Source organism: Simochromis diagramma, unplaced genomic scaffold (genome assembly GCF_900408965.1).
Source record: "Simochromis diagramma unplaced genomic scaffold, fSimDia1.1 OVJJ01000486.1, whole genome shotgun sequence".
Classification (NCBI taxonomy): Eukaryota; Metazoa; Chordata; class Actinopteri; order Cichliformes; family Cichlidae; genus Simochromis; species Simochromis diagramma.
This window is the reverse complement of record NW_024387047.1, coordinates 3,162,068-3,289,724: the sequence shown is the minus strand read 5'-3', so window position 1 is coordinate 3,289,724 and position 127,657 is coordinate 3,162,068. Positions and strand designations below refer to the sequence as shown.

General features: G+C 39.7%; 1 protein-coding gene and 1 non-coding gene across 7 annotated transcripts; one reads left to right on the top strand and one right to left on the bottom strand.

Moving 5' to 3' along the window:
* Positions 1-54,863: 54,863 nt before the first annotated feature.
* On the top strand, positions 54,864-122,442 carry LOC120741729 (cilia- and flagella-associated protein 46). Of its 6 annotated transcripts, none has more exons than XM_040044760.1 (59): positions 54,864-55,335; positions 55,409-55,530; positions 57,722-57,853; positions 58,167-58,231; positions 59,120-59,284; positions 61,643-61,766; positions 62,407-62,501; positions 63,361-63,516; positions 63,702-63,801; positions 65,013-65,111; positions 65,536-65,726; positions 67,168-67,393; positions 67,662-67,779; positions 69,438-69,567; positions 70,119-70,237; positions 70,442-70,557; positions 72,124-72,236; positions 74,257-74,469; positions 76,416-76,617; positions 78,681-78,833; positions 80,358-80,468; positions 81,199-81,380; positions 82,598-82,729; positions 82,870-83,032; positions 84,097-84,166; positions 84,876-85,011; positions 85,090-85,273; positions 85,570-85,723; positions 86,367-86,590; positions 86,706-86,828; positions 87,016-87,177; positions 87,632-87,780; positions 89,162-89,260; positions 89,336-89,396; positions 89,961-90,080; positions 91,875-92,075; positions 92,163-92,269; positions 92,954-93,136; positions 94,357-94,495; positions 95,874-96,071; positions 98,294-98,482; positions 98,828-98,944; positions 101,068-101,247; positions 101,401-101,574; positions 102,594-102,691; positions 103,004-103,071; positions 104,328-104,494; positions 104,718-104,818; positions 105,139-105,209; positions 105,844-106,011; positions 110,238-110,317; positions 110,701-110,761; positions 110,885-110,917; positions 111,054-111,150; positions 111,297-111,409; positions 116,262-116,343; positions 116,517-116,653; positions 116,833-116,937; positions 117,169-122,442. In XM_040044760.1, exons 1-59 carry the CDS (start codon positions 55,287-55,289, stop codon positions 117,288-117,290), a joined length of 7,749 nt encoding a protein of 2,582 aa, XP_039900694.1. In that variant the 5' UTR covers positions 54,864-55,286; the 3' UTR covers positions 117,291-122,442. The 6 variants fall into 6 exon arrangements, with proteins under 6 accessions (XP_039900694.1, XP_039900692.1, XP_039900693.1 ...); XM_040044758.1 differs by having other exon boundaries at positions 84,864-85,011; XM_040044759.1 differs by having other exon boundaries at positions 84,094-84,166.
* On the bottom strand, positions 91,534-91,627 carry trnai-uau. The gene is made up of 2 exons: positions 91,590-91,627; positions 91,534-91,569 (listed from the first exon to the last, which is right to left on the bottom strand). It is a non-coding gene; the product is annotated as a tRNA-Ile (tRNA).
* Positions 122,443-127,657: the final 5,215 nt, after the last annotated feature.

The following is a 127,657-nucleotide window of genomic DNA, read 5'->3' as shown; positions in this document are numbered from 1 at the left end:
GAGGAAATCGTGCGACAATAACAGTGTCAGTGTGTGTTAAGCGCTTCAGCAGCATGTGCAGCCGTTACTATTTCTAATCAGCTTCTGGCAAAGGAAATGAGCTCTTGTCGGAATTTAGGATGGAAGGCTGGCAGGCTGCAAGTGAAGATGGAGGAGGTTGTCCCAAGGTGTTGGCCTCTGATGGATGGAGCTGGAAAACCACCCCGCAGGCTGCAACTCTTTGCTTAGCGTGGGTGTCCCAGGAGCACCTCCATCCACAACACCCCAAGGGGAGTGAGGGGTGGTCAGTCAGGCAGCAACTGATCCGATTTTAGCCCACATGTGCGCCATTACTGTTGAACTTCGGTCAGTGTTTGGTAGAGCAGCGTGCCATAGCAGTAGGAAAAAGACCACCATCAAAGCGTTAGAGGGTTAAGCCCCTCTGTTGGCAAACAGCCATTCAGCTGAAGCAAAAGCAGGACGGTGAATCCCTTCCATCTGTGGCTGTATCGTTGGCTTCCACCTCCAGGGAGACTGATCTCTGACTAGACAACATGATACATTCATGTATTTATTCAATTGTTTTGGTAGTGGTATAGGGGGTACTTTTGACTCAACAGCGGATTCATTTTGAATAATTACATTTTTATGTTTAAACACTACAAAAAAATGGTTTTTTTTTAATAGCATGTATTCTTCTAATGGATGTCACTAACACCACTCACCTCACTGTTAAACACAAACAGTCCAAGGTCTTAATACAGTAACACCGAGACAACTGAATCAGTACCATGGACAGCACCTACACATGAAACAAGGCAGACTTGTTCTGCTCTATATTTACTCGATATTGGCATGCACTGAAAAAAAAAAAACCTATATTTTTAACCACCTAGATAGAACAGGAAGTCTATTCAGGAAGTTAATGGGAAAGTGTCACTGTGAACCAGAAGTCAGGAACATGGAGCACATCTGATAGTGAAACAAAGGGACACACCTGGTTAACCTCTGTTATCGTACGTTCAAATATGAAATTCATGTTGTATTCAACACAACTTCAAACAAGCAACTGAGGCCGTAAAAATATCAGCAAAGCATTTGCTAAAGTCATAGAGCAAGGATCGTGAAAGCTGTTTTCTCATAGATGTGTATACAAGCATAGGTTTTTTGGTTTGCTAGTTTGTTTTGCATGTAGAGTCACCACTGCTGGCAAGTAAAAATAATTTGTGTAATACACTTGTCTATTAGCTTTATAAGCTTGCAGTTAGCAAAGCAGAGGAGCCAAACATGCAAATGACCCACGCCTTTTTTCACATCTTGGCTCATGTGATGACTTACATGATTAATATTAGATCAGTGACCCTCAGGACAACCTCCAAAAATGGGATAACTCTTTGGAGGCTGATGTGTTAAATACCTGGGACTGTCCACCTGTTGTTCTTAGATATGAAGAAACTTTGAGAAGTGAAACATCTTCACTAACCTAAAGAAGTTCAGTTGCCTTCTTTATTTCAAGCTCTGAAGTCTACAGTGAGCTGGATGACGGAGAACCGACACAGACAATCCAAAAGAAGACTTTTTTTTTTTCAAATTAAACCACTTAACCATCATTTTGAGGCATTTCAAAGAGGCACAGTTCAAAAAGAAATCACAAGGAAAATTTTAAATCTTAAATCTTAAAAAAGTTAAATCCACAAGAAGGGAAAATGTTAAAAGAAATGAACAATTTAACAAGCCTTTTCACACTTTTTATTTATTTTCATGTTGCTGGGCAAAGCTTAACAAAATATAAAGGTTAAATTGGTGCAACTTGGTGCCTTATGCTGTTTAATTCTGAAGTCTTTTTCAGATTTCACCCAGTACTTTATCATGTGTCACCCATCCTGCCATCCTCTATCAATTTCTCTAGTCTTTGACTGTAAATCTCCAGGTAATGATCATCAACCCCTCCATTCATCCCACCAGTCTGCAAAACAAATACATGACTAATTAACGAGACAAATCTCACACTTTTCTTTACTTTCTCTGCTCTGGTTTTCACACTGTTCAGGAATCATTACCACCCACCAGGTCTCGCTGTCCTTGCAGTGTGTTACATCCCTAATATCTTCTGAACATCCTTGGAGTTCCACCTGGGACCCTCCTCTGTTGCATTCTTTATTCGTGTGAAGAGCAGGTGACACGTGAGAACTTAAAGGCCATGCATCTCACAACCTCTTCCTCCAATGACAGGCTCGCTTGTGATGAGTCCCATCATATATCTCCCTGTCACATTTGAATCCTGCCCAGGTATTTCACCATGTCCACCTGAGCCCTCTTTCATCTGCTGCTGCTGCTGCTGCTGCTGCTGCTTTCAACAAAGCAATTTTACCCAGGGTTATATGGCCATGTCCCTGCTTTATGCATGATTTATGCGTGCCGAGTTCCATCAGTTGACCTGGGTCACTGGGAAAGACCAAATTAGTGATGCGCCCTCAAATGATGCATTTGGCCAGTGGTCTTGACCTCTGAAAGGTTTAGCTCTGTAATTATTCATAATGAGTGCATTACAAGCTATGGTACATGCACATCTGATATACTGTATGCACTTTGTACATCTGATATGCATGAGTTTTGTTTTCCCTCCAAAAGCATGGTGGTTGACAGCAGTCTCTTTATCTTGGCATTCATGTTGTTTTCAACCACCATACCAGTAAATACTGTAATTTGTCGCTGGGTTTTAAGCATGCATTGTGCAACATTTTATTGAGTATAAGCTCAATGTTTAAACATTTTATCTATTTAAAAAAAAGTTTCAATCAGTTGTAAGGTGACCTTGATATTCCCAGTAGGGAGATGCTTTTTGGTAGAAAACCTTAGAAACATCTCATTCACAATTTATTGCACAGGAGTCTCAGGAGTGTAGGCTTTGCAGAGCAAGTCCCATGTATTCAGCCGTGAGACCTACCCTTTGTCTTCGACAGGTGAAGAAACATATCCATATGGCAACAATTTCTCTAACATTAAAGCAATTTGTAATTCTAAATTGATATATTCTTAATACTTAAGAACTTAAAGATAAACATTTCTTTACAACAGGTATTAAAGCTCCAAAGGTTACAGTGTTGAATTACACTGAACAAAAGCATAAATCACATAAATGTAGCAATAACAAATTCTCCATTACAGAGCTTTGAAACACGAGACATGATTCTGTGGAAATGCCGTGTGGATTTTCATCCAAGTATTAAAAATCTTTATTCAAACTTATGTTACTTTGTCCAGTTACTTTTGAACCTCTGAAAATTGGGTGCTGTGTAGAAAGATGGCTGTAAGGGGTCTAATGCTTCTGGGCAGCATTACCTTCTCTTGTATTTGATTAGAGTGAAGTTTGGGTCGGCCCATGGGCTTTTCTGCCCGCTTTAGAGGGCAGGAGTTTCCCCTGTGATATACTTATTTTACAGTTGCACAATATTGGGGTTTTTTCCTACAGGACTAAGACCACATTTTGACTTCAGCTGTCAATCACACACATATTGTAAACCACATAATGAAACCCTAACAGTATCCCATTCATTGGTTGCCCATTGGGGCCTTGCACATGGGTGGGAGTCAAGGAATGCTGACAGGAAGCATGCAGTGAAGATGTTCTCTCTCACACTGCTATAAATTTTACAAGACATGATGCATCCTGATGCATATTAGTAGACTGGGATTATTGGACAGCTCCTCATCCAGTGCCTTTTCATTTTTATCATTCAAGCTTTTACACTCATTACGCAGCGGGTTCTTGAAGAAAGCTCATACTATCAAAGCGCTGTTATGTCTGGCTTCACAGGAGCTACCGCACACCCTCATTAGACAGATGCTGTTTGCCAGGGGGGACTGTGGTATCTGGGGTAAAGTGTTAGTGGCGTCCCTGCTTTCCTTTCACAGGAACAGATGTCGGAGGGAGTGAGACGGTCTTGTCATTCCACCTGAGGTTTCCATCCTTTTCATTCGTCTGGTGTGCTCATATTAAATTGTTTTCGTGTGCCCCGTTTCCTGACGCTGGCTCTGCGAAGACCCCCCGTGTGTGATGTTCTGTCATAAAACAGCATTTCTAGGTTAATGAATAACTCAAAATGTGCTTGTTGCAATGATGCGTCATTAGCAGAGAAATTAATTATGGCTTTGAAAAAAAAAACTGTGTCAATTTGTGGCTAAGTAATATTAGCCTGCCTGTCATTTGTTTTGTATAGCTAGAAGGGATCTTGGGTCATTAAAACTATGTGCACCAAGTGTTATATTTGTTCCTTTTTTTATTTCTTTCAAGAAAGGAACTTTAAACAGGGTGTGAAGAAGGAGAATGCTTCTGTAAAAGTTATTCAAAGACGCAGCACATTTAAATGTTGTTAGAGCAGGTAGAAGCACACCATCCATAATTGGTTCCCACAACACTTTCTCCCACTTTCTTCCCCTTCCCTGTGACATCCTTTATCGCTCACTCCTCTCTGTAAATATTTTTGCCATTTGATCCCTAGCTCAAACCCGCTGCCTATCTTTGTCTTTCCCTCTATTTCTTCCTCTGCCTTTGTTTTACTTGCAGACGTGTGCCCACACATAGCCAGGAAAAGCTTGGCATTGCTTATCAGGCAGAAAGCGAATCCAGGCACATTCAGACTCGGCAAGAATCAAATGTAAGGGTTTGCTACTAATAGATGCATCGATGTAGAGTGGAAAGGGAAAAAGAAGCAGTCTCTCTTTTATCTTTTAAAAGTAACATTCATTTTTATCCAATTTCCTGTCAAAATAGCCTCGAGGGTGCATCATCTGTCAGCCTGTCAGTTTGTTCATTTGATGGACTGGATTTTATCTTCAAACCTAAACTGTCAAAACTATAAAATCCATCAGTGTGTGATAATAGAAAAATGTGAACAATATTTAACACTGTGCAGACTGTGGTAAACAAAAAGACAAAAAAAGAGAGAGAGGCGAACATTACACCTACAGTGCTATCATGTTGAATTACTGTACTCAAATATGCCTCCATGAGTCATTTTCGTCCACTGGAGACCATCCCACTTTGAGTACTCACACCTTCAGTGTGTTTTTCTGTGCTCCAAACTGTTGTAAACTAGAACTACTTTACCAAAGTAAGTTTTTAAAAAAAGTCACAAGGTCTTGCAAGTAGTGGAGTGGGTGACTTGTCCTTCTGGATAAGAGATTTTGGAACTGCTGACATGCCAGAGCAAATGTAATTCCAGTGGAGGATTATGGTCTTCTCTGGTGGTCACGCCAGTTATGAGGGCATTGAAAATAAATGGACAACATCTTCCATGTCCTAACCACATCTCATTTTTCTCACATCAGCCTTCTAAGCTTACAGTAAACTACGACCTACTCCACATCAAATCCGATTAACAATGCTGCCATTTTGTGCCGTCTGTTCGCCGCAAACCAGCAGCACCCGAGTTCTCTTGAAATGTTTCCTTTCAGATGCCAAAAGGAATCCGATCCGTGGCCAAATTCTGCAGAGTTCCATTTAAGAAATAGCTCAACATTTAGTGGCTTCCATGCCAAGAGTTAGATGAGGAGATCAGAAGCACTTTCATGTCTGTGCTAGAACACAGATAGAGCCAGGGGGTGATGAAGCATAGCTTAGCATAAATACTAAAGGCAGGGGAGTAACCTGCTGTAAGTGTTTCTTGGCAAACAACAGCCGCTGCAATGACTTCCCAGAATCTTGTCATTCACAGCAAGAGTGCCAGGAAACCTGGGAGACACTGTGCAGGAAGTTCTGTGCAAATTAATAAAGTGGTGTTCGTAATTAAAGTGCTAGAGATAATTAAAAAAAATCCCCTTTAAGGTGAACTTTATCATTTTTGCACAGATTGAATACGTGAGATAAAAAAAGGTGACAACTTAAAGAAAAATTAATGATAAAATGTTAAAGACTTGGCTCCCACAAAATGACTTTATTTTTGATTGAGAAGCCATATGTCTGGATCTCTACTGGAGAAATGGTGCAGCAACTGCCAGGATTTGCATGTTTGTCAGTCTGAACAAATTCCTTCAAAAAATTTGCCATTTGATTTTCAAAATTTCAGTGTTTTATCTTCACATCTTCACCACTGTTTCGCTGCAGAATTTTAACCACTGGACCCGTTGCAGAGGTTTTACTTCTGATTTTTAATGCTTTTGGCTATCCCCCTTTTATAGCAATTGGATGCATACAACTATGTTCAGACATGTTAGCATTCAATGTAACATTCCTCCCTTGAGACTCAAATAATTTAGTGCATTCTGTGCTCTCTCAGGCTGGAACACCCTGTCATCAATTTTTAACCGCTTATTTTTTAACAAGTTAACACAGAGAGACGTTTACCATCGCTCCAACCAGATCTTTGCACATATTCAATTTGTTATGTCGGCTGATTTATGTAACTAACTCTATTACATTTATGTTTTCTGTAGTCTACCCGCTCCTAGCTTAGTCTATGGTAAATGGACTGCAATTTTGCAGACTGCACTTTTTGATCCTCGCCTTGCACTTAAAGCACATTGATACACTGCAAGCTGCATTCACAGATACATTTTTAAAGCTCATGCATGCATACATCAGCGGGTTCTCTGGGATTACTATCTTGCCTAAGGAGACTTTGTCATAACACAAAGTCTCCTAATCTGGGAATCCAACCATCAACCCTCTGAATCCAATAACAACCCACTCTAAATTCTGAACAGGATTTTGGAGGGCCAAGGTCAGACTTAGGTAGCCAGTGAGGAGGGTAAGGGGTCCATCCCAGAAATGTGACTTAAAAGAGCTTTACCTGTCCTCCCAAACACCTGTTTGAAAATACTTTATTATTTAAAAGAAGGGGGAAAGAGTAGTTTCAGTCTTCTAAAGACGATTACCACAATGGTCAAACAAGGATGACTTTACACTAAGACCATTCAAAAAGGCAAGTCTGGTTTATTTGAAAAATTAATAAATAAATCTTGCCTTTGTAGACAACCATCATGAAAATGGCCAACATCATATGTTTTTACTGTTTTCTAAAGTAATTATAAAAGAGTTTACACTCTGTTTTTCACTTTAATGTTGTCTATGGCACTTAAACAGAACCCAATATACTCCCTCATTTGATATTATGTTAATAATGTTACCTTGGAAGAGATCATTCCCATCAGGTTCAGTTTCATTCATTATGCCATCAGAATGCTCCCCACTGTATAACATCACCACCAGATACTCTCACTCCTGCAGAGTGAAGCTTTAGATCTTCAGGGAAAAGGGAAAAACCCAAGGCCTAAGCTGATAAGATAGCACTAACCTCTACCTGAAACATATGTACTGACCAAGTTTCAGAATGTGTCACCTTCTTTTTTATTTGTCCCCTTATATCCAAGACAAGGAGAATATCTTTCAACAGCCAAAAGACACGTAGGTTGATAGAGCAGGATTCACAGTCACTTCTCATCACAGAGGTTTAAGCGCTACATTTTTTCCTTTCTGCACATTTAGTTTCTTGGTAGATTTAGAGAGGTCGGGTGTATTTTTAAATTTGGAAGTGTTCCCCTTGCTGATGGTCTCCTCAAACCAAACTAGGCCAACTGCCTCTTGGCTTGAGTTCTATACTTAGCATACAGGAATAAGAGTGATATCAATTTTCTCATCTTACTCTTGGCAACAAAGAAAATTTGCATCTTTACCCAGGTACTGAACTACGATCAGTGTTCATGCACTGTGCTGTGTAAAGTGCAATCATTCACCAACAGTATGTTTTGTAACCATTCAAAATCTCACCTGTATCATGGACTACATCACATAACATAAATTAATGTACAGAAGATTAGATCCATCAGCCATCCTGCGTTACATCCTGTCTTTTTGTTGTCAGACAAAAAAAGAGCTAATATGATTTTCTTACCTACTCAGATTACCGGGTGAGATGCTCCTCAGATGTTTCACCACCATAGAGCTGATCTCCTCTTCTGACTGAGCAGAAGGGGGAACTTAGAGGGGCGTACTGCGGATCTTTTCTAGGTAGATACAGTTGTTAAGGGCAGCCTGCCATTTGTTCCCACTAGTTGAATATACATAACATCTCAAAGAACAAAGCTTGACAGGAATAAAATAAGTATTTTACACCAACAAGGTGGTTGTTAAAGGGCCATGATTCAAAAACTTGGCATATCCCGACATGTTGTGGAGTGTGTCTCTATAAAAACTGAGGAAACTGGCTGAGGACAAAAAAATGCAATCCTGAAAAAATATCTATAGCAAATCAACAGTAATGGAAAGTCATGACCTTAAGAAAAGGGGGAAAATGAAGTGAAGACTTGAGACAGGACCTGAGAAATTTATCCCTTCAGTTGATCCTTTTACTGTTTATTGGAGTCTGATCAGAAATGGTCTCACTGGAAGGTTGGCTGTCACTCTTAAAGATGGGAAACTGGTACAAAATGACACAATAACTGGACTAAAATTAGTGGCAGCAGGTCTTATAGAGCGATCGATCAATGTTCAGTATGTACAGAGGAGGTATAACAGTAAGTTTCTACAGCCTTCTGCAAAACACAGTGGAGGCTCTGTCATGATTTAGGTATTTGAGCTAGTGATGTTGGAGACCTTAAAGATTTTGCTAAGGGCTTTATTTTCCAGTCTGGTAATGATCCCAAACACACCTGTAACACAGTAAATGAATACTTGCCTAGTGAAACACTATCAGTTATTGATTGGCCTCCCCAAAGTTGGATCTCAACATTGTTGAAACGGTGTGAGATCATCCTGACAGTGAATGGAGCAACTGGCAGATAAAATCCCAAGAAAAGCTTCGACCTGGAGAATTATTCCTGAAGATGACTTCAAGAAATCACAAGAAAGCTTGCCTATATGAGTCCAGGCTCATGAAGAATAAAGATGGTCAAATATTGACTTTAAAGCTCATCAATTGTACAAACTCTGTTTTTGCCTTACACACTGTTTGTATGTTAAAACATACATAAACATAAACATAAACTGCTGCACCTATTTCCCACTTTCATGACAGAATAAAAAAACAATGAGGAGTGGCTCAGGAGTTCCACACAGTACTTCATGTTGTAAATACAGTAAACCACGCTTTGTGTTCTAATATTTAATTTGAATGTTGTGGACAGATCCATCTCACTTACCCAAAAATAGACGCGGTGCGATGTCTACAGCTTGAAATGTGGCGCAAATGCACATTCACAGAGATAATTAGGAATATCCAACAGATAAGTCGGTAGAAGCAGCACGTCCATGGAGTGACTGAGTGGTATGAATAGCTGTCTGTATTCCCTAGTACAGCGGTCCCCAACCTTTTTTGCGCCACGGACCGGTTTATGCCCGACAATATTTTCATGGACCGGCCTTTAAGGTGTCGCGGATAAATACAACAAAATAAAACTAGTACCGGTACCGAAAAAAAGAAAATTTATTCATAACACACGTGAAAAGACCCAGGAAAACCGAGTAAACGATAACAACGATAACAAATTAACGCTGAAAACCGATAAAAACCCTGAAAACCATACATTTCACACCTGAGCCTCAACTCTCGCGGCCCGGTACCAAACGACTCACGGACCGCGGACCGGTCCGAGGCCCGGGGGTTGGGGACCGCTGCCCTAGTAAGTGTACTCTAGTTAGTAAACACTACTGTGGATTAGGGAAATGAATGAGTGGACAGTTCAAGCACAGTCATAGTTTGCACATTTGAAAATCTCATATCTCAGGAGCCAATACATTTACCTTTACATTTACCACTGAAGACCTCTGTTGTGTTGGTGGTTAATGTTTCTGTCAGCAGAAGTAAAAACAACATAATTTGGTAATTTTCTCAATATCACATCAAAAACATGAAAAAACTGCTGTTTATACACCAATAAATGAAGCACAATGAGCTCACGGTGAAATCAAACTGTTTCCTGGAACAATATTACTGCCAGTGTGCGTGTTTTACTTGACAAACAGGACAATTAGATACTATAATAAACCAAGGCAAAAGTACAATTTACTGTCGGTCGATGTAGGATATGTTTCGTTGCCATGGCAACATTCAGAATATTCTGATGTCTACGGGGATTTCGATAAAGAGGATGTGAAGATGCTTTAAAACCTCGCTCTGATCTTAAACAGCCCAGAGTTTGTTCAGACACTCCAAACACCATTAGCAAAGAGCATCGCAGCATTGCTGCAGTAAGAGCCACCGCCAGCTCCACGGGGCCAGTGCGCACCTCGGTAACATCTGTGTGACAGACTGGAACTGTTTTCCACCTCTTTGTATATTTACTTAGCATGTTTTTCTCTTTCTCTCTCTCACACACACGCACACACTTTCTCTCTCTAGGCCAGTTTTTTCTTTAAAAATTGAAAGACTACAGGAAACAAAGATTCCAGGACCACAGGCTCACAGGTGCATACATTATTCAGACAGGCTGCAAGTCAACCACATGCCTCCAGCTACTCAACTTGAAGTTAAAGCCCCAGCAAGTAAATAATAAGCTGCCAAACAATAAAAATATATTTTAAAAAAATAAAAAAAACCTCCAGTCATCTCATTCTGCATCTGTAAGGAAGTCGAACATTTCTCCAGTTGAAAATAAATATTTCAGCCTAACAAAGCCTGTTCAGGGCTTAAGTGTAAATAACTCTATTCTTAGTGACTGAACGTTGCGGCTGAATTGAATGCATGGAAGCAAAGACCTCACAGTTAGTTGGCACAGAAAAGTTCGGTGCATTTCTATTCTCTTAGGAGGGGACTGGGGGAGGAGGGGGGCACAACTTTTCTGATGGGTTTCTGGCACATACAGCAGGAAATTTTGTTGCAGGCGTACTGGTTTTCTGTAAGATAAACAGTAAGGGGGCACCGAGAGACATGTTTAACCAGTGGTCAGCTACAGGGTCAGCCACAAACACACATACATCTCGGCTGCACATTGTGTTTTTGAAAAATGAAAAAAGTTCAGATTGGGTCAGAAGAACAGGACTCTGGTGCGCTGAGATTTGTTTTGGCAGTTAACCAACTTAAATGTTGTAGAAAAACAGAAGCCACAACCTCAACAGAAAGCAACCGTGTCAACATCAGCCACCCAGAAAGTTTTAGGACTAATAAAAGTTATTGTTTTGAATTGCGTTATGGAGTAATGTACTCTTGCTTGTTGAAATATTCAGCCTAAGGTCATGTAGAGGTGTAAATAACACCTGTTCAATATACTCAAATCTCCATCCACCTCAATACACCTCATACATTAAGGACGGGCCATGTCCTACACCTCTCATCAATCAATCTTGTGAACAATTTCTCAACCAAAATAATGAAAAACAGTCACATCATCAGTTTGCTTAAAAATATTTAAAAACGAGATAATATTTTTTATGACACAGTGAACATCTCGAAGCACATGGATGGTTATACATTTCCGAGTGAGGCAACTTTGAAATGTTATCATAAATCGGGTGCAGGCGTGTGTGCTTTTTTTTAAAAAACAAGGCCTTATTCTAAATGGTCAATTTGAATTTTGTGAGGCTTTTACATCACTTGCCTGAGTGCCTCGCAGTGAGAGTCTTTTGGAAAAGTGCTGTCAGATGTAGATGACATTCAGTACATGATTTCACCACCCCTGGTGCCAATTCCACATCCACCTTTATTCAGAGGAAGCAGTAATTATCCAGCAAAAGCCATAATTCAAAATTTGACTCTATAAATTCCCTGCCTTACACTACATGTCAACTTATAAATTACACCATAAATGGTTATTGTTCTTTTGCGCCTTGTGGTCAGTGCTGGAATATGACCAACAATCTAAAATTGGCCATTTATGAACTCATAAAAAAGGTTCAGTTTAATTTTATGCACAATTGCTCCTGGTAGCTTGTTTGGTATGATTGGTGACTTAAATTGGCCATTGTAGCCAATCTAGTGCTATAATGCAAATAACTAAGAAAGTGTCCTTACTTTATAAATCTTCACATTATTCCCAAACTGTCACTTGTAGTCATTATAAACATATTCTGGATAACAAGAGTTCCAAAGTTATAAAAACAAATTTGTCCCACAGCTGAGAGGTGACACAAGTATGAGTGCACGTCTGTCTGAACTGGTGCTGTGATAGACAGGTGAGCTGTCCAGAGTGCTGTGAGACAGTCTTAATAGCAGTAAGCCACTAAAGGAAATAAATAGATGGCTGAGACACTGAGGAAATTACAGAATGCAATAGTATTGGCACAAACAGAATGAAAGGATCTGGGCATAATGGACGACTGGTTAATCCTTGAGTGATGGCTGATGATGGATGTTGCAGCTAAACCCGAATTATTTACACACCTCTCCACAGTCTGCTTCATCTGTGTTGGGGGAATTTCTGCTCTACATTTTTATGGCTGTAATTAGGACACGGTTTTGCATAAAGTGTCACCATAAGGGAGGATCCATCATTCTGTCTCTGTCACTATGCTGTCAACACAACCACATCAGGGAGAGAAAAGGAGGGAAGGGACAGCCAAAAAACCATAGAAAAGTCTCCCAATGCAGATAATCCCATACATTTGGGATACAAGCATGCCAAATATAGTAAATCGACTACAGTAATACATTTCAGAATGTACATGTGCATGTTTAAAAATAAGTGAAATGAGACTTATTGACAGGCGCAGATAGCCAGAGAGATGAGACAGCCAATGAAATGGAAGGAAAGGTGGTGAGGAGAGGGAGACAATTAAAAAGAGAAACTCTCTTGGCTGACATTGTTGTAGCTCACTGGTTGAGCAGACAAACCATATGCTGACAGGATACTGCAGATGCCCAGGTCTGAGTTTGCCCTGGGCCATATATTACTATCTCCCTCTCCCCTTTCCTGTCTAGACTACTGTCCTGTCCAAAAGGAAAAAAACAAAAAAAAGAGAATATGGGCAGTGAATTAAAAAAAAAAACACACACCCTTGCAACATGCATGCATGTCAGTCAAAACACACACAAATTTAACCCTTTATAACTCAATATCTGTTCGTTTTCTTTATGTGTGTATAATTAATTTATTTATGTGTCTTCCCTGCTTTTTTTGGTCTTTATCACTTTCCCATTCCTTGTACCACTTGGCCATTCCACCAATAGCCATAGCATAACTTTTAAATTGATCATTCAAGCAGGTTAATGTGTTATGTTTGTGTGTTATGTGTTATGTCACAGCATGTCTTTTATCCTGTCTTCCTTCTCTCACCCCAGCTGTTTAAAGCAGATGGCCGCCCCTGCCTCAGCTTGGTTCTGCTGGAGGTTTCTTCCTGTTAAAGGGGAGTTTTTCCCACTGTCGCCAAAGCGCTTGCTCATATGGGGTCATATGATTGTTGGGTTTTTCTCTGTATGGATTATTGTAGGGTCAATCTTACAATATAAAGAGCCTTGAGGCGACTGTTGTTGTGATTTGCCGCTGTATAAATAAAATTGAATTGAATTGTTTTAACTAGACACCAGATCGCTGAACAGCTCTTGTACCCTTCACATCAACACAAAGGTTTAGCCTACAGAATTCAGAGCCGGTTGGTTTGCACGAATAGGGTGGCCTTAGATAGAGTATTCCCAGCTTAAGTTATTATTTCAGTCCGCCCCTGCTCATTGAGCTTTGCATAGTGCACCGCTAATAAATATCTAATAACCTCGAGACCCACAGCATGGATTCCTTCTCCAAAGCACACCAGACAAAGTCTAAGAGTTTTTGCACCATGCATTTGAAGCTGCTTTTCAAAGTGGCTAAAAATGTTCAAAGTTGCCCAAAATAGTTTGAGAGAGTATAAATATGCTCAAAGCAAATGTGAACAATTAAAGTCTCATATTAGAGCCTATAGCTTTAATAATGTAGCATGGTCTCTGTGCATGTGTGCTTCTCTGCGTATGTGTAGAGATTTAAAGCCAAAAAGGGTCGGGAAGCCTTTCAAAAAAGTAATTGTTTACATGTCTGTGAAGTGTGATTAATACCCCACATGTTTATGGAATGAGGGGACAAGACTCTTTGTTGAGTGCATCTTTGTGACTTTGCTGATAATTATACAGTAAGTATAACAAGCACTGCCAAAAGCTTCACATACTATGAAAGACACTATTTAATCACGAGATTTAAGGAGACAAAACCATTCAAATTAATAGCGCTTGGTTACTGACAGGCATGAACATTTCAGTAGAATTTTACAGGTAGTGACTGTGATTAGCTAAGCTGTATTAGAATACAGTATTAAAATAATATCTGTTGACCTTCTCAAGTAAACGAACAAAGGCTCTTCAAAGTGGTGAAGGAAGACAAATGAATCAATGACTCTTTTGTATTGCAGCCCACTTAATGGATCCTCCACTTTTCCTGCCTTTTGGAGATGACACATCCAATTAAAAAGATGATAAATTTAACTCCGTCATGGTTTAATTTCTCGAAGCTAAATTTAGATTTAAGAAAGAAAGAAAGAAAGAAACTTAACTTTGTTATAAAGATAAAAGTTTTCATGTCTACACCAACTTTGAGGGACAGAAAATCTTCTTTTTCTAAGTGTTCCAAATATGCCAGATATTGCCTTTGTAGGATATTTTCCTATAATACAAAAAGGAAAAGGGCCAAAGTTGTGAGCTTGAGTAGATCACTGTTCCTAACAATTTATAGTCTCATTTCCTCTTTGTTTTTTGGTGATGCAGCTCATGCCCAATTTTAAGAGCTAAATTGGTTGTTTGCCTAGTACAAATGCAATTAAAATACGATTACATTACAATTAACTAACATTAACCTTATTTAAGTTCACTTAAACTTATTACTCCAACAGACTGTTCTATGAAGGTGTATGCAATTTAACAGAAAAGATATTTGGAGTCTTTCAGAGTTTTCCATGACTCCATGAGTGGCACAAACTGCAAGTTATGCTTTAATCAAACTCAAAGTCATAGCCATGCCGGTAGCTTATTTTATAGGATTCCAAAATATCACATCCTGTCCTGACATGTCCCAACCATAACAAAATACACAACCTCGGTTGAGCATGTTAGCAAACTAGCATTTGCTAATTAGCATAAAACATAAAATGTTGCTGATGTTATGAGTCATTAGGTTTTGTGTGTATTATGTCATAAACCAAACCACTGTTTGTTTTAATACATTTGCTTTAATTAAAACTTCTAATATTTTGGATGGATAAAAGTTTTTGCAGGTCTTGTTGAGAAGAGTATGTAAAGAAATTCTCCTACCATGGCTAAAATGAGAGGGCTACTTGAGAACCCTGAATCATAATTATCACTGATTAGTGACAGACTGAAGGCAAAACTGAACTGAGGACCTATTATTATATAGTCATGGGTTCATTTCTTGTGTAGATACTAAAGTATTTAAAAATCAGGGACTAGGAGCAGAGGCTTATCAGTAAAGGAAGTAGCATAGCCTTCTGCTTTGTTTTTTCATTTAGCTTACTAGACAACAGCGTTTATGCTAACAGGAAGTGAACACGTCAGTTAGCAAATCTGAGAGCATACAGTTTGGAGACATACAGTTTTGGCTGCTATTGCTTTCACTGTGTCTTGGATGATGAAAAAGGTCTACATTAGAGTTTTCAATATGTGGTAATATGCACAGAATAACAACACAGCAAATTTTTTGTACAACTTGATTTGTTGGGGCCAAAAAAGGTACTGGGATGTCAGATATTTAACTCTAGTTGCTGAGTTCGAATTCTGAAACAGCTCTCTGACTGCATTTCCATACACAGTGTATGGCTTGGTGTCAGCTGTTTACTGAGATGTAGAAATATTCTGCATTCAGTACACCACTTCACAGTTTTTAATGAACCAAAGAGCATACAAAAGGGGAAAAAATCTGTAACTATTTGGATTCTAAAGGAGGATGAAGCAGTACATGCCCTTACTCTGACCTATGGATTATTATACACATTATGCATAATGCCCACCACACATATAATCGTAATCATAGGCAGATTTACAAAATAGCTTACTATAGCTATGTAGTGTCAGTGTATCAAGTACAGTACTTTGTGCTTCAAAAGACATGCTGTACATTTTCACCTCAATTCAAAAGGGCATATAGTGTTCCAGTGAATGGGTTCTGAACATGATTAGGGGCAAGTTGAATCAGAACACTAGAGTGTATGGTGATTGTGCTTTTTTGTCTGACTACTTTTGAGTTATGTGATAACACTTTCTGCATTCCCTTTGATCCATATTTCCAGAAGGTGCTACAGCTGCTGTGGGTATAGCATTTGCTTTGGCTCTCTATGCTATAAAGCTCAGTCTGCATCATTAGGGCTAATCGAATAAGATGACTGGCAGGGACTAGTTAGATTTCTGCTCTGTGTTCAGCTGGCCGTTGCCCTGCCTACGATTATAACAGCTGTGGGTATGGTTAGAAAGCCATGGCTGTGGCTGTAGCAGTGATTATGAGGGGATTTCGGCTGTAATTATGGCCATGATAATTATAGCTCAGGCTGTGGTGCTGGTTTTTAAGGATACCAGCACCACACCTATATTTTTATTGGTATAAATGATGTGCAGGTGTAGTAAACCAACATAGTTTTGCTGTTGTGAATTAGAGTTAAGGTATTCCTCTCAACTCTGGCACTATAAAGACAAGACATAGCAATGTTACACTTAAGACATAGCATTAGGGACTGCTCTGGCCTTCCTTATAACCCTAGCCACCGTCCTTATTATCCCAGTTAGCATAGTCACAGTCGTTAGTATAGACAGAGAAACAGAGAGCAACTTCTGGAGCCGAAAAGAAATGCATTGCCACTTAAGACTGGCTCCAGAAGATAGCCAGCTCTATAGACTAAAGGAATAAAATGCACAGATTTAGGGCAGATATAAGCATGTTTGCACTGTAGTATGATCAACAGGTCTATAGACAGGTCGAATTTAGGTATTAATTCACCCTTTAAGTTAACCCATTAAATTATCTTAGTGATATTTCAGTTCATGTTAACTCTGATATAGCGATATTTATACCTGTGCTTAAACCCCATAGTGTCTGTTTATACAACCTGCTACCTAAGCAAATTCACACTAGCTGCCTAAGTTAGCGCTATCCTTTGTTGCATGAATATTAGATTTTACAAAAAAACAATTGGCTACATTCAAAACAGGATAATGTATAAGTGAGTAGAATTAGCCTTTATATCGTTACCTGTATGAATGGCACCTGTTTGAACTCATCATCTGTATAAAAGACACCTGTCCACAGCCTCAAACAGTCAGACTCCAAACTCCGCCATGGCCAAGACCAAAGAGCTTTCGAAGGACACCAGGAAAAGTATTGTAGACCTGCACCAGACTGGGAAGAGTGAATCTACAATAGGCAAGCAGCTTGGTGTGAAAAAATCAACTGTGGGAGCAATCATCAGAAAATGGAAGACATACAAGACCACTGATAATCTCCCTCGATCTGGGGCTCCACGCAAGATCTCATCCCGTGGGGTCAAATGATCATGAGAACGGTGAGCAAAGATCCCAGAACCACACGGGGGGACCTGGTGAATGACCTGCAGAGAGCTGGGACCAAAGTAACAAAGGTCACCATCAGTAACACACTACAACAGCAGGGAATCAAATCCCGCAGTGCCAGACGTGTTCCGCTGCTGAAGCCAGTGCATGTCCAGGCCCGTCTGAAGTTTGCCAGAGAGCACATGGATGATACAGCAGAGGATTGGGAGAATGTCATGTGGTCAGATGAAACCAAAGTAGAACTTTTTGGTATAAACTCAACTCGTCGTGTTTGGAGGAAGAAGAATACTGAGTTGCATCCCAAGAACACCATACCTACTGTGAAGCATGGGGGTGGAAACATCATGCTATGGGGCTGTTTTTCTGCCAAGGGGACAGGACGACTGATCCGTGTTAAGGACAGAATGAATGGGGCCATGTATCGTGAGATTTTGAGCCAAAACCTCCTTCCATCAGTGAGAACTTTGAAGATGAAACGAGGCTGGGTCTTCCAACATGACAATGATCCAAAACACACCGCCCGGGCAACAAAGGAGTGGCTCCGTAAGAAGCATTTGAAAGTCCTGGAGTGGCCTAGCCAGTCTCAAGACCTCAACCCCATAGAAAATCTGTGGCGGGAGTTGAAAGTCCGTGTTGCTCGGTGACAGCCCCAAAACATCACTGCTCTCGAGAAGATCTGCATTTAGGAATGGGCCAAAATACCAGCTACTGTGTGTGCAAACATGGTAAAGACCTATAGTAAACGTTTGACCTCTGTTATTGCCAACAAAGATTATGTTACAAAGTATTGAGTTGTATTTTTGTTATTGACCAAATACTTATTTTCCACCCTAATTTACGAATAAATTCTTTACAAATCCTACCATGTGGATTCATGGATTTTTTTTTCACATTCTGTCTCTCACAGTTGAAGTGTACCTCTGGTGCAAATTACTGACCTCTGTCATCATTTTAAGTGGGGGAACTTGCACAATCGGTGGCTGACTAAATACTTTTTTGCCCCACTGTACATTAAATTCCAAATCCAAAATCAGAACATAGTATAGCTTTGGCCATAGGTCCAAAGAATTGCTAATGAAGCCCGATATATCAGCTATATACCAAGATATATTATCAGCATTTAAAAAGGCCGTTAATTTTTTTTTTTTTTTTATTGCAAGTAAAGACGAAATGGGAGAAACAATGATTCGAGTGTTTATGTTCCATAGTTTGTCCACCCCAGGACACACTGCAGCTTTCCTGTTGGCAACGTACTTGGAACACCTCAAACACAACAACAGAGTGTGGCAGAGCGTAAACAAGTAATCCACAACTTGTAACAATGTAACAAAATTATTTTTAAACTGCATTGTAATAGTTTCTTAGTAAGGTCACATAACTACTAAGGAAAATCTCCTGATGTTTCATGTGTCTGAAAGGAAAAAAACAATATCAGGGAATGAATGGATTTTTTCTCCAAATACAGTGGAACCCCGACCTACGAAATTAATTCGTTCCTGAGGGTCTTTTGTAAGTCGAAAATTTTCTTAAGTCAAAGCACCCATCGCGCCTTTTGAGTGAACGATAGGCTATAGGCTAATTGCTAACTGCAACAACAATACGTTGTTCAAGTGGAACAGTACGGAGCCCCGCAGGGGACATGGGAGAAAAAAAAAATTAAGACGGACTTTTGCGAGATTTCGCAAAACAAACTCGGGATCTCGCAAAAGTTTTGCGAGATCTCGCAAAGGTTTTAGCCTCATTCTTCGGAGGCCGCCAGCTCGAAGCCGACCGGGAGGTCGAGGCACGATGTGCCGGGAAAGCGGTGTTCCTCCCGGCTGTAGTAGGTCTCGACCTCCCAGACTTTAGTTTTTTTTAAAGATGAATGAGAAGAGATTGAAGATGTATTGAATTTAACACAAAAGTATGTCTGAGAAAAAAAACCCATCTCTACTGTGAATTTTCAGCACATAATCAGACATATGATTGTCTTCTATAGGAGATTGTACTGTTTCAGTGTTTGTCAAAACAAATCAAAAATAAATGTCGCGTACTGCTCCTATCTACACACATATTCTCCTCGAGCCTGGAACCTATAAGTAGAATATTGCTGCATTTTGTGGAGTCTATTATTTACTGTATGTGAAGTTTATAAGAGCTTGTTACTCACGTTATCAGTTCATTGCAATGGGCAGATTTAAGTCTGTTTAAGCCTGCACCAAGTGTAAAATGCATTGCCTTGTATTGCTCATCTATCATGCATGCACCATCTGTCTGGGAATTCATTCCATTTTTTTTCTTCCCTCCTCAAATGCATTGTGTCTCTCTTTCACCGTCTGTCTCGCTCACATTGGGATGCTGTCTTTTTAATATCAGGATTCTGCCAGTGATCAGGTGACAGGGGTGTACACCATGTCAGATTAGCAAGTCTGCCATATTATCCAGAAATGTGTGGGAGACTACAAAGCCCTGTCAAGTGCCAGAGAGGCGCACTGTATAATCTCTCAGTACAAACTCTGCCGCAGGACACGGCAGCTGTTTTTTCTGTAACGCCACAAAAAAGAAGAAGAAGAAGAAGAACCACAGTCAGATTTAGCTGCAGTGGTGTTATAAATGCAAAAGACCATATATAACAGCTTACATGACCAGAGAGATGACAAAAGACTAGTCATTAGAAGGGAAGGGGAATATCATGAGCAGGCGACAAATGGTGCCGAGTCAAATGTCTCTCAGCCTCATCTAACTGGTGCAGCTGTTAGCAGACAAATCCTTCCTGTGGGAGGAGAGGACAGATTTAGTTTAGACTACCGCAGCACTGCATAATTTTTTCATCTGTACATGTTGGCAAATTATGCGACTAATGAGTTTCCCCACATTGAAGAGAGTAACACCATATTCTCGCAATGTTCCTCTGGTAACACGCATCCCTCCTGCTGGGAGTCCACTTCTTCTTTCTTCAGCACCATGAAATGCACTAAACGCTTACTCCTTTTAAAAACAAGGCCTAATCAAAGCCAAAGATTGAGCGGGAGAACATCGGGAAAGTTCACGTTAAAGGCACGCCACGACTCAAAAACACCATAAAATGACTCTTCAAAGCTCAATCGGTGACCCACTTTTATGCAGCCAATTATATTATTTCTCCCTCTTGCATCTTTTTTTTTTAAGTAGGTCAAGAAATCTGAGAAATCTGAAAATAACTGAACAAAGTTTGGCTGTTTGTACACAGAAGGTATCGTATTTGTTCTTCTTTTCTGACTGATGATTAATAAATGTTTTGGGTTGTCAGCATCAATTAAACATGAATTACTTAGACAAACAGGAAGCTGTTGGCATAAATCTAAACATGTTTGAAATGAAGACTCACTGAGAGCTGTGAGGAGATTCACTAATAAAATTTGGGGTAGACCCAGGGCAACTTATTATATATCTCTCTGCAAATATATCTTCAGGTCACAGAGTACAGCAACTACAATATTGCAAAATACAGTGTTTATTGGCGCTGTCAAGTATGGTAACTTGTCTGTGAAATCAGATAACTTCACTTTGAAAGTGGCATTGGGATGCAGAGCACGTCAAACAGAAAGACTGATTACTTCTCAGATCATGAACATCCATGACAGCGGAAAAACTGGCAACTCCCTGAACAATCTGCTCCGAAACAGTTGCCTGGACTTGATTAATAGGGGTGCAGCAGCTGACGACAAAGAACCATCTGAATTTCTTTGTACCTGCATGAGTTTTGATAGAGAAACAACAGCTTTGTTGTCTCAGTTTTTGTTCATGTCATTCATTTCAACTTCTTGTCTCGTTTTCCACATGAAAAAAGCTCCCAGTTGCCCTGTTTCCTGCTAGTTTATCACCTGACCTGCCTCTCTGCTCCAATGCATGCACTTCCTAATCAACTCCCTCAGGATTTATAGCCGCACTTCACTGTGCATCAGTTGTCTTGTTGTCTCATTGTCTAGTAAAAATCTGGGTTCTGTCTTCACCTGCTTCCCCTGGTTTGTTTGCATACCTGTAAAACACTGGATAACACTTCACCTATGGGATTTCTGCAGTGTTTTGGGGGGGTTGGGGGTTACCAGTGTTGTGCCATTTGGATGTCTTTGATAAGATGTGAACATAAATTGAGCTACCAAACAGGTTTTTAGGTTTTCTATAGCATTTTGTATTATATCCGGTAGTGGAGAGCATTTGGTATTGGTATCACCTTTCAGAGTGTTGCAGTTACATCTGCCTCATGCAAGCGGAGTCTTCAAGATACCTATTGGTATCCAACAGAATTTAGAGTGCAGACCAAAAGCAATAGCTAAATTAGAGTTAGGCTTGGGTATGAATTCTTACTTAATGCTCAAGGGAAATGCTTTTGTCATGTTATGTTGTGTTTATGGCCCTGTCATGAATGCAACTGTAACTGGCTAGCTGTTTAGTTGCTAAAAAGGTGGAAAACAATACAGTATCTTAGCCACCTTGCTAACTATAGTTTCCTAGTGTTGAAACTGACCAATGGAAGCCCTGTCACCTCACAGCAAGAGTGTTCCTAGTTTAACATCTGCATGAGTGTGCATGTTATTCAGGTGCCTGAGTGGGCTTGCTTTGGTCACTCTTTCTCCCACAGTCTGTAATAGGTTATAATTGGTGTTTCTAAATTATAGGTGAGAATGTGAATCTTCTGTCTCTCTGTGTTAGCACAGTTTAAAACTGGCAACCTGTCCAGCGTGTCCCCAGTCTATCGTCCTGTGATAGACCGTTCATCAACCTTCAGTTGGATAAGTGGTAAAGAAAATGGACTGATGGATGGATGAGTGGGTGAATAAAGTTGAGCTGGTAATGAACAGTCTGTTTATGATGAAGGTGAGCAAAGGTGCAGGGTGGAAAAGATTGAAATAAAAAAGTAGAAAAGCTTTTGTATCATTATTTTTGGAGTGATAGCTGTAAACACATACTTTGAAAATTAGTAAAAAAAAAATTTAACTAGTTTTATGTTAACTGATAAGTATATATTAAACATTTTCGGGCAACTTATGGTCATACATTGTCCAAAATAAACCCCCCAACATATCATATTGTTTTAAAAGTGCTTTAATCTTTTATTGTGCCACAACAACTAGGTCAGGGGTCGGCAACTTGCGGCTCCGGAGCCGCATGCGGCTCTTTAGTCCTTATAGTGCGGCTCCGTGTGGTTTGGGAAAATAAATTAGAAGTATTTAGCTGAAGTGTATTTTATTTATGTTAGTTCTTTTTTAACTTGTAGTTCTAAATTGGAAGATTATTGTAATATTGAAATATAAAAATAAAATTATATTCTATTATTTTTTTCATCACTCAAAATAAGCGTCACACTCGCGGAAGCCAAAACGCCATGCATTTATCAAGACTTTCAACCCCAGGTAGGCCAATTATGGATCTTCGGATCCACATTATGTCAGCAGCTGTTCTCCACCGTGAACTATGTTAAAAACAACCACCGCTCACGCCTCACAGATGACAGCTTACAGTCCTGCGTAAAGATGAAAGTGACTTTGTACAGCCCCGATTTGCAGACGCTGTGCGCAGAGGTTCAGGAGCAGAAGTCCTATTGTAAACATACCACGGCAGACCCGACGATGTTTGCACGAACATGCTTTTCATCATTTCTTTATCGACCACTTTTCACGCATGGCTGTACGCATACAGCTGGCTGTAGCTTTTCAGCTCACAGCCCGACAACACAACAGCATAGATCGCACAGACGTTAAGGTGGCGAGGCGTGATTGCGGGTGCCGCTCAGGTGCGTCCGCCTTCCCTGCAGCTGCGCTGCAGACCACGCCCCGCCACACACATTAACCAGGTAAAATACATATTTAGGCAGAATTTTGCAAATATCTATTTTTCATCTTTTAGCAGCATAGTGCTTGTTTTCCAATTATTTTTTAAAAGTCAGGTCAAGGCTCCAAAAGCCCAAAGGCGATATAAGGTTGGTGGCTCACAACAGTTTTTGTTTGCTACATGGATCATTTTAGTTCAGCTGGGTGTCTTTCCTTTTGTTATATTTCTTTAAGAGTTCAAAATGTGTTAATTACATAAATAAAATGTAATTTTCTCTGTAGCACTTCATGGATTTCATAAGCAACACACTTTAGTTGTTCACACAAAGCATAAAGGTAAAAAACAATATATACAGGGTTATCTTCATTTTAGATGTCAAAAAGTATTTGCGGCTCCCAGTGTTTTCTTTTGCGTGGAAACCGGGTCCAAATGGCTCTTTGGGTGTTAAAGGTTGCTGACCCCTGAACTAGGTGTTAGAAAATCATATGTTTTACCCATCCTAACTCCCAGTTTATAGAAGCAGTGCGTCACTGGTATTATACAGAGCCATCGATCACCTAAAAATTGGTGTCTTTTCTTTATTGCAATCGGAATGCTGTTTACAATTGGCACACAAACATTATTGCAACAGAGTGGAAAGTGTGTATTACTAAAGTGGGCTAAGTGACACTCTAGCATGGCACAGCTAAATTCCTCCCTCTCCTGCTGTCATTCTCAGGCTTTGTGGGAAGGCATTAGGATAACACGGGGCTACTGGGAATCTGCCGAAAAAGCAGAGAATCACTTGGCAGCAAAGCATTGAGGTTCATTTAAACCTCCATTACTATCCACAGCCCCAACAAGACATGAGACAAACAGAGGCCTGAGTGGAATTTCAAATGTTGAGGTGAGCTGTGAAATTGGATAAAGCTGCTTAACAACTTGGACAGCTTACACCTCCCTCACAACAACCTAGTTTACAAGGCATAAAGTCTCTACTCCACCATCCACTCTCTGTCATCTCTGACTGGATTTCCAACTTTTCTATTCTTAGAAAAATTGGCATGTAACAGAATATAGGTTTGAGATGTAGGCAATCCAAGGATTTAAGCTGCTGAAAGTAGTAGAACTGCCCATTTTCATGTCAAATCTTTCTTTCCTTTTAATTGAGAGAGTGGATAGTTTAATAATTTGGGTAAACTGGCTTGAGCTTTCAGTAAAACGGTCTTTCTTGTAATTGTATGTGATTTTGAGCAATAGTTCTCCATTGGTTGCTTTTTCAGGCATTAACCAGCCTTGTATTTACACAGAACAGATAACTTAAGAAAGAATCCGTTTCAAATTGGCACTTTGTTGCTAAAAGTCTGTCACAAAAGCACATAAAAGTAAAACAGTAAGGGTCTACAGCTATCTCTAAAACACAGTGGAATCTCTTTCATGGTTTGATGCTACATTTCAGCCTGTGGTGTGTGGCTCTTGCCAAAATTGATGGTATTACAAATCCAGAAAAGAATCATTAGATTTTGGACCACCGTGTGTAAATATATGGAAAGCACCTGGAAATGTGGCATATCTTAGCATGTTATGCAGTGTGTCCTCAAAAAATTTGAGGAAACTTGACAAACAGAGTACGAAAGAAGTGGCATCCTAAAAAACTATCAATAGCAGATGAACAGTAAGTGAAAGTCATGACCTTAAGAAACAGGGAAGAAAAAAAACAAAGACATGACATAAGACCTGGGAGATGCATCTGACTCTTCTATTTAATGTTCACCAAAGTATATTCAGAAATGGTCTCAGTGGGATGGTGGTTGTCAAGAAGTCATTCTTAAGGAAGGGAAACATGGAAAAACAGCTGAGGTATCCCAAGTTACACAAGAACTCGGTTGAAAATCAGTGGCAGCAGGTTTTATGGCGCCCAGTAAGCTCAGAAAGAAATCAGGGGAAAGGTACAACAGTGAATGTGTACAGCCTTCTGTAAAACATGACAGAGGCTCTGTCATGGTTTAGGGTTGTATTCCAACCAGTGCTGTTGGGGATGTTGTTAAAATTGATTGATGCCAGATGATTGAATTTGTGGATAGAAAAGCGCACAATGGAGCACTACTAGTCCTGGATTGGCTTCCCCACAACCCAGACCTCAACATTTTTGAAGCAGTGTGAAATCATCTTGACAGAGAATGGAACAAAAAGTAGCCAACATCCAACAAAGAGTTCTGAATGTCCTTCAGAAAGCCTGGGGAGCTATTCCTGAAGACTAATTAAATAAATTGAGTTTAGGCGTTAATGTTAAATAAAGTTGCTCATACCAAATATTGACTTTCAAGCTCATTAGTCGGGTGACAGGAGTTACTGTAAAATAAACTCTCTTTTTGTTTTCCCAAGATATTTGCAAATATTTTATGTGTTTCAAATGTTAAATTGAAACGAGGGCTAACTGAAGAGTTTTACACAGTTGTGTACTGTCAAATAAGGTTTTAATAGTTATCAGACAAATTTACTGATTGTGGATTTCACTAAATATCCAGCTGTTACAGTGCAAAGGACTACATGTGTCACTGTCACTGCATATGACAGCTCACATGTCAAAGGTGTAGAAAAGCACAAATCTCATGCTTCTGATGGTAATGATTAACAATTCTGAATAGTTAAATCACCACTGTTATGCCACATGTGTAAATGTACAATGGGGACACTCAGATCCTGTAAGTAATTAGGGTGCAGATAATTAGGAATTATACAAACAGCTGGATGCAACAAATTCAAACTCGTGTTAACAAATCAGAACAGGAGGCAGAGCCTTCAGCTTTCAGGCCCCTCTTCTGTAGAACCAGCTCTTATTAGGGCTACGCTGCTGAGGGCTTCCCGTGATGCAGTGTTTCTTCTTCACTCACTATGTGTTTATACACCACTTTTCATTATTAATCTCTGGCTTTCTTCCAGGATGCCTCACTCGTGCTGTCTACCTCACCTCTAATCATTCGCGGTAGAAGCTGCCCTTCCCTGAGTCTGGTTCTGCCAGAGGTTACTTCCTGTTAAAAGGGAGTTTTTTCTTCCCACTGTTGCCAAGTGTTTGCTCATGGGGGTCATGTAATTGTCGGGATTTCCTCTGTATTATTGTAGGGGCTTTACCTTACAACATACATGTAAAGTGCCATGAGGCAATTTTTCTTCATTCATAGAGGACTCGTGCTCCGGGAGACGTTTTCTCGTGGACTCCGGCTCCCAGAAGAGCCTCCTTCCCCCTACCGCTGCCGACGGACTAGCAGCGAACTGTGGGCCGCAGCTCATTGCAGCTAATGGCTCTCCCATCAAAACGTTTGGGGAAAGGTTGGTGACTGTTTGTTTTCATGGCCGGGATTTCCAGTGGAACTTTGTTGTTGCCGCTAGCTCTGTACCTATTTTAGGTGCTGATTTCCTGTGTGCTCATGGACTGCTTGTCGATGTTGCTCTCTCGTTTTCTTCGCTACCCTGTTTTACTCGGGCCGCCAAGCCCCTGATTTGGGCTAATGTAGTGACTTCCGGGGATGCTTTTCAGCGTTTGCTTTTAGAGTTTCCATCGCTGTCTGTCCCTAATTTCTCTAGCACAGTAACGAAGCATGGGGTTGAGCATTATATTCCCACGGTCGGGCCCCCGGTGTTCACGCGCGCGCGCCGCCTCGACCCCGCGAAACTGTCCGTCGCTCGGGAAGAGTTTGCAGCCATGGAGTGCCTTGGCATTGTACAGCGTTCGAACAGTGCATGGGCCTCTCCGCTTCACATGGTGCCCAAATCGGACGGTCGGTGGCGGCCATGCGGAGATTTCCGCCATTTAAATAATGCCACGGAGAATGACCGTTACCCCATCCTCCACATTCAGGATTTTTCTGCCAATCTCGCCGGAACGTCGATTTTTTCTAAAATTGACTTGGTGCGGGGGTATCACCAGGTTCCCGTGCGCGCCGAAGACGTTCCTAAAACCGCTGTCATTATGCCCTTCGGCTTGTTCGAGTTTTTGCGCATGCCGTTTGGCCTGAAAGGTGCCGTTCAGACCTTTCAGTGGCTGATGGACACCGTTTTGCGTGGGCTGCCGTTCGTTTTTGTTTATCTGGACGATATATTGGTGGCCAGCTGCTCAGCGAGCCAGCACGAGTCCCATCTGCACCAGGTTTTCCAGCATTTGGCAGCGCACGGCCTGATCATCAACCCTTCCAAGTGCCAGTTTGGGTTGCCTGTTCTGGATTTCCTCGGGCACCGCATTTCGGCTGAAGGTGTGGTTCCGTTGCCCGACAGAGTCCAGGCCGTTTCGGCTTTTCCGCGTCCCACATTGGTTAAAGCGTTGCAGGAGTTCTTGGGGATGATAAATTTTTACAACCGCTTTCTCCCCAGAGCTGCCCACCTGCTACAGCCACTCTATGCTGCCTTAAAAGGTAAAACTGCCAAAGATCCGATTGACTGGCTGCCGGAACGCGTCCATGCGTTTTCCGCAGCCAAGTCTGCACTGGCTGACGCCGCCCTGCTGGCCCACCCGCTTCCGTCGGTGGAGAGCGCGTTGACCACCGACGCGTCCGACGTGGCAGTGGGTGGGGTGTTGGAACAGCGGGTTTCAGGTCTCTGGCAACCGCTCGCCTTTTTCAGTCGTACGCTCCGGGATGCTGAACGCAAGTACAGTGTTTTTGACAGGGAGTTGCTGGCCCTGCACCTCACGACACGACATTTTCGTTTTTTCCTCGAGGGTCGCAACTTTACTGCGTACGTTGACCACAAAACCTTTGACGTTTGTGATGTCCAAGGTCTCTGACCCATGGAGCGCACGCCAGCAGCGCCAGTTGGCGGCCATTTCAGAGTTTACCACAGACATTCAGCATGTGGCTGGTAAGTCCAATCACATCACTGACTGTCTCTCACGTGTGTTGGTTTCTCCGGTGTATGTCGGCGTCAACTACGCTGCCATGGCCACCGAGCAACGTGCTGACCCGGACGTCCTTGCCCTTCAGTCAACAAAAACGGGCCTCGTGCTGGAGGACACCCCGGTGTGGGACGGCGGTCCGCACCTTCTTTGCGACGTTTCCACTGGCCGCCCCCGCCTGGTGGTTCCCCTTTCGTGGCGTCGTCGTGTTTTTGACTCTCATCCCGGCGTCTGGGCCTCGGTCAAGCTGGTCAGCGCCAGGTTTGTTTGGCCGGGCCTTCGCAAGACGGTGAAAGAATGGGCGGCGGTTTGTATCCCATGCCAACGCTCAAAAATCCACCGGCACACACAGGCACCCCTCGAACCTTTCCGTGTCCCGGGTAGGCGTTTCGATCACGTTCATGTGGACCTGGTTGGTCCCTTGCCGCAGTCACAGGGTTTCACGCACCTTTTCACTGTGGTGGACCGCACGACCAGGTGGCCGGAGGCGGTACCCCTGGCGTCCACGACAGCGGTGACGGTGGCCAGGGCATTTTTGTCAACGTGGGTTTCACGTTTCGGCCCCCCTGCTGACATTACCTCGGACAGGGGCCCCCAGTTTGTTTCTGAGCTTTGGTCTGCTATGGATGACAGCCTGGGAGTAAAGGTCCACCGCACCACAGCATACCACCCGCAAGCTACTGGGATGTGCGAACGGTTTCACCGGTCACTTAAGGCCGCGCTCCGGGCTTCCTTAACAAGTGGCGACTGGGTCGACCGTCTTCCGTGGGTCTTGCTGGGATTGCGTAGCGTGGTTAAAGAAGACCTTGGGGTTTCCCCGGCTGAACTGGTCCTCGGCCAGCCTCTCCGGGTCCCCGGGGAATTCTTACCTGAGAGCCCTCCCCCATGTTTCAATACCTCTTTGTTGCCTTTTCGCCCCCCAAGAGACTCGTTTCCTGTTCCTGGTCCTGTGCACCACTGCCTGCCTGACACTTTTGTTCCGAGTTTGTTGGACTCTGCTCGTTTCGTTTTCGTCAGGCACGATGCCCATAGGACTCCGCTGCGTCCACCATATGACGGGCCATACAGGGTTCTTAAACCAGGCAACAAACATTTCATTTTGGACTTTGGCGGTCGGCAGGAGGTTGTCTCTGTTGACAGACTTTAGCCTGCACATGTTATGCAAGAGGATCAGGTGGTCCCGGCCCAGGCCCCTCGCCGCGGCCGCCCACCTGCCACGGGGCTAATGGATTCTGTTTTTTCCCCCAGGAGCGACCCAAAATCAACGGAGTCCGAGTCGTCTGCAGCTTTTTCTGACCGCCAGTGCCAGCCTCGCTCCCGGGCTGGGTTGCCCTCTGTCAGTTCCCCCCCCCAGTTCAGCCGTTCCGGCCGTTTGCTTAAGCCCTGGGTCCTGGACTAGTTCTGCTGGGTGTTCGGGGGGGGGGCATGTGTGGTGGACCACTAGAGGGCTCCACTCACACCCAGTGTATAGGAAGTGTGTTCCTGTGTTTTGTGGCGCGATATGCGCAGTTGATGTTGGAGACGAATAAAGAAGGAGTGAGAACTGAGAGCTCTGTGTCGTTGATGCTTACCTCCACAATATTATATATAATTTTCAAAGCCTAGAGTGACTTTATCGTTGGAGATCCTCAATATTAAGCTCAGAGACAGATGTGCTTGCTTGTTTCTGTACCTCTGGCCCCTAAGCATCTAAACTGTGTCCTTTGGATATTTATGAGATATTTATTGTCAGGGTATCAGGATGGCTGGAGCCTATCCCAGCTGTCATGGACCAGTCAAAGAAAGGTCTAATTGTTGGGTCTGTCTAGCACAGGCCCACCGCTGGAACGAGACAATTTAAAAACACAGCAAAAGCATTGAACACCAAGTAGGCAAAGTTCTTCTTGTTACTCATGCATGAGGGAGTCCTGTCTGGAGCCAAGTGTCGTTGCACCACTTGACCTCCGTCAGACTCTCAGCCAGGTTCCCCATAGCACTCCTTTTATTGTGGTTCCATGAATATGCATAGGGTCATTAACATCTAACATCTTACATAGGTATACATGTGAACAAAGAATACTGTGTGTGTGTGTGTGGGGGGGGGGGGGTCAGAGTGTGACCCCATAAAGACTTCCCTAAACCTGCTGGTCTGGAAGTCCAACAGTTCATCTAAACAAAAGGCACTTAGCCTAAAACAGATATAGATACGTTTATCCTACCATAAGACAATAAGACAAGGTACGACCTCTTCCCATGCTCCCAGGATGTAGGTGTGCACACAAAGTTTGCAGACTATTAAGGATCAAACCTCTACCAATCTAAAACTAATTATAAAACTCTAAGCATATATAAGTAGATATATCTAAGCATAAATGACAATCAACAATACAAAACCTAACACTAATCATTCTAATGAATTCTATGTTTGAAAAACAAATAATTTAGCATAACTGTTTGTTTCATAAAGGAAGGGCTTTGAAGCTCCTTTTATTTGGCGTGAGATCTGTTTGGGCAGCATGAGCGCGTGGGACTGAAGGTGAAAGTGTGTGTCATGTGCCAGAAGCGTGACAGTTTGCAACCCTGCTGTACCAGCAAGTTAGAAATCTGTCACAGATGCAGAAATAAATAGACTTGATAAAGAAAAATAGGATATGGAGATCTGGCAATTTCCAGAAAGCCTTTCACTGTATTTTTTTTTCTCACAAGCATGAATGTTTGCCTGTGACTTTGAAAAAGCTGGCGACACAACAATGTCCTAGTCTCACAGCCTATACAGATCAACATCATCCTTTGTCACAGAGTTTATCATCATCCTCTTTGTTTAAACTGATTGCTGATGACTACAAAGGGGAATAAAACGAAAACTCTTATCCTCTTTCCATTCTTTCAGCCACTGCAGCTCCAATTTGTTGCAAATGCTAAAGCTTCAACGTATTTCTCACTTTCCGTCATTTTTGTGTGCCCAGTAAAAGACATGACAGCCTGTATTACTGATCCTAAACAACCTGGTGCAGCTCAATGTAGGCCTTAAATGTCTGAACTTTATGGAGTTGGACCAGCTCTATCCAGCACATGTCCCATATAATTGGCGGTAGGGAAAAAAAGACAAATTATCAGATAAACAGATCCTCTGCTGGATCAGAACAATAAACTACACTGCAAACCCAGTTTTTCCATCAGCCTAGTTGGTGTACATATGTGAATGTGTGTCATGCCCATAAGTGCAGATTGCCTCCAGAATTACACAGGCAGTCTAGGCCATTTGGCAAGCAGGACTGTAGTCCCTACCACCAGGAGGAACACACAGCAGAGCCGGAGGAGGGGAGAAAAAAATAAAAGGCGGCAAAATGCCAGCGGACACTCAGAAATAATAACTCTCCCCTATCACCCACACACAGAGTTCGTACAAATACAGCCACCCGCTCGCTGGTTCTCAGAGTCCTACAAGCACTGTAGAGCCAAACTGACACAGATCAGTATTTTTGGGGGGAAAAAGCATATGTCTGCTAGTCACAGTTAGATTTAGTCAGTGTCAGAGGTTTGTGTTCAGTCCAAACAGAGCCCACTTACCTGTGACAAATAAACATCACTGCCTCGTAAACATTAGCTCTGCTGTTGCCAGTTATCTTATTAACACAGATTTTTTGGGAAACTGAGTATAAATATAGAGTCTGAAAACCTGGAGTTTCGCTCAAAAGTGCTTTTGTAACCAAAGCAACTATTAAGCTGGAAAAGACGCCACAGTTATAAATTCATGACTGTGGCACAATGACATTTGCTTCACCACTGTGTGAGCACATATTGTTCAGGTTTGACAGCCCTGTCTCTTTGGCGAAACAGAAGCACAACCCAAACAACTGTCATTCACTTCTGAGGATGGATGTCAGTTGTCTAAGTGGAAATATTGTATTTGATCGAAGTTTTTTTCCCAGACATTGATGTTCACATATTCAATTTTTTATTTTTTTTTTATTTTTTTCAGAGAACTCGTTCAGCAGTATCTGTGCACAGCAACTACTGAATATTTAGGTTAAGGAAAAATCACATTAATGTGCGCACAGCTGCTACATGACGTTGAATTTTAATAATCATTAAAAAACACATAGGTAGTTACAGACAGAATGTAAACCAAATGGGCCTTAAAAATAATATTTGCACCTTTAAGGTGTGTCCACACATGAAAGAATTCACAGCGCCGTGGCCACCAGAGGCTCGAAAGTACAAGGCATTCAGCAACGACGTGAAATAACAGCTGGTAGCGCAAAGTGACCGAGTCCCGAGTTATCATCATTCTCAACCACTGAAACAACTGCAGTGGGGGGAATAATTATTTGATCCCCTGCTGAATTTGTAAGTTTGCTCACTTACAAAGAAATTGTGTTTTATTTTGGAGAGAGACAGAATATCAACCAGAAAAATCCAGAAAAAAACACATTAAATAAAAGTTATACATTGATTTGCATGTAATTGAGTGAAACATGTGTTGCCCAAGCAAAACATGGCTTAAGACTTGGTGGAGAAACCCTTACTGGCAAACACAGGAGTAAGATGTTTCTTGTAGTTGGTCACCAGGTTCCCACACATCTCAGGAGGGATTTTAGCCCACTCCACGGACAGAAACTCTAAATCCTTTAGGTTTCCTGGCTACTGCTGAACAACTCAAAGCTTCATCCACAGATTTTCTATGGGACTGAGGTCTGGAGACTGGCTCGGCCACTCCATGACCTTAATGGGCTCCTTTGTTGCCTTGGAGGTGTGTTTCAGGTCATTATCATGCTGGTAGCACCTTCAGTGTTCTGGCTGTCTCTCTCCATTAAAGTGAAACTACCATAAAAATTAGAGTTCATTTCTTTCTTTCTCATTTCCAAGTGAGCAAACTTACAAATTCACCAGGCGATTGAATATTTCCCTCACTGTACCAGTGGGAACACACGATACAGTTGATTGACAAATTACAGCACATTTACCTAGGCAACCGGAGCTCAGACTGTTCACTGATGACCAACCATCAGCGACAAAGCTAATCGTTAAACATATGGATGCCCCGTAAGCTGCAAAATCTGGCAAACAGCTTTAAATATTGAAATGGTAAATGGTAAATGGCCTGCATTTGTATAGCGATAGTTTTGAAGCAAAACTAGACATTTCTAGGTCCAGATTCCTTCCTTAGTATTATCCAATAAAACCACTATTTGTCATTTCAGTTCAGTTTTATTTATATAGCACCAAATCATAACACCAGTCCCCTCAAGACACTTGTTTACTTAGTGTCGACACCCGAGATCATTCTCATGACATGTACAGGATGCATTTCTGCCTCAGAGCTAAGCAGGCAGTTGGCTAGCTCGCTAATGTTTGGTCCCATATAACTTTAAGAGCCTCAATTACCCTGTTATATATGTTTGTTCCTATAAACCATCTTAAAAAGTCTACTTAAAGAGCTCATTGGTAAGAAAATATGAGAAGGAAGGTGATAGAAATCGAGTCTTAGAAGGACTATAAAGCTACTATTAAGGTTCTGTGAGCTTCACATATCCAGAGTAATAGACCTCAGATTGGAACAACAGTGACCATCCACAGAAGTAGCTAATCTTCCAAATTCCCTCCAAGACCACAGTAGGGATGTAAACCATGACGGTACAAAATAAAGCATCAGAAAACATCCAAGCCACTTTAGGCCCTCCAGGGCAAAAATGGCTTCCACAGGAGAGCGGTATAGTAAAATGTATTTAGGTTTCTCTGAAATTTGTTTTGGAAATTATGAATCCTTTGCTAATTCAAAGTGTTCTCTTCAGTGGTTTATAGTTACTTCCGATGTAAATACTCGAGCAGCTTGTTATTCATGTCTGAGTTAGCTGCCGCATGAGTTAGGAACTCTACTGATTCATTCAAAAACACTGGTGACTGGAGATTTGCACTGTCCAGCAGAGCAGCAGTTGCCACAAGTACAGGTTGTTCAACAACGCAAAACAGCATTTTTCAAGCTTTTATGCACTTAGCAAAGTGAGAACATTTGTTGCGAGTCGTCAAAATGTCACAAAGTCTTCAGATCTTACTTAAGAGCACACCGTTTCATCCTGGATTAGAAATCGGAGCAGGATGTAGATTAGAAAGTGCAGAACTGTCAATTACAGAAAGTAATTCTCCAAGTATACCAAGGCAGAAGAGGAAAAAACACAAACGCAGAAATTGTTCACGAGGCCTTAACCATCAAAATGTAATAATGCATTTTTTTAAAGCTGTCAGCAAGTGCTGACTGTTACCGCACATGGCATGTTTGTGCTTCACAGTCCACCTGGCTGGAGACAAGAAACATCAACAAGAACAAGACGGCAAAAACTTTACGGTTTCAAGCCTACCTTGAAATTGCATGCCGTCCCCACCCAAGAGAGATATTTCAATTAAAGCAGTGACAGGTTTTTGATAGTTTTGTGTGAGATGTTTTTTTTCTTTTTTCCAATTTCCTCGTGTTTGCAGAGTGTGATTGACAGCAAACAGAGTGCAGAATGAATACCGTAGTGCTGATACAAAAACGCTCAACTGAGGGATGCTGAAATGAGGTTAAAAATAGAAATGCTGACTAAATAAAATAAAAAGCACTTTCTTAACAGCTGAAATCTCGCTCTGCTGAAACTGCCGTCGGACTGCAGTTGGGAAAAAAAGTGGACATCATTCATGGAGAAAAAGTCGTGATGTGTGATGGGGCGAATCAGAAGGGTTGAATGCAGTGATTTAGTTTGGTATCTTATTTAATGCATCGATTCTTCTGCGCGAGGAGCAGCTTTAACCTCCTAAGACCTGAACTCTTCCACGGCATGCATTTTTAATTTCTCTTTGATATTTGGTCACATTGGGGCTCGATGAATGTAAAAAAGAATTACCAGGGGTTTTTTTACCTTATTTTTGTTTTTAAGAAAAATGAGAGCTACATATGAGGATATTCGTTTAAAATTTTAATAGAACAGTAGCAGAATAATGTCCTCGTAAGTGGATATCAGGCCCTTGTAGAGCAAAATTGAGTATTTTGGTCTAAATATCCCCAAAATGTGGTGTTCACATATGTGGACCTCCAGGTCCTAGGAGATTAAAGAGTAAATAAGTAAATGCGTGAAAACATATTTACTACATGTCCTACAAGGAAAATGCTGAAGGAAGACTCTGAAACAGCCCGACATCTCCACACATGTATTTCATAGCAGCAGTTTCTCCATAAGAGAGTAGGTCAACACTGACGTCAAAGTCATGAAGGTTCTTAATGCAATCAGGAACACCTGTATTTACTTACCATTTCATACTAAAATAGCTGCTGTGAAATGGGTCTATTGCAAAGGAGAATGTCGACACTACATTATAGAGTTGTGTGCGTTTTTGTGTGCGAGTTGGAGAGAGGCAGGCAGGGAGAAAACGCTGTGTGAGTGATTGTGAGCCTAATGGGCAGGAGCTGAGATTCACTGCTCATTTTGGGAGGCATGTGGTAGGAGGACAGAGAGAGTGGGTGGAGAAAGTGGAGGATGAGAGCGAGGAATTCTAATTTGCTCAGGGGTGCATGAGGAATATTTTTCTGCTGATATGTTTACAGAAATACAGGCCGGTGGAATATTTGCTGCTGTTTAAGCAGCATTCATCTTGCTCTCCAAATGTAGAATGTGTCACAATACAGTATGTTGAAAAAGCAGCTTAGACTCCTTTTTTTTTGACCCTCACACATATATCCAATAAATGTTTGGGGGTTTTTCTCTTCCGAGCTGGAAGTTGACATTGAAGAAGGGCACAAAGTTCTCCCTCTTTGTCCTTCTAAACTAACTTTGGCTTGAGAATTAATGCATCAGTGTTGTCTTGATGTTTGGGTCACACATCATGTCTCACCATATTATAAATGACTCAACGAAGTGGAGAACGTTGGCAACACTCATTCTGACAGTCTGCTATAGCAGCTGCCACGAAAACGGAGAGAGGACAGGAGAAGAGGGCATGTTACTCAAGCCTGGTTCAGAACATGTAAGGCATCTTCTCGTAAAACTACAGCGCTATGCAAAATCTTGAGCCACCCCTCACTTCTTTATATTTTGCTTTCAATGAGCCAGAAGACCTTGTCATTTTTAATGTGATACTGACCAATCGTTTTTCTTTGGAGATTGGCTACTTTTTCACTTTCCTTCAGCAGCCTGTTGCAAAAACACACTATTTATTCCAATTTGTTTTCTTGAATCGATGAAGTAGATGACAATAACATGGTTTAACAGGCATAAAATAACGTTTTTGCACTGACAAGGTGACTCGCAACAAGCTATTAGCCCAAAATTTGGCATATTTCAGCATGATGTGCAGTGTGTCCTTAAAAATGAGGAAACTGGAGAAGTTGAGGACAAAATAAGAAGTGGCAGGCCTAAAAAAAAAGTGTCTGTAGCATACGAACAGCATCTGAAACTCATGTCTTTCAGAAAAAGGAAAAAATCCAGCAAAGACCTGACACAGGACCTGAGAGATGCATCTGGCCCTTCAGTTGATCCATCTACTGTTGACCGATGCCTCATTAAAAATGGTCCCAGTGGAAGGGTGGCTGTCAAGAAGCACTTATTAAGGAAGGTAAAAAGCCAGATTACACAACAATTGGGTTGAAAATCAGTAGCAACAGGTCTAAAGGAGTGATGACTCCACATTAGAATTTTTTGGTTCAAATTGTTATCAGTATGTATGGAGGATGTTAGGAGAGACAAAACAATGAATGTCTGCAACCCCCGTCATGGCTTGGTGCTGCACTTTTAAAAATTTGTGGAATGCAGAAAAGTATCAGCAGATTTTGATCCATCTTGAAAGCATCTGCTTCATTTTTCAACATGACAATGAACTCAAACAAACTGCCAGTGCAATAAAAGTATACCTGCATAGAAAAACAACCATACATAATGAAACACTATCAGTCATGGATTGGCCTCCCCAGAGCCCAGACCTCAACATTGCTGAATGTGGGCATCTTGACAGAAAATGGAATAAAAGTATCCAAAGAATCCAAAGAGCTCAGGTTGTGTTAAAGATTAAAGCTGGTCCTTCATACTCTGTTTTTGCCTCATATACTAGATTTTCATTTCTCATTCAACATGTTCCTCTGCCCCTATTTCTAATTTTCCAAGCGAGACATAGAGTTTGTACAAAATTTTAAAAAAGAAAATAGACTCACTTTAATTGTCTGTAGCATGTTGCAGCATTTAAAGAAGGCAATTTCACAAATTGAAATGGGCTTTTTCATTAAGCTCCAGCATTTGGAGCTACATATTTTTGCCATATTTTGGCAAAAAATGTGACAGTTTGGAGCACACTATGCAAACAGACGGACAGCAGAACACTAATTAAGCTACACATTCAAATTGTTGGCACTGTTGTGTTGGGACTGAGAGAATTCATCTTCTGAAACACTGAAAAGCTGTTCAAACATAAAAGGAGAAATTTGGCCTGTGTGTTTTAAACTTCCTGTTAATAAATGACATCTCGACAGCTGTTGAGAACATGGAACAACTGGACTGATGTCAGGTGATTAGCAGGATTCTCTGTGTTCACTTGAAGGCCCATTTGGACAGCTGCTAGAGATAAAAACTAGAAATACGTACAATGAATGAGTCCTGAAAACTACTCTTGCAAAGAAAGGCGCTCATTTGAAGTCTGGCAGCTGAGAGATGATTAAGTCAAAGAGGTTATGGTAAAATCTGACTGTGTGAAAAGTGTGAGAGCCCTAACAAGAAGGTCCAGGAAAGATTTAATAGGGAGCATGCTTTTTGGACGTAATAGCTTTTTATGTTTCTCTCTTATGAAGACATGAGTTTCTGCACCTCATTAAAAAGGCACTTCCAGTGTGAAACAACCGTATGTGCCAGATCTCATCGTTCCAGTTCCCGGCTCAGTTGTCAGTCAAAGCAGCTGCAAGTGGAGCTTTCAGTTAGCTGATGCATATGGATCCCTTCATGCTTCTTCCCAATTGAACTTGCGCTGAACTAAGCCTCATTTGTGATGTCAGACCTCACTGTATGCAAGCCCTCCTCACAATTTTCCACAGAAGCGCTACCATCTGTGCAGAGACACTGCAGAGGGCAACAATGTGCACACTATTATTTCAGCTATTAGGTGTTCGCCAAAGCTTCAAAGCTTTTGCATTTATCGGTGTAAACAGTAGACGGCAGTTGGCCTTGTTGAAGTGCTGCATTATTTCAGGTACCACATCTTATCAAGGACAAATTTCCCAGTGCTAGACATACTGTTTAACCGAAGGTCTCAAAGTTGCAAGGACACGCATATAGTGTACCATTTAAAAACTTTAAAACTGCATATCCCTGTAATCTTGTTTCACAGCAGCATTTGTGCAGAAAAGCACTTTTTTCCCAGTTGCTGACTTGGAGAACATCTGTGATGGCACCTAGTAAAACATAAAAACAAAAGCACACAATGTAAGTTTAATTGACTGTACAGCCAGGAGTGTTCCCAGTTTGATGTCTCTGCATCTGTTGTAAGCAGCAGAGAGGCTGTCTGTTCACAGGGGGTGTCTGCATTATCTTTCTACAACATCATACACATCAAGCTGGGATCCAAGCTGCGGGATCTGTGATTTCTGGGTGCATGTTTCACACTCTGAAATTGATAGAAACCTAATCTCAAAGGGAAGAAAATGCTGAATCAGTCTGAAATAGCTCTCAAATAAAAAAGATACATGCTTTGCATGCTTTTCAAGGGCGTTTTCAGTTCAGGACAATTTTCATATGAATATGAGCTGCAGATATATTATCCCTTACTGTACGTCTCCTCTGTATCAGCTCCTAATTTTGCTGTCAAGCCTGTGTGTGCTCTGACTAATGTCAAAAAGGGAGTGCCTGGGTCATGACTGCACTTTTTGTGGCAGCACGACAGTACCATGACAGCCTGGCAAGAGCAGCCTCATCCAAGCAAGCGCTGAATGAGGAAGCAACAGGGTGACAGGTTGACCTTCACATGTGGAACAGGCGCGGGGAACCAGATGAAGCAGACAGCACTTGTCTAGTGAGGTCGTTATGTTGTACTTTAAGAACATAAGGATTTTTTCATAGGGCACAGGAACACTCATGCCCTACAGGCCTGTCAAATGAGGGACCGAATTATGGAAGAAGCAAATGTGGAAGTGAGAGAGACAACAAGAGACAACAGGGGAGAGAGGAGAGGAGACTGTCTGCAGAAGTTTGAACTTGATGTGTTGGCTCACAGGGCTCACACACATCGTTAGCATCACAGCCCATCTGTACCCTTACATAAGGTGTTTCCCTCTAGTGGGACTGTGAATTCAGAGGGAAATGCCCCAATCTGCACCATTCGGTTAAGCTAAGTTAACCATAAAAAAATGGCTGGGACCATCTGAGAGTTATCACGCCTCCTTCCTTCCCACTCTTCTGCTTGTCTACCTGCTGTGTGCATGGTAGACATGCACACAGCAGGTCTACCGAGTTTTGGATATCTTATGTTGAAGGATTTTTTGATGATGATGATGGATTTTTTTTCTCCTCCAAAACTAAGAATTTGCACACAGTTCTTCCAAGACAACCACACAATTATATCCATGTTTCCAGGATGTGGTTAGCTGGGGGTTACCCTCATCTGGTCAGCATGGCCCTGCCCAGGTTTGGGATGAAAATTTCAAAATATCATGATTCTGATATTAGCGCTGCATCTTCAGTCTACAGGACAAACAACAGTCAAATCACAAAACTGACTTTCACTTACAGGGCTTTTGATCCTGTGACAACAGAGATGACAGAGGTAGGAAACATTCCAAGACTTTGCAGTCTTTTCATTAAGACATTACTGTTTCAGTGTAAAAATTAAAAACCAAATAACAAAGAAATCACTCAGTGTAGGAAGATTCAGAAAAGAAAAGGAAAATCATTAATACATCAATTCTAATCATCAACTTCTTGCCCCAGTGTTGGCATCCAAATTCTCAGTTGGTAAACATGACAGCGGTGCCTCCTTCCCTGTACGGAGATTTGAAGACGTGACTAAAGGATGTTTTGCCTTATTTCGCCAATAGCTCAAGATCCTTTATATCCACTGTATCATGTAAAATACATAATCAGATGTTAGGGGTAAAGAACAGCTGGAATAACAGATGAACCAATTTCAAATCCAGTGACTGAGTTCAGAGATTACACTGGTACTTTTGATCCCATAGCAGAAATGCTGAACTCTTATGAGCATTTCAAAGTCCTAGATCATTGTGTCCAGAAGAGTCGAGATTTAAGTCAGAAGGTGGCTTTTCTTCTTTAATGAGACACTCCGCTTTGAAACACACTGTTATCTTGAAGAATCACTTCAAGATGACTTCTTTCAAATACCTTCTTAAAACACAGGAAGACTTTTGCTCACAACTTGCTTTGTGGGTAATGGTTGGTCATATTTATGACCCTGTCATAATTATGACCTGCTTCAAAAAAAAGTATAACTATAACTATAAATAACTTTTAACACACCCACTTTGTGTCACCAGCAATTATTTGGCCCGTGTTTGTGTGAAGCTGAATGTCATTGACTTGGTTCCTGGTCGCAGTGTTGCTGTTTGCTCTTATGGAATGAAATTGAATAGCCTGGCATTTATACAGCATTAGTCTTACTGACCCCGCAAAGCACTTTGCACTACAAGCCACATTTACATATCTTACACATTTTCAGGCAGCACTTTATTCTGCAGCGCTTCGATTATCTCACATCCACACCTACGACCAATCTACAGTCACCAATTAACTGTACATGTGGAAGCTGGAGGAAACCCACGCAGGCACAGCGAGAGCATGTAAACCACTGTGTCATCTGCTTATGGCTTGTGTATTGTTTCCACGGTTACAGTAGCTTTATTCTATTAATATTATATATTAACTTTGCATTGTTGCGTTGCTCTGTTATGTTTAAACATTAATTTTAGCATGCTTTAGTTTTGGTCCTAGTGTAAGATGCAATAAAAATAAAGTTATTATTGGCATTATTTATGCATTTCAATGATTAAAAAAATACTAGACACCAGCTTGAAATAGACATGTATTTGACTGACCTATGCAGTGTAATGTCATCTGGCAACATACTGGAGCAAAAGTTCAGCCCAATTACTCTTTTAGCAGAGCCTGGAAACAGCTTCTAAAATCATTATAGAGAACTCATGAAGTCAGTGTTTGCTAAATTAGCACCGCAGAAAGACTCTGTGCACTCTTCAGTTAAGGAATAAAGAGGGAATTTTAAAGAAAAAGCTCTGAATAGTGGCGAGGCTTACGTTTATTAGGACTTACATCAGTTTTCTTGTTATTAAATTGTGAGTTGCTCTATTTTGAATAATCCATGAAATGAGGACCAGCGGGAGGCTTTATTTTGGTGTGTGCCCTGAGGCTGGGAGCAATCTGATGGGCAAGTGGCCAAGGAGCAACTGAGAAGAGACAGAGCAGCGGGTTATATTAAGAATTACATATTTAGAAAAATAAAATGTATAAAAAATGTCCCCACAGTCTCGTGCAAAGCGTGGATCTATAATTTGTGTGTGACCCAAATTAGGCTCATCGTTTGGTTTTTTTTCGTGACACATTTGAGTTCTTTTTCTATCTTATTGTGACAGCATGGAAGTGTGTGTGCGTGTGACTTTTTTTTCCAAGCACATGTTACTTTAGCTTATCATCAAAGAAAAAGGAGGGAGGAAGAGTGACGAGCAAGAGGGGGAGGGAGCAGGAGCTTCCGCAGAAATTGCTTTCATAGCGCGACCGCGATGTGAACTTTGTCATCAGTCTAACATGTCAACAGTTCTGTGGTAAATGCGTACACTGTAAAATCAGTGTGATGTGCATGATATACCTGCTACTTATGCTTATGCATCTTTACAGAGAACCCCAATTTTTAATGGATGGGAACAGAGGAAAGGGAGATAACATGGAGTTAGGTTCTGGCTGGTTACCATGGTACCTGAGCTTGGCAATGTTGCAGAAGTATTAAATATCACTGAGGGTCCTTTTGCTTTTGATCCAGCTCTTCCAGACGCAGGCTGTTCCTCCTCCACATGCTGGCAGGACTGACACCTGGCTGGAGAGACACACGAGCCACCTGAGAGCAGAGCAGACTCACTAACATATAACGGATACAGCACTTAACATAGAATAGATGACGAAATACAGATTCTCATTAGGCAGATGTGCTATTCTGCGATTGACAAGTTCCTCCTGAAATATTCATGAACTGTATTATTTTCATCTCTTCTTGAAGGGGTGGTGTCAGATTTTATCCCATTGATGGCAGACATCTGTGGAATTTGGAGATGTCACACTGTGCATAAAGCCACATGTGTTTGTTGCTTACAATATATAAAACATTACCTGCCATACTTTAAAAAAAGACCAAGGAATGTGTTTGACATTTCCAACTGTGAGGAATTTGTAAGCAAGAAGGATCTGTCGCTCTTGGAATACCAGCAGAAGTGACACCATTGAATATGTAAAGGTGACATGAAAGCATGCTGTGTTCATCCAGTTTAAATAAAGGCACTTTGAATCATATAAAAACAGAAGAGGCTGGTCAATAGAACCAGAGAAGGCTGCTCTACTGTTATAGATTTTATTTAGAAAGAAAGAGATTAGAACTTCTCCACTCTACCTGAGCACTGAAAGCCCTTCATATGACATGTCTCATTCAGCCATTCATACAAGCACTTTTTTAAGTGTCTAAGTGTTTTCGACCTAACATTAGCACTCTGATAAACGCTCCAGGAGCAGCTCGGAGTTCAGTATCTTGCCCAAGGATTAGACTCGAGCAGGAAAATATCAGACCACCAGCCTTCCAATTAGAAGATGATCTGCTCTACCTCCTGAGGCACAGCCACCCTCTTAATAAAAAGAATAATTGTTTGAAATAAATCATTACCAAATCTCTTTATCGCTCATAAAATAGTTTTCCTTTCTTGTTTTTGGAAAGAATTTAATATTGAAGTTTTGATTTTAATGCCTCAACAGCGACACCTAAAGCCAAGAGGAACGGAAGGGTGTGAGGTCCGAGAAGACAAAACCTCTTTTATCAACTGGATGTCAATCGAGTAGTTTATTATTAACACATCATTACAAAAAATTATATTTTTCCTTACCTGCTATTGGATCCTGGTGTGCTACACTGTAGCATCAAGGGTTTCCTTTAACCTTACAAGATGAAAGACAACCTTTAAGTCTATCTTGCACTTTAAAAAGCTTGATGCCACAGGACCTGCAGATAAGAGAACATTTTTGTTTTGTTTTGAATAATTCAGCGTGCTCAGGGTTGGAAACTTGCATTATAGAGCTGCGCGTATTTACGCCGGTGGCAAAACAACAATAATGTCATTTATTATTCATAATTATCAATTTGCTGTGACAGAGTCAGGAGCACCTCAGACAGCTGAGTGGTCATTCACTCACAGTTTTACACTTAAGTTATTTGATAGGCAAAGGCTGTCTTCAGAGTGTAAGCTCCTTCAGAGCTGTCAGATATGAATTTTTTGTTAGGTTTATAATATTTTTATAAGACTTTTTTTTATTATATTTATAATAGCATTTTTATTTCCCCCCCTAAAGTAACAGCCAGTCTGTGGTGGTTATTATGGTTTTATTTTTATGTGCTTAGATGCACTTCATAAAAACTGACTTTTCTAAACACGTGGCAATGGCCAATAGACAGCCTAGAAGTCATCATCGTCATACATTGAAGGTTTCGTTGAGTACTGGGTTTTTTCACCTCAAATACACGATAGTACTCCTCCCTCTGGACTATTACAAATTACCACAACTGACTATATACTGGATGCGCTTCCCCCCTCCAAGATTACCTATTTTTTAATTTCACCAGACAGTAGTGTAACAGATGTACTATCAAATGACACTGCTTTCATCGTCATTAATATTTAAAAGCATTCAATGGGACAACATTAAATTCTAACATGAAACAGTATCTGGAATAATCTGATGTGTCATTCAGGTGACACTGCTAACAGTAGCTCTTTGTCTTTCCAGCTATCAATTCAATACAGTTGAATTTTAATTACATAGCACAAAATCCTTAAGGTGCTGCATATTTTAAGGTAAAGAGCCTACAGTTATACAGAGAAAACCCCAACAATCAGAAAATCCCCTATGAGCATGCACTAGGCAACAGTGGGAAAGAAAAACTCCCTTTTAACAGGAAGAAACCTTCAGCAAAACTAAGCAGCTGTTGGAGGTGGCAGGAAGACAGGACAAAAGACATTTTGTAGAAGAGAGCTAATGATAATAACTAGTGATTAAATGCAGAGTGGTGTATAACCATACAGGGAGTGAAAAAAGTGGGGGAAGACGAACAGGAGCAGCCTCAGCTTATTGCAAAGTAACTACTGGAGGATTCAGGGTCACCTGATCCAGCCCTAACTATATGCTTTATCAAAAAGAGCATTTTATTAAGTATAAGTAGAGAGGGCGTCTGTAACAAAACCCAAGCTGCAAGCTGGAGCCTGAAAGCTGAAGGCTTTGCTTCCCATTCTACCTTTCAGTACCCTATGAACTGCCTGTGAGCCTGTGAGAGCAAAGTGATATTGGGGGGAAATGGCACTACGAGGTCTTTCAGACAAGATTGGGCCTGATTATTCAAGACGATTCAAGAATGTAAAAGGGACTTTTAATCTGATTATTGATTTTAAATAACAGGAGCTAATATAGGAAAAATGATAGGAAAGCTGAATCTACCTGCAAACATCACATTTCTGAAAGACATGGGGGGGGGGGGGGGTGATTTGGTCAGTTTTACACCATAGCAGGCAGTTTAGAAATAGCCCTTTTTGATTGGCTACTAGTTGTCCTTCTGTATAGTCAAGATGGGGATGATTCTCTCTCCAATTAGCTCAGTGCTCCCTTTGCATGGATTTATGGAAAAATCTATTATGAGCAACTTGCTCCACACTCTCAAACTGGAGGTGTGAACTTCTAAATAGAACAAGGGGAGCTTTAAACATCAGTATTCAGTTCAATGGTTTGGATGCCCTCAGGGGAAGTCCCTAAATCGTATTAACCTTTACCATTTTAACACCGCTATGTCATTTAACCATGAAATTTAAGGATAATCACTGCAGGTCCTTTCACCAGACCACTCATCTTACCCAGCAATTAAAATGTCAAGCACAACTGTTGTGTAATGCTAAATCGTGACAAGGAGAGGGGTTTTTTTTCCCCCTCTAGGCTGTAAATGAACACAAAATATATGCATTCTGCCTGTTATTGTAGAGATATGGTTTTTATTTCAGTCAAGATCCTGAAGCTGGGAGACAGAAGCTCAACCAGTGTGTGTCTTTAAGTGTTTTATTGTTGGCTGTCAGTCAACAAGAAGATGGCTTTCACGTACCGGTATAGGAACTTAAGAGATCAAGCCTTCTTTAGACTTTAGGGCTCAGTTTTCCAGACATGGATTGAGCCTCGATCTTGACTAAAGCCAATTTTATACTAGAGACCTAGATTTGATCAATGATTTATTTATTTGTTTTTTTAATATAGGAGTAGTCTTAATCTATGTCTTGTAAACTGACTGAAGGGGTACATGCTGTATCTTTGTAAGGCTGTGGAGAACACTACATTAGAAAATTTGGTTTGCAGCATGTAGTATTTGCAGCAGATGCTGCTTGTATTGCACAGTGACATTTATAGTATTCTCAGCTCATCTTTGGATCTTCTCCAAAATATCAGCTGTTTACCTATTTGTAACTGTACAATCATCAAAACATTCAATGGTACCATTTCTTGCCATCGCACAGTGAAATTTATACTATTCTCAAATCAACAAACTGTATTGCATCGCCTCTTTATTTGACAACACTCTGAGTGTATCTGGAAACAGAAGAGGCAAATTGCTGTGGTTTAAAGCAAAGTGTTTTCCATTCATGTCCGATATAGACCTCAGCTGTTCAACAGCCATGGGCCTCTGCTGTATTTTTGTCATTTCAAAAAGCACTGCCTCTTTATTTAACAACACTGTAAGTGTTTGGGATCTAAAGAGACTCAAAAAATCAAAATGTTTTTCTCATTCATGCTCGATGTAGGACTCTAGCTGCTTAACAGTTAGGGGCCTCTTCTGTCATACTTCTTGTTTCACAATCCACCACAATTACCTCTTCAGTTAACAACACTCAATAAGTGTTTAGAAACTGAAGAGATCAATTGCTGTAATTTTAAAAGCAAAATGTTTTCCCCTTTGACAGTTAGGTGTCTCCTTTATTGTTATTTTCACACCATAATGCACCATGTACTGGATAACAGGTCAGGAATGGAGTCGGGCACGTTTAGCACCAACGCCATACTTCAGTAATATGTTTAGATTGTGCTTTGGCTTGTTGAAATAAGAACTATCTTCTTTTAAAAAATGTAAATTTTAACCATTCAGTTGAAGTGGGAGCAAATGGATCCTGCAAATGCTGGTAAGCTACTGTAAAATTTACAGCAATCCATTTACAGTGTACTTACTTTTGTATGTCTTATAAAGCACCTCATATTGCATTTTGAAGTAGTGTATGCAACAAAAACAAGCTATATGGTCCATCCACTCTTTGTCATTACTGATTTGTAACATAAATTTGTGGACGCAGACAGGAACTCTGAGTCTGAGAATGGGTTTTTTCATGATTTGCTACACTATTGTGAAAGTGTTACCATTTCTTTAACATAACTTCTTTGAATCTTTCAACTAAGTTACTTCCTGAAATCCCCAATTCTCTGTGATTTCTGTAAATTCTCAGAATCTTTTGATGAAATTATGTACTATAGACAATAAGATCTTAAAAAGCTTCACAATTTCTATGTTGAGGTACATTATTTCAAATTTGTTCCATAGTTTGCAGATGCAGTTTTTTGCATATTGGTGAATTCTGCCCATCTTTACATCTGAGAATCCATCATCCTACCGACCTACTGCCAGTTAAGTTAGATAAGCAATGTTCCTCCTGCTATTTCTTTTAGTAGCACTTACTTTTCCAACCTTTTTTTGCTCCGTCCGACCTTGTTTGAATCGTGTTGTTCCTGTCATGTTCATAACAACTTTCATGAAATAGCAAAATGTAAATTGTTCTCTATGTTCCATTGTTAAAAAAAATATGGGTTCATGAGATTTCCAAATGATTGCATTCTGTTTTTATTTACATTTTGCACAGTGATGCAACATTTTGGAATTTAGGTTATATATTTGACACAGTTTTATGTTTTCTTTATTTCTTTTATGAAAGTGTTAAAGTATGGAACTGTCAAAACCTGATTCAGTGGCGTACTTAATGTAAACATAGTTGACTTAAGCGTTTAATGGTAACAGGCCTAACAGTTACCATGGCGTCACTGATGACAGAATGTTCCAATTATCAAAAGCAAATTTAGACTGCCCTTTTTCAATTTGTACAATTCATCCTTGGGGGATTATGAATCAACCAAATTTGGTGACAGTCTATTTAATATTTTTCCAGTATTGATAGCTAATTCATAAGACTGACAGACCAGCCATCCACCAATCCTGAGAATCACACCTCATCTGTGACTAAAATTATATCTGGTGAATGAACAGTATAATTTTTCTTCCATGGACTTAACTGATTAATCACTTCTCAATGGATCCCAAACCTCCATCAGATAGGCTACATTAGGGCTTTTTAATCAGTCTCTTGAGCAACTGCAGTCAAATCAAACACATTTAAAAATCCTCAGGAATGCCTTGTCAGAGAGAACATTTTTATTTCTGCAATACCTACAAAATAACAGCATCATAAACAGTAAGATTAGTATGTTGCAATACTTTTATGAAATATGGAATCCTACGCACATCAGCAAATTGCAAAAATGCATGTACTTCATGTATCACAAATGTAAATGCACGTATTTATTCTGCCTTAAAATACTACTTACAGCATACATGCAAAATATATGCAGGAGAGCAATGCCAATTGTGTCTGTTCAACTAGATATAAATGCCTCTATGGAGTGCTACCAAATCAGCAAATACACGTTATGAGGGATTGGGCTTCGTGTCAGTTACTGCCAAGCATGCATCCAGGGTGCCATCAAATCCAATCCCCACACTGATGATGTTTAAACAAATCAGCGACATCCGTCATCTCCGATGAGAGTGTGAGCAGTGAGTCAATACCCTCATTAGCTGTTAGAACACATGCTCATGTAGATAAGAAACAGTCCGGCTCTGACAGGCCAGATTATTTTCAAATGTTAAACTGTTTAAGCTAGCAGATCGGGAAGTCATCCTAAAAGTGTGTATGTCTTTTATGCATAAACTAGGACACTCGAAGAGTACAGTACAGACAATCTCCTGGGTATATATTTAGAGAAGATACGAAAAAATACTAATCTGTTGAGGGGATCAAATGTTAAAACAAAGAACCTGTAAATGATTTATTGCTCATCGTGACTCAGTACCGGAGCAGACTCGTATTCTGCGCCAAAACTCCTCTGAGGTGTAACAAATGGATGCGAATGCTTCCACGGCATGATTCACGCAGCTAATTACCCCTGTCTAATAGAAAACCTCACTGCGAACGTGAAATGAACACTCATATACACTGATGTATGAAAGACACGAGACATCAAAAGAACATAATGTAGTCGTTAAATACATTTTTGTTTGGACACCACTTGAGTTTACATTAATAACCAATTGATTAACCGCCAGAACAGCTTTCAAATGGGCACTTGAGAAGTGTTTAGAAATTATCCCGGGGGTTATTATTCAATCTATGATTCTTCCTACTGTATGCATTAAAAAAAGAAGGCTTTGGTGCATAAGAAAGTAATTATACCCAGATCACTGTGGGCTTGCTCAGCAAATACACAGAGAATTTTGGATGCATTCGTTTAAATTACACCTACGTCTGCTTAAAATTCTGTGCACATTGAGTTATATCTTACATGTAGGAGGTCTTGCTGATTATTTGCAGACAACTCACTGCAGCAGAAAAGACTTGTGGGTATCAGTCTGTGGATATACATGTGCAGGATGAAGGCTTGTGTATGTTTTAGCCAGATTAGAATCTGTTGGTTTGTCAAAACCAGCATTTTAGTCAACATTCACTCATTCCAACATGTATTAGACTGTCATGAATTCAGTACAAATATTCGCTGTCCACAGATAAAGCCAGCTGACTTTGATCATCCTCTGAGTGCTCAGCAGGTTAACTTTTTTTGCTCTTAGTAAAATATCTTGATAACTACTGGATGAATTCCCATTAAACAATATGCCTACTTTCGAGAGAATCATGCCCAAGGTTTCCTACAGAGATGGAAACACATTTGTGAGTAAAATTTTGAACCACCTTCATGAGCCGATATGAAATAAATGACCACAGAGATCTAAAATAAATCCCATCAGCCTCTGAAGCACTTAATGCTCGCTACTTATCACAAATGCTAACATGCAGATAAATGCCCAAGTGCACTTATTACGAATCCAGATATGCTGCCGTGATGCTCCTTATCCATTTCTGGATGTTAACACAGGTCTGATTCAAAGCTTAAAAACCTGGTAATGGACACATTAATTTAATTCAAATTGAATTGATTCAAATTGATTGCAGGCCTTTGTACCAACATACTCGCTCTATCGCTCAGTTTCCATAGAAACAGTAAGACAATAAAACCTAACACAGTTGCTTTCATTACATCATTTAGTTCATTTTTTAACAAAAAGCAATAATGAGCAGCTGCTGAAGTTCAAAAATCCCCATTTTGACATGCTTTGCAATTCGGAGTTTCTCTGAGCCGTGTAAAGTTGTAACCAGTTTCACATTCACATAAACCAGTTTTGTAGTTTTGTAACATAACACAACCCTCGACAAATAAAATGTGACTTTTATAAAAACCAAAGCATCACCTGTTAGATATCAAAAAAACACTTTTCCTCCAATCATGCTCAACATTATTACTACTCTCTCACTAACCTCACATTCAGAACCTTGCAAAGCAACAAGACAGTTTTCATCCAGCCTGTCTCCAAACTGCTGTTTGAGAAACCATTTCCTCCCTGTGAAATGCTTTCCCCTGCTGCTCAGTTCACGCACAAACTGCACAACACTAATACTTCGGATAGCTAGAACCCTGCTGCAACATAACAGCAGTAGAAATGTAGCTCCCAAGGTTATGTACATACATCGTTCTATAAATAGCATTTAGCAAATGTCAACATTCTAACGCACTGAACCACGACGCTGAATATAATAAACAGTGGTCGTCATTACTGTGTCTTGCTCGAAGCACTGTTGTGTTTAAGTCTGGTTTGAATTTGTCAAGTGTTTTTTTGCAGGGCAACAGTACACGGACCACGGCAACAGTTTCAGTTGGCACCAATATAAATTTTAGCAAAAGTTGCAGATGATTTTAACACACAAATCAAAGACACATCTCGCTGATTAAATATTGAAGGAATTCACAACAAAGTTGTTTCTCGTGTGATTGTGTGAAATATTTTTAATAAAGACATCTTTTGGAAGTATTGCGCTCTATTGCAGTATGCTTTGCTCCAGTCTTGCTTTAGCATGCAGTTAGAAGCATCTCTTTTTACCATCTTACATTAATTCTAAGGCATTATTTAACTTCTATATGAATCCAAACAGTAAAGTAAAGCAGGACTTGGAGAAACATGCAGCCTGTACACTATAACTTGCCGTGATGTAAATGCTGTGTGGCTGCTACTACTCTTGCGCATGTGGGTTTCACATGTGCAGAATGTTTAATTATTGATAATAATTTGAGACTTGATCAATATTTTATTGGATCCCGCTGATTAAACATCTTAAGGATATGCTAGTGTTGTGGGAGATTTTCAGAGATATTCAAAGTTAACCCATCCGGGGCGGTCTACATAATGCAAAGAAGGGCACTGCACACAATGTCTTTGATTTATTTTGAATGAGCAAGATGAGCCGCACTGTGTCGTGTGTGCATCTTCATGGCAACCGGTGTGTTTATGGAAGATTTCATATGTAAATGCTTGCTAATAAAAACACACCCACTCTTAGAGGTTTAAGCTTTGATTAAAGTATGTCAAGCTAAATGTATTCTGTCAAAACACTGAGCAGAGTAGAGTTTTCTTTGGAGTGTGAGATATCAGCTAGCAGCTGTGAACCTGGATGGACCTCACTGGTGTGCTCTTTTCCCCCCTTGCTTTCCTCATTATAACTTCCAAGCATTTAAAATGAAATAATAAATTATAAACAGCTAACAAATCACTTTTGACTCATCTTGTTTATCTGAATTCATGCTTACAATGAGCCTCCTGGTGTGAAAAATAGGAGCTACAGCCTTTTCTGTTGGTTTGTTTGTTTTTTTTCCCTCCTATTCATGTTTGAGAAATGCCGGCGATTAATTTCTCTACTGGTGCTTCATTGTTTATCTTTGTTCTCCACCTTGGTGTGCATCAGTGCAGCTGACAAGATTGTGTCATGTGGTTATATCCTCATTAAATGTGGCTGGTGTCTGTGCACCGGTCCACAGATAACTCGCTGCTCGTGGATCATCTCTTAATGGCATTTCAATTTCCTTTCTCAGTTTACAAGAGACCGCGATGCAAACATGCCGTGCTTTGGCAAAATAATATTCATGATGGGGTGTAAACAGAAGCTGAATGGAAGTAAAATCAGCTACTGAACCCTGACTGGAGCTTTTCGTTTATTTGCTGGATTGGATTTCAACTCGCTCTTCCATGGCTTAAATTAAATTTTGCTTAGAAAAAAGTCCAGGCTTTTCTTTTTATGTAGTCCAAGATGGTTCTTTGTGAATATGAACAATTCCTAAAGCAGCCTCAATGACAGTAAATTAAAGCCAGATATTGCGTTCACTGCGAAAATGCCCTGGTTGTTTTTTTCCCCAGAATATTGGCACGTTCATTTTTTTAAACTGTTATATTACTCTTGTTTTAAAAAGCTCTCGGGGGTCGGTTAGGGGTAGGTTATTTCCATTTCCTGCAATGACATTAAATATTGAGGTCTTGTTCCAAGTTTCTGGACTTTTATTAGGGGTTCCCCCCACCCAGACGTATGTTGGCTCAGTGTTAAATGATTACAACGACAATATCTTGTATTTGTTAACTATGTGTACAGCAGGACAGGTGTATTGTAGCTGCATTGTGGATTAAATGCTCACACATTTTGCATTATTTGAGGCTATTCATCACCATAAAGCACCAACTGTGTTGGCCAGATTGCCTTGTTACTGCCGGTGTACAGGAACTGAAAATATCACTTACACAAAACAAATGCATTCTCTTAAAGGCAGCCCTACTATATCCACTTAAAACTTCATATTTTTATTGTTCAACTCTTGGTAGAGCCCTCAGTTCATCCTCTAGCACAGTCCTCTGGAACAAGCTCCTTTCCTTTTACACAAACCTTCTACTGATTGGCTGTCTGAACAATAAGTGTCCTCCTGTTTTCGGCACAAAATGATTGTGATATCTGCACTCAATTACGTCATCCAGTGGAAAGCATAGAAATAAATTGCTTCAAAGGGGCAGTCAGGAGCCTGAGACTTTGGTTTACAGACTTTTACAGTCGAAGAACTAATATTTGATCCCCTGCTTAAGTTACAAGCTTGGATATATTTTGGTTTATATTGTGTCTCTCTCCATATGATGAAAATATCAATACTTTCTTATAAATAACAATAAACTTAACAATAAACTTAACAATAAACTGCAGGGGATCAAATAATTTCTTCCTCTACTGTACATAATCTGACCTCATTGTTTCAAACTTTAACCATGATGAAAATAAATACCCACCACTTTAACAGTGTATATATGATGTAAAATAAAGGAACGTATAAGATTAGTGATACATTTTTAATTCAGTTTTAAAAACCTACTTGTAGTACAGCTGTCATGAAAAAAATGATGGTTGTCTAACTGATATTTGCATTTGGTGACGTAATATAAGGTTCTTGCATAAAAATTCTTACATTTAAGTACCAAGTCTTTATGAGACCCAGAGATTTTCATCTCTTCTCCATTTTCACCTCTGAAGTGTCCAGTCTATAGATAATTCTCTCTCTGCCACTCAGTTATAGACCAAAAGTATAAAACATAAAGTCACAAGCAACAGAACTGTGGCATGACAGTTGTGAAATTTTAAGTAACAAATAGAAGTGCCAACTCAAACCATTAAGTAGGTCAAGTGACAGAGGAAAAATCTCTTCCAGAAAATAATTATATATTTCACACTTAAAGCCATTCCAGAAGCTTTGTGTGTATTTTAAGACAGATCCCCACGATGAACTGCTTAACAAATTTGCTTGAGGGCCACCAAGGAGCTATCTATGCTGCTTTGAACTGCTGGCAGGTAATACATACTTCTGTCAATTAAACCTCAAACCCGGAATCCTAAGTATGTACTGAAAGTACAGCCACAGCCGTTTGCCTTCCCTCTCGACTTTGTCCCCTGTCACATCTGCTGCAGTATGTGGTTTGACCAAGTAAATTATATTTGCACACTAAGCAACCTGATTTCTATAATGATGCACTTTGAAGTAAAGAAGGGCATTTTGTACCCCTGTGTGTGTGTGTGTGTGTGTGTATGTGTGTGTGTGTGTGTGTGTGTGTGTGTGTGTGTGTGTGTGTGTATGTGTGTGTGTTCATAACGGCGGGAGGGAGAGATGTTATTTTGCTTTTGTTATGTACCATCTTTTCATTTTTATTCATACCTTTTGAAGTAATAAAAATGTATTGTGAAAATATGAATCATGTCAGTAAAGCCTACAGGCTAAGGTTTTTACCAAACTGTAAATAAAAGATGGATATAGGCATTGGTTCGTGAGCTCACACTCATCATAATATTTTACCAGAATGTTAGTAATATAGCCAATGTGACATATTTAGTTTTTTTCTTTTGTTTGTTGGGGTTTTTTGTAGCTATAAATACCCATATTTGGACAAGAATGTGGAGGTCTTAGTTATTACAATCGTCTAATGTTAGCAAGCTTGGTTAGCAAAGTGCACTGCACAGATACAGATAATTTTAGGAATTAGCCAAATAGAAATCTCATTCAGGTTAAAAAGCTCTCTTTTTAGAGTTGCTTGGCTAACATGCCAAAACACAAAAGTGCTCAGTCAGAGTAGAAAATGCACTATAGAAGTCGTGCTGTAACCATAGGCAGTATAAAAGATGGACCACTGTAGTCATGAAATCCACCACTGGTTTTGCAGTTATTTTAAAGCTTCAATACTGATATTTTGGCCGCTGACATTTTGGATTTTTGGAGTCCTACATGACCATTTTAGATGGAAGCATAAGGTGCTAGGTTGCTACCCCTACCAAACTGCATCTACAAGCTACACTAGTACAATGCACACACACAAATATGTGATAACTAGTACCAAATAACAGACTCGTGAAATACTAGATTACTGAAGCACATGCTTTAGTATTAATAAAAGAATTGTGAATGGGTTGTACCATATAATAGTCAGATAATTGCATCAAATGCTCCATAAAACACCAACAGCACAGACTGTGTTACATCTTCATTGGCTCCAGTCACCAAAGGTGAGACCTAAACTATCCATAGAGGCCAAAATTGTGTTTTGTAAAAGGATATAAATGTGCTGTCTCCAAAAGTAATTATTATACGAAAGTAATGGTTTTTGGAACCAACCAAAGGCTAATAAAGAAACTACCGTCTTTTGTTGTTGTTGTTTTTTGGCACTCCTCTGTTTTTTGTTTTTTTGTTGTTTTTGTTTTTTTTTTGTGTGGTGGAGGGAGGGGGGATTTGTAGTCACTAAAACTAAAGCACATTCTTCAGGCTTTTTATTAGGTGATGTCATTAAAGTGTTTCAAAAAGCATCAATACCACTGGTGGAGAAGTCCAGTTAACTGAGAGTGTTTGCTTTATATTTTGTAGGCTGCCAGTTCTGCATTTCACTCACAGAATCCAGTGAAAGTCAAGTTAGTGCTGCTAACTGAGGTGGCGTGTTTGATCGCGACCAAAAGCCAGCCTTTTTGTCCTATCCGTACACCGTAGTTCAAGCCCGGTTGCTTAGTAACACTCCCAAACTAAAAGCACTGACTGTTGGCTACTACAATTCAAGAAAGTATTTGCTATTTTCGATGGGTTGCTCTGTATTCAAGAAAGTAGCAGCTAAATGGGACATGAAATAAAAAGAAGTAAATTGTCATTACGTTAACGTTAGCTAAGTAACGCTTTGAAATGGACTTAGATATTCGCCAGCATCTAGCCAAGGCTAAAGAGAACAAAGGTTTGTCGCGCAGTCAGTTAAGTAAATGAAGAGTTGTGAAAACAAGCTTACTGTGTTTATTTCGTACACGCAGACTGTGGAGCTCTGCAGTCAGCCTACGATTTAATCAAGGGGGCAGCAGTAGTTGGAACCGGCGGACGAACTCCACGCATTGATCCGGAGTGGTGCGTCCTGTGCGCCGAAGCTGGGCTACAGGTGAGAGAGGATGAGGAGTTACTGTCGAAGCTGTTGATGAAGAATTCACTTGATGATCGTTTTGCCACCAGGGTCGAGGTGATGAGTTGGAAATAAACAAAAGAGAAAAAAAATGGTTGCAGTGCTAATCTTATTTTATCAATTAGGTATTGAGTATTACATGTTTATGCTTTAGTGTATGCTAAATTAGTCTGAATTATATTACTCTTCTTGTTTATTTCGTAACTGGAGAATCAGAGAGTACCAAGTTGATTAGATTATGTCTCATAACAGGCTATGTTTGTAGCTATTGTTCGTAGCGTATATTGTAGATAGGTGTATTTATTTTAATTTATGAATCCTTGTACTTTCTGCACACACATCTGTATTTTTGGATGAAAGGCTAAAAGCTACAGGAGGGGGCAAAATTACCTTAAAATGACTTTGCAGACTACCATTACTTCTTCTAAATGTGATGAAAACATGGCACATAACAAAAAAATGTTATGTGCCATTGTTGTTTGTTTCCATTGTATGTGTTTCCATTCTAGTTCCTCTCTCAAAATAAAAAAAAGTATTTTGGGTTATCAAGTTGAATCAAAATACAAAATACTATTATTACTACTAATATATAATGGTCTTCTATCCTTCAAGCACAGGTCCTCTACCAGAGGCTTATAGCTTGAAGGTCCAGTGCATTATCTTTGCTGTTCCTAGGACTGCACTCTTCTGGACCGAAATCTCAGTTCTCGCTGCTGGTATCTGTTGAAGCCACTCACCCAGTTTTGGGGGAGTCACTGTACCAAGTGCTCCAATTGCCACAAGGACAACTGGTGCATTAACCTTCCACATCTTCTCTAGCTTCTCTCATCCCTCTTGAGCTTCTCATTTTATTTCTTCCTGATGTTTCTATCACCTGGTATAGCCACATCTATCATTCGGCCTTATCCACCACTACTATGTCAGGTTGTTCGCACGCACATATCACTTAAAATCTCACCAGGTATATGTTGGTAGATCAGTGAATACATCAAATTTAGATGTGTGTGTATTAACCTACAGTCAGCATCAGAATCAGACAGGCTGAATTTCTTTGTATGAAAGACTATAATGAGAACACACATTCTCTGAAGGTGACTGCAACCTTGCTTTTCAACTGCTGTGAGAAGCGTTTTTTATGATGTGAGAAGCTCCTGACTGCTGAGTTGTGGCATAAGACATGGTGCTTCAAGCAGCCTCCTAGAACAAAAGGTTGGCATCTGACTGTGAAGATGTGGAGCTTACATTTTATAAGTAAATGCCTGCTACATCTGTGAAAGCTCCTGAATTATTAAAGCTTCAAAATAAAGCAGGTCCTAGACATTTGGATGGGTTGTTTGTTGATTAACATCAGTGCTTTGTTGCTGATGGTATCTACAGGTATACAGGTATATAGAAAAATCAAGGTAATAAAAAAGCCAGCAGGACCTCCCTGCTGGAGGACTCGTTTCATTATGTCACTGTTTTCGTGCAGTAACTTTAGTTCTTCTAATCGAGCTATTTTCCCAGTAGGGAATAGCAATGAATATTCACTAATACAGGCTGAGCTGTCCTAAGGCAAGGGAAACATATTTGTATAATGAAACACAGGGATATTCCATAATGTGATTTGTTCTCTCTCCTTTATATCACGCAGCAAGTTTTCTGTGAAAATGCAGCTTAGCCTGAAGACTTAAGTGTCAGTGAATGCTGAATTAGTCTTCATCCGCAGTACAGTTCCGTTCTTCAATTTTCCAGAGAAGCATAAATATTCTTGTTGTATTAAGACATTTGCTAACATACTAATCCATTGCTCATTACTGTCAGGTTTTACTTATTCAGTGATCTTCCAGCCTGACTTATTGTTCTTCACAACACATACAAAAGCTTGCAGAACAAAAATTTCTGCTGCATGATCATCTTCCACGATAGTGCTGCACATTACTGAGTATAAAGCTGCTGAGTTTGAATTAATTTTACAATTAACAGGAGGCAGTTTGTAAAACAGCATGGAATTAATTTGTCGTGCAAAAAATAAATGTGCACCTCCCCATACATTAAGCCCTTTCGCAATAGTTTTTAATAATGCATCATACAGGGAAAATTGCCGGTTACACGATCTAACTGCAGATGAGGCTGAATTTTTTTTCTTTTTCTCTCTGGCCTTTGTGCCGCTCTGTCTCTGTGTTTTCAGCTGGGCTGTTTGGAGATAAGCGCAGCGTGTCTAAAGATGTACTTTGAAGGGAATCCGCCGGCTAATCAATTTCTGTGTCGAGCCTACCTCTGCCAGGGCCAGCTGAAGTCTCCGCCGGCCACTGGGAGTGTGGTGAGGACAGTAAATTGGACACATACCCTCAAGGGCGTTGTGTGTGTGTGTGTGTTTCTGCGCCCCAGAGATATATACACATGCAATTACTGTAGCGGCATACTGTACTCATTTGCACTAAAAACATGCAGCAGCTTTGCAAACAAACTCCAGCGGTTTTACCATGCTTCTTCGGTCTCAAACAAATATTGGCCTTTGCTACATTTGAGTGCAGCTTAAATTTTTTTTTTTGCTAAACTGTTTGTCATTGTTTTTATGCTTCTATGTTCTGACAGGTTCTCATGTCCCCTTTTTGCATCATTTTCTATTTTAGGAGGACTTTGAGGAGGCTGTGGTGTATTTTCTGAAAGCAATTGAGATTTCAAAGCAAGAACCAAGGTATGCAACCTCGAGTATGCTCGGCTTTGTTGTTACAGTGTCGAGAAAGATGGATGACCATTTTCTGTTGCGTACAGTTGATCATCTCTGATATTATTTGGCAGTTGCTGCCACAGCGGTAAGGTGCGCTGGTAAAACACGTAATGAAAGCCAGACATTCTCACCAGGGAATGTTGTTTAGCTGTGATAGGTTAGGCTCTGTCTGATGCGCAGAAATATGCTACGAAGAAGAATCAAATATAACACGATTTTTCATGCTTCACCCCAACCCCTTATTCACAAGCGGAACATTTTCAATGTGTTTTCATCTAAATTTTAACAGCTGACTGGATGCATCTGTGAGAAGGGTGAAACGGGTGATGCACATATCGATGCAATAATAGAAATTGTGACAGATGCGTTCCCTTGTTATTTGCTTTGATGGATGCGTTTGGAGGTACTCGGTTAGCCTTTGTAAGCAATGAGCACTGGTTTTCTTTGCTAATGAACTCATAACCTGTCAATAAAAAGGCTCAATGAGGAATTCCAATTAACACCAAAGGAATACATATCTAATTCAAGCAGCCCACGCTAATGGACAGCACACACTCTGGTGAATAAATTAGGAGCGCTCAAACAGTCTCTTCACAGAGTTTTCTTTAAAACTGCAGCTTAAATTCATAAATTCCACTTATTTCACATCGAAAAGATTCAGCAGGCCGCTCTCCTGTGGCTCATTGGTCGATTGTTAATCCACACACATTTGGAATTCACAGGACTTCCTCGTAGAGAGCTGACACTTGGTTTGAATTGAGTCGTACTAAGAGATAAAATGGCTTGCAAGTGTATCACATAAATAATTCATTGCTCGGTGTTTACTTTCTTCTGCATTTGATTTGTGCCTTACAGACTTCACTTTATGGTGTTCAATGCCTCGGTGCTGTACTTCCAGACAGTGCAACCTCTTCTGCAGCCGGGGCGGAGCCTCCACCTGGTGCCCTCTCTCAGGCAGGTGGTGCAGAGTCTGGAGGAGGTGGCAGACCACGACCACAGCTGGAGGGCTGAACTCATGATGCAAGTGCTCTCTTACTTAGACCTCATTAATATGTCCAGTTGTGATTTTGGTTCATACTCATTGAAAATTCATAGAGATAATGAACTGAGCTTATTAACCAGCAGTTTATTTATGACCACAGCTTCATCTAGCCTCAGTTAATGGGCTGCTTTTTTTCTTCTATAGAGTCAAGTATCTGTTTTATTCCAAGCTGTTTAATCATTTTTCAAAAAAAATATTAGTTTTATCTTTGATCAGAGGACAAAAATGTATCATTCATATATATAATGTTGGGCAGTGACAGATATAATAATAATGGATTGGATTTATATAGCACTTTTCAAGGCACCCAAAGCGCTTTACAATGCCACTATTCAATCACACTCATATTCACACAGTGGTGGAGGCAAGCTACAGTTGTAGCCACAGCTGCCCTGGGGCAGACTGACAGAAGCGAGGCTGCCATATCGCGCCATCGGCCCCTCTGGCCAACACCAGTAGGCGGGAGGGTAAAGTGTCTTGCCCAAGGACACAACGACCAGGACAGAGAGCCCGGGGATCGAACCGGCGACCTTCTGGTTACAGATGCGCTTCCCAACCCCCTGAGCCACGGTCGCCCCAATGATAAATATAATGAGATTAACATGGCGTGCTACATTACATCTATTATAAGAATAAGAAAAATATGTCCAGTTTACCATTGGTTGTGAAATGTTCCATCACAGCTGTATGCATTGCATTTACCCATATATGGGTTGATTTGTATAAGTTAAAGACTCATTAGTCCAGATTTACTAATGCGTTGCACCAGTGCAAACTGGGGTTTGGTGTGGAAAAAAAGTACTGTTGGCACTTACACAGGGAGCATGATGACCAGACTGTGTGTGAGGTGGGAACTCAGAGATTTTTGTAACTAATCCTGTTGTGCTTTGTGGAGGCAAATTTCTTCTCTCATGTATTAATCACATATTTAATCATATCACATTAGTTATAGTAATATCACTTTCTCACTTTACTATATTAAGAGTACCCCTGTTACTAGTTTGCATGCATGTGGAATGTTAACACAGTGAGGCCATTGTGGTGGGAGACGTTAAACAGATAGTGGGACTCCTTCTGCTTATCAGGGATGTAAATCCTTAGGTGATGGCCAAGCAGAAAACAAGGTCATAATTCTCTCTGTGAGGGAGAAGGTATAGCCCCCCTCCACATTTGTGGAATGTTCTTTGTCTGTGTCTCTGTATATAAGATGTAAGGGCGGTGGCCAAAATTCAGAGATGATCCTGGTGTTTCACTGGGATGCTCTCTCCACATTGCAATGTGTTAATTAAACCCACTTCAAATCAAGCTCACAGAGTGTGTTGCAGGTTATTGTTAAAATTTCCATAACAGTTTGTATTCTTGGAAATTTGTTTCTTCAGGTAAAAAATTAGGAAGAAGAACATTTAAATCAAGCATGCAAACCGATTGACAAATGTTTGCCACACAATTTACTGACAATTGTGCTAAAATTTAATTCTCAAAAATGAACTGACTGTGTCTGTGTTTAAAAATCACCCATAAAACTAACCACGCCCATAATTTGGCCTATTTGGTGATTGCACTTGCATGCTATTTTGCTCCCTTTAGTAAATTTGGCTCATTATGTTGCTACATTAATATTAGTATTAGTATGACAGGAAGTCTAAAACCCAAGCTACATATTGACCATGGAGGCAAGTATTGTCTGATATCCCTGTGGTGGGATAAATATATACATATATATATTTATACATATTGCCTCAGGACAATCAATGTCACATTGTAGTTGTGGCTAGTGTTTTGTGTGCATCCACAGACGAGCACAGTTTCAACCCAGACCACAGTCCTTTCCTAAACCAAACCAAACTTAAACTGAAATAATAGAAATATTCTTGAACTGAGTACAAGAAAATAAAAGTGAACATTGACTTTTGGTTTTACACAGAACAAAATACCCAGTCTGTCAGGTGAAGCGGATCCATACATCCACCACCAACCTGCTCCTCACATTAACTTTGTAGCCCTGACTTCTGAAAGCCTTTCTACTTTAGAGTGTTTTTGTCAGAAAGCTTTTCTGCCAGAACGCCCTAAAGGCACCTTCACCCACTGCTGTCTTTTCCCCTAAGATAGTCCTTGAATAACATGACTTATGTTGTAGTAACAACACCAGCACAGTAATATCAGATAGCTCATGCCACACAAGTGTGAACATGACAAGCTTCAGAAAAGAAAGGCTGTTATTTGATTGTTGGCATATTAATTACATTGAATGTTCAGTAGCATAGAAAAACTGAGCACTTGGCTAATAGCACTGACACATGCCCACATGTTTGCTCTCTGTCTCTGTTTCTGCTCAGGCACCTGATCAAATGTCTTGTGGACTCAAAGAAGGTTGAGGATGCAACAAGTTTTGCAAAAGTTACAGAAGAATTCATCAAGTCGCATACTCCAAAACTTTACCCAGGACTCTTTACTTTATTGGTAAACACAGCATGTTGCTTTCATGGCAGTTTTTGGTTGCTTATACATTCAGTAATAACTAAATATATCCTCAATATCTACTTTTTAGGTGGATACTTTTTAAGTAGATATTGATATATCTACACAGAAGTGGTCTAATAAATTTATTAAAGTTCTGTAAAACTACCTTAAAGGTTTGTGACATTGCCCAAAATAAAGTTTGGAGCTGTACTTCTCCTGTGCGTGTCCAATTCAACACGTGTCCAGATCTCTGGCTTGTCCCGACAGAGCAGTTAACAAAGCATTAATTAGAGTAGACATTATAGATGCAGTAACACAAAAAAAACAATAAGCGTGTTGATACCTACTCAACACAGCAACATGATTGGCTCATGTTTCATGGTTGAGCTTCTGATTCACCCTTGGGGGCATTAAGATTGCCATGTATCAGACCTCAGAACAAATGCTATTTAAACTTTAATTGTATCTTTATACAAGTCTTATAATATGAAAATACACCATTCAGATGTCTTCAGGAGTCTTATTTGCACTACATGCATAACAATAGCTCGCCAAACTCCTTGATGTTGGCATTAATCATAAAATTCAACCCTGTCATAACCTGATAATAAAGCATAACTTCCGACTTCATTCTTCTTAGGTGCGACACCAGCTGTCAGACAGTGATGTCCTCCTGGAAACAAGCAGGGAATGCACTACGTTAGCAGTCATTTACAAAATGCAGGAATTAAAAAAGTAAGTTTCTGAGTTACATTCATATAAATGTTTGTTTTTTTTTCTGCTTGGACGTTGCTGGAGGGTTTGTTTTGCTGAAAGCGTCGTTTTTGTGCTGTCAGGATGAAAGTCCTTTGCATTTTTATCTGTCGCTAGGAAAAACAAGATGTACGGTGTCACCAAAAAGAAGCACTTGATCTGCTCCAGAAATGCTTGCTTTGGAGATTAAACTGTTTGAAAGCAGGCTTTTCTGATTGACTGCATGTTTATTGTTTTTACAATGCTTCTAACAATAGAGGCAGGTTGAGTCCTAAACCTGATCAGTTATGATCTTGTTTAAAGGTCTAAAAATTTTAAATCTAGTATTCTGTGTTTCTAACCTGCGTATGTCTTTATTTTATTCTTTGCAATGTTATCTTAAGATGTAGCGCTTAGAGTGAGGATTTTATTGTGGGGGTTTTTTCATATTAAAAATGTTATGCCTCCAGATACATTTAAAAACTGGGAGACATAGGTCAGCGGGTCCATTATCCATTGGCTCTCAGCGCATCCTGTGGCGGCCATGTTTTTCTGCTGGCCTGAACACATTTGTAGTACAGTACCATGTCTGCTGGTGTGGCGTATTCTTGTACAGTCCCATCCCCCAGCCCATTTCTGCAGGCATGTACTCGACATGTCACAGCTCCTTATGGCTCCTCATTTCAGTGTGACAGCATGACTAAGTCAGACTCGGCCGTCGTCAGCACCATATAGGTTATTTAGCCTAAGGTTTATGCACTGTTTTGTGTGAGCCTGTTAAAGGGCAAATGAAAGTATCAGTTTAATTCTGGATGCTCACATGCATGTACATTAATGTAAAGAGAGTTTTCTGATGTTGTAGCAGGTTGGGAGGACTTAACAAGGACATGCTGACAAAAGAGAATTCTACTAGGCTTGAGGAGATTTTCCATCTCTTGGTGGACTGTAGCAAAGAGCCTGCTACACCTCTGAACTCCAGTCCTCTTCAGAGCTCAACACCCATCCAGCCATCTGACAGGTCTGTGACCTAAAGTGTCCTGATCAAATCTCCTGCGAGATTACCTTTTATTGCTCCCTGTTCTCTTCCTAAACCTCTCTCTACCATAAACCCACACATGGCTATCCCAGGGGCAGTACATGTCTCAGATTACTGTACTGAAGGATTGTGAATTGTATAAATTATGTTTTATCTGGGATTTGCAGAGTTGCCTTCCTCCTGGAGTTGGCTCTGCTGGCCTTGCAAGTGAAGCATCAGAAAGTAGCTGCCGACTGTCTGAAAGAGCTAAAGTCGTCGGGAGAAGCTGTGAGTGTCCGATATTCTCTTAAAACCTCGGGCAGTAGGGGCAGAAGATGTAACTGCACACAGTTTACAAATATGCAAATTTATGCATGGGTTTGACATTAACTGTGACCTATTATGCCTTTCCTTATTTTTTGTCATAGGTACAATGGTGAGTGCTCTTATGTAACGTTTAAATAATGAGGTTAGCATAGATACAGTTAATCACTTTAAACCGGGACTCAGGCTTTAGACTGCTCTCACTGCTCTGCTGTTTCTACTCTTGGCTCCCTGTGATGTCAGTGAGAGCACATGTCCCTAATTTTTGTGACCACAGAAGCAGTACCCCCATACTGTTTAAACCCTCTGTTTATAAGGAGCCGCCAATCAGAAGAAATAAGGGAGGATGCTAAAGCAGTTTGTTTCAGACAGTGGACAAATTGATGGGAAAGCACAGAATAAATAAGGATTATTTTGAGCTGTGAATCGTGCAAAGCTATTCTAGTAAAGGTTAATAATAAAAACAGGCCCTTGACAATACGTGAGATTAATTGCGTTTGACTTACAATAACTTAGCATTCTCAAAGTTACTGTAAGTCTGTCACTGCCTATTTAGAAATGTGAACTTTTTCTTTTGCCCAAATCTGAACCCGTGTTCGCAAGGCTGTAAACTTTTTCTGATATACCAGGAGGCCACGCCCAGACTTTGGGAATATCTGGCTTATTAATAAAAGTTACAGAGATGCTGAATTTTTCTTTGAGCAATATAGAACATACAGGGTGTATCAGGGTGTATTTAAATCCGCAGCCGTTCACCAGCAGCGACTGAAAAACCTACTGTCAGAAAGAGCAGATCCGTGCAAAAGTAAGACACACTGAGCATTTGTGAGCACTGTACAAGTTTTGTATGTAAAACTTTACCTTTAGCCATATCTTTTAGAATTTACCACAAGCTTCTGTGTTCATTCAAAATGATAATTTTTTTTAAGTTTAAAAATTCTAACCTTTTGAAATCAGATGATTTTTTTATAGACCCTACATTTCACTTATACAATCTCTTTTTTTATGCTTTGTATGTTTTGTATGTATGAGTGAATTATGTGGAATGACAACATAATTAATGATGCTGCATATGGAGGATCTTCTGCCGTATAAAATCTGGTGATACAAATTTGTACATTTTTCAGCCCATCCTCTGATTCCTGACCTCACATGTGTTATTTTTGTCTTTCTAGAGTGTTAGCCAACGCTTAGTAATGGAATGTGTCCAAGGTGAAATCAACCTCCTGAAGAAAGAAATGAAGATGAATGACTATTCCAAAGCTAGTGTAGAGGTGCTTGGCCATATGTTTGAATTATCACCCATATGTTTTACCCTCATGTTAGAGTGAAAGCAGCAGATCCATTAGCAGATGCTTCATTTAATAATTTTTTTACAGTAAAATGGCTTGCTTATTGTCATTAACTTCAGAGATCTGACTTGAATAGGTATCTCTGACTAACTGCAAGTCAAGATTTTGAATTATAATCATCCTAATATAAGTTCTGCAGTTTTTTCCCCTGTAATGAGAAAAAATTATGTTGGAAAGTAGGATCATGTAATCTCATTATACACTGCTGCGAAAACTGTCACATTTAAGAACTGGCACATACAACATATTCAGCCCACTTTAATCCAAATTTGCTTGCCAAGTGATGGAAGTGTTGTGCCGTCGTTGCGACAGGAGAGATTCTCAATCTGTAGTTGTTATCCCACAGGCCCGGCTGAAAGAGATAGGCAAGCTGGATCAGTGGCTGCAGACTGCAGCGAGGGAGGGGGGGCCTCAGGCTGTGCAGGCAGTGTGCGCTACACAGTGGAACTTGTGCCTGCCCCTCTTGCAGCACAACCTCAGAAAATGCATCAAGACACCTCTGCTCAGGGTCGCTCAGGCACTGGAAGAGACACAAAGGTTTTCATCTTTTTACATAATCATCATCATGGCCTTGTGTGCATGTCCTGGAGCTTTTCGGGCTGCTTTTCGTTATTGTACTCATGTTTCACTGAATATGTTTAGCTGAGTGTTGCCCTCTTAGAAACTTCCAGTCTAGCCATGATTTGATATGAGAAAGTCATTATTTGCTCAGAATAATAATCACACACAGTTTACACAGACCTATACATTTCCTTACTTCCACAATATATACTGGTGATAAAAAAGTACACAATCCGTCAGTTCTAAGATTACATAATAATAAAAAGGCCTTAAATTACAAATAAATGCACACCTCTCTTAAGGTCCTGCCACAGTATTTCATTTGGGTTGAGCTCTGGAATTGGGTCATGACTGAGTCATTGCAGCACCTTTATTCTTTTCTTTTTCAGTCATTCTGTTGGGTGGTTGGTGTGCTTAGGATCACTGTCCTGTTGCATGACCTAGTGTGGTCTAAGCTTTAGTTACTGGACAGATGGTGTCACATTTGACCCTCCCTCTACATGGTAGACTCAGGGACTCCAAAGTGCCCAGGTTATGGGACTACAAAAGAAGCATAAATTGTCACCCCTCCTCCACTGTGCTTAAAGGTTGTGAGGTTTGAGGTGATTGCTCTGATATGCTCTGTTTGATTTTCATCAGCTGTGGCACTGTGCATAATCACCAGACATCTCTGGTGAGATCAACTTCGAGCTGAAGCTATGTGCGCGCAGGAAGCAATTCGCCTGTTGCACAACATTAGTGACCTGATGGTTGATCACTAGTGGAAATTCCTGGCTACAGTTGCCTAGGTAACTCTAATATATTTAGTACCCTGTCAAAAGTCATTCACTGGCATGCTGCACTCTCATTGGACTTCCTATGGCCTCTCATCACCATGCTGCTGTGAGCTGCTTCTTGTAGAATGATGGACTTTGAGTTGTTTAGAAATGGCCTCATAAGTCTTCCCACCCTGAAAAATTGCTGCTTTAAGATCATTCCTGATACCTTTCCTCTTTGGCATTTTGTTAGCACAAACCTGAATGTTCCAGACATACAAAATGATAAAACTTCTGCTTTTAGTAAGGTGCTCACACTTGCTGATGGTTTATTAATCAAGTGCATTTGATTAGCAGCACCTAGCTGCTACTCACCCTCTTAATTCTTGGAAAGGAAAGAGTAAGGCTGAGTACTGAGTTTTTTTACAAACTGCTTCTTAATTTCTATCTCCATTCATTAGTGTTAAAAGAAAATAATGACACAATGTAACATATCATGTGTTGTTGTTGTGCATCTGAACCTGTATTTTCCATATTTTAAAATCTGCTGAGAGCCACTTTATTACATTCTGATATGTAGAACCTCAGAATTTAGAAAGGATTTACTTTTACTTTTTTACATGACTGTATTAAGTCATACTAATTGTGTGTTACTATTCCAGTATGTTGTTGGAGCTGCGCTGTCAAGTCCACTCAGAGCTGGCAGTGACTGAAGAGAAGGAGGGGCGCCTTGAGGCTTCTTTGACTCACTTTCAGAAAGCCATGCTGCTGGACAATGGGACACAACAAGAACGCCTGTCTTCAGCTTTCCGCCTCCTGCAGCTTAGGCAGACCCTCTACCTAACCCCTTCCCGCATTGAGGATAAAGCTGCTATGCTTATGCAGCAGGTTTCTTGTCCATCTGTACTGTGTAACATTACACACCAAACAAAAACGCATTTAGAGTAGGCTGCTGAAAACAAGAGTTTTTAGTTAAGCTAAAGAACTTTGAGTTAAAACATACCTGACCTTTCGGGGTATGGTGTGTTAGAGCTTTAATAATATGCTCAAATAAGTTCACTTTTAAAATATATGCTTTGCTTGAATGTGGTTGCTGAAGGGCTTTAAGAGTCTGTCTAGTCTACAAGTTAATTCCCTTCTTCCATGTCTTTCTCAGGCAAGAGACATGCCGCCCCAAGATAAGACAGACTTTCGACCCGTCCTGGTCGCTGTGGGCCTTCTTTTGGCCCCTGATGATTTTCAGATGGTCCTGGATGCAGATGACACTTCAAAAAGTACAGAATTCTCTTTCTTACTTTCACTTTTCACAAAGCCAAACTAAGACTTTTTCTTATGTTGGATTTGCAATAAGATGTTCTCTTGAAACAGACGTCCAAATGAAATGAAGTTCTTTTATCTACACCAGGAATAACGCACGTTGTTAATACTTCATAAAATGACAGCATACATGCTTGAAGGACAGGTTAGCCTAGAAGAAGAAGCAAGTCATATTGTTCAGCTATACCTTTGGGACAGTTATTTTGGAGCATAAATGAAACCGAAATTAGACAGTATTTCTTTTTCACCTGGAAGTTACAGTTCTGCTACTATCTTTGCTATTTATTCTGTCATAGAAATGTGACAGTGATGTACAGTAAGGTGACAGTGGCTAGTGATGTCATCTCACAGCAAGATGGCTCCAGGCTTTTTGTGTGGAGTTTGCATTTACTACCTGTGCCTGTGTGAGCGTCAGGTACTATTTCTCAAAACAACCAGATTAAACTTAACATGGTTTAACATGAACGGGCGATTCTAAATTGGCCATGGATTCATGGTAAGGGTTCACTGTGGCAATCTTACTTCTGTTAGTGAGTCATATGTTCTAGGACCAGGAGACCATATAAATTATTGTATAATCATATCTGGAACTGTAACATACATATGTACTAATGCTTCACAGCAGAATGTCTTTGTGAGCAACTTGATCTTAGATAAACCCCACTGATTTGTGCTGACAGAGCCCTCCTACATTTGTAGAACGCACCTGGAATGCAAACTCATTGGATGTCACAGACCTACACTGATGTGCACTGATGTGTTGCATTTAAATTTAACCCACAATCTTCAGAGATACTTCCCGGGGTCACATTGAGCTTTTGTTGCTCAGTGGTGTGCAATTTCTCAGAAAAAAAACTGCTTCGAGAGTGTGTTCTAGTTTTGCTAACAGTGAAAGCCACATCGACAGTGTGCGATGAATCACGGAGCAGAAGGGCCAGAGCTTGGGGGGAGCCTTTGATCTCGCACTTGTTCAAGGCTCCTTGCTTCATAGCATCAAATGAACATTCAGCAGTCCTAATGACCCGGGGAAAAACTGACAGCTTGTCAAAGGGCTCCTACTGCAGGCACGGGTTAAAAGCTTTGGTCCCTAGAGGCACCTCTTGTTTTTTGTCCATGAACCTTAAGCATGCCCTAGTTGAAGCCACTTAATCATTGTGTTGTGAGCTTCAAAGCCAGCACGTAAAGTAACCCTTGGGACTACAAGAATTAATTAAGTGCACCATGGTGCCACAATTTTTTTTATAGTTCCTAAGATGTTCATCAGTGAGAAGTGTGTGTGTGTGTGTGTGTGTGTGTGTGTGTGTGTTTGAACTTTCAAAGTGAGCACACCGGCACTTGCGTATTTTGCCGCTCTACACACAGTCAGTGTATTCATAATTCAGCCCCATATTTGTGTTGGTGCAGATGCATTTCAGTAAAAATTTGGAATATGCTGCCATCTAATTTCTATGCTGATCTTCTGAAGCCATGTAAGCCTGAGAATTTGTACATTAGAATAAATATGCCTTTTATTCATACCTACAATTTTCATTACTAATAAAAGGGGGGGGGGAATAGAAAAGCTTTTCCGGTATTAATCAGGTTCGACTTATGCAGTGTTTCAACATTTGTCTAGTTCCCGCAGGCAGTCTTGGATCTGGACCAGTGACTCAGCTCGCTGCAAAGGCTCAGCATCACTCTACATCCATACAGAGGGTGGAAGGACACCTGGACAAACAGGGCAGCGATACAGATCATACAGAGATGTACGTATTTGCAAATGCAAGTCTATTAATTTTGCGCATGTGCTGTTGATGTATGAATGTAAGCAAAATGATCCTACCAGTGTAAAGTTTTCTCAGCGGTTAGTTTTAGTTGTCACACCTCCCAGAAACCCAGTTGGAAAATTGCCTATATAATCAGACTTTTATGGCTTGTTGAATTTATTACTTCTTGCTTTTACCGAATATTAGATACTAATGAATGTTTGATCTATTGGTCCTCTCTGCTGTTAAGGTTGTTGTGCGACTATAACTCTGCACCCTTCCATTTCATATCCCTATTCAAAGCGCATAGCTGATTTCCTCATGTCTGCCCCTGTCATTACCGTTAAAGAGATGTGCACGTCACTAATGGCAGACTTAATGCTCAGGAGACAGCAGAACCATCACAACTTGAGAGCAGATTTTTATTATTCATGACCCTGCAAACAAACAATATTCGATCATATACAACACGTAGCTGTACCCTTGTCCCAACCTTAACCTTTTCAAAAAGTACTTATCTGTAATTTATCTTTATTTCGTGGCTGTTTCAGAGTGAGGCTGTGGGCAACATTAGCGAAGACAGCCAGGAAGCATGAAGTTTGGGATGTGTGCCGAGCTGCTTGTCGATTCTGTTTGCTTTATGATGACGGGAGATGGAAGAAGACTGACAGTAAGATGATGAATGATCTTAAGAGTAACACTAAAATAACAGAAACATTTCTAATACTGAGTTTCAGAATACAGAATAGTAATGAGACGTCAGGCTTATACTCCTATGGCTATAGTTTATGTTTTTGTGCTATTGCTAAATACAAAAAGAGCAGGAGAGCTGTCACTGATTATTCACATAACATATTTTGCTAATTCTCTCCAGCGCACAACTACTCAGAGGGGGAAAGCTGTGCACAGTGTCTTCACGGTTCCAGTGAAAGTCAAAGCTTTGTGCACCTGCTGCGCCTTTTAGCTGAAATTCGCTTCATTAGTGCTGAGGTTTGTTCTTACTAACTAATACACACAGCCACTCTTTAGCTCCTGTGTTCCTACAGATGGAACCAACACACTCCAACAGGTTTCTTATAACTCCAGTATTATAAGGTTGGCCCTTTTGATTATTCATTACAGGCAAGTATTATAGAACTATAAAAAAAATGTGGAGCAAAAACTTCTTGCACAATGGTCAACAGAATGAGAGGAGACTGAAGAATGTTGGGATTAAACAAACACAGCGAAATGCACTGTCCACTTTGTTAGGTACACCTGTTCAACTGCTGCTTAATGCAAATTTTGACCGGTCCAAACTGAGCAACAGAATGGGGTAGAACGGTAATGTAAGTGACTTGAATGTGTAATGGTGTCAGTGTTCTGAGTATTTCAGGAACTGCTGATATACTCGGATTTTCCCAAACAACCATCTTGAGAATTAAAAATTAATTAAGGCAGTTCTGAAAGCCAAAGGGTCTTCAGTCAGGTACTAGCAAGGTGTAACTACTCAAGTGTCTGGTGAGTGCAGGATAGCTGTTCTGTGCCATAATTTGTTTTTGTGAGTATCGTAAACGCACTGAGAGGTTTCTTGGTTTCTCTTAAAATGTAATGTTCCAGCATGATCTGAAAGAGTATTTTGAATGATATAGTAATAACTGAAGTTGAAGGTTTTCATGTTCCTACTGTAATGTATATTCAGAACAGTGACTGGTGTAACATCAATGGGCTCATATTCCTTCTGTTTTTGATAATTAAAGACGGTAGATTTATTATTGAATATGTTCTTATGCAGATCAGACAGAAACTCTTCATACTGAAAGTTGTTTGGCTCTAAAGGCTCCATACCTGGTTTGTTAGCCACCAGCTTCTGAATTAAACTTTATTTGAATTCAGATGTTTTTGTTATAAGGTGTTCATGTTCATTTTGCGGATGATCTTAGATCAAGCTGTTTCTTTTAGGCTGCGCCATCCTTTTGAAATACACCATTAGAAACAAAGACTGCTTGCAGCAGTTGACGTGCATTATGGGAGTTTTAACAAGCCTGTGAAGTTGTTGGTGAGTGGTTGGAGTCAGAGACTGCTGTGCTTGTCTCATGAGTTTGTCATATTCTGCATACGTGCTTCCCATCAAATGTGTCCAAGTCTTTATTAAGTCTATAGAGACGTTAACTTGACAGCACTTTAAAGAAAATGAAGAGAACTATCCACACCCATGGCACAACCTTGCCAAAACTGACACACGCTGTAGCCTCTTTTCTTATACCTTTGTTCTATGACACGGGGATATGTTTTCTGAAAATTTGATTAGATTTCATTAATTCAAAAGCTACATTCTTCTCAGTCTGATGATGAAGACTGGTTCCTCTTGTCTTAACCGAGTTGTCCACCTCTGGATAAAATGTTCACCAGTCATTTCTTTTTGTCTTTGATCTGTACATCTGAGCTTTAATACCTTTAAAGAATCTGTCATCCCCATAGCAGGAGGTTTTTCTCTTTTTTATTATAAAGATGTCAAAACAGGAAGTCATCTTTAATATTATAGTTTGTGAAATTAATGTATTCTTTCTTGTTCAGGCCACTATCCAAAAGCTACTTGAAGAGGGGGTACAGCTAAATAGCCCTGCTGTCCCTCCACAGGATAAACAGTTTTGCGTGTCAGAAGAGGATCCACAGTGGGTTATTTACAGGTGAAAACACAATATACACCTGTATCAGGACACCAGATATTTTGATTTTGTGTGTCTTTGCTGTTTACTGTACCTTGTTTTTTATAACTTGAATATGAAAGTAATTTGAAACAACATTTTTTACTTTTTTAAAACAAAGGTTAGAGTACCGAAAAAGCAGTCTTTGCATTTAGGTTGCACACAGTGGTTATGTTGTCCCAAGGGTGTGTACTCTATTCTGTAGCAACAGTGGAACTAAGTCCCATCATAGTGACAACTTTAGCTAAAATTACAAGTTAGCGATGGCATAGCTGCAGCACCGACATTGTTCTCCACTTCAGTGGGGCTCACTACTGTTGCGGTGTTGTGGAGCTGTACTGAGCATGCAGGCGCTTCTTCAAAATGTGATCTATACTTCCACATTGTAAGCCATTCGATCCACCATCTTGCTAGCTAAGGTCTAGAGACATGCTTGGAAGACTTGTCTGCAAATTTATGCAGAAAAAGTGCTACACAACAGGGAGACACAAATGATAGATCATTTGCATTCTAAGAAAAAGTTGTGACTTTCCACTAAAACCAACACATTTCAAAAGGGGCAACTTTTCCAGTTTCCATCACAGTTTCACAAATACTTAGTGAGCAGTTGGAAAGTATTTGGTAACTACTGGGCATCTTCCATGCAAATTAGAAGAGACTGCAGCAGTCTGCTCGCGGCTAAAGTATTGGCAAGGTTTTACAATATACCTCATAACCACTTTCACTTAGTGACAGCATGCCTTCCACAACCATTAACCAACCAGCTGGGGAATAAACATTTTCCCTAGCTGGTTATCAGGGGATCACTGACTGCTCTTGGGCTGTGGCTAAAGAGTTGATTTCACATCACATTCCAGCAGCTTCTCACAACCAGGAAACCAGGAAGTATTCCTCAGTTTCCTGTTTGACCCTGGTACAAAATAAGGGTTCCAGTTTCTTCTATAATGCGATTGCCAGGCCACCACTCACCGGCCTCTAGGCCTGTGTGACTGAAGCCCAAGGTTAATATGTGCACTGGCATGGACCTAGTATTGGATACATTCCACTTGTACACATCTGTGTACCAAAGAGTTGGGGGGGAGACACAAACATTGGGAAGGTCATGAGTTTTTGTCTTGTTCTTTTTCTTCCATCAAAATAAAAGTAACAGAGAAATACCGTCATATTTACCAGAAATTGTTTGCTTCTTTGAAAAAGCATCTAAATACCTGATTAATTGAAACTAAACAGTTACATTAACTCTTACAATTAAACAGTAATCGAGTACTCTGCTTTGCACATACTAATTAAATGAGCTTAATTTCCTTATTTGTCAAACTAAGAGTTCAAACCTGATCTGGGAACATTTCTAAAGCAATCAGATGTTATGGAAGAAGGGTTCAGATATCTTGTGTAATGTAGTTAAAGGGTAAGGATCAGATACTCCTCATTGCTTGTTATAGTGAGATCAGCATTATGGTGGTCAGGGTCACTATAGTATATTATTATTTATCATTTGTTTAATATATTTTGGGACTGGAAAATGGGCAAACTGGATAAATGGACATGTGCATCCAGAATCTGATATTTTTTATTTTCTATTTTTCCAGAGTGTTTTCCATCGTGTATTCTTTCTTGGATTCCAGCCATCGTTGTATTAGATAAAACAGCAGCCTATTTTCTTTATTGACTTGACAAGACTTGACACATGACATTCACCATTGAAATCACTGTACTGATGTGCTGTGCCTGAGACCTGCCTGAAATCTATTTCTGGCATATTGTAGAATTACAAGGGCTGCGAGCTGTTACTGTGAAATAAGATGAATACCTTCTTAAGTAGAATTTGCAAATTCTGTAAAAACTTGATTGAGTAATTTTCCTTCAGTAGATGAACGTGTTCATGCTAAAACAAGTTTAAAGATGAAATTGAAAATATTGTACTGCACACAAACACGCACAAAGAGTACTTTTTCTATCCTTTTTTCACTCTCTTCTATATTTCTGTGCTTCTCTCACCCAGGGACTGGATCCAGGCTCTATGTGCCTACACCACCTCCAACTTCTTGCGGGCAGGGGAGCTCGGAGCAGAGATCGGAGAGTCGTGGGTGGTAGCTAATGCAGCCATTTACCTGTGGAATTACAATAGCCACTTGCTGGCAGCTAGGGAATACACACGCCTGCTTCCCACCTTCCAGAGTCTTGTGGACATGCTCCAGAAGACGGGGTACACTGGGTAGGCTTTTTTTTAGAAAATTATACCTTACCTGCGGTGTCACAGCTTCACTAATCTAACATAAAGGTAATTAAAACACACCCTGAGAATCTGAACTGTAAAAGCACCACAGAAAAACTCATTATGAAACAAAATCCATGACATTCTAGATGAAATCTGCCTCTTAACAAGTTGTTAAGTTCTTACTCATTACTTCTCTAAATCAAGGTCATGAGCTACATTAGTTATACCCGTTGTTGTTTTTGCCAGCACTTAGGATTATCATTAAATTAGTTTTTGCTTCAGGGCAGCTGGGATAGGCTCCAAGATATGTATTTGGTAGTTTCAACACAGCAGACATCCAGGAGACATCACATTGTTAATTTAGTGAGTATATTCTATGTTCAGCTGGATTCTCTGAGTATAATGCATTTTCTGTGGTCTTATAAATTCTTCTTCTCACTTCTCTTCATGACATTTTCCACTAAGGTCAAGGATAAGTGGTTACAAAAATGAGTTATTCGATGCACCCTTAGATTCTGATTGAGTTCATCTGTTTCTTCTTAGTCTGTGTCTTTGTCTCTGTCTGTGTGAGGTTGTTTTCATTTCATACCAGTCTGTGTTCTTATTTTTTACCCTTTTTAGATGCTATCATTATGCAGCACTCTTTTTTTAGTTGGTTATTATAGTGCCTTCTTGAGTCCCTGCAAGCCCAAGCTAGTTTTCTGTCTGCTTTGGATCTTTCCTCATCAGCATGACACCTGCAGCTCCTCGCACTTTGTAGTTTAGCTGAAACAGAGAAAATTACACAGGATATTATGTCTTGCTGGTGTAACTAAAAAAGTTAGATGAAATCACATAAATATGTTTTGTAAATACATTGTGTGTTGAGCAAATAAGAGCAACCTCTAAATGACAAAACACATTTTGGTTTTCATCCATTTTATTTACATTATTATTTACATTTTATTTTGATTATTCTCTACCTTCCCCAAGGTGGTTATGTTTTTTTTGGTAGCCTTTGAATGTGTATTGTTCTGTCTGTAAATACGATAGCGTGAAACATTTTGAATGAAACTTGGTGCAGATTCAGTTCTTGTTAACAATCCATTAAAATTTGTTTTACATCCACTAAGGTCAGCTTAACGACTTATTGGTCTAAAATTGGCAAAAAAAAAAAAAGAAGCCTTATAACGTATAAACTCTGATTCTTACATGTGTGGTTTGTATTGTCAACACATAGGAAATAACATGTAGCAATTTAAAACCTCTGACCACTTATTCAAGCTCAATAGGTTGATACATAGAGAGCTATATGATTATGGAGCTATTGTATGCCTATAACATACAATACCTTTCCCTTAAAAGTAAATACTGCCCAGAGAATGAGCTGCCTTGATGGAGTGCTTCTTGTTTTTATTTGTTTTATATGTTAGAGCTGCTTAACCAACAATTAATTAATAGTTTTCTGCATTTGTGTGTGTTTCTTTTTTTTTGGTGATACACTGTCTCTATTCATCAGTACATTGTTCCGCATTTCTTAGAAATGAAAATGTTTTTAGACTGATGATCACACACATTTTATCTTATTCTGTGCGTTCTGAAAGACTTTCATCAGGCCACCCATTTCTTTATCTACCCTCTGTGGAATAAAGTGAATACAAAGTCCTTCAGTTCAAGTAAAACTTACAAAATGTGCGTTCATCCTCAGAAACGTATCTGAAGCTTATTTCTTTTGTTGCTCCTGACAGCAGAGGAGACCATTTAAGCACTGCTCTTATTTTTGGCTATGGAAAGAAGCAGTGAAGCGTTCATGAGAACAGACCAAACTCTCCTTGGGCATAACAATAATTGTGCAAATGTTAGAATACACTGGCATTCTCATGTGACATGTGACCCAAGGAACACTTAGTTTTTTCGTAGCCAAATCTGTGGTGAGGGGAACATTCTTTGTTTGTGTTTCTCAGGAACCGTGTTCTTTTTGTGCTGCTGTGTGATGCTGTGGCCCAAGGGTTGATTCAGCCTCTGTTTGGGCCAGACAGCGTTGTGCCAGCTCCAACAGAAGACAAGGGCAAAAAAAGAGCTGAGAAGGGCATAGCAAAGGCTGCCAGCACCTGTGGGGGTTTCTTAGATCCTGCTGGCCTCCAGGATGTCCACAAGGCATTAGAGGTGAGTCTCTTAATGTGGCTGTGCTTTTCTTTATATCACACAAGTTATATTAAAACTTCCTGACCTAGGATTTTCTGAAGCAGTTTGTTAGGTCATAGAGATATTTTCATCAAGATTAAATATGTTTATCTTGGGATTTCTTTAAAGCAAAGCTATCTCCAGGGCCACTGATGATTGGAGCTGATTTTGGCTGATACTTGTGGAGACGATAAGATATAATTAGACCACTGTCTCTACAGGGACGTGTTCAGAAAGGTTATGTAACATGTAATTATGACTAACAGGGTGTATATGTATGGTACATTCTAACTAACCAAAGCATATTTAGTTAGAAACCTGCTAACTTCTTGGATGGATGTTGTGGAAGAACACAGAATCTTCCTTGTGTCTGACTGATTGGAGTGTTTTGAGTTTGTTTTTGTTCAGTTTTTATCTTTTCACCGTGAAAACAATGTCTGAAATCCCAGCGCTGAAAGCTTAAGAACTGATTGGAATCTGTGAAAAGAGTTTAGCGCACAGTGTGTACAATCTCTGAATGCAGTTTGCTGAATGTTTGCAAGACGTGTTCAGAAAGTCAAGCGTTAATCTCTTTGTGCAGATATTACACAGCTAACAGTGTGAATTTAACATTCACAGACTGACATCTTTAAAAAGAAAAAAAAGTTTTAGACTTCCAAATCTAAATTGTCACTTTCCAAATCAGAGTCTAAACCATCAGGACTTACTAGAAACCTTTGAAATGCTCCCCAGCTGTATATATGATTCTACTTTATGCAAACACTGGTCTGTTTGTATAGAGAGCAGCCTTCATGCTCTCTTGATTTGGCCACTGAGCACTGAATTGTAGTTCAGCTTTCTCAGCTTTAAAATGGGTGCTTTTTTAGTGGTCTGTGACTGCTCAGTCACTTGCCCTTTGGTTGGTCAAGACAGCAATAAAATGGGACATAGATGGAGTCAATCTGATATTAGTTTGTGATTGGCGGGGGTCAAGTTGTCCATTATATCTGCTTGTAATAGTTTGGCAATTAGCTGAAATCAATTGGTGACAATTGTAAATTTGTTGCCATCCACATTCAAAGTCAAGTCAGAACCTCCCTAAATAGCAGTGTAGTTGCTGCAGGACAGTAACATAACAGCAAAATGATATAAGGTGTTTGGCAGCCTTGCTTATATAGGCAAATTTAATGAGAAAAAACGAGCTGGCAACACATTTGGGTCAAGTCCCTGATTGCAAAAAGATGAGTTGTCCTAACCAGCGCAGACTGACTCAGATTTATTGCAGCATAAAGGCATTCTGTCTGCATTTATTAACTATGTGGCAATTATTTGTAAACCTTTCCTGTCTAACAGTGATTGCAGTCACTTCAAGTCGCCTACAGGACAAGGGGACTACATGCTCAACCGCTCAAGAAACAGCCGGTCACTGCATCTATTACAATTGCAACCGGTCACCGAATGCAAAAAAATTCAGGGCAATAACTGGACAAACACAGATAGCGTGACCGCCCACAGAAGAATATCAGATCTTTCTCTATTGGATATATATGACATATGATGAAGCATCACACAACTCTTAAAACAGGAAATGTATTTTCTTATTCTGCACATCCACCCATTTATACACACACTCACACACACACACGTGCGGACACGATCACATGTTGCTTTCAAGACTACGTCTTTGTTGAAGACTGATTTCTTTGTTCTCTCGCCTGACAATTAAACCTTGTTTCCTTTCTCCTGATGTATTCTGATGGTCAGCCATGAAATCCAGCTGTAACTTCAGATAAAAGACACGTTATCAGTGAATTATTCACTAAATTTCATTGTGTCTATTTCCATTTTAAAGAAAAGAAGAAAAAACTATCCTTTGCTGTGTATGTTTTATTAATGGTATAGCAGGGTCAGATCCAGTGTCCAACTTGAACAAAGTCTTACTGAATTTTGACTCCTTTGTAGCTTGCATTAGGGAAGTATAATTATGCATCATGATGTATAATAACTGACTGACACCTGTTAAGTGTCTCAGATAGCTCATTATTGTTTTCTGCTCCTCCTCCTAGCTATGCGAGTATGCCCTTCGCATATCAAATGCTACCATCCCAGGGGAGACTGTCCCCATCTCAGCAAGAAAACGGGTGTTGGCTACATGGGTGCAGATCCATGGGCTCTTGCAACAGCAAACGGGTTCAAAGATTAATATGCTGAAAGAAGAGGTACTATTCTTAGCAGTTCTCTTTAGGTTCATTTAAGGGTGCTAGTTCATGTCTAGGGCCTAATCATTCATACGAAACCAAGTATCACCATTGAAGTGACAGTTAGCATTTTAGAGTTAATTTAGAGTTTGTATAATTTACAGTCTCGAAGATTTATTGCAACACTATATCAAACATAAGTTCAGACAAACAACTGTTAAACTAGGAGTCACTGGGTATAAATAGTGTATGTGGCAACATAACTTAAACCAGCTCTATGTCCATTTATGTTTGACCTTTCTCTACATCTGCAAGCTGCTTGCATACCCACCTCTCCTGCAGCGCTTCCATGTCGTGCTATTTCTGATTCAATCAGCTCCCGCCACTGTCCTCACTGGCTTCTCAAGTATAGACATGAAGGAGACAGAGATGTAGGCTTTCCTCATTTTAGACGTTGCGCATACATATGTACAGAAGGGTTGGTCCTAGAACAGAGCCAGGACGGAATAACAAGTCTGTTTTGACTAAATTAATCCTGACAGAATCAAATTAGGTTAGGTTAATGCTTCGGAGGTTGTGTTTTTCATATTGCTGCGTTTGCAGTTTTCCAATGGAGTTGACATAAGTGGATAAAAAAATAAAGAAATAAAAAAAGTTAACTTCGGTGATGTAAGCCCTCAAGCAATTCAATTTTCCTCATGTGACAAGAATGATTAAGAAGAACAAAGCTATTTTTCTACCCTCCTGTGCATGCATTATTTTAATTTTCACTTTGATGGTCACTTTAAGACTAACGCTCCTTCTATAGTTTATGATAAGCCTAAAACAGTCATTTTGGAAGCCTCTTGTTACATAACAAAATACGTCAAATGTAACATAGGATGGATTGTTGCTGAGTGATCTGTGTGGCTCAGTGTCATAACATAATAATGTCATTATTATAAAGTATTAATGTGTTTATGATACTGTGATGACTGCTGACATGCTCTGTGATGCTGTAGGTGTTGCATCCGCCCTTTTCATATTCAAGCTTTGTATCTGCTAGTGTGTGTGTTTGTCTCCAGGAGTCGTATGATTGTGCGGCTTCAGAGGGGGACAAAAACACGGGGAAAACACAAGTGCGATTTGTCATTCGAGCAGACCGTTCAATTAGTCACTGTAATCCTTTAACTGTTCCTCAGCCGAGAATCTCCTGCCCTACATTAGTTCCTTTGGCCTGATGTGTTTTTGACTCACAGCTAGATGAGGTTCGCTTCTTGTCATGCAAATTAGGAATTGCACTGTTAATATAACAGCGGCTCATCTCTAATTGCAATCAATAAATCATTCATCGACTCATTTTCCACACAATGGGAAGTCATACATTATCAACAAGAGCATCTCCGCAGCATTTGGAACACATGCGATATCTTAATTATACTACATCTTTATGTGTAATTTATACACAAATAGTAATACATGTATATGAGTTTCAGTTAATTAAACTGTATGTATATATTGAGTAGATTTCAGCTGAGTATGAGTTGTTTTCCACTGTGTTTGCAGAGTGAGAATGAGGACATGTCTGTGATGGCGTGTGTGCTGGTTGGAGTGGAGATGCTCCAGTGCAATAGGAACCCGAGGCATATGGAGTTCTCTGTTCCCAGTCTCTCCACAGTATGTATTTCTCTGTTTTCCTACAGTAGCTGATGCCCAGATTGCAACAACAGATGTCAACATGACCCATTGAGCCCTTGCAGCCTGTCTGCATCTCATCATTTGTCAGTAGTGTCAGTAAATGAAAAAAGTACTGTGCCAACCTTGATCATCCAGCTTTACTAGGATTATGGTTGTCACTCCTCTGATATGATTAGCACGTGTGCATTTATTTTATTTTAGTTTCCTATTGAAAATTGCTCATTTAGACAGTTTGGCTTTATTCCACCCCTCTATCTGCTTTCACTCTTCCTCTTATTCTTTTATCAGTAAGGACAGATCCTCAATGTTTCTGCTTTTTCCATTCACTTTTTACGATCCCGCTCCTGCTTTTTCTGCCATTTTTTTCTTGTCTGCATATGTCCATTCATTCTTTTCGGTCCTTGTCCTTCTTTTTCTTCCTCCTGCTTCATCCTTTACACCCATGCATTCACTTTCTTCTCTTGCCTTTTCACTCACCACTCCTTTCCTTATTTCTCACCTTTCTTTTTCTGCCTCCATTCAATCACTTTTCTGGCCCTGCCCCAACCCTCCCCTGTCTGCCCCTACCTTCCCTTAATTTTGTTCCCTTCCAACTTCCAGTCCTCCTTCCTTGTATTCCCACAACCCTCTCATCATTTCCTCTTCCCTGACCACCACTGCCACCACCATCATTTTCATTCCCTCCCCTCTCTTCACTCTTCACCTAAAGCTGGTGAGCATGGCGTCGGAATGCAGATGGTCCGACGCCGTGGTGGAGTTGCAGGTGTGGTGCCAGCTGGCTGCCTTCTGCCACGATGTCAAGGACTACAGCTTAGTGTGCAGCTGCACCAAGAGGGCTCTGCTGCTGGAGGAAGCAGCCACAAAAAGTCTCAACACCATGCCGTGTGTTTTGTAAGTGTGGTTGGTTTATTTCAACTGTAAAATAAGTACCAGGGTCATTTTTTAAAATGGGGATTCCTTATAGAAGCATTTCGGGCAAAGTAGTTAAGACTTTGAGGCTCAGTTGACATCTTGTCCATAACCCACTGATAATTCAAGAAATCGATGCGTATTAAGCTACCTGTCTATTTGCCTGCTCTGTTTGGCTTTGACAACTATGCAGCCAGTCTGCTTCAGATTTGGCAGATGTATTGCTTTCGTCCCGAGTAAGTCCGGTGCCAAGTTTGATCTCGTTTGATTGAGATATTCTCATATATTTTTGTTCTGTGTTACCAGTATTTCACCTAGAGCTTACATGGGCAGAGTATGGCCTGAGGGCCAGAACCAGCCTGTGAACCATGTGAATCCTGCCTCTGAAAAAAAAAGAAAACTGTATTAATGAATCTTAAGGTGACTAACTTAAATGAGTGTTTGATTCCAACAGAGGGCGCACCACTTATGATTGCCACCCTTAATGATTCGTTATTCAAATAGACAGTACGGTTTTTAAATGTCTAATATCTGTTACATGTAGAGATGCAGTTCTGTACTGTGAAGATCTTAAAGTTACAGTTACACAAATTAGTCTAAAAAAGTCTTTTTGCACAGCATTTAGTTAGTTTTCGAATCAAAACTATACACAAATATAGCAAGTTATAAAAAGTCAAAAAAACATGTCTTGGGGTTTGTTTGTTTTATTTTTGTTTTTTTCAATAGAAATTCAGGCCTTCAGGACTGACAGATACTGCAAAATGTTCTCTTATTTCTCCTCTAAGTTATTAGGTTTAACAGACTGTGAGATATGTTTGTCAGTTTAGTTTTCCAGTGCTCTTCACTCACCCAGGCGTTCTTGTTTGGCTGTCTATGTGAGTGCATTCACTAGCGTTAAAGCTACAACACCAAATCTGCTTACTGTGTGCAGCCACTTTCTGATCAGGTACATTCACACAAATAGCGGGCAAATGCTGTCCACCTAACAGCTACTTCACACCCTTGACAGGTCTCCAACCTCTCGCAGGGATAACACTTAAAGACAGACAACCATTCACACTCACATTAACACCGACAGCGAATTTAGAATTACCAATTAACCTAGCAAACATGTTCAGCCCATAGGTTGCTAACATATTTCACTTTTACAGTTTGGTTTGTTGATTGATAATGCCTGATAGATGATCTCACATGTGTAGGTATGGCCCAACTGCAGTGAATGAAATGCTGAGCATCGCAACCTGCCTGAGAGGTTTGAGCTTAGTCCATGAGTCCAGGGGAGATCTACACTCTTATAGGGGGGCAATGGAAGTGCTCCTGTCAAGTGTCAGGTACTGTTTAGAGTAAACTGATTTATTGATTAATGCTTTAGGCTGAAAATGTTTTTGTTTTTTTTAGTCTCTAAGTCTGCACTTTCAGGCATTTTAAATTTCTGCCCTTAAATCAGAGTTCTCCTTTCTCTCGTCCATAGTTTCGCAGAGAAAGCTGTCAGTCCAGCATTGTGTGTCACTGCTGCCGGGCATTACTGGAATAATTGTCTACCTCTGACAGGGAGCACTGAGGAAAGGCAGCAGCTCCGGGAGAACCTAAAGATGATCCTGAATGCCCTGGTTCATACCACTAAACAAGAAAATGTATAAATCGTTTGTTATTTAATGAGCTATTCTCATATTCATCCATATCAATTTATCCAACGATTCAGAGCAAGAATTTTACATAGATGACCCTCCATATCTACGTAAATCAAAATAATTCGTTATCCAGCTTTAGTAGAAATAGATACATTGCACGTATAAATTAAATATCTTAACGTAGAAGTATTTCCCATATGTAGACAATCTCCAGACTGCAGGTATTCCCTACTGTTCTTTGTCTGCACCTGGCCAAAATATATATGTGGGAAGACATTTTTTCCACAACTACAATGCTAGATTTCTGTGATGTTTAACAATGTGGTGGTACAACACTAACACAGAGCTCAGCAGTAACAAAAACAGACACTGAGCCTCCATGTTATGGGAAATGGTTTAGACACAGACAGACAGCCTCTCCCAGATCATTTATAACATTTTCTGCTATATCAACAGCCGAAAAGACAAAACGTCAGCCTAAAAAGTCAACAACAAAAAGAGCCATTTTTTAATTGTATCTTTTTGAATGCTTGATTTTTGTTGCTATCAAGGTGACTAAGGTGTCTTAACATCCTCTGAAAATCAGTGCAGTTTTTTTTTCTTTTGGTCCTAAAGGGGAAAAGCTTGTGGGTGTGGCAATTGTGCAAAACATCTGCCCATCTCTGCCTGTGAACAGCAATCCAGCCACGGGGATAAACAGCAGTTCAACTGCAAAATCTATAATTAAAGAGCACTTATGTGAGAATTCAGAATGATGTTTATCTGTCGTGTTCTTCTCTTCTCAACACTGTTCTTAAGCAACATGTTGTAAGTGGGGGTAAACATGATCTAGCTTATATACAGATGATGGACTTTTTTTGTATAGTATTCCCAAATTGCTAACCAGTGAGTCTGGAAGAGAATTTACAGATATTGAGACAGGGATATATATAAGGAAAGGTCACACAGCCTTTGCTCCTATGTGTTATCAGTGAGCTCTAACTATGACCGACTACCTACGGCAAATGCTCGATTTCCCAAGAGAGTTAAAATAAAGCATTAATCCTTTTCCTGTTGTATTTCAGCAGCAGAGCAAAGTGAAAAGGCCGCTGACCTTGGCAGCACAGCCTCTAAGGAGATCAAAACACAGAGCAACAAGTAAGCACCAAAAAGAGCCTCAAAATATAATACATACTTTGATACAATCTACACAAATGTACCCTACAGCTAATTATTTGACTTCAGTATAGCTATGTGCTCCTTTTTGATGGGCAATAACATACCTGTGAATTCCCACGCAGTGAAAGTCATAAAATCATAAATCATAATTACTCTTGGTTGTCCTCATGACGGTGATGCACAGTAGTGCAGTGGTTTACCGTCTCGCCTCACAGATTCAGGTTCATACCCTGGCTGGAGCCTTTCTGTGTGAAGTTTGCATCTTCTCCCTGTACATCCGTACTTTGGCTTCTTCCTACTGTCCAGCTGAGTCTGCAGTGCTTTGAGATCCAGTGTTAATAAATAGACAAATACCAGTCCACTCCATGTATTTAAATGAAACACATATAGAACTTTCTCCCAAAACTGCAATGAGTTTTATTCTGTATCTGTTTTGTATATTGGTGGTATTGTTTGGCTCTGGGTTCAAACCTCTGTTTTCCTGTGCTTGGCTGTGTTTTTTTCTGGATGCTTTGCTTTCCTCCCACAGTCTAAATACATGCATGCTATGTTAGCATTAGTGGCTTTTGCTGGCTACCGATAACAAATTGATAACAAAATGGTGAACACACACTTGTTTGCTTTTCCATTAGAGGCGAACATTTAAACTCTATATTTTTCTGTGTCTGTATATTTGCGTCTTTGAAAGATGAAGAGGTCCTAACCCTGAGAGCAGCTATTTACCGTTTGTTGCTCCAAATCTACATCGATGAGGAAGACTTTGAAAGCGCCCTGCAGCTGCTGGCCAAAGCTATGAGAGACATGCCTCACAGTAGACACCGGTTGTGAGTGAAATCATGAACATGAAGAGATGAGAGGAGCTTAAAAACATAGGCATTTGACCCTTCTTTGTGTTAACCCAGGTCTCTGCTCAAATATGGTGTGCTGGTGAAAGCACGGCTGGGAGAGAACATACTGCCAGACATGCAGAAATTAGAAGATGAAGGGGAGCAGTGCCATTCGTTCATGTGGCATCAGGTGGCACTGTGTGCTGACACGGTAGCCAAACAACTGACTTGCCACCAGAAAGCCATCATCTCTCTCACAGTAATATACCTCGAAATGGAAAACATAATGCATAATGCATGATTTATAAACTTTTCATATTAAAAAAAAACAGTCATAAAGTGCATAATATTACTTCCTGTGTTTTGACTGTGCATGGAGGTAGTGCAATATTTGTAGCAATGGTTTTAGTACCATCATGTGGTGCTGACGTGCCATTACAACCCACTTCAAATACCTTTTTATATGGTGTGAAGAGTTCCATATGATCAGGCTTGAATTTTTCATGTTTATGATTTTTTTTTAACTTTTGTGTTTTTAATGTCATCTCTGAACAGAGCGCAGAGACTAAATGGCAGAAAGTCAGCATTCTGTTAAGTTTTGGACAGTGGCTGTACAATCACAACTTCCCCAAAGAGGATGCCAAACTTCAGGTTCAATGGGTAATAGATATCCTCCTACACATGGAACCTGGGAAGGCAGATGGAGTAGGTAGGACTCCCTGTCTCGTCTCGCTCATTGTCAAACAAGTGTCACTGACTAGTTTTGCCAGTTCTGCTACTGTGCACTCTGAAAATCTCTGGGGGGGAAGGTAACACATTCTGAGAATTCCCCTGAGGTTCACATCTCAGGAGTGCTTTTCCACTTGGATTAAGTCTGCATGTGTGCGATTACACATTAGCACGTGTGCCTGCATGCTTTTTTTTTTTTAACCATCCCTGATGTTTTACACTGTGTTAGGTTAACATCTGATCAGTCTGATCCTAAAATGAGCATTGCCACTGCTTATGTGTAATTGCTTCAACATTAAAATCATGTGTTCCCCTGTGCAAACAAAACACAAAAACCCAGACTGGATCAGAGGAAAACAAACTGACCACTCGAGGAAACAGATTTGTCAAGATCCCACGTGGGTACCCACTGAGAATAAGATAGCACCGCTTTAAAGAGAGTTGTAAGAAGTCTTTATAGCCTCCTGCTGCGAGTACCATTAATATTCCCTCAGAGATAAACTGCCCTCTTCAATAAAACCTCTTTATTATTCTCTTAAGTTGTAACTGTGTTTCAGTCATTCTGATAGATTATCCTAGATATGTTTCTCGTTTAACACCTTTTATGTCTCTTTTTTCTCCAGAGGATGAATCTGTAGAGAAGGATTTGGGCCCTGTGAAAAGTGAGTACGTGCTCGGAGTCCAGGGGTTGTCATTTACACAAAATGTGTCCGGTCTAAAGGAAGTGCGTCGTCTGGACTACTTGATACAAGCACACACTCTGCTTGCCATCATGGAGGACAAGACTTCGCCTGAGCACCAACTTAACCTGCTCAGAGCCTACACTTTTGTGCTCCAGATATGGCAGGTAGTGCATCTTCAACTCCACTGCTCTTGACAACTTTGACAGCGGCTTCAGATGCAAATTGGGCTCAAGCTGAGTGCAGTATGTGCCATGACGTGTGCACCGTATTTCACTACAGGTTTCTATGGCAGCAGCGTGTGAGATTTCCAGGGAGACGGCAAAGAGTGAGGCACTCCAACCTCCTGCCTCTGCTGAATCCAAAAAAGGCAAAGACAAGGGCAAAGACAAAAAAGCCAAACAGGTAAGTTTCTCATATTTGTGCCTTTGCTTGCTTTGAAATTTAACTCAGTTACTTGACTTAATGTAAAGTTATGCCAGTTATGTTCATCCACTCTGCCTGTTTGATTTCACGTTTCACAAGTTACGTGTTGACTGCACACCGGTGTTAAAAACAAAAAGTCAGTACTGTGTCTCATCTGTTTGACCAGCCTACATCTGCTGATGAAAGACCTAAAGCTGTTATCTTGGATCAGACACCTCCTTCCACCACGAGGGACTGGGCCTCCTTTGTCTGTCCCGACCAGGCCAGGCAGATATTCAGAACCAGCAGCAACCCCCACTGTATCAACACTCACAGCATTACAAAACAGGCAAGACTACAAACTTCTCTCATACATTTCTCTCTGCATTATAAGGTGTACCATCTGTGGTATTGTCTCAGACTTCACTTTTTATTTAGCAGAGGTTGTATCTCCCAGCTATATAGAATCAAAGGCTTGGCTATATAAAAGCGAAGCGGTAACTTAAAGTCAGTGTTGCTGCAAAGTTTTGTTGACAAGAAAGCACACTTATTGATCTTTGGGGATCAAGTTAAGCTGTCAGAAGACGATAAAGCCCTGGTATTCTAAATTAAACATGTACTGTGATCCATTCATGGATCTACAGCCTCAGTGGGATGGCAATATGTAACAAGACTTCATCTAATTGGTTAGAAAAAGGAGCAAAGAGCCATTTTCTATTCTGATAAAACACTGAAAAGTCTTGATGTATACTTGTTAGTGAAAGTCTTTAAACCTTTATGTTTCTCTTTGTGTTTGGCTGTAGAAACAAAGCCTGTTTTATCTCAACCTGCTGGAAAGAGAACTGAACTCACTGTCACTCGGCCACCTGACCCTTCCTGCAGTGCATCTAGCTGAGACCATTGCTCATGAGCTTTTGGATATGACAAGCCTCTCTGACCTCTACAGGCTTAGGTAAAAACCAGGGTGACCTACACCTCACACTCAGGTCTTAGGTAGTACTACTGTATATGAGAAGAATGTTGTTTAAAGCGTTTGAGGTTCAGAGGGTGGTACAAAAATCAGATAACTTGCTCAGTGATGAACTTTATTCACTAAATACAAGATAATATTCTCTGTGTAAAAAAAAAAAAAGCTGCACTCAAAAAATATTTACGCCCAAATTGCTGACTTTAAATCACTGGATAACATGTAAATTTTCCGTGGAATTTTTGCTACATGAGTGCAATGTAAAACATCAAATTTCATTCGTTCAAATTAAATTGATAGTTTACTGGAATCGGGTTACATCAGATTTACTTTATTGGTATAGAGCAAGTTTACACCAAGCATTTTTTCCTAATAATTAAATATTTGAATAAATAAACCTTTGACTTTATCTATAAAGCTACGGTTTACATCATGTTTAGTGTGCCTATCAATTTTTCAACATTCTGTCAGTTTACAGGTATTCAGGTAATGCTATATATTTGAAAAAAAGTTGTATAAAGCTTTATGGCTAAAGGAGGCGCTGTGTGATGTCTCAGGGCTCATGAAACAGAATTGATTGGGTCAGAACACGTAGGATGGACTCAGCTACAGGGGAGCTTACTTTATCCTAATCTATGTTTAAAAGCGCTGCACGCCAACTTCTCTAACCACTTGTATCACTGTTAAGGTATAAGTTGTGATTGAAAAGTTCAGGGAACTGGTCAATAAATCTCCTGTTAAAATCTGATGAGATTTGTTGAAAAGGCTTCCAGTGCAGTTTTTGTTTTCAGATGACTTCTCAAAAGGCCCATTCTGACCACTATCACTGTGGAGCAGTTTCTCCAGTGAGAAAGAAATTCAATATAATAAATATCAGTTTCTCTTATAAATTTTATCATCTTCTTAAAAAGCAAATACACACAGTTTTTTGTTCATTTCCTGCCTGCCAAGTTTTCCACTTTCCCCACTTTTCTTCACTCACGACAGACTTCTACTGAGAGATCTTAAAGTACTGAGAGATCTTGAATGAAAAACTGGATAAATTTAAATCCGGTGAGCGTTTTCATTTTACCTATTAGGCTTGTTCCCAAAACTTTTGGATCATAGCTCGAAGATACGCAGTGATAAAATTGTGTGTGGCTCAATCAGTGAATACTTACTGTTTCCAAATATTAATAAATATTATGTCAGTTTTGTATACAGTAAGTGCGGCTGTTTCCAGCACACGTTTCATCTCATTTAAATTGTGTCCCAGAGTAAAAGAATTACTTGACTTAGCTGACTGACTGAGGAGCGTCAGCCTGTGGTCCCATGAGTTACTCCATCATTGAATGTCATGTTCCTCTTCCTGTTTTCACCGTATTAGAATTGCCAGAACCTGTGTTGAGCTGGGTTTGGAGGCACACTCACCATATCAGAAGAAGCTTCTGCCTCTGAGTGCAGTCCCAGAACGAGAACAAATGGGGTACGTGAACTGGGCTATAAAGATTTAATGTTTGTGCATCTTTAATAACCTATGATATCATATTCATGACTGCAGGTGCCGCAGAGCCGTAGTGCTTTCGCAGGAGAGGAGCAGCCTCCGCAAAGCTCGCAACCAGGTCAGCTTCTTCTCACAAAACAGATCTGTGCTTATGGTTTACATGTTAAAGAAATTATACTTTAATTAGCATTCATTGTATTGCTTCTCAGAGGATGATTGACAACAGCCCCAGTAGTTGTGGTATTTAAATTAGTACTTTTATAATATAGCACAGAGTTATGGCAGATTAATATTGGATGTTTAAGATGATGATTTTTGTGGCTAGAATTATAAATAGTTATCACTTTTTTCCCATTCTTCCAACTCTGTTATTCTCTATAATCTCAGCTTGTTAATAATGTTGATTATGTAATCACAGCTGATAAACACTATAAGACTCTGATCCCAGCAGGACATGTAATGATTTTTACATGTTACATACATTTAGTTACGTAATGGATGTAATGTTACATCCATATTACATATTACACATACACTTGATGTGCTATGTGTAATGTGTAATTCTTCTTTTTGATATCTCATGTGTATGCAACATGTTGTCAACTGAAAGCTTGAGAAAAAGTTTGATTCAGTTTATTTTAAAAAAAGTTATCGTCTTATACTTTGGTGAATACTTTGGCAGAAAGGAGAGATGGGTGAGAGTGCGCCGGACATTTGGCTGGACAAAGCTGAGGTTTGCCTCAGTGTGGGACTCTATGAGTCAGCCAGACAACTCCTGGCTGAGGCCCACATGGTGTCTATGGTAAGGTTAGGAAGGAAATATTTGAAAATATTACCCTAAGCTTTATTTATCATTCTAACAAACATATTGCTGATCTACTCTTTGTCGCCACTATCAGAAAGAACATTTATTCTAATAGACTCAACTATGACAAGAAAATGCCCTCAACTAACACGAGACACAGTATTCAAGCTATGAAGTTACTTTACATCCAGGATATGCTAAGTAAAGTATTTCACTACCCATTACCCTGCAGCATAGCCTAATATGCACTGGCACAACAATAAAACTACAGGCTACATGCTAACATGCTGGCACAAATCCATAAACTACTAAGGAGGACATAGAGAGGATTTTCTTTTAGTATTGAAGTTGACAGCAGTGTTGTTGGAAACCAGGCTAAATAACACTTCACAGAAAAATGATATTGACGCAGCAATTCTGCTGTACTGCCAGGGGTTAGCATGGGCCACAGCAATCTGGAACAATGCTGAAGCATTTAATAATAGCTTTTAATAATAAGTTATATATAAGTTTAAAAAATTCGCTGATCACAGATTTTCATCTTCAGAGGTTATGTTTTTTCGCATTGTGAAAGACTTGAAAACCCAATTAAAGTATAATAGTTTGTATTAGTTAGAGGTTGCATAAGAATGCTTGGCAGATGAGTGCAGGCTAAACTGGATAGTTTTCAATCTTATGATGAAGTTTACAGTAATGCACTATGCTGGACTAGTGCAGGGCAGACTGGTGTTCATGGTCAGTGTTGGGTTACATCAAGAGTAGCAGACATCAGTTTAAACAGCTCTGTCTCCTTTTATTTTGTTAAATTCAGTTAAAAAAACTGCTGCATCTCTAATGTTTAGAGCAGCAGCAGTAAAGGTCAACTGATAACTCAAAGAAGACAAATTTACTGGAGCTCACAATACATATTTTCACAAGTTTTATTTCAAAGTGATTTTAGGTTTGGACATTAGGTTTCCCCAACCTTCTAAATCCCACTGTAACACCTGGTTATGGCCTGTTGTACATTACCTTTGGCTGCCTGACATTTATCTCTAATATCACATCGACCGGGATTCTTCACTGCTGCCTCTGTCTTTTAATGCTGTCTTTGAAAGAGTCGATCCCTTGTTAGAAGCAGTGGGCTTCTAAGTTTTCCCCTCTTGCCTCAGAAACTGAAGGCAGCTGATGGCAACGTGAATGTTCTACTTCTTGGAGTTGCTCAATTTAGGAGTCACTACAGTGGACTCAATCTCACCCTATCCCTGGCATCTTTGTCTGTCACACCAACCCTCAGCATGTCGTCCTTCCTCTTCCCTGGTGGCTCCATCATCTTCTAATTCCGCCTTGCCTGGTCGCTGCATGTTAACTAAAGGCTTAGGATCTTTCACTTCTTCTTTTTTCCGGTGCTATCATCTCTCTACTTCACCCTCTGTTGCTCTGTATGGTTGACAACAGGAATTTAAAAAGCTGCTCCAGGTGAGGCTCGAACTCACAACCTCGGCATTGCTCTACAGCGTACTGTCATATAAGTACCGCGCGCTAACCGATTGCGCCACTGGAGCCTGTGCTATGTTGTAATTCAAGTATCATCTTAATTGTGTAACTGTAATAAGATTACTGAAATTTGCTGCAGAAAGATGTATTGTGATTACAGTTTGGAAATGATATGTAGTCTTTAACACTATACAAACTGAATTACAAAAATTATGATGATGTCTAGACTAGAATTACTTCAGAGCCAAATTGCATTTGGTTGCTTTGACTCTTCTATAATTGATTTAATTTCTGATTCAAATTGTTTCTGTTGAGGTGCTTGGAGACCAAAGTGTTATATCAAGAAGTTTGATCTATCTGGCCAGTTTGGCTTGTAAAGAGCAGAACTATGCCCAGGCTCTGATTCTGCTGGACAAAGCCCAAACCCTGGGTGGGGATGAGGACTTCTGGTACCAGCTTACCCTTACCAAAGTCACAGCTGTGGTAGGCCAGAGAGACAACGATTTTCAAACAAAGGTATCGAATTACAACCTTCTGATAAGTCTTTGCACAGTGTTGTGTTTGTAGAAATTTTCCCTCAAAGCTTTTTTTTTTCTTTTATAGGTTGATCAGACTATAAAACAAGGCTGTAGAGCTCTGAAGCTAGTACTTGAGCAGCGGGTAAACCAAGCCCCAGCGCTCACATTCTTGATCACCTCATTGGAGATGAGGTAAACATGAAGCTTTCTACTTAGATGTTAATAGTGTTTAGTTTTTCTTAGTTAAGCTGACTATATTATAAATGTTTGTTGTTTTCTTAAGATTTGTTTTCATTTCTGAACTTTACTTTTGATCTTGAGTGAAAATGAAACACTCATGCTCAATGAATATTTTAGATCAATTTTATATTTAACCACAGATGAATATTTTTATAAATATCTTATACAGTTCTGAATAGTGCTAAGCATTAAAGAAGTGATTTGAGTACTCAGAGTAGAAAAGCACTATATAATTAACAGTTTATTTACCATTTATCTACCATTTGCAGATATATCTGGAACACACTGATGCTTTGTCCCAAACAACTATTGTATTGTTTTAAGTCTAAGGTTTATTTAGCTGTATAATATATATTGTATTTTTAAGTACTGTTTAAGCCATTTACAGAATGTCGCAATGTGCCTTCACTACAGACTTTGGCTTAAACTTTAAGAAATAAGATCTACTTTGCATGTTGGAAACTATTCTAGTTGCTTTACATGATGTGCATTCAGTGTAATTCATTTGAACATCTGTTTCAAATTATGTTATAAATGTTTAAAGAAACTGACAACACCGATTATGTAGCAATGTCTACACCAATTACGTATTTGATGTAATCTTTATCTAACTCAGTGTGATGTGTTGCTTTTCAGAGGAGCCTTGGAATGTATACGTGCCATTGGTAGTGGGGGACCTTTGGAGACACTCCACACTGAGGCTTTCCAGAGGCTAATGACTGCCTGTGATACACTCAGAGAGAGCGCCAGTGGCTTTACTAAACTCGGCTATAGACAACAAGCAGCAGAGGCACATGGAGAGTGTGCGCATGGTTTGAGGTTAGTCAACAGTTACACCAGGCCTAAATTGAACAGTATTTAAAATTGGAACAGTTTTAAACCATGCTATGTGCAGTATGGAAGTGCAGTTTTCACTACAGCAAATTAAAGTGTAACTCTGTTTCCCCGTGCTTGTTTTCATTCAGTCTTGTTTTCTCACACAGACAAACTTTTGCCCAAATCCAGCTGGTACACTCTCTCCCTGCGCACACTCAAATAGTTTTCTACTTGGGTACTGTTCACAACTTTGTCTTTCTAAAAATCCAAAACAAAAGAAAAGAATTTGGTGGTGACGATGCAGTACAAGTACAGTGGTGTAATCGTTAGCACTGTGACTAACAATCAAGAAGGTTCTGAGTTCAACTCCACCATCAGGTCTGATTTGGAGTTTGCATGTTTTCTCTGGGTACTCTAGCTTCTTCCTACATGTCCAAAGACATGTGGTTAAGTGATGATTCAAAATTGCCTATGTGAATTTCAGCCCTATGACAGACTGTTGACTTGTCCAGTGTGTACCTTACCTCTTGCCCTGTAATAACTGGGATAGGCTCCAGCCCTCCCCCCCCCTCCACGACCCTGATAAGTAGATGGATGGACTTTAATGTTTTAAATTTTTGATAAAAATATTTATAGTTTTGAAGGTTCTAAGAATAACAAACAATAAAGAAGAAAATAATCATAAGAAGTGTATCATAAAATGGAATCACGTGAGGTCCATTATTATTGGACCATTTTTTGTAGTTTTGCCTCTGTACACTGCTGCAGTGTATTTTAAATCAAACTACAAAGATGTGATTGAAATGGGGACTTTCAGCTTTAATTCAAGTGATGCTTGTGGGTTCTAGACTTCAGTCACTGACTTCATCCAAGTATTTTCATCCAAGTATTAAATACAAACCAACAGACAGAGGCTAAACAAAAACTGTCTTTATTCAACAAATGAAATGCCCTAACTGTAGGTGCATTTTCCATCCATTAGAGTGTACAATGCTGCAGCTGCTGATTGGTAGTTAAAGTTTATGTTGAGAAAAGCATACACCCGAATTTGTTTTATTTAAGAAGCCCTTCAGGAGCTGCAAGTGTGATCCCACACAGAGTTAGACTCATTACCGAGTGGGAGGATGTAGGGGACAGATTGGAATTACACCTGTTTTTTCTGTCTTGGTGTGCTTTTTATCTTCTACTATCATTCGTTTTTTATCCTATTACAACTATTACAGAATCCTAGCCAATCATACTACTGAAAGAGAGTCGAAACAGAGCTTCCTGATGAATGGACTCTCTCAGTTGCAGCTTGCTGTCACGGTGCAGGAACATGCAGTACAGAATGCTGAGAGTCTGCTCCCCCCACAGGAAGAGGTAAATCTGTCATCTGTCATTGTCATGATGTTTTCTGCAAAAAACATTGTGAGCTTTTTAATCTCTTACATGTTCTTAGAAACTTCTTTTCCTATCTGTGCTTTCAGCCAATCACAGAAAGTCTGCTCATGTTTGAAGCAGCAGAAAATAAGGCTGAAAAAGGACTTTGAGCAGCTGTGATAGTACATTTGTTTGGCTATAACAGTCAGAGTTTAACAGCCAAGCACTCTGGCTGAGATTGTTGTGCAGATGGTGAAGTTCTTTCAATTTTTGTTTTTATTTAGAGAAGTTTTGAGCTTATTTGGAATGAGGAAGGGAATTTACTCTGGAACATCTAAGTAACAGGCTTTGTTTGTGCTCTTTGATTGACCGAATCACAATAAAGCTTGTATTACTGTGTCACTGTCATATTCTGGGCTTCCTTGTTGTATGATAGCTAATTATTAGTGTATCTCTGTTTTCTTTATATACCTCCATATTCATTCATGTAAATCTTCTTAAGTAGTTCACAGTTAAACATAATCATTTTTTAACCTGCTACCGGGCCTCAGTGTAGCCCTCACACTCTCATACAGATGAGGTTATATGAGGGCTTCAGGGGCAGAGATGAACTGGCATAACGATGGATGCAGCTCTGATAGAATCACAAAAGAGAGATCGATCCAACAGTTCCCACACCTGCCGCAAATCCTTGTTCAATTCGTTTTTTGATTAAATCTGCTATGGATGTTTGACTTAGCTGTTGGAGGCTGAAAGCTATGCCGTAGCACTGTGCTTTCAGTAGGTGGTGCTGCTGCCCAATACTGGATGAGTTTTGCCACCCTACATTGAAAATAGTTGTAACCTCTGAAGTCATGCTCATTTATTCATATTTATAATCTGGGTACACCCGTTTTTTTAATTCTGTGCTATTTAAATCTGGGTTTTCACCTTCAAACTGCTGCCCGAGTTTCTTGATATCCACATCTCAGAATATCTGATCCAACTTTGTATCTAAGATCTTCTCTGAACTCATCAGCACAGCCCACTCGTATACCCAAACAGACCAGAGAGAATATTTGTCAGCTGATACGTGGAAATGAAACACTAATTGCATTAAGGCTAATTTACATCATGGAGCCCTTCTCTAAAAAGTTAGTGTTCTTGTGTGAACACAGCATGTGATGTCACTAGGTTGTTTGGAGTTTTATCTTAAAAACCATAGACTGCCCACTTACACTTACTATAACACTTTCTTGAAGTATAACATTTCTTGAGTTCTGCCTCATACACAACAACATATAAAGAATATGTTTGTGTATGTTAGAGTTCTGTTATAATCTGCTTCTTGTATTTGTATCATGTGTTTTTACACTGGTGCTGTTTTCATCCCTGCCAGAGACATGGACTGTCACTGGCAGCCGCGCGGAGGCTGCTTGGCCTGCGGCTGGCCCTGGTTGAATTCTGCCTGTCCATGCTAGAGGAGCGCTGTGCCGAGGAGACGCTGCAGGCTTTGGCCTGCGAGAAGATGACCTTAGCTGAAATAGCACTGGAGGAATATTCACGCTGCACACCTGAGCCTAACTCCAAAGAAGAGGTTAGACTGCAAACACTTTGACATCGTGGTACAAATGTGAGATCTTTTTGTTGGATTCAGATGTAGTCGATCATGCCTAGTAAAACACAGACCCCTCATTTGACATGAGTTGATATGATACATTTTTAGATTCTGCTATACACCGGCGTTCTGCATTCTACACATTTGAATTATTGTTTATAGTTTTTGTCTGTTTGCATATTAGCTTTATTTTATTCCTTCTTTTTTTCTTTTTTTTTTACAATATAATAATACAAAACAGTAGACTCACAGTCATGTAGGAATCTTAGCCTGAGTTATAATAATAAACCTTTACAGGATGGTTATGTTGAAACTTTTTTTTACAAACTAACAAAGATAACAACTGGAAACATTTCCTGTAGATTTCTATTTATTTAAATGTGTATTCTTTCAATGTTATTTAATCTAAAAGTATTTGGGCACTTAGTTTTAGCTTTTGTTCATTTAAATTAACTATAATAACCCCACAAAAGTTGCACATCACAGTACTGTGCAAAAGTCTTGAGCTGCCCCTGATTCCTGTTATTTTTGCTTCCATAAAACCAAACTTTCTTGTAATTTGGAAAGTGGGTTTGATATAGTTCTCCAGGCTCTTCTAGCTTTGAGAAGTCAAATATTTTTTGTACAACCAGAAAGAATCTGATTGGCAGCAACTTAATTTTTCAGCATGACACTGCTAATGCAGTAAAAGCATACCCGAATAGAAACATGCACAGTGGAACATTATCAGTCCGTTGATTGGCCTCCCCAGAGCCCAGACTTCAAGATTTTTGAAGCAGTGTGGGATTATCTTGACAGAGAACAGAACAAGAAGCAGACAACATCCAAAGAAGAGCTTTGAATGTCCTTCAGGAAGCCTGGAGAATTATTCCTTAGGACTATTTAAAGAAATGACAGGAAAGCTGCCAAAGAGATTTCAGGCTAAGTTTAAAAATGAAGGTGGTCATACCAAATATTCACAAGCTCATTAGAGGATTCCCATGTATGTTTGCATTTATCTGTAACAAAGCACAACAAAACAAGGCTTGACTTAAAACTTTGGCACCATACTGCGGTTTAGCTGAAATGATCTTTTCTAAGAAAATACTCTTAGAATCTAAAACATATTTTAAGGATAGAAAATAAACCAGCTATTAAATAAATGAAAAACACCCCATCCTCCTGTAAACCCTTAGTTCATTTGTCATGTTTCCTATGTACAGTTTTTAAGACAGTTGATTATGTCCAAGATCCATTTTTTTCTAATGTTTCCTTAAAATTTAGTTCAGAGGTGTGTGCAGGTTAGCTGCCACTTGGGGGTGCTAACATGCAAAGTACTAGGAGCCATCGTGTGTGCACTGTTATGAGAGTCGTCTGTGGGATTTCTAGTAATGCAATGTGCAAGAGATGTTTGAATAGCTGCCAGCGTTCATGGGCTGGTATGCACTTACTCCTCTCTGCTGTAGAATGCTCCTCAGGTGAGAGAGAGCCTCATATTGCACTCAGTACTAGCATGTATTTCTTCTGTTAAGATCCACATTTACAAAGGCTGCTCTTAGCCTCAACTCTGTTGACAACTACTTTAGAATTGTATCCATTCTCAGTGTCCTGTCTGACAGTTGATGCATGCTTGGAAAGTCCAATAAGACGTTAGCAACTGCATCATCCAGAAGTCTGAAGTGGAAATTATTAATTTAATATCGATCATTTAAATTATGAGTCTGAGAGCTCGCAGTTCTACTAGCATGACAAATACTGTCAACCTTTGCCCTTCTATCAGACAGTGTGTGTTATTTTTGTAAAATCCCAGTTCTTTGTTTCTGATCTTTCTGTCTTATCTTCTTTTGCTTTTCTCTTCATCACTTTCTCCACATGTAGGAAATTATTTTTTGAGAAATACACACATTTTGTAACTAGAGTACTTCATGTTGCCTCCACACAGGCCGATTCTGCCTCTTCTTAGCGGCTTTCATAAAATCTTTTCCCATTACAAGAGAAAAGCAGATCAGCTCAAATTTGATCAGCTAAAAACAGATCAAACCTGGGCTTGCATTTGCTTCCAAAGCAAATTTCTCTACAGCCAACTCCCAAACATCAATGAATGAATGTATCCAATCAAATTTAGAGTCTGTGAATTCAGCTAGTTGTTTGTCAGTGCAAGTAAGCACTTTGTTTGTGATCCATCTCCTCATCTGACCTTAATTTTGTTGTGTCTTGTCCAGGAATGGATGAGTGTGGGAACAACCTTGGGGCAGATTGCTCTAGGCCAGCTGGCTGCAGTCAGCTCTCAGTCCCTGGACAGTATGGAGACCAGAGCTCACTGCATGAGCCTATTGGGAAAGTACATGAGACTGCTGGCTGTGCAGGAGGATCCCATTTATCTGTGTTCTCTGTGGGACACACATAAGCAGGTGCATAACCCAAAAGTTCAGCTATAGCTTTACAGGTAATGTATATGTATGCAGCCCTATGGGCCATAGAAAGAAAAACTGTAGAAACTTTATCATTCATATAATTTCTCTTCATCTGTGGAAGTCAGAAATCTTGGAGAACAATCAGGCCTTTTTGGATGCAGGCCCAGATACACACATGCATGCACCGGTGCACAGATGACCTAACACGGGGTTACAAGCTTATAGTGATTAGAGAGATGGATATTCTTTTACATAATTTAAGACAGAGAAGCTTAGAACTTCAAGGTTTGTGATCATGATGCGATTTTATACTAATCATGATCTTGAAACAACTTTGTGCAGAAGGAAGCCTGGGCCGGTTCTAAAGCCGTTTCCACAGAGGAAGGGGATTCACAGAAAGACAGAGGATCGAGCAGAAAAAAGCTGCGAACGACCTCTGCCAAAAGTTCTGAGCTGCAGGTACATACCCTCTGACAAGTGATCCCTGCACCCTAGACTCATCTCTAATCTGTGGTTTTATATTAAGGTTTTCCCCACTTCTCAAATCCCTCGGAGGGAACTTTCCAGGCATCCTGCATAGTTCTCATATTGAAAGTGAGCACAGAAAGATCTCCTGTAAACATCAAACTTGCAGAAGAGAAAAGGGAGGAAGTGTATTATTTATGTGGCAACATTTTGGAATGTTAAGTAAGATTCGGTTTTGACGTGCCTGTCTGCTTTGAGATTAATGATATTGTCACGAAATGTATTATTCCTAAAATCCCGGTGCCATTTGAATTTTATCAAAATGAGATAATCACCTGCACAGACAGCTTTAACCAGTTTCTCTATTATGCAGTTTTATTTGGGGAGGTTGGGGACTGTGCTTTGCCTGTTAAGCTAATTCTCTGTTAGAGAGCATGGTGGGGTAAGATGAGGTTTTTTGTTGTTGTTGTTGTTGTTCCTTCTTTTGACTTGCTTACGTTTACTTAATAAAACTTGTAGTTAAAGAAATATGAGGAATTAAAGCACCATTTAGGACTGTTATCTATTAACTGAAACCTTAATGGTATGAAATAAGTAGTGATCACAGAAGTGATCTTCGTGGTCTACATGCTCCACACCCTATGTAAAGATAGATCAAGATGCTGTTATTGTTGCTGTACGTATGCTTTGTACAGTGAAACTGGAACATGTAAGAGCATGTAAGCATGTAGAGAGTATTTATTATTTACATAATATCTTTAAAATGAGCCATCGGAGAAACCACTTGCAAACTATTTTATAGACCAGATTTTAAAGCGCATCCTTAAATATTATTATTCATAATTAAACCCTTAATATTGCTGAGTTCTTGGGGGGCAGAAAATACATTTAACACCAAATCTGTTTACACTTATTGTAAAAATGTTGAACTCTTTATTCTCTGCAATGATTTGCTTTTTACTTTCGATGTCAACAGTATTTTTGGCGTCTAGATAACTGTTTACCTGATAAACGTCACCTCCAATGTAGTACAAATACAGAAATATCTGCACATCATATTCAAATGGATTATGCTCCACATGATGACAGGAAAAACTATGATTTGAAATTTCTGACAAATTGCTTTCCACTGTCTGTGTTCTAAGGAAAAAAGCGGTCGAACCCTTGACGTAAAAAGCCTTGAGCTCGTTTTGCTCCACAACCACTGTTTTGGAAAAAGTGCTCGCTTTAACAAATCACACTTACACTGTTGCCAATGTAGTCACACATTTCTACACACCTGTGATATAGCATTATAACCCTAGGAAAATACCTTTTTACATAAAACATATATTGTCTGTGAAGCCAAAAAAAGTTTCCAAAGGCAAAAAACTTGTAACGTGGGGTGAGGCTGTCAGAGCTGGCAACTTGGTGTATCATTTTCAGCTGGCTGACAACATCAGGTTTGTGTGCGTCTCCTCGTTCTCCTCCTGTTCTCTGTTGTGTGTTTTTCACGGATTAAACAGACACACATGAAGCGAACTTGAGCAGACACAAGTGAGGTACAGTGAAGATTGCATTACCTTAGTTGACAAGAACATGTTGAGTTACGCTAACTTAAATACTGCATGTGCAAAAAAGCTTTGACAGTTGTGTTTAGTTTTAACTGCTAGCACATAGGTATGTTCCAGTGTGCTCTGGACACAGTGTATTTTTTCATTGTTTCTGTGACTTTATCGCTCCCTTGACGTGCTGGAACAGCCTCCTTCTCTGTGTGACAGGACCTTTAGATTTACATATTACTCACTGGATTTTCATATCTCGTCTAAAACACTTACACCATATAGCAAGAACTTAACTGTGAGTGTATGGGGTTCACTGATACAGAGCAACTACAGGGATGCTATGTAGACAAGCAACAGAGGGGTGAGGCAGAGACTAATTTGCATATGTATACAATCACAGTTGTAGAATTTGATTTTAAGCCATATGCAGGGGTAACTTTCATTAAAGAGAAGTATACATTTTTGTTATTTTGGCTCCAGACGTCCTATTTTAACATGCATGTAAACATATTTACAACTGCATGATCATGATGTGTACATGTGTGCTTCTTATGTTTCTTTATTCTGCTACAGAAAAGCCGGAAAGCTCAGCAACTGTTGGCACAAGCCAGCAAAGCACTGGCTGAGTCCATCAGCCTATGTCTCCAACACAATTTATCCTCCTCCATCTTGGCCGGTGCATCTCTGAACATGTTGGAGTGTCATGGCCAGTCTGACCCTGCGGTGGCAGGTCAATATCTTGCCCTGCTTCAGGTACATGCAAAACACATTCCTATTGTGTTTTGCAAAGATGATGTGTGTGTGCTCAGATTTTGTCTTTGCTTGCTTATGATGTTCTTTAAGAACACTTATGGTAATTCCTTAAGATTAACCGCTCTTTCGTCCACCCGTCTCCTTTATTCCCAGAGCTGCCACACTGTTGCTGTGATGGCTGAGGTCCTAAATTCTGCTTGTGCCGACACCAGTGCATCCCAGCTCTCAGCTCTGCTCAGCATCCGCAGGAATCTGCTTCTTTCTCTCGAGGAGAGACCCAGCAGCATGATAAGGGAAGTGGAGGACTCCCTCAGCAGCCTCTCCAAGGTAGCAGGTCACCAAACACCCATGCTCATGATTTATGGATTCTGTCATACCCAGCTCAGTAAATTCCCTTGATGGGGAGCATAATAGTGGTGCTGTTATGCCCGTTGCTTCAATTGCACTGTAGGGTTCCAAAGTCACACAGAGCAGTGGAGCTGGAAACATTTTTTGGGGCTTTAAAGGGTTTTATGTCAAAGCAGCAAGTCCAGTGTCTGACGTCTTTGTAGTATTTGCAGCCCTGTGAGCATTCTGGGCAGCCAACAAATTTTATCAGAAACAGTTCAATGTTTTGATATTGGCTATAAAATGAAATGAAAGAGTTAAACAGCTGTTTATAGCTTTAGAAAACTGCTGCTGAGACCTCCTAAACATATGCATTGAAAAACTGATGATAGACAGGCATTGACACAAAGGAGAATAAAGGAGAATATAAAAGGAGAATATTTAAATCAGCATTTATGGACGAGAAGAATATTTAGGAAACGGTAATAGGAATGAGAGAATTTGTAATTTCTGTCATTTGTAATGTCACAATTCTGTGATTAAAGTCACAATTCTGACATTTAAGTCACAATTCTGACTTTTTCATCAGGATTATTTTTGTCAGAATTGTGACTTTTTCTCAGAATTCTGAGAAAAAGTCACAATTCTGAGATTTAAGTCACAATTCTGACTTTAATCTCAGAATTCTAACCTAATTATTTATAAAATGTGCCTCCAGCTGTTTCTTTTTTGTGTCATTCACTTACGGTATGCAGCTTTTTGTTGCCCCTCTCCCGAGTTGTCAGATGTATTGCTGTCATCACATTCAAAATGAACTATGATTTTTAACAAAATCATAAATTGTCTCAGTTTGGACACTTTGATATCTAAATGTTACAGTGTTCCAACTTTTTTGGGATTGGGGTTGTGGAATTCAAATGAGAATTTTGCTCAGTAAGATCTTTCATTTGAGAGACAGAAACAAAAAGCAGTTGCTATGACTATATATACATTTGTGATCTTTACTATCTGATTTGCAGACCTTCAGCCACCTGACAATCATCTCCAACCACCTGAGCATTCTGGGAGAACTCCCCCCCACTCTTAAGATCTTGCTGTTTCAGCACTCTGAAGATGGGTACTTTATGTTTTTTCATTTTCCATTTTATATCTTTGTTGTCTCTTTTGTGTAACTTTTGTCCCCTATCTCAATAGTATCAAAGCAACTGAGCGAATAATCACAGGTCACAAGTCACACTAGTTGTAGTCCTGTCTGGAGGAGCTGAATGAGCCCAATGATTCATGTTGAGAGTAGCATTTAACGTGACTAGAGAATTCTATGTTCTTTTCAATTAAGTATGTTCTAAGTAAAGGTGATGCACCACATATTTTCAGGGTTTATAGTTAAAGAGTAGAAATTATTTTCCTTTTTGTGTTGTTTTTTTTTTAGGTCACAACTCTATGGTGGTTTCTATGAGGCAACTAAAGCTCAGAAGGGAAGGACACCACAAGTTACAGGTGTGACACATATTTTTAAACTAATACTGTTGAGATAGATCTTTAGGTGGGCACTGTGTCTAAGCCAAAAAACTAAGCCAAAATGCAGAAGCAGTGTATAAAAAACAAATTTAAATACATTCACTGCTTCCATATGAATTTAGACGGTAAGTAACAGCTAGGTACTGCTAATCAAATGCTGTTGATTCTAGAGTCAAATATGAGGCAATCTATTCGAGAACCAGAGCTTGACCCACATTGGGTCAAGCAACAGGACATGATCCCAAGTACAGCAGCAAATCTACAACAGGATGGCTGAAAAAGAAAAGAACCAGTGTGTTGTAATGGTTCTGTCAAATTCAGATTTTGACATGGCTAAAATGATGTAGCGGGACCTTAAGACAGTCGTGCATAAAGGAATCCCCGCAAACATCAATGAACTGGAGGAATGTTACAAAGAAGAGCATCAGACTTTCTCCACAATAATGTGAGAGCATGATAATTATTCAGAAAGCAATTACATGGTTCTAGAAGCTAGAATGGTGTATTTAGTTTTTCACACATTGCTTCTGCATTTTGCTTTACTTTTTTGTGACATTTCATATGTTGTTGTTGGCCTAAGGTTACATTGACCAAATTTTATGAGCTGCTATGGGAAACAGATGATATTTTATTACACCCTAATATATAAAAACTTAGAATTGAAAGAATGTGTACTTTCTTTTTCTCTGTATCTTTACACTGCATCTGATTTGCATCTGCATAACCCTGAGGAATGTGGTCTTTATCTCACACATGTATCATTGTTGTCTGCATTTATACATAACAAGGCAAATTTAATATTCCCACGTAACAGTTGTCTGAAAGGCAAATGAAAAGTTCAGATTTAATGAGAACAAAAAGAGGGGATAAAATCAAGAAGAGTGTGTGTGTGTGTGTGGTGGTGGTGGTGGGGGGCATGAAACACCAGCTTTCATAAGTCATAATAAGTTCATAAGTCATGATATTAGCATATAGCTTTACTTACTTTACTCATGACCTTTTCTGGGATTTGATTGACATAAGAAGTGGTAAGAGTGGTGCAAAGGGCTGGATGCACTGCCTGAGAATGTGAGAAAATTCATTAAACAACAAGCAGTGAGGAAAAGAAAAGGGAAGATGAAAAGACCAAGAAGATGAGGGTGTGGGAGATGCTCACAGGGACCAATTACAAAGCCAGTAAGTACTCAGCGTCTGTGAGTATGCATGTCTGATTGTGTGTCATTCTGTGGTTCCAGGTAGCTTGACGTGCTCTGGGATGGCCAAGGTTTCAGTCTGCCCGCAGGCTCTACTGGCACTGAGGGAACAGACTCGGGCTTTTTGCCAGGAGACAAGACATGCCCTCCTCAATAAAGACTCTTTGCGCAGCGTTGAGGACAGGCTGGAGGCCTCTGAGGAGTATCAGGTTTTTCTCCATGTCTGTCCTGTTAAAGCCACGACTTGCCTTTCACTCTATTACTCGACGAATGCACTCACTACGCTGCACTTAATATTACGTCATGTCTATTTCTTACTTACTGGGAAAACTTTTATTCCCAAGCAACATCTAACTGAAAGAAATGTACGTGTGAAACTGATCAGTGGTCTAAAACCCCTCACCCTGCTTTCTCTCTTGTTTCTCTATACAGAAACTATCAGGAGAGTTAGCATGCCGTTTCAGAGAACTTGTAAAAGACATGGAAGAATATTTAAATCCACTCCTCAAACAGTTTGACTTCTCTTGCTTAAGGTGAATATGTCAGACACTTTAATTCCTAACAACTACATATCCCTACATGTTTTTTTTAACCCAGGGAAGGAGACTTTAACACTTTTTTAATGCTCAGAAATCTGAACTCAATTATAAAAGGAGCTATTGAATGGAGTGTTTGAATGATGTACAATTCAAGTGTATGTGAATCTTTTGTATTGTTTATGCCATGGTTTATGTACACAGGGTTTTAGTTATGAAACAAATGTCTGACCAATTCTGATAATATGAATGGTTTATACTTTAAATGCCTCTACATAAGTGTAGTTTTGCTGATCCTCACCTGGTCTTATCTTCAGGCCAGATGCTGCATCTCTGCCAACCCCTGAAATGGCCAAAACCAAAGAGAAAGAAGAGAAAGAGAGCTCAGGTAAAGGAGCAGTAAGCTGTTGAACATACGCTTGCCTGTGTCTCTGACAGCCTAAGGTTCATATGGTTATTTTTGCATCGAATAAGGATTTTAAAAAGCATTAAATTGTCATAAATCCAGATTGAATGGGTTGTAATTACCTTTAGTCATGTCATAGGAAGAATATTCAGAGCATGACACCAATTTTACCTCCTCTGCACATTTAGAGTATGCAAAGTGACTGAAGCCTATGCCTTTTTTAAAAGCATAAAGATCCATATTGTTTAAGGCTATTAATGTGGCCAGGTTGCAGTACACTCATGGGAATCCTGATGATTAGGAAAGAAAGAGGAATGTAGCCTTGCTAGCCAGCCTGCAAACTGTGCTGTTTGTTGAAGGCATGATTCCTCTGTATCATATGAACCATTATTCCAAAATTTGGTGGGATTTTTCTACTGCACATTGTTGGAATTATCAAGCCATCTACAGTTTTCTTTTTAAATACTTTTAGTTCTGCACATATGGTTAAAAACTGTACAGGTTGATGCCTTATAATGTCTGTACAGTTGGGAGTATATTGCTCTATGACATTTACACTGTCACAAAATATGTGATGCATGTGAAACTTGTACTTTTATGTATATGATATATACAGTTAAAATGCCAACTGAACCAGGGGAGTATGTGGTGGTATTGGCAGACAAGAGGTTGCTGGAGCTGCCTCTGGAATCCATGTCTATCCTGAAAGAAGATAGCCTGAGTTCTGTGACTCGGGACTTTTCCCTTCAGCTTTTTTACAGTCGCCTAAAGAGAGAAGAAAAAGGTAATACATTCACACATGTATATACTCTAAAATATTTGTAAGCACGAACTAAATCTCCTACCCTTTCCAAGGGACCTGCAACTTTAAGACCAGTAGCCATGTGAAAATTGATTGTATTTATATGCAGCCCATTAAAGAATTTATATCTGACATTTATAGACTACAGCTACATATTTGCAATACTCCAGCCATTCAATGTGACTGTGAGGCATTGCTAAACCATGGGCCTTAATTTAAATTAATGGACTATTAAAAAGGTCCTAAGTTTGACTTTGTTATAGTCGAGGACACAAACACCCCACACACACTCAAACACACTCACGCACTCACACATTCATATATATTTGAAGCGGAGGTCTATAAATGAAGGAAGCCCTTTCTGGGTTGCCTAAACCCACCCATACATAGGTGTACGATCGGACCTTTGCCTCACATCACATAATTCCTCGTTATCTGAGTGAAAAATAGCTTACATTTGCAGAGGTATCTTGACATCAGGATGTAGACTGCAAGCAGCCATCCATAGAAATCTGTTCAGGAGAGAAAGGTCATTTCACATCTTGCTGTCATGCAGAATTTCATGAAGACGTCTGTGAAGTGAACGCCACAGCCTTTTTTTTTTTCTTTTTTTAAATAGATGTCCATTAACTGTGTCTCCTGCTTGTAATCAGCAGACACAGTCAATGGTCCACAATGGTCCGCAAAAAGGCACCACGTCAAGTTTTTCGTAAACTGTTGCACACTTACTGTCTTGACTTGCTCAGCGTGTCAGAAGATGAACTGATTGCAGGGTTTAGAGGCAGAAAAAAGAAAGAACCTTAACCGAAACTGACACACTGTCGTTTTTTTCTCTTTCGCCCTTCGAAATTGTATCCACATTTATTAAGGATAGGTTTTTGTTTCAGATAAATCAACCAACATGGCTGCAAAGCTATAAGGCAAATAAATGAAGCCTAGGACAGTATTCACATTGTGTTTTTATTTTTGATACAGTAAAAACAGAAACAAATGAGCATCATTTTAATCAACTTTATTACACATATCGTGCCCGGTCCAGTTGTTTCCTTTCTCTTTTTTGGGGGGTTGATGGTGTTTCAGTGCTTGGGGGATTAAGCACTTTACTATTTTGGAAAGGAATAGGTGAATAGAAAGGAGGTAAAAAGAGCACTGAATGGGATCCTGCAGACATCTGTACCTTTTTAAAGGTTGAATCATTTGCTTCGCTTGAGTCACTGTTCAAAGGTTACTGTTAAACTACTATTTATGTATGTGTGTGTCTGTGTATCCCTTGAGACTTGTATGCCACAGATGGGAAAATATTACAACAAGCTTTTCTTAATACATCTTTTGATGTCTGGATCAAACACACGGGTGACGATCAGACCACAGAAAAAATTAGTGTTTGCTTTTTTTCCCCCAGACCATGATTACCATAATTTTGACATCTACAGTTTACCATTGTGTCAAGAAGATGTAGCGCCTGAAACCACTTTTGAAAGGGCTATTTGTTATTCTGTGCACTGCTTTGCATGAAGTACACACAGGACAAATTAGCACAAACTATAAAAAGATTTCCCTCAGGGGGGTAAACACATGCTTTTGCACGCATGTCTGTTCTTACTGCTTCTTCAGATTTTACTGTGTGTTACTGAGCGATCAGGTTGTGTGATTTTAACTGTACAGTTAGATTTTACATTTAATTTTCACTTAGGAAAAAAACCATGGTGCTAAGCAGTTTTGTATATTAGAATTATTCTTTATTGCCAGAAAGATTTATAATTAACTATGGGAGTCACAGCAAACTGCGGTGGGTGGTCTAGATTAAGGTAGAACATACTGATACCATGTAGTCAGTGATGCTGTGTGATCTTTAAAAACATCCTGATATGAAAGGTATGCAGTCAAAATATTAACATAACATTTGAAACAAAGTAAAGGCATTTTTATTTAATCATACTGAAGTAATTATAAGATGAGGTGCAGTTGTGTTAAGGCAATGGTCTCCTATGTGCAGGTACTTGGTGATGTTAGGAAGGAAGGACTTCCTTCTAACAGGACAAGACCTGGGGCAGAACCAGGGTCAGGGAGAGACAGCTACTACTACTATTGTGGGGTTGATAAAGTGCTACTACATCTACTTTCAATCCTTGGGAGGGTGAGAATAAAGAAATGGGAGAAAAGAGGAGAAGCAACAACAAACAACAAGGCCAAGAAACGATGAACCATAGAAAGAGAAAAGAAAATGTAATGACATGCAATAGATTGTAAATACAAAAGTGAAAAGAGTGAGTGCTTAAAAATTCTCCAGTGCATAATGACCAACACGCCAGAGACCACAACAGTATAACTAAGGTTCAGGATCATGTTATTCATTCCTAACTACAGTGGTCCCTCACTATATCACGGTTCACTTTTCACAGCCTCGCTATTTTGCGGATATTTTTGGGGGGGTGCAGTTTTGCATGTTTTTTTTGTTTGGTTTTTTTTACATTGTGGTTTGCATCCTGATCAGCTGTAGACCATTTTCAATCAATCTCGTGTCGTGTCTCCTGTACAGTACAGAATGCGTTCAGCTTGTCAAATCTACATAGATCTTCGCTAGCAGAAGACAACAAGCATAACAGTGTCAATGTCAAAGGATTAGAAGGTGAAACCAAACAGTCAGATTAGTCAAACTTTACCCAACTCATTCTTCTTGCTTCCTCTACGTCTGTACCATTGATTCTCTGGCAGCTGCTCTATTCCCATGTTCTGGACCTGAAAACAGGGTTTGATCTTTGGTTTCGTTCTATAATACTGGACTTATTTTTCTACGAAGGTTTGAACTTTGAGAGTGTTTAAACAAGAGAGAAACGTGTGAAAATGTTGATGCCTGTCTGAGAAAAGTGTATAAAGTGTGTAAGTCAGGGGTTTTACAGCCTTAAAACATCTATATTAATTGTAAAAAATAAAGTTGGCTACTTCGTGGATTTCACCTATCGCGGGTTATTTTTGGAATGTAACACCCACAATAAACGAGGGACCACTGTACAAGGTTTATCAAAAAGAAAAGTTTGAAGCAAACTTTTAAATGGCAGATCCTGTCCATGTTCCACATGAGGGGGAACCAATACTGTCCACTTTTGGAAACTCAATGGACCATAAATGACACAAGAGCTTATCGGAATGATTATTATGAGCTATTAAGAGGTCTTTAAGAGACGACAGAGCCTGATTATTCAGGACATTGTATGTAAAAAGAAGAATTCTACATTCAGGATTGGAGACAAGCTGATATGGGAGAAATATGTGTCTCTGTTAGTCTCTCTTAATACTCTTATTTTGGCTTTTCGGTTCAGCTGATGGCTCTTCATGGAGCCTTAGCCTGATAATAAAGGATTGTAAGGACTATAATGCATAAACTAGTTTTGGATATTTCTACATTTGGCAATAATGAATAGATTAAATAAATAAGTTTTAGTAAATGATGTTCGGGTTAAAGGGCGTAACCTGATGAGGATGCACGTTTATAATAACGGTTAAAGAAAATGAAAAGTAACTTTGTGTTTTTCTGGGATGTGCGTTATGCAAAGATCTGATTTTAATGACATGTTTGAGTACATGCTATAATAGGACGTTTGTTATGAAGGCGGTTGGGTTATTAAAATGTGTATATCAGAATGGATGTTCATAGGTAGTTTTAACTACTCTCATTTTAAGAGATGTTTTATTTTTTTATTCTCTTTGTTATTTTACTCAAAATTGTTTTTTCCTAAAAGATAAAATGGAAGTTTGGGATATGCCAAATTAGTTGACTTGTTGCATTCAGTATCTTTGCAACATTTGAACAGATTTCACTTTGGAATAGTGTTGGACTGGTCAGCCAACACATGGAGCCTTCTTCTACAGCCTGCTAATGGCCTGACACTAAAAATGGAACAACAGAATAATAAAAATAAACTTAATGTTTTCTACCTTATTTATAACGTATAAAGCATCAGTTTTGAGTAATGCACTGAAAACGATAACACATGCTAATAGCAAGTGTTTTCCTTTGCAAAGGTGTTGCAGCCAGGAGGAAACCTTTGGTTCTTCTGTCACCAATAAGTGCCAATGACTTTGCTGTCTCTGAGAAAGTTGGGGTTTTTTTTTAAAAAAAAATAAAAAAATTATTTACCAGTCCAAAAGCTGTGTAATCTGCCCTGCAGACAAGTGTATGTATTAATTCTGCTTCCTGTTTGTGGCAGTTGAAAGTGACAACAAAAAGGAGACCAAAGGTGGCAAGGGAACTAAAACGAGGGGAGATCAAAGCCAAGCCATCAAAGCGGTGAGTTCAGTAAATTAATCTGGGCCTGCCAGATACAGAAAGCAATATTCCCTTTACCTCCTGTCAGCACTGGCAATTATTTAAGTTGCTCCCCGCGTCTCTTTTAAGTGTGGTTTTCAATCAATTACATAATGTTTTCATAAAGATCCTAGTTCAAGCTTCTGGGTATTTATCCCCTGTTGTGCATCACTTCTGTTTTTTCATCAAACCCTCTTTTCTGCTTCTGTTTTCTCAGTCGTGATATACATTATTTGGCACATATAAGTGTGTACAAAAGAATATTTGCATGTTTGCACATTTATGTGATATGTCATTTATTTATTTCCACTTTGTATACATTTTTAGCTGCTTTGAGCTGTAAAAACTAAAATTTGTTTACCCAGGTACCTGCCAGTCATGTGCTGCCTTCTAACACCTTTCCAGTCGACATGCGTAACTTCAAATGTATCTTTTGTTTTCAGAATTACTTTTGTTAAACAGAAATATGTAATTTCACATATAAGATTGGGTATTTAATTCAGTTCATTTAATTCAGGTCTGTTATACTTCTTAACATGCCTTTTAAAGATCTCGTTGACCCTTACAATGATGGCCACTTTGGTAAGTAATTTGTTAATATTAGCGGAAGAGAATGGATGGATGGATGGATGGATATATTCAAAGACATGCAACTGGTCATTGTAGGTTCGTTAAAGTGTTTTAAGATGTCTAGAATAATATACACTATATCACACAGAAGGGACCAGTTTGAGCATGAAGATGAAGGAGATTTTGGAAACCCAGCATGTAACTCATCTGTGGGAGGGCTTCATGGGCAGCAAACAGACACCCAGGTGAGTCTTAGAGTGCAGCAAATCAAAGTTATACACCATTTTTTCCCTCTTGGCTCTTTGAGCACAGCAACAGCCAACTGTATCTGTTACATTCAACACACGACCAGTCACTTCTGCTTTGCTAACATGTCTTCATATTTGTTAAGCCTGTCAGAAATGGAGCAAATGTTGTGCAGATGCAGTGGCTTTATTTACCTGGGGGTGGAACACTTCATGGAAAACATACCACCTGACAAACTAGCATCCCTCCATTTGTCTGGTACGTTTACACTCATTTTCCCGTCTGTGATTGTAGTATTTGTAAAGGAATGTAAAGACAATGCATTTACTGCTTCCATCTCATAATTTAATAACTCACAGTACATTCATCACTTTGTTATGGCTACTACTGCATGTGAGCATTAAAAAAATACGAAGACTGTAATGAGTGGAATGACACAGAACCAGCCAATGTCATTGTCACACTGACATGAACTTCATAAGGTTGTTCTTAGTACAGACAAAGCAAAGAAAAATGGTATTTTAATTATATACATGAAATGATAACCTAAAGAATTTGTGACATGGTTGGCATACTTGGAAGATGTTTGATAAGGTAATACTGTGTTAATAAGGCACCAATGACGGGTTTGGGAAACGAGAAGGAACAGAGGAGTGAAGTTGACAACACATGACAAGCTAATCTTCAAAATAAAGCAAGAATTAAGCTAAAGAGGAACAAAGAATGACCCATTAAAAAACAATCTTTGGTTGGGTTTTCATGTCACACACAGACACACACAATCACAAGGTAAAGAAGTTCCAGCCACACTGTTGTGTGTGTCTGGAGCAATAATAAAAGCAAATAGAAATTTGTGAAGCAGTTCCTTCAGCTTTTTGGCAGAGGTCAGTCCAAAGCAAATACTATCCACACAAGAATTATACCTCAGATTCTCCCAATTTTAGTTAAGACATAAAATGTTAAAGTTTATGACAGTAAAATTAGAAAAAGGTTAAGTAAGTGTGGCTTGTTTGGAAGGGTTGCCAAGAGAAACTCTTTCAATTTCATTTAAACAAACCCCAAAACTTTGGGAGCAATGCTCTTTGGACAGTTAATTTTAAAGTGGAGAGGTTTGTCCATAATGCATAGCATGATGTTATGTGAAAAGTAGTGGGGATGATTTGGGCTTGTTATGTAGCCACTGTGCAGTCAACAGCAGAGGCCCTGCCAGTCCAATTCCAATCTTTTGCGGTTGGGAACTGGGACATGGAATGTCACCTCTCTGGTGGGGAAGGAAACCTGAGCTCCTTCCCCACCAGAAAGTGTGAGAGGTTGGATGGATGGATGGACGTAATTGGGCTCACCTCACTGGTTCCAAAGCTTGGGCTCTGGAACCAGTCTACTGGAAAGGGCCTGAACTCTGTTCCAGTCTGGAGTTGCCATCACGGAAGGCGATAGTCTGGGATGGGTGTCCTTGTATTCACTCGGCCTGGACCTATATATTTGGGCTTTTACTGGTGGACGAGATCCACCAAGATTAAGTATCTTTGTGTCTTGTTCAAGAACGATGGGAGAGGAGAGATTGACAGCTAAATTGGGATGCATCCCCAGTCTGTTATAATAAAAAGAGAGCTGACTATAAAAGCGAAGCTGTCAGTTTACCAGTCAGTCTACATCCACACCCTCACCTATGGTCATGAGCTGTGGCTAGTGACCAAAAGAATGAGATCACAGATACAAGTGGCAGAAATTAGCTTTCTCAGAAGAAGGGAGGCCTCTCCCTTACAGATAGAGTGAAAAGTTCAGTCATTCTAAACAGGCTGAGTCTAGAGCCTATTTAGAATTGCTCCACATCAAAAGGAGCCACTTGAGGTTGGTTGGGGCGAAGTTGGACTTTGGTAGATCAAAGCCTAACTTTTAAAACTTTAAAAAATAACAACCCACATAGGCACATGGAAGAGGAAGAGATTCGAGAGCAATAAGAGAATACCAACAACAAAGACACGGCAGAAAACAACAGTCATTTGTTCTCTTATATGTATCAGTTCATGAAATCACACAAAGTTTTGAGTTTCCTGACGTGTTTTAGGTGCTAGACTGGGGTGAAAACAACAGGCAAAATACTGGAATGAATGAACAAACGAATGAATGAATGATTAAAATTTGAAGCAGCTTTGTAGATTATGTAAACAGTGAATGGAGCAGTGGGCTTAATCTCCTTAACTCTGTCAATGTTTCATTCCCTGAGTGAGTATAAATATAAATATCCTTGCACTGCAGTGAGAAATCAATGAGGTTTTACTAGCTAATACTTGGAATAACATTTCCTCAACTTCACTGAGTGCCTGTAATAAATAAAGTAATATCAAAAACATAATGAGGATTAATGATTTTGACTTTAATACTGGGTCATGCTCACTGGGAAGGCTGCTGTTAATTGACTGTATGGAAATAATGTTTTGTAAAAATAAATTTAACAAGGGTCATTTACACTTTCTTCTTCAGGAGTTGAAACTGTAGAAGAAGGGTAGTCTAATCCCAGGAACTTTTGCCTGTCGTAATCTGTTTACTGTGAGGAGACATTCTGAGTTATTATAGAAGGTTTCTTCACTCCTCCCTTTCAGCAGTTTTTAAATAAATGATAACTGGCACTAAAAATGCTTTTTACACTTTCAAAAGATATTTTTTAAAAAACAACTGTGCTTCACCTTCACGTCCCCTTTCATCTCCTTCACCAGCAAGCAAAGGTAATCTGAGATGTGATTGGCAGTGTGCCTCATATGTCCTGCCCCAGGCCGGACATATGTGGCACCCACTAGACCGACATTAGTGCTGCTAACTATAGTGTGAATGACACAGTGGTCTGAATTGCAGCTGTTACTTCACAACACAGTCGATTGTTACTGCTTAACTGGCCAACATGATGTGATTAGGTTTTGTTCAATTTATGTTTTTCGGGGAAAGTGGTGTCATTGAGGACATGTAGCACCATCTGCTGCTTGTATGTTTTTATCCCTCAGTTGTAAAAGGCTGACGGGGTATTCTCATCACTCTATCGGGCGGTGTGTGTGTGGTCATTCCGTTACAGTTACCATTTAAAAAGATGGTATTCAGAATACAGTTACTTTGTTAAAATAAATGGATTACACAGCGGTCTTTTCCTGTTTTGTATGTTAGGCTGTCCCCTCTCTATTTTTGGTCATTCCACGCTGGTGGAAACCCAAACAAAACGCATTAAGAGGCTCTAATTTCTGGGTCTCAATCTCGTGGCCCATTTCACCTCTACTTGCGCATAATGATGTGACGAAATATTTTTTAAAATTGTTGTTCAAAAAATTATTTAATATGAGGGCAATAGGCAGAGTGTTACAGGCATAGCCCTAAGGAATGTAGCCTCATGGGCAGTGTAGCCCAGTTGTAAGTAAGCTATTAAGACTCGACTGTACACTGTGTTCATGTTTTCCTCCGAAACAATAAGTTCTGTTGGAGCAGCCTTTCAACGCCTCTCTCTGTCTCTCGCTAGCAAAGTTGACCCAGACAACAAAGTAAAGCTAGTTTTCAGCTACGAGCCCGACACGAACCCGACAGTATTAGCCAGAGGTCCCTTTACTACGGTTCGGAGCAGCAGACCTTTTTTATATACACGCAGGATAGTTTTCTATACGAGATCGCTGCAAACAGTGCTGCCTTACCTAATGTCCACCCTACTGTTACTCATTTTATATTAAGATTTAAAAATCTAGTTGGTATTGCTATGTCGAATAAACTTCAGTAATAGTAACAAATCACACAGCAATAGTACATTCATGTAGTTGTAAACAGCATGATAATATATTAAGTAATCCAAAGTATTCAGAATACGTTACTCTCATTGAGTAACGTAACGGAATACGTTACAAAATACATTTTGGGGCATGTATTCTGTAATCTGTAGTGGAATACATTTTAAAAGTAACCTTCCCAACACTGGCTGAGGGGTATCACTGGCAATCACGGAGCTATGCTGTTGTAGTATTTACTATCTACTGTAAATAAGCAAGGTCTTCTCTATAAAAGGCATTCTCTAGAAATCCCAGTGTGCTGTTCCAGTAGCTTTACATAAAACTGAGCATCAAGAGGGGCCCTCGCGGAGGTGCCGTGTGCATGTGGATGCTGACATTTGAACTGTATGCTGATTAAAACCAGATACAGGCTGATACAGTGGTGACTGTATCCGTGGTTTTCAGAAAGAATTGTCAATTTTGAATGTCCAACTTAAATGAGCCAAGCCTTGAGAAGCTGCCATAAAATCTATGAGGGTGTACCCTTTGTATGAGGGTCGCTTCTGCTCTCACCACCTTTGGTTTTCCATTTTTACCTATGAAAAGGTCAGGGAGGTGTGCTCATATGGCAAAATATAATTTACTCCACACTGAAACAACATGTCCTGGACTGCAGTCATCCTGACAAAACAGTACTTCATACAAAATAAGACTCTTTAAAGAACAAAAATACTTTAATGTTGCTTTGACAACAACCTCAGAGTTGAATGCATTTACTGCCATACTAAAAATGAAACAGCTACAAAGCCAAAGGGTTTGGAAACCAACATTACTGTCTCTGTCAGCTGGAGTAAATGTAGCAGACAAAAGCACCAGTTTTTCACAGCCACAGGTCGAGTGCCTGTGTGCTTCTACGTAAATGGAGTGTCCAACGAGCATGTGCAGGAGAATCCTGCTAAAAGCCTCTTTGGCTCTTAAACTAACCTTCTGTCATAACTTTTCCATATTTCATCTCATGTTTCTGTTTTTGTAAATCAGATTGAGAGTTGGTCAGATGTGGGGCCGAGGCTAAAATGTCATGTTTTAGTTAATTAACACGCACTGTCCCTCTGTTATTCACAGCAGCTTTAATCAGTTATCTCTCAAATACATCATACACCCCTCAACTTTATTTCAAAAATGTAAACATTTTAAGCACAACCTTGGTCATTCATTGTGCTTAACAGCGTAATTAAAATAAAAGTAAAAAAGATGCCATGCATTTAGCATATATCTTATCCTTTGTTTAGCAAGAGACTTTTCTTAAAATTACCCAAAGTATTGAATGTTCTGTTGCCAACTAATGATGGCAATAATGTTTTTTTCCTTAGAGTGCCACATGGCTCTGCTCTTTGACCAGGTTCACAACAAGGCCAGTGTTCTCCGTCAGTCCAAACTTGGCAGGCAAAGGAGGTATCAAAGAAGTTAGAATGAATGAAATACTAACTAAATTTTCCATTTCTGTTTTGCCTTCCTAAAGCATTTTCCAAGTTTTTGTTTTCTTGGCAGTATTTTTGACTGTTTGCTTGGTAAAGGTTTGTAGACAACATTTACTCCCTTTGTGTCTTTACTTTGCTTCTCTCCAGTGCAGGAACGTTTGCCCTGCAGAATCCCGTGGAGACTGCTCTGCTGCTCAGTTTGAGTGGTGCTGGCTGTATAGTCCTGAATCAGTGGCACAGCAGCTTTCAACAGAACACACATAATGTGACCGATATTTTAGACAGTAGGTTCTGGGCGTGTATTTAAAACGTTACATTACTGCAAGCTGAGATTGTAAATTAGTATGTGTAAATATTTACTTTGCACCTGTGGGTATTATTAGACGTTACATTAGCACTGTGTGTGTGTGTGTGTGTGTGTGTGTGTGTGTGTGTGTGTGTGTGTGTGTGCCACCACTTGCAGATATACTAAGGATTCAACAAACCTCTGGCCAGGCCGTACATGCCCTCAGAAAAGGGGACAGTTCAGAGATACCACAAGGTATTCACAAGGTCAAAGGATCAAATGGTACTATAAATATATATATATATATATGTAGCTTCACTTTTGCATTCTATTTATTATTAATGCATTCAATTTGCATGCTTATGTTTCTCTTTGAGTACAAAAAACCACTGTCTATAAATTCTGTTTGATCTATATTAAGCAGAATTGTTACATAACTAAATATAGAACTGGTAACACTGCACAAAAGGAGCAAAATTCAATAAAACTTACAGCTAACTGCTTTCTCTGTAGATCAAGAGCTCCTCGCTGTCTCACAAGACAGAAAGGAAGGTGATGATCAGCATGAAATGGCTCTCCCACCATCTGCCTTCAACTGCGTTCTTTATGGCCTTCCCAACTTGATTGTCATGTGATAATCTGGATATCCTTAACTGAAGCTTCTTTATTTAAGAAAAAGATTGTTGATCCGTCACTTACTTAGACATTTTTGGTCTCAGTAGTGATTTTACTACTCATGGTAGTGCCCAACTCTATAAAATAAAAATGTTACTTCACAGCAAACAAAAAATAAAAGCTTTTAGAGCTTGGGGAGTTGATACCTTCCAGTGATTTATCCTCTTTATGATTGATGTCTGTACCTGTGGGACCACGGAAATAAAATAAATTTAGAAGTTTGAAAGAATGATCCGCTGTTTCTAGCAGAGGTACCCGAAGTGTGCAGGTGGGTGTTACAGGTTTTACTGTGCTACATTTAGCTTTAGTTTATTTTTTGCAGCAGTTGCAAACTACCAAAGTATCATTAATGCCTTTGCCTCGTCTTTGCAATGGCATACAGAACCTGCATATTAATGTGAGATTGGGTGGTGTAGTGGCTAATATTGTTACGTCATAACAAGAAAAGGTCCTGGATCAAATGTACCGGCTGTTCACTCCAGGTGCTGTGGCTGCCTCTCACGGTCCAAAGGCGTGAATATTAGCTTAATTGGTCATTTTAAATTGTGAATGATTGTCTTTCACTATGTGATGGCCCTGCAGTAGACTGGTGAACTGTCCAGGGTATAGTCTGCCTTTCTCCCTGTGAAAGCTGGGATAAGCTCCAGCACCCCTGCAACCCTAAACTGGATGAGTGATTAAGAAAATAAATGGGTAGATGAATTTGAGAACGGAGCCTGAAAACAGTGGCTGATAGTGTGGCTTAGTCTTGACTGTAGTTAAGTAGCTTCACTACAGTTCTGTTATTGCTTTTTCTCAGAATCTCACCTATACAGTATAACCAGTCGATGCTGATTTAGTCTCTTCTACACGGCATCTACCAGAGTTCTTTTGTTTTCCCATGTCAGGCTGTCAGTTTATTTGATTCTTACAGAAGCATACAGTGAAGCTTAAAATAACTGTAAATGCATACACTCATTTTAGTTTAAAGAGTGTCTTTACCAGACATTCCAGTACTCTACATTTTAGTTTAATAAATGTCCTAAATTTAAGCCTTGAGAAAAAACATATTCTCACTGTAAGAACAGTATACTCAGAGGTTTAAATGTGACTCTATTTTATTGTAACTGACTGAGATTGAGCTCAGCCAAAGCTAAAATTAGCAAAGAGAAAAGAAGTTTTAGCTTTCTCCTCACATGCAGATAAAAAACACCTAACCTGCACATGTACCAAGGTTACAAAATCATCTTTTCAGCATTTCTAAAGCTTATTAATTAAGACACCTTATTTTGCTACTCCGTTGCCGAAGTTTTCGTACAAAAGAGAATTTCTACCAAGAAATAGTCGTTTATAACGCCATATGTGTCTGTTTTTTGTATGAATTCAATAGAGAAGAGAATTTAATCAGTCAAGTTAGCCTTGTGCGGATGATACACAAGTGGATTATTTTGCGGCAGAGCTAGTCTAGCTGGTTTTCTGTGCACTAAGTCCTTTCCCACTAAGTCTTTTTTCACCTGTTTAGCAGGAGTGAGGCTGTTGGAGGCGCGGTGCCACAGCGGTCATGTCAGTGGGGGGATACGGGGTTTTCTCTGTGAATTTCATGTTCCCGTGAAAGATTATAGTAACGCTTTACTGCCTATCTCTGCTTGTCACTAGCAGTACTCATTTAACATTTTCAGACGATTAAATATCTAGGCCGGGACACAGCTTTTGGGTCTGACTTCAGTAGAAATATATCTGTTTTCTTGGTATTTCTGTGACTGAATTATTTCTTCTTACCTTGTACACATAACTGTCTCCCCCTCTCTGTTGTTTATTGATCATGAGCAATGATCAACTGTGCAAAAAACCACAGCTTTCTTTCATAGACACTGAATAAGAGAAGTGTGAAGGGCCCAAGTGTTATCTCACTGCCTTATCAGATGACAAATTTATGTAGATGTGGCCAGTCTCTGACACTTTGCCCTTAGCAGCATTCAGACTGATTTAGCTGATTTGTGTCAAGCCCAAATGTTGCTTCATGATGTCCTCAATCAGATTACAAGATTAGAGCATTTCTTCTGTGAAGACACAGCGGGATTGTAGTGCTGTGTGAGTTGTGATAAACACAATACTGTTAGAACAAAATGCTGATTTTTACACAACGTTTAAGAAGTTATTGTTTCAGATCATGTGTTGCCAAAGTCTAGACAGCGTGTTATTTTGCTGATGACATTCAGAGTAATTTGCCAGGATTAGACTTTTCTTCTTCCTCACATTCTGATAAATAACTACTGCTTACTGTCTGTCACTGCTGCCTTTTTCTTTCGTTTTCACCCCTCAGGGCAGAAAAACAGATGTCTCCCTCAGTGCACATGTGCATATACACACGGACACTAACATGTCAATCTCTAAGAGCTTTAAGAAGACAGCTTTACACTCATTTCTAACCCAGTTAAGCATTATGAATATACACACACACCAGCCAGAAAATGCTCTTCCTAAGTCTGTCGTTTGACCTTTATTTGCTGTATATATGTAACTAGGTCAGACAGAGGTCTTCACTGGGCAATGGATTTGTAACACAATAGAGGGAGGCGAGATACAAGGATGGGAAGACAGCATGCTGCTGTAAGTACTGCTGCATTACTAATTGTAATGGGAGCAGTATGTCTGCTGCCCTGTGAGTCTCTGCTGGGGTGAAAACTGGCTGGATCAGGGTTGATGAAGGGGAAGAAGTTTGGTTTTCCTGAGTATGTAAGAGGAGGCGGCAGATTCACAGTTACTTGTGTTGTAATGTGTTCTGTTTGGCGTTTTGTTTTGTCCTACCATGTAATGTGTATTGGATGACCTTATATTGTAAATTTATGTCTTTCAAAAAAACGTCCTGTCAAAACTGGACTAGACTGCAGTCAGGTTGAAGGCCCATAATCAGATAAAGCTGGAATTGTAACGAAGCTTTTGTAATTTACAGACGTGTTTGTGTTTAACAAATTAGTCATTATCAGTTGTCGACTGTAGATTGAACAGCAAGAACACCAATTTAAACCTTGATCTGAAGTGAAGGGTTCTGAATATTTTATGAAATATGTCCTGTTAAATAAGGCCCTTAAATGGCCTTCACCTCTCCATAGAGAAACCAAACTCAGTCAAACAGTAGTTGCATTTCTTGATTTGGCAAAAGCAATTACATCAAAGAAAAACATGTAATTATTTAGATAAACTGCTGCATTTACCTATTTACGGGTAGCATTCAAACCTATAAAGTAGCTCCAAAATAGAGTCAATTCACTTATATGTGTTTATGCTGAAGTTTGAATTACAGCTGTATTTAAATGTGTAAATAGCCTTTCTGACATTAATGAATGCATTTTAGTCTTTAATTAATGTTTCAGGCAGGAGGGAGAGTATTAGATTTTACAGCACTTGGTTTTGGAGAAGCTATCACACAATATCAATATTTACCCAAGACATGATATTATGCTTAATGATTTTAAATATAATTTATTGAAAATGGAAATTAGTACATCCTGGAGCTGCTGGGATTGTTATATAACTGTGTATAACCATTATATCCATTAAACACTGTCCTCACTGCTGTTATATTAAAATAAACCTCATATCTGCCATCTATAATAATAACTGTCAATGTATTTCTAAATTAACATTTAGAACACAACATGCTTATGAAATAATTTTTATATTTTTATCAACTCGTGGCGCAACACTTAGCCCATCAACAATGTCAAATCTGTATCTGTTTATGATAGGCACTGTAATGCTTTTAGTTAAATGCCAACATTATAATGTTTACCATATGCATCTTGCTTTAGCATATTTATTATGTGCAACTTAGCATAAAATAGACCGAACAGCTTCGATGAGCAGGGATAACACAAGCTTTGCAGGTTAATTAGAGAATAACATAAACCAGCAGGTGAGGGTTGATGAAGGCTGCTGTAAATGCATAAGAATGATCCCCTAAGGACTATCATTGTGTGTTTCCAGCCTTACATCAAACAAAAGGATGACTGCCATCCCTACAGCAATAGTAGTAGTAGTAGTAGTAGTAGTAATGGTGCTGCTGAAAAACTGTATATATACTTGCTATTTAATTTCTTCAGAACTTTTCTAAAAATAAGTGAGAGCAAGAAGTGAACTGCTGCCTCCCAGGTTCTTGCTACACGATATGTGAGGAAGGTGCACAGATGTGGAGGAATGAGGTGCACATGTTTGTTTAACCGTGGGCTAATAGTTGAAAGATGTTCTGTGTCTGGCAGTTGGTACAAGGTCATGGACAGAGAGTAAAACCGCATCCACTTATCAACAAGTAAGCTTGAACTGCCGATGGTTGCGGTCCTTCCTGCATCATTTATCTGTTTCTTTTCATCTTTTTTGGCGCTTCAGTCAGACTGCATCTGTAGATTAGTTATTTTGAGTTACAGTACATCTCACAATTTTGAGCTGACTGAGACTCAGAAATACTGTAGCACTTTATCTTGCATCCACTTCAGAAATCCAACATTTTTCCCTGTCACATTTGTAATGCCGACCAGTTTGTCCCACTCTTGAATTGTCCCATGTGCAAAGATGAGTAACTGGGCTGGGTCACGGACATCACAGCTCAGTTATCTTGTGACACTCCACCTGGAGAGTGAAACTTTGTCAACTGCATTCATTTTTTCAGGGTATGTTAGCGCGCCAAATACTCTTTAAAATCCACATCAGAGAATCAGATGTTGGTCACTGCTCTGTATCAGTCAAGTTCTTCTCTTCCGCGCATTTATCTATGTGTTTAGTCTGGTAATAGCGATTCAAATTGAACACAGAAATCTGCTCTCCACAAATAAATGCAGCTTTAACTGTGACTTCAGTAAATAAACACTTATGTAGAACTCCATATGCTGATCAAAACTCACATTTGCCATCAATTTGTCTTTTTTTCTTAGTGTGAGCTGACATCTTTCGAGGTTAGCAGACTCACATCTCTTGTAAACACCAATACCAACACATCTAAAGAGAGGCTGTATTCGCTTGTGGACGCATAGATGTTTAAAAAAAAAAAAAAAAAAAAAAAACAAAGCAAAAGACGCAGTCACCTTCGAAATAAAGACAAAATTGTATTGCGATTCGACACAGAACTGCAAAAAAAACCAGTGAGACATTCTCTGGGAAGTTTTTCCAAAAGTGCTTGGTGGCTGAAATGAGGCAAATTGCATGATGTAAATTAATTCTAGTTTGAATCTGGATTTCATTAATGGCCTCTGGCATAGCCAAAGCATGGATGTGGACAGAGGCATACAGTGCCCAGGTCTAGAATAAAATGAGTGATAACCATAAAAGTCTAACACAGTTTTATGGACTAAAATCTCAAAACTAACTTCAGAAAGCTGACTCACTGGTAGTTTGGGGGTTTAATCCAAATAGTCCAACATTAGTGCTATAGCTACATAGTTATAGTTTTCCACATAACAAAACAGCTTCAGTGGCCCTGCCTCAGAAACCTGTGGAGTTGAGCCCTAAGGTTTCTTGCCTGCTGACTCAAAGTAAGCCTTAGAGAATTTAATATTGTGGACAGTTCCTCTCTATGATCCTTGGAACACATAAGTAAAAGTTTTTGTTTGATCTTGGCTTTGAAGTTTTCAGGCGCTCTTTATCTAAATTCCATCCAGAACAAGAGACTGCAGATTTGTTGCCATTTCAACAGGGAGGCAAAACGCACCCGGTAATCCAGCATCATGTTATTACCAATAATCCCCCACTACATTTGGTCTCCATAGAAATAATCATATTATCCTGTCTAAAAAAAATGTGATTAGATGTTGTAATCATATCAAGGAAGCCAGGATTGAAGCTTGCTCACTGAGCACTCGTGTTCTCTGTGAGTCCACCAGTTTAATGTTGAGATGCGGTGCACAGTAGGTCGAGTTTCAGATGTGGCTGAATAAGCTCTTCTTCTTTATGTGTGAGATTACATTTCAAGGACATTGCTGTGCTACGGATTCAATAACAGCTTGGCATCTGAAGAGGGGGTGAGTAGAAGGTTACGTGACGAGCCTCATATCACGCCTCAGAAAGTGCAGATCCACGGGGACTTGATGAAATGTAAGTAAGATGGAAAGAGAAAGCCAAATTTAAGTAGAAAATGATAATAGTATAGATAATTTACCTGTTATGCATACTGTAGAGATTATGTGTTATAATTGTAATTGATTTCATTATAAGGTGTCAAGTAAGGCTGTAATTAAAAGCTCATGTTTCCAGTAACTAAAATAATAAAGTAGAATATGATGACAGTATTTAAATAATTCAGATTTGCAGATGGAGAGAAAAAGGGAGCACGCCCTGGCAGCAGTGACAGTTTTCTATTCTGTGACATTTTCTCAGATTATCTTCACCTTGAATGAGTAGAACTGCTGAGGCAGTATTCCATATTCCATATTGCATGATAAGCATGGAAATGGCACATCTTTACTCAACACAAAACTAAATGCAAGAGTCGGGTGTGAAATGCAAAAGAAAAGCACACTGCAATTTAAGCTGTTTCCCACATTCCTTTATAAAAATTTTTTGTTTGTTTGCTTAAAAATGTATATCCTCACTTTAAATTTGATGCCAGCAAGACAAGCAGGATGTCAGGGACATAACATGTATGACATGCTGCAGTGTAACATCTCATTTGGTCTTTTTACCTCAATTGGGGTCAAAAGTTCAGTTCTTTTTTATTCTTATTCCTATTTTTATTCTTTTATTTATTTATTTGTATATATATATATATATATATATTAGGGGTGCAACGATACACAAAATTCACGGTTCGGTTCGGTTCGATACTTTGGTGTCACGGTTCGATATTTTTTCGATACAAAAAAAATGTTCATGCCTTTTTAATTTGTCATTTATTAAAATTATAAACATATATTTTAACTCAAAAGTACAGTTTTTAAATTTAACCCTAACCCTTGTGCGTGTTTTTTATTTTGACAGCGAATGCGCACCTGCGGACCACTTATGTGCAGCCCTGGTTATTTAGCTCGTCATATTGCAGCCACAGAAATTCTTTTGTCCATGAAACCATAAAGCTGCACTTTCTTTTTGCCTTATAGTCTGATTTGTCATAACTTCTCCGTTTTGTGGTAAGCTTTTCTTTGGCTGTCACTTCTTCACCCTGACCTGTCTTATTTGGCTCAGCAGAACTAAAATATATATGCTGCTGCTTTTACACACGCACTCACATAAGCTCAGCGATTCTCTGCGCGATCAACCTCTCACATGTTTAAGCTTGCTGCGGGAGATTTCACTTGTCATGTTTGCATAGTAAGCTAACGATTAATAAGACGATGTCAGAGGAATTGGTGCACAAATTATCATCACTCACAGATCAGTGCTGTCGCTCTCTATACACAGTTCACACGATTGCAAAGTGAAAGCAAAAAAACAAGCGCAAATTCAAACGCGATTGGAATATGTCACATATTGACAGTGGCTCACCGATGCCAATGACATAATTACCCAGCTACATTTCTGAAAGAATGCAAAAGCATTGCCATATATTTTTCCTTCCTACAATAGCCCAACGGGCAGGGCAGAGATAGATTTTGGTAAACCGACTGAAAAAAATCGCTAGCCCCAGGACGTCGGGCTAGCGATATTGCGAGCCCTGTATCTGATTGAGGAATCACTCATCTTTGGAAAAGAGAGTTTATTACAGAGAAATGGCTCTTTCCAAAATAAAAGCTATACTATCCGCTTCTTCTGGGCTATATTCTCAGCAGCATATTAAACATATAAGGAGAATCATGTGCTAACGGCTGTCTAAATGACTCGGCTAAAGTTAGTAGCATGCTTGCTTGTTTTTTTTCTGCTTCCACTTGTCTTTGCACTAGGATGATGTCGGCGTAAATGTGCAGTCATATTCGTTGTGTTCCCACTAGTGCTTTCAGGTTAATCTCGTTGAAATGACCTTAAAGCCACAACACGACAAATCTCCGTTAACGAGCTACCGCCGATCGCCCCGTGCATGGGGCTAGACGACCAACACGTTAACGAGCTAACTGCGCTAACACACTAGTTCCCACCCATGTAATTGAGCATTGCGTGGCACATCCAACATACTGTTTTACTTTAGTCCATGACTTGCTTACCTTCAGGGTCATACGTCACATGAAAACCAAAATAATTCCAAACGCCAGATCTGAATGAGGGTGGGGGAGGTCCATGTTACAAGGAGAGCTTAACTTCTGTCTCGCTAGCTTGCCCTGCGCTCTTCCTTCTGACGATGCCGTCTGTGTTGAGCGCTCAGTGAATCTGCGTTCGACTACTCCGCCTAGGCTGCACTGTCGAGCCTAGGCGGAGTAGTCGAACGCAGATTCACTGAGCGCTCAACACAGACAGCATCGTCAGAAGGAAAGTTGATAAAATAAATTACAAATTTTGTATTGTTCGATACATATGCGTACCGAACCGAAAGCACTGTATCGAACGGTTCAATATCGATACGAATATCGTTGCACCCCTAATATATATATATATATATATATATATATATATATATATATATATATATATATATATACATATATATATCAAGGTGCTTCATGAAATATGTTTACTCTTTATCCTGCTGTAACACATGTGGGACCAGTGAAGTACCTACCTATTTACTTACTGAATTACTTTCACTTTCTTACTCACATTTTACTGATTTTCAACACCAAACAACAGTTGCCTCAAGGTGCTTTATATTGTAAGGCGAAGGCCATACAAAAAGAAAAAGAAAACCCCAACAATTATATGGCCGCCTATGAACGAGCACTTTGGCGACAGTGGGAAAGAAAAACTCCCTTTTAACTGGAAGAACCCTCCAGCAGAACTAGGCTCAGGGAGGGGCCATCTTCCGCAACCAGCTGGGGTGAAGAGAGGAAGACAGGACAAAAGACAAAAGCAGAGATTAATATTAAGTACTGATTCAATGCAGAGAGGTGTGTAAACAAATAGTGAGTGACAAAGGTGAGTGAAGAAGAAACACTCAGTGCATCATGGGAATCCTCCAGCAGCCTAAACCTTTTGCAGCGTAACTAAGGGAGGATTCAGGGTCACCTGATCCAGCCCTAACTATATGCTTTAGCAAACAATGCTGGCTTTTGAGGTAGGATACTGAAAAGCCTGATGTACGGTGTAAATTTTAGGACATCGACAGGTCTCAAGAAAAAAATTTTCAGGTATCAGACAAAAAATTGTCAGGTCTCAGTTCTCAAGAAAAAAGTTGTCAGGTATCAGACAAAAAAAATGTCAGGTCTCAGGTCTCAAGAAAAAAGTTGTCAGGTATCAGACAAAAAATTGTCAGGTCTCAGTTCTCAAGAAAAAAGTTGTCAGGTATCAGACAAAAAACTGTCAGGTCTCAGTTCTCAAGAAAAAAGTTGTCAGGTATCAGACAAAAAATTGTCAGGTCTCAGTTCTCAAGAAAAAAGTTGTCAGGTATCAGACAAAAAAAATGTCAGGTCTCAGTTCTCAAGAAAAAAGTTGTCAGGTATCAGACAAAAAATTGTCAGGTCTCAGTTCTCAAGAAAAAAGTTGGCGGGTATCAGACAAAAAATTGTCAGGTCTCAGTTCTCAAGAAAAAACATTGGACATTGGAATGCCCAGTGCAGTAGCAAATCGCTCGTGCTTCACTGCACAAGCTGGACCCACAGAGTCTGCTAAGGTTTGTCACTGCCATATTACATATGATATTTATATAAACCCATTTAGAGTGAGGTCCATGTAAATTTACCATTCACTATTTGTTTATCTTCTGACAGCGTTAGATTACAAGTGTGCTCCAAAGCTTCCTTTGCCTGTTAGACGTGGGAATGCTGCAGACCATCAGGGAGTGTACGGTCCATCAAGCCCACAGAATAGAGCCGGACTGGAATTTGTCAGTTCATGAACTGATGGCATTCATTTCAATCCTGTTTGTAAGAGCAATCATGTGTCCTGTTGGTGCCATTGTGGATTGCTGGTCAGAAAGATTTCTGGTGCCAGTAATCAAAGAGACAATGCCCTGAGATAGATTCATTTCAATTATGCAACACCTTCGATTTGATGACAAGGATACGCGGGCAGAACGGGTGAAAACAGATAAATTTGCGGTGATCTCCGACATCTGGACACGCTTCAACAAGAACTGTGCTAAGAGTTTCACTCCAGGAGAACACATGACCATAGATGAACAGCTGTTCCCTACCAAGGTTCGTTGTCCATTCACACAGTATATCGCAACCAAGCCAGACAAATTTGGGATCAAGTTCTGGATGGCCATGGACTTGGACACCAAATATGTCTGCAGTGCATCTCCTTACTTGGGAAAAGACCCCAGTCGTCAGAAGGG

Excerpts from the sequence above, each read along its gene's own strand:
- LOC120741729 (XM_040044757.1), top strand. The coding sequence starts at position 55,287 with ATGGACTTAGATATTCGCCAGCATCTAGCCAAGGCTAAAGAGAACAAA. Across the intron at positions 55,336-55,408 it reads CAAGGCTAAAGAGAACAAAG|ACTGTGGAGCTCTGCAGTCA; the intron begins GTTTGTCGCGCA and ends TCGTACACGCAG. Across the intron at positions 67,780-69,437 it reads TGCAGATGACACTTCAAAAA|TTCCCGCAGGCAGTCTTGGA; the intron begins GTACAGAATTCT and ends ACATTTGTCTAG.